This window comes from Salvelinus alpinus, chromosome 8 (assembly GCF_045679555.1).
Source record: "Salvelinus alpinus chromosome 8, SLU_Salpinus.1, whole genome shotgun sequence".
Lineage (NCBI taxonomy): Eukaryota > Metazoa > Chordata > Actinopteri > Salmoniformes > Salmonidae > Salvelinus > Salvelinus alpinus.
Window position 1 is genome coordinate 4,410,740 of NC_092093.1, and position 134,282 is coordinate 4,545,021.

The window sequence follows — 134,282 nt, forward strand, 5'->3', positions numbered from 1 at the left end:
TAAACTGAGAGAGTATTACTAACCCGAGAGAGTATTACTGAGAGTACTGAGAGATTAGTAGTAAAATGAGAGAGTATTACTAAACTGAGGGAGTATTACTAAACTGAGAGAGTATTACTACCCCGAGAGAGTATTACTAAACTGAGAGAATATTACTAAACTGAGAGAGTATTACTAAACCGAGAGAGTATTACTAAACTGAGAGAGTATTACTAAACTGTGAGTATTACTAAACAGAGAGTATTACTAAACTGAGAGAGTATTACTAAACTGAGAGAGTATTACTAAACTGGGACATTATTACTAAACCGAGAGAGTATTACTAAACTGAGAGAGTATTACTAAACTGAGAGAGTACTACTAAACTGAGAGAGTATTACTAAACCGAGAGAGTATTACTAAACTGAGAGAGTATTACTAACCTGAGAGAGTATTACTAACCCGAGAGAGTATTACTCAACTGAAAGAGTATTACTCAACTGAGAGAGTATTACTGAACTGAGGGAGTATTACAAAACTAAGAGAGTATTACTAAACTGAGAGAGTATTACTAAACTGAGAGAGTATTACTAAACTGAGAGAATATTACTAAACTGAGAGAATATTACTAAACTGAGAGAATATTACTAAACTGAGAGAGTATTACTAAACTGGGTGAGTATTACTAAACTGAGAGAATATTACTAAACTGAGAGAGTATTACTAAACTGAGAGAGTATTACTCAACTGGGAGAGTATTACTAAACTGAGAGAGTATTACTAAACGGAGAGAGTATTACTAAACTGAGAGAATGACTAAACTGAGAGTATTACTAAACAGAGAGTATTACTAAACTGAGAGAGTATTACTAACCCGAGAGAGTATTACTAAACTGAGAGAGTATTACTCAACTGAGAGAGTTTTACTAAACTGAGAGAGTACTACTCAACTGAGAGAGTATTACTAAACTGAGAGAGTATTACTAGACTGAGAAAGCTGAGGGAGTATTACTAGACCTAGAGAGTATTACTCAACTGAGAGAGTATTACTAAATTGAGAGAGTATTACTAAACTGAGAGAGAATAACTAAACTGAGAGAGCTGGGAGAGTATTACTAGACTGAGAGAGTATTACTAGACTGAGAAAGCTGAGGGAGTATTGCTAGACTGAGAGAGTATTACTCAACTGAAAGAGTATTACTCAACTGGGAGAGTATTACTAAACTGAGAGAATATTACTCAACTGAGAGAGTATTACTCAACTGAGAGAGTATTACTAAACTGAGAGAGTATTACTAAACTTAGAGAGTGTTACTAGACTGAGAGAGTATTACTAAACTGAGAGAGTATTACTAAACAGAGAGTATTACTAAACTGAGAGAGTGCTACTCAACTGAGAGAGTATTACTAAACTGGGAGAGTATTACTAGACTGAGAAAGCTGAGGGAGAATTTCTAGACTGAGAGAGAATTACTAGACTGAGAGAGTATTACTCAACTGAGAGAGTATTACTAAACTGAGAGAGTATTACTAAACTGAGAGAATATTACTAAACTGAGAGAGTATTACTCAACTGAGAGAGTATTACTAAACTGAGAGAGCTGAGAGAGTATTACTAAACTGAGAGAATATTACTAAACTGAGAGATTATTACTAAATTGAGAGAGTATTACTAAACTGAGAGAGTATTACTAAACTGAGAGAGTATTACTAAACAGAGAGAGTATTACTAAACTGAGAGAGTATTACTAAACAAAGAGAACATTACTAAACTGAGAGAATATTACTAAACTGAGAGAATATTACTAAACTGAGAGAGTATTACTAAACTGAGAGAGCTGAGAGAGTATTACTAAACTGAGAGAATATTACTAAACTGAGAGAGTAGTAGTAAACTGAGAGAGTATTACTAACTCGAGAGAGTATTACTAGACTGAGAGAGTATTACTAAACTGAGAGAGTATTACTAAACCGAGGGAGTATTACTAAACCGAGAGAGTATTACTAAACCGAGAGAGTATTACTAAACCCGAGAGAGTATTACTAACTCGAGTGAGTATTACTAGACCGAGAGAGTATTACTAGACTGAGAGAGTATTACCAAACTGAGAGAGTATTACTAAACTGAGAGAGTATTACTAAACTGGGAGAGTATTACTAAACGGAGAGAGTATTACTAAACTGAGGGAGGATTACTAGACTGAGAGAGTATTGTTCAACTGAGAGAGTATTACTAAACTTAGAGAGTGTTACTAGACTGAGAGAGTATTTCTCAACTGAGAGAGTATTACTAAACTGGGAGAGTATTACTAGACTGAGAAAGCTGAGGGAGAATTACTAGACTGGGAGAATATTACTCAACTGAGAGAGTATTACTAAACGGAGAGAGTATTACTAAACTGAGAGAGCTGAGAGAGTATTACTAGGACAGAGAGAGTATTACTAGACTGAGAAAGCTGAGGGAGTATTACTAAACTGAGAGAGTTTTACTAAACTGAGAGAATATTACTAAACTGAGAGATTATTACTAAACTGAGAGAGTATTACTAAACTGAGAGAGTACTACTCAACTGAGAGAGTATTACTAAACTGAGAGAGTATTACTAGACTGAGAAAGCTGAGGGAGTATTACTAGACCGAGAGAGTATTACTCAACTGAGAGAGTTTTACTAAATTGAGAGAGTATTACTAAACTGAGAGAGAATTACTAAACTGAGAGAGCTGGGAGAGTATTACTAGACTGAGAGAGTATTACTAGACTGAGAAAGCTGAGGGAGTATTACTAGACTGAGAGAGTATTACTCAACTGAAAGAGTATTACTCAACTGGGAGAGTATTACTAAACTGAGAGAATATTACTCAACTGAGAGTATATTACTCAACTGAGAGAGTATTACTAAACTGAGAGAGTATTACTAAACTTAGAGAGTGTTACTAGACTGAGAGAATATTACTAAACTGAGAGAGTATTACTAAACAGAGAGTATTACTAAACTGAGAGAGTACTACTCAACTGAGAGAGTATTACTAAACTGAGAGAGTATTACTAGACTGAGAAAGCTGAGGGAGAATTTCTAGACTGAGAGAGAATTACTCAACTGAGAGAGTATTACTAAATTGAGAGAGTATTACTAAACTGAGAGAGAATTACTAAACTGAGAGAGCTGGGAGAGTATTACTAGACTGAGAGAGTATTACTAGACTGAGAAAGCTGAGGGAGTATTACTAGACTGAGAGAGTATTACTCAACTGAAAGAGTATTACTCAACTGGGAGAGTATTACTAAACTGAGAGAATATTACTCAACTGAGAGTATATTACTCAACAGAGAGAGTATTACTAAACTGAGAGAGTATTACTAAACTTAGAGAGTGTTACTAGACTGAGAGAGTATTATTAAACTGAGAGAGTATTACTAAACAGAGAGTATTACTAAACTGAGAGAGTACTACTCAACTGAGAGAGTATTACTAAACTGAGAGAGTATTACTAGACTGAGAAAGCTGAGGGAGAATTTCTAGACTGAGAGAGAATTACTAGACTGAGAGAGTATTACTCAACTGAGAGAGTATTACTAAACTGAGAGAGTATTACTAAACTGAGAGAACATTACTAAACTGAGAGAGTATTACTCAACTGAGAGAGTATTACTAAACTGAGAGAGCTGAGAGAGTATTACTAAACTGAGAGAATATTACTAAACTGAGAGAGTAGTAGTAAACTGAGAGAGTATTACTAAACAGAGAGAGTATTACTAAACTGAGAGAGTATTACTAAACAGAGAGAACATTACTAAACAGAGAGAATATTACTAAACTGAGAGAGTACTACTCAACTGAGAGAGTATTACTAAACCGAGAGAGTATTACTAAACTGAGAGAGTATTACTAAACTGAGAGAGTATTACTAAATTGAGAGAGTATTACTAAACTGAGAGAGTATTACTAAACTGGGAGAGTATTACTAAACAGAGAGAGTATTACTAAACTGAGAGAGTATTACTAAACAGAGAGAACATTACTAAACAGAGAGAATATTACTAAACTGAGAGAATATTACTAAACTGAGAGAGTTTTACTAAACTGAGAGAGCTGAGAGAGTATTACTAAACTGAGAGAATATTACTAAACTGAGAGAGTAGTAGTAAACTGAGAGAGTATTACTAACTCGAGAGAGTATTACTAGACTGAGAGAGTATTACTAAACTGAGAGAGTATTACTAAACCGAGGGAGTATTACTAAACCGAGCTAGTTTTACTAAACCGAGAGAGTATTACTAAACCCGAGAGAGTATTACTAACTCGAGTGAGTATTACTAGACCGAGAGAGTATTACTAGACTGAGAGAGTATTACCAAACTGAGAGAGTATTACTAAACTGAGAGAGCATTACTAAACTGGGAGAGTATTCCTAAACGGAGAGAGTATTACTAAACTGAGGGAGGATTACTAGACTGAGAGAGTATTGCTCAACTGAGAGAGTATTACTAAACGGAGAGAGTATTACTAAACTGAGAGAGTATTACTAAACTTAGAGAGTGTTACTAGACTGAGAGAGTATTTCTAAACTGAGAGAGTATTACTACACTGGGAGAGTATTACTAGACTGAGAAAGCTGAGGGAGAATTACTAGACTGGGAGAGTATTACTCAACTGAGAGAGTATTACTAAACTGAGAGAGTATTACTAAACTGAGAGAGCTGAGAGAGTATTACTAGGACTGAGAGAGTATTACTAGACTGAGAAAGCTGAGGGAGTATTACTAAACTGAGAGAGTTTTACTAAACTGAGAGAATATTACTAAACTGAGAGATTATTACTAAACTGAGAGAGTATTACTAACCCGAGAGAGTATTACTAAACTGAGAGAACATTACTAAACTGAGAGAATATTACTAAACTGAGAGAATATTACTAAACTGAGAGAGTATTACTAAACTGAGAGAGCTGAGAGAATAGTACTAAGCTGAGAGAATATTACTAAACTGAGAGAGTAGAAGTAAACTGAGAGAGTATTACTAACCCGAGAGAGTATTACTAAACTGAGAGATTACTGAGAGAGTAGTAGTAAAATGAGAGAGTATTACTAAACTGAGGGAGTATTACTAAACTGAGAGAGTATTACTACCCCGAGAGAGTATTACTAAACTGAGAGAATATTACTAAACTGAGAGAGTATTACTAAACCGAGAGAGTATTACTAAACTGAGAGAGTATTACTAAACTGTGAGTATTACTAAACAGAGAGTATTACTAAACTGAGAGAGTATTACTAAACTGAGAGAGTATTACTAAACTGGGACATTATTACTAAACCGAGAGAGTATTACTAAACTGAGAGAGTATTACTAAACTGAGAGAGTATTACTAAACTGAGAGAGTATTACTAAACTGAGAGAGTATTACTAAACTGAGAGAGTATTACTAAACTGAGAGAGTATTACTAACCCGAGAGAGTATTACTCAACTGAAAGAGTATTACTCAACTGAGAGAGTATTACTAAACAGAGAGAGTATTACTAAACTGTGAGTATTACTAAACAGAGAGTATTACTAAACTGAGAGAGTATTACTAAACTGAGAGAGTATTACTAAACTGGGACATTATTACTAAACCGAGAGAGTATTACTAAACTGAGAGAGTATTACTAAACTGAGAGAGTACTACTAAACTGAGAGAGTATTACTAAACCGAGAGAGTATTACTAAACTGAGAGAGTATTACTAACCTGAGAGAGTATTACTAACCCGAGAGAGTATTACTCAACTGAAAGAGTATTACTCAACTGAGAGAGTATTACTAAACAGAGAGAGCTGAGAGTATTACTAAACTGAGAGAGTATTACTAAACGGAGAGAGCTGAGAGTATTACTAAACTGAGAGAGTATTACTAAACTGAGAGAGTATTACTAAACTGAGAGGGTTTTACTAAACTGAGAGAGTATTACTAAACTGAGAGAGTATTACTGAACTGAGAGTATTACTAAACTGAGAGTATTACTAAACTGAGAGACTATTACTAAACTGAGAGAGTTTTACTAAACTGAGAGACTATTACTAAACAGAGAGAGCTAAGAGTATTACTAAACCGAGAGACTATTACTAAACCGAGAGAGTATTACTAAACTGAGAGAATATTACTGAACTGAGGGAGTATTACAAAACTAAGAGAGTATTACTAAACTGGGTGAGTATTACTAAACTGAGAGAATATTACTAAACTGAGAGAGTATTACTAAACTGAGAGAATATTACTAAACTGAGAGAGTATTACTAAACTGGGTGAGTATTACTAAACTGAGAGAATATTACTAAACTGAGAGAGTATTACTAAACTGAGAGAGTATTACTCAACTGGGAGAGCATCACTAAACTGAGAGAGTATTACTAAACGGAGAGAGTATTACTAAACTGAGAGAATGACTAAACTGAGAGTATTACTAAACAGAGAGTATTACTAAACTGAGAGAGTATTACTAACCCGAGAGAGTATTACTAAACTGAGAGAGTATTACTCAACTGAGAGAGTTTTACTAAACTGAGAGAGTACTACTCAACTGAGAGAGTATTACTAAACTGAGAGAGTATTACTAGACTGAGAAAGCTGAGGGAGTATTACTAGACCTAGAGAGTATTACTCAACTGAGAGAGTATTACTAAATTGAGAGAGTATTACTAAACTGAGAGAGAATAACTAAACTGAGAGAGCTGGGAGAGTATTACTAGACTGAGAGAGTATTACTAGACTGAGAAAGCTGAGGGAGTATTGCTAGACTGAGAGAGTATTACTCAACTGAAAGAGTATTACTCAACTGGGAGAGTATTACTAAACTGAGAGAATATTACTCAACTGAGAGAGTATTACTCAACTGAGAGAGTATTACTAAACTGAGAGAGTATTACTAAACTTAGAGAGTGTTACTAGACTGAGAGAGTATTACTAAACTGAGAGAGTATTACTAAACAGAGAGTATTACTAAACTGAGAGAGTGCTACTCAACTGAGAGAGTATTACTAAACTGGGAGAGTATTACTAGACTGAGAAAGCTGAGGGAGAATTTCTAGACTGAGAGAGAATTACTAGACTGAGAGAGTATTACTCAACTGAGAGAGTATTACTAAACTGAGAGAGTATTACTAAACTGAGAGAATATTACTAAACTGAGAGAGTATTACTCAACTGAGAGAGTATTACTAAACTGAGAGAGCTGAGAGAGTATTACTAAACTGAGAGAATATTACTAAACTGAGAGATTATTACTAAATTGAGAGAGTATTACTAAACTGAGAGAGTATTACTAAACTGAGAGAGTATTACTAAACAGAGAGAGTATTACTAAACTGAGAGAGTATTACTAAACAAAGAGAACATTACTAAACTGAGAGAATATTACTAAACTGAGAGAATATTACTAAACTGAGAGAGTATTACTAAACTGAGAGAGCTGAGAGAGTATTACTAAACTGAGAGAATATTACTAAACTGAGAGAGTAGTAGTAAACTGAGAGAGTATTACTAACTCGAGAGAGTATTACTAGACTGAGAGAGTATTACTAAACTGAGAGAGTATTACTAAACCGAGGGAGTATTACTAAACCGAGAGAGTATTACTAAACCGAGAGAGTATTACTAAACCCGAGAGAGTATTACTAACTCGAGTGAGTATTACTAGACCGAGAGAGTATTACTAGACTGAGAGAGTATTACCAAACTGAGAGAGTATTACTAAACTGAGAGAGTATTACTAAACTGGGAGAGTATTACTAAACGGAGAGAGTATTACTAAACTGAGGGAGGATTACTAGACTGAGAGAGTATTGTTCAACTGAGAGAGTATTACTAAACTTAGAGAGTGTTACTAGACTGAGAGAGTATTTCTCAACTGAGAGAGTATTACTAAACTGGGAGAGTATTACTAGACTGAGAAAGCTGAGGGAGAATTACTAGACTGGGAGAATATTACTCAACTGAGAGAGTATTACTAAACGGAGAGAGTATTACTAAACTGAGAGAGCTGAGAGAGTATTACTAGGACAGAGAGAGTATTACTAGACTGAGAAAGCTGAGGGAGTATTACTAAACTGAGAGAGTTTTACTAAACTGAGAGAATATTACTAAACTGAGAGATTATTACTAAACTGAGAGAATATTACTAAACTGAGAGAGTACTACTCAACTGAGAGAGTATTACTAAACTGAGAGAGTATTACTAAACTGAGAAAGCTGAGGGAGTATTACTAGACCGAGAGAGTATTACTCAACTGAGAGAGTTTTACTAAATTGAGAGAGTATTACTAAACTGAGAGAGAATTACTAAACTGAGAGAGCTGGGAGAGTATTACTAGACTGAGAGAGTATTACTAGACTGAGAAAGCTGAGGGAGTATTACTAGACTGAGAGAGTATTACTCAACTGAAAGAGTATTACTCAACTGGGAGAGTATTACTAAACTGAGAGAATATTACTCAACTGAGAGTATATTACTCAACTGAGAGAGTATTACTAAACTGAGAGAGTATTACTAAACTTAGAGAGTGTTACTAGACTGAGAGAATATTACTAAACTGAGAGAGTATTACTAAACAGAGAGTATTACTAAACTGAGAGAGTACTACTCAACTGAGAGAGTATTACTAAACTGAGAGAGTATTACTAGACTGAGAAAGCTGAGGGAGAATTTCTAGACTGAGAGAGAATTACTCAACTGAGAGAGTATTACTAAATTGAGAGAGTATTACTAAACTGAGAGAGAATTACTAAACTGAGAGAGCTGGGAGAGTATTACTAGACTGAGAGAGTATTACTAGACTGAGAAAGCTGAGGGAGTATTACTAGACTGAGAGAGTATTACTCAACTGAAAGAGTATTACTCAACTGGGAGAGTATTACTAAACTGAGAGAATATTACTCAACTGAGAGTATATTACTCAACAGAGAGAGTATTACTAAACTGAGAGAGTATTACTAAACTTAGAGAGTGTTACTAGACTGAGAGAGTATTATTAAACTGAGAGAGTATTACTAAACAGAGAGTATTACTAAACTGAGAGAGTACTACTCAACTGAGAGAGTATTACTAAACTGAGAGAGTATTACTAGACTGAGAAAGCTGAGGGAGAATTTCTAGACTGAGAGAGAATTACTAGACTGAGAGAGTATTACTCAACTGAGAGAGTATTACTAAACTGAGAGAGTATTACTAAACTGAGAGAACATTACTAAACTGAGAGAGTATTACTCAACTGAGAGAGTATTACTAAACTGAGAGAGCTGAGAGAGTATTACTAAACTGAGAGAATATTACTAAACTGAGAGAGTAGTAGTAAACTGAGAGAGTATTACTAAACAGAGAGAGTATTACTAAACTGAGAGAGTATTACTAAACAGAGAGAACATTACTAAACAGAGAGAATATTACTAAACTGAGAGAGTACTACTCAACTGAGAGAGTATTACTAAACCGAGAGAGTATTACTAAACTGAGAGAGTATTACTAAACTGAGAGAGTACTACTAAACTGAGAGAGTATTACTAAACCGAGAGAGTATTACTAAACTGAGAGAGTATTACTAACCTGAGAGAGTATTACTAACCCGAGAGAGTATTACTCAACTGAAAGAGTATTACTCAACTGAGAGAGTATTACTAAACAGAGAGAGTATTACTAAACTGTGAGTATTACTAAACAGAGAGTATTACTAAACTGAGAGAGTATTACTAAACTGAGAGAGTATTACTAAACTGGGACATTATTACTAAACCGAGAGAGTATTACTAAACTGAGAGAGTATTACTAAACTGAGAGAGTACTACTAAACTGAGAGAGTATTACTAAACCGAGAGAGTATTACTAAACTGAGAGAGTATTACTAACCTGAGAGAGTATTACTAACCCGAGAGAGTATTACTCAACTGAAAGAGTATTACTCAACTGAGAGAGTATTACTAAACAGAGAGAGCTGAGAGTATTACTAAACTGAGAGAGTATTACTAAACGGAGAGAGCTGAGAGTATTACTAAACTGAGAGAGTATTACTAAACTGAGAGAGTATTACTAAACTGAGAGGGTTTTACTAAACTGAGAGAGTATTACTAAACTGAGAGAGTATTACTGAACTGAGAGTATTACTAAACTGAGAGTATTACTAAACTGAGAGAGTATTACTAAACTGAGAGAGTTTTACTAAACTGAGAGACTATTACTAAACAGAGAGAGCTAAGAGTATTACTAAACCGAGAGACTATTACTAAACCGAGAGAGTATTACTAAACTGAGAGAGTATTACTCAACTGAGAGAGTATTACTGAACTGAGGGAGTATTACAAAACTAAGAGAGTATTACTAAACTGAGAGAGTATTACTAAACTGAGAGAGTATTACTAAACTGAGAGAATATTACTAAACTGAGAGAATATTACTAAACTGAGAGAATATTACTAAACTGAGAGAGTATTACTAAACTGGGTGAGTATTACTAAACTGAGAGAATATTACTAAACTGAGAGAGTATTACTAAACTGAGAGAGTATTACTCAACTGGGAGAGTATTACTAAACTGAGAGAGTATTACTAAACGGAGAGAGTATTACTAAACTGAGAGAATGACTAAACTGAGAGTATTACTAAACAGAGAGTATTACTAAACTGAGAGAGTATTACTAACCCAAGAGAGTATTACTAAACTGAGAGAGTATTACTCAACTGAGAGAGTTTTACTAAACTGAGAGAGTACTACTCAACTGAGAGAGTATTACTAAACTGAGAGAGTATTACTAGACTGAGAAAGCTGAGGGAGTATTACTAGACCGAGAGAGTATTACTCAACTGAGAGAGTATTACTAAATTGAGAGAGTATTACTAAACTGAGAGAGAATAACTAAACTGAGAGAGCTGGGAGAGTATTACTAGACTGAGAGAGTATTACTAGACTGAGAAAGCTGAGGGAGTATTGGTAGACTGAGAGAGTATTACTCAACTGAAAGAGTATTACTCAACTGGGAGAGTATTACTAAACTGAGAGAATATTACTCAACTGAGAGAGTATTACTCAACTGAGAGAGTATTACTAAACTGAGAGAGTATTACTAAACTTAGAGAGTGTTACTAGACTGAGAGAGTATTACTAAACTGAGAGAGTATTACTAAACAGAGAGTATTACTAAACTGAGAGAGTGCTACTCAACTGAGAGAGTATTACTAAACTGGGAGAGTATTACTAGACTGAGAAAGCTGAGGGAGAATTTCTAGACTGAGAGAGAATTACTAGACTGAGAGAGTATTACTCAACTGAGAGAGTATTACTAAACTGAGAGAGTATTACTAAACTGAGAGAATATTACTAAACTGAGAGAGTATTACTCAACTGAGAGAGTATTACTAAACTGAGAGAGCTGAGAGAGTATTACTAAACTGAGAGAATATTACTAAACTGAGAGATTATTACTAAATTGAGAGAGTATTACTAAACTGAGAGAGTATTACTAAACTGAGAGAGTATTACTAAACAGAGAGAGTATTACTAAACTGAGAGAGTATTACTAAACAAAGAGAACATTACTAAACTGAGAGAATATTACTAAACTGAGAGAATATTACTAAACTGAGAGAGTATTACTAAACTGAGAGAGCTGAGAGAGTATTACTAAACTGAGAGAATATTACTAAACTGAGAGAGTAGTAGTAAACTGAGAGAGTATTACTAACTCGAGAGAGTATTACTAGACTGAGAGAGTATTACTAAACTGAGAGAGTATTACTAAACCGAGGGAGTATTACTAAACCGAGAGAGTATTACTAAACCGAGAGAGTATTACTAAACCCGAGAGAGTATTACTAACTCGAGTGAGTATTACTAGACCGAGAGAGTATTACTAGACTGAGAGAGTATTACCAAACTGAGAGAGTATTACTAAACTGAGAGAGTATTACTAAACTGGGAGAGTATTACTAAACGGAGAGAGTATTACTAAACTGAGGGAGGATTACTAGACTGAGAGAGTATTGTTCAACTGAGAGAGTATTACTAAACTTAGAGAGTGTTACTAGACTGAGAGAGTATTTCTCAACTGAGAGAGTATTACTAAACTGGGAGAGTATTACTAGACTGAGAAAGCTGAGGGAGAATTACTAGACTGGGAGAATATTACTCAACTGAGAGAGTATTACTAAACAGAGAGAGTATTACTAAACTGAGAGAGCTGAGAGAGTATTACTAGGACAGAGAGAGTATTACTAGACTGAGAAAGCTGAGGGAGTATTACTAAACTTAGAGAGTTTTACTAAACTGAGAGAATATTACTAAACTGAGAGATTATTACTAAACTGAGAGAGTATTACTAAACTGAGAGAGTACTACTCAACTGAGAGAGTATTACTAAACTGAGAGAGTATTACTAGACTGAGAAAGCTGAGGGAGTATTACTAGACCGAGAGAGTATTACTCAACTGAGAGAGTTTTACTAAATTGAGAGAGTATTACTAAACTGAGAGAGAATTACTAAACTGAGAGAGTTGGGAGAGTATTACTAGACTGAGAGAGTATTACTAGACTGAGAAAGCTGAGGGAGTATTACTAGACTGAGAGAGTATTACTCAACTGAAAGAGTATTACTCAACTGGGAGAGTATTACTAAACTGAGAGAATATTACTCAACTGAGAGTATATTACTCAACTGAGAGAGTATTACTAAACTGAGAGAGTATTACTAAACTTAGAGAGTGTTACTAGACTGAGAGAATATTACTAAACTGAGAGAGTATTACTAAACAGAGAGTATTACTAAACTGAGAGAGTACTACTCAACTGAGAGAGTATTACTAAACTGAGAGAGTATTACTAGACTGAGAAAGCTGAGGGAGAATTTCTAGACTGAGAGAGAATTACTCAACTGAGAGAGTATTACTAAATTGAGAGAGTATTACTAAACTGAGAGAGAATTACTAAACTGAGAGAGCTGGGAGAGTATTACTAGACTGAGAGAGTATTACTAGACTGAGAAAGCTGAGGGAGTATTACTAGACAGAGAGAGTATTACTCAACTGAAAGAGTATTACTCAACTGGGAGAGTATTACTAAACTGAGAGAATATTACTCAACTGAGAGTATATTACTCAACAGAGAGAGTATTACTAAACTGAGAGAGTATTACTAAACTTAGAGAGTGTTTCTAGACTGAGAGAGTATTATTAAACTGAGAGAGTATTACTAAACAGAGAGTATTACTAAACTGAGAGAGTACTACTCAACTGAGAGAGTATTACTAAACTGAGAGAGTATTACTAGACTGAGAAAGCTGAGGGAGAATTTCTAGACTGAGAGAGAATTACTAGACTGAGAGAGTATTACTCAACTGAGAGAGTATTACTAAACTGAGAGAGTATTACTAAACTGAGAGAACATTACTAAACTGAGAGAGTATTACTCAACTGAGAGAGTATTACTAAACTGAGAGAATATTACTAAACTGAGAGAGTAGTAGTAAACTGAGAGAGTATTACTAAACAGAGAGAGTATTACTAAACTGAGAGAGTATTACTAAACAGAGAGAACATTACTAAACAGAGAGAATATTACTAAACTGAGAGAGTACTACTCAACTGAGAGAGTATTACTAAACTGAGAGAGTATTACTAGACTGAGAAAGCTGAGGGAGAATTTCTAGACTGAGAGAGAATTACTAGACTGAGAGAGTATTACTCAACTGAGAGAGTATTACTAAACTGAGAGAGTATTACTAAACTGAGAGAATATTACTAAACTGAGAGAGTATTACTCAACTGAGAGAGTATTACTAAACTGAGAGAGCTGAGAGAGTATTACTAAACTGAGAGAGTATTACTAAACTGAGAGAGTATTACTAAACTGAGAGAGTATTACTAAACAGAGAGAGTATTACTAAACTGAGAGAGTATTACTAAACAGAGAGAACATTACTAAACAGAGAGAATATTACTAAACTGAGGGAATATTACTAAACTGAGAGAGTATTACTAAACTGAGAGAGCTGAGAGAGTATTACTAAACTGAGAGAATATTACTAAACTGAGAGAGTAGTAGTAAACTGAGAGAGTATTACTAACTCGAGAGAGTATTACTAGACTGAGAGAGTATTACTAAACTGAGAGAGTATTACTAAACCGAGGGAGTATTACTAAACCGAGCTAGTATTACTAAACCGAGAGAGTATTACTAAACCCGAGAGAGTATTACTAACTCGAGTGAGTATTACTAGACCGAGAGAGTATTACTAGACTGAGAGAGTATTACCAAACTGAGAGAGTAGTAGTAAAATGAGAGAGTATTACTAAACTGAGGGAGTATTACTAAACTGAGAGAGTATTACTAACCCGAGAGAGTATTACTAAACTGAGAGAATATTACTAAACTGAGAGAGTATTACTAAACCGAGAGAGTATTACTAAACTGAGAGAGTATTACTAAACTGCGAGTATTACTAAACAGAGAGTATTACTAAACTGAGAGAGTATTACTAAACTGAGAGAGTATTACTAAACTGGGACAGTATTACTAAACCGAGAGAGTATTACTAAACTGAGAGAGTATTACTAAACTGAGAGAGTACTACTAAACTGAGAGAGTATTACTAAACCGAGAGAGTATTACTAAACTGAGAGAGTATTACTAAACTGAGAGAGTATTAGTAACCTGAGAGAGTATTACTAACCCGAGAGAGTATTACTCAACTGAAAGAGTATTACTCAACTGAGAGAGTATTACTAAACTGAGAGAGTATTACTGAACTGAGGGAGTATTACTAAACTGAGAGAGTATTACTAACCTGAGAGAGTATTACTAAACAGAGAGAGCTGAGAGTATTACTAAACTGAGAGAGTATTACTAAACGGAGAGAGCTGAGAGTATTACTAAACTGAGAGAGTATTACTAAACTGAGAGAGTATTACTAAACTGGGAGAATATTACTCAACTGAGAGAGTATTACTAAACTGAGAGAGTATTACTAAACTGGAGAGTATTACTAAACTGAGAGAATATTACTAAACTGAGAGAATATTACTAAACTGAGAGTATTACTAAACTGAGAGTATTACTGAACAGAGAGTATTACTAAACTGATAGAATATTACTAAACTGAGAGAGTAGTAGTAAACTGAGAGAGTATTACTAAACTGAGAGTATTACTAAACTGAGAGAGTATTACTAAACTCCCGGGTGGCGCAGTGGTCTAGGGCACTGCATCGCAGTGCTAGCTGCGCCACCAGAGTATCTGGGTTCGCGCCCAGGCTGGGCTGGGTTCGCGCCCAGGCTCTGTCGCAGCCGGCCGCAACCGGGAGATCCGTGGGGCGACGCACAATTGGCATAGCGTCGTCCGGGTTAGGGAGGGTTTGGCCGGGAGGGAGGGTTTGGCCGGTAGGGATATCCTTGTCTCAGTATGTAAAAAATGTAATAAAATGTATGCACTCTACTGTAAGTCGCTCTGGATAAGAGCGTCTGCTAAATGACTAAAATGTAAAATGTAAACTGAGAGAGTATTACTAAACTGAGAGAGTATTACTAAACTGAGAGAGTATTACTGAACTGAGAGAGTATTATTGCAATTCACAATATCAGACAGGGAGATGGTGTAGCAGTAACAGTCGACAACAATTCAAAGATGTCTGCCTGCGTAGCACACACTCACACACACACTCACACACACACACGCACACACACACACACACACAGAGACACACACACACACACACGTGCACACACAAAAAGACACACACAGGTCCAGACACACAGTTGCCATTACCATGCTGTTAGAAATACGACGTGCCTCTCTCGCCGCAAGTCTTTTTGCAGTGAAATAAAACTGGATGGTTTTGCCATATGTTTCACTGGGATATTTCTGATTAATGAACTAGTCAGCTCCGCAGTTAATAAATGTGCCTTAAAGACTGCTGTTACGTTAGAAAATGAATCCTCTAGAAAAATTGTATTATTATTGAAGTTATATCTTCAAAAATTGGGGCGATTTATAATGTACAAACAAGACAATCGTGGCAAGAACGTTGTTCTTCAAAATGTATTGAAAAAACCACGTCTGTTCAGTCCTAATTACATGTGAACAAAACAGACCACTGCTGCATTAGGGAGCAGCTGCTTTGCATTGTGGGGTTTTGGAATCAGCTTCCTGTTATGGGTCAACGGAGGCCTAAATGACCCACTATTTCCTGTATACTATGGTCCCTGGTCAGAAGTAGTGTACTGACTAAGGTTCCATTTGGGACGCAGACCTATTCCTTCCCTGGACTGGCAACCATGCAGGCGTTCTGCTCTGGACTCTGGACAAACACACACACACACACACACACACAGAGACTAGACTCCCTCTATGTTGCTAATGACTCCAGTCTCTCCGTCTGTATCTGTTGAGAAACAGGTGTGGGACCTCGTTCAGCTGGTGCATTCAGCCGTAGGTAAAGGTGGGTGGGCGCTGGCTGGCTGGCTGGCTCCTGTCGCAGCGCTGCGCTCCGTCCGTCCCCGACGTTCTTCCAGGGGTCCCCATCTGTCTCCCTCCGCTCCTCCTGCCACGTGGCAGCCGTCCCTCGCCGAGTCTGGTCCATTCTTTCGTCCGGCGTCGCTCACGCCTGCTCGCCACCGCATGTCTGTGTCTGTTGTCTCATCACAATGAGGCGGAGAATAGCTGCACCCATAATCCTCAGCTGTACAGGGTTTTTTTTTTTGGCGACGGTGGAAGCCAAGTACAAATAGTAAACAGGTTATTATTTCGCTGTAATGTAACCGTTAGCACACTCCAACTGGAAATGTGAAATGTACCTCAGCTCCTGCACATTTTTCATGTGGCTGGAGGTTTTATGGTGACTGATGGAAGAGTCTGTCTATCTTATTCCTCTTGTCCTCTCACAGACGTGACTGTTTTAATTGGTAGAAAGGTCATCAAGCATGATTAGATGCTTACATTTGTGTTCTCCTTGTGGAAGGTTGCCACTCATCCGTAAAGACTGATCACATTCGTTATGTAGTACATGGCACTTTTTTTTTTTTTTTTTTTTTCACCTTTCTTTAACCTTTATTTAACCTTTCTTTAACCAGGTAGGCCAGTTGAGAACAAGTTCTCATTTACAACTGCGACCTGGCCAAGATAAAGCAAAGGAGTGTGACAAAAACAACAACACAGAGTTACACGTGGAATAAAACAAAACATATAGTCAACAACACAATAGAAAAAGTCTATATACAGTGTGTGCAAATGAGGTAAGATAAGGGAGGTAAAGGCATTAGGTCATAGTGGCGAAATAATTTGAATTCATCAATTAAACACTGGAGTGATAGATGTGCAGAAGATGAATGTGCAAGTAGAGATACTGGGGTGCAAAGGAGCAAAATAAATAAAATAACAGTATTGGGGATGAGGTAGTACATGAAATTATTTATGTTATGTAAGTAGATCCGGGAATAAAGACCTACTGTAGGTGTATAGTGTGACAGGTAGCGCTACCCAGGCTCACTCTCACCCTGTGTACATGAACATATGTTAACAGAGTCACGTAGTTCAAATTAGCCACTCCCCCTTTGACCTTCAGACCATAACGCAACACACGTCATCTATCCCACATTCACTTACAGGCTTTTAGCCGACCCGAGCTGTGACGTGTTTGACTCGTAGGTCGTTGTCCATACGCCTGACAACGTGACCAGACAGACAGCCTCCTGCATGCCTCCGGATATGTTCCATGGTCAACAGTAGTGCACTACTTTAGGGCTCTGGTCAACAGTAGTGCACTACTTTAGGGCCCTGGTCAACAGTAGTGCACTACTTTAGGGCCCTGGTCAACAGTAGTGCACTACTTTAGGGCCCTGGTCAACAGTAGTGCACTACTTTAGGGCCCTGGTCAACAGTAGGGCACTACTTTAGGGCCCTGGTCAACAGTAGTGCACTACTTTAGGGCTCTGGTCAACAGTAGTGCACTATTTTAGGGCTCTGGTCAACAGTAGTGCACTACTTTAGGGCACTGGTCAACAGTAGTGCACTACTTTAGGGCTCTGGTCAACAATAGTGCACTACTTTAGGGCCCTGGTCAACAGTAGTGCACTACTTTAGGGCTCTGGTCAACAGTAGTGCACTACTATAGGGCCCTGGTCAACAGTAGTGCACTACTATAGGGCTCTGGTCAACAGTAGTGCACTACTTTAGGGCTCTGGTCAACAATAGTGCACTACTTTAGGGCCCTGGTCAACAGTAGTGCACTACTTTAGGGCCCTGGTCAACAGTAGTGCACTACTTTAGGGCCCTGGTCAACAGTAGTGCACTACTTTAGGGCCCTGGTCAACAGTAGTGTACTACTTTAGGGCTCTGGTCAACAATAGTGCACTACTTTAGGGCCCTGGTCAACAGTAGTGCACTACTTTAGGGCTCTGGTCAACAATAGTGCACTACTTTAGGGCCCTGGTCAACCATAGTGCACTACTTTAGGGCCCTGGTCAACAGTAGCGCACTACTTTAGGGCCCTGGTCAACAGTAGTGCACTACTTTAGGGCCCTGGTCAACAGTAGCGCACTACTTTAGGGCTCTGGTCAAGAGTAGTGCACTACTTTAGGGCCCTGGTCAACAGTAGTGTACTACTTTAGGGCCCTGGTCAACAGTAGTGCACTACTTTAGGGCTCTGGTCAACAATAGTGCACTACTTTAGGGCCCTGGTCAACAGTAGTGCACTACTTTAGGGCCCTGGTCAACCGTAGTGCACTACTTTAGGGCCCCGGTCAACAGTAGTGCACTACTTTAGGGAATTGGGTGCCATTTAGGATGTAGATGTTACTTACAAAGATCCCCACCTCTGTCCACGAGGACCACTTGCTACACGGGCTACCAGGCCTCATCCACTCAACACAGCTGTCCTGGACCAGGCCTCATCTACTCAACACAGCTGTCCTGGACCAGACCCAGGCCTCATACACTCAACACAGCTGTCCTGGACCAGGCCCAGACCCTATCCACTCAACACAGCTGTCCTGGACCAGGCCCAGGCCTCATCCACTCAACACAGCTGTCCTGGACCAGACCCAGGCCTCATACACTCAACACAGCTGTCCTGGACCAGACCCATGCCTCATACACTCAACACAGCTGTCCTGGACCAGACCCATGCCTCATCCACTCAACACAGCTGTCCTGGACCAGGCCCAGGCCTCATCCACTCAACACAGCTGTCCTGGACCAGGCCCAGGCCTCATCCACTCAACACAGCTGTCCTGGACCAGGCCCAGGCCTCATCCACTAAACACAGCTGTCCTGGACCAGACCCATGCCTCATCCACTCAACACAGCTGTCCTGGACCAGGCCCAGGCCTCATCCACTCAACACAGCTGTCCTGGACCAGGCCCAGGCCTCATCCACTCAACACAGCTGTCCTGGACCAGGCCCAGGCCTCATCCACTCAACACAGCTGTCCTGGACCAGACCCAGGCCTCATCCACTCAACAGAGCAACAGCATCCAGTCAGTGTCAGATAGGGTAACTGTTAGCCTGGTGAAAGAGTGGAAAGGACAGGATTGTGTTAGTTCGTCCAGGAAGGTGATGAGACAGAGGGGAGAACAGGAAGTAGATCAGACTATCAGACAGGCTGGCTCCATACTGCTGATCTGGGACCTGTAGCTAAAAAAATAAACTAGAACGGACAACCTGACAGAGTAATTCTTCAGCACTGATCTAAGAGCTGTATGGGAGAGGAACAAGAACAGACTACCTGCCAAGGCTGTTTCCTTAGACCGAGTCTCAAGCTGGAGCAAGTTCAGGGAGCGAGCAGAGAGGAACAACAAGAAAGACGTTGTTATTCCAGCTTATATCCTGTAATATCTCAAATAAATCCCCCTGCGGATGCTGATCATCAGCTTGATGTGGAAAGGAATTAGCGATGATGTCATAGTAGCCATCAAAGCACCTTATTTAGGAGACTTTGAGTGGTTCTGGACCGGTTCCGACAGACATTTTCTGTGTACAACTCGCTCTGTGAGTGGCACAGCATCAATTCCTGTACACTCTGTGAAAGGTCTGGTTGTCCTGCTTCTGACACTGTCCTTCCAACTCTTGGCTGTCACTAGTTAACACAGCCACTAAGTCAAAATTGGTTATTGTAAAAATTCATGAGAACAAAAAAAAAAGAGCTTTTTGGTCTTAATTTAAGGGTGAAGGGTTAAAGTGGAAATATGTAACTTTTTGGCTGCGACAGACCAAATGTACATAGAAATGTGAGTTATAGCTCTTTTATTCTAATTGAAAGCAAGTCTAAGAAGCTGTAGATTTGTTCTATATGCGCTATTTCTAAGCTTCCTGTTCTTAAGTTTTGTTTTTGCATCTTTTACTTCCGGGTTTGTACACCAGCTTCAAACAGCTGAAACAACAGTATTTTTGGTTGAATATATTTCACAGCGGTTTTAGATGGTACAATGATTCTCTACACTATACTAGAGTATTTTGTCACATTAACTGAATTTAGGTCAACTATTTGAGTTTTAGCAACCAGGAAATGGAGGAGCGATTTCTGCATTGCGCAACTTTACGGTTAGAAAAAATTATAACTTTGCGGTTGCGGTAACTAGTGACGCCCCCAGTCTCCGAATAGATGTAGTATATGAAATCTGATACTTCATCTGCATGAAGAGCGACATGCTACATTTTCTGACCTATCCAGAGAAAGGATAGAACCACGCAGCTCTGGTTGCGATACACGGTGTGAAACGGAAGAGTCTAGCGTAGGGTTCCCCAACTGGCGGCCCACGAGTGGTTTTATTTATTTAATTAAATCAGCTCCAAATTATTTTAATTTAAGAAATCTGGTCCCGAGTATTCCCACTGATAATAGAGAGACGCGACGTGATTGTGTAAACAAGATTTGAAATTATAATGTTTTAGTCAAACATTATATCTGTTGGGGATTCTTGAGGTCAAATTGCAGTCTACAAATTATTTGTAATTATGTTCCGGCTCCCGGATCATCCACTCAAGAATAAATCGGCAACGTAGCCGAATCTAGTTGGTGATCCCTGGTCTAGCGACTGCATCAAAACCCGTCTCATCTCGCTGGATTTAGAGCTCTAAATATAAAAGAAATACAAATTAATTTTGTATAATTGAAACAAGACCACTTTCTCTTGGTCACAGACAGACAGACAATCAACTTTGTGCTGAAGTTGTAACGAGTCTGCAGACATTTCAATGGTGTCTCTATGTCGCTCAGAGGACGTTTGGCAGGAAACTCTCTATTGTCAGTCACTATGTATTTCTTTTACAGTGATAAGAAAGGTGTGATATTATAGTAAGTTGTTTGTAATTTGATTGTTACTATATTTAGAAAGAATTTAAATCATTTCAAGCCCTATTGCTTGATTAATAGAAATATATATATTTCATATTTTGATATTATTTGTATATGTGCTTGAGCTTGCATCCTCAAAAGTGAGTACACCACAGAAATGTATAACTGTATTACCAGAAAGGTGAGATTTGAATCTTTCTAGAACTATGCAGCATTACTAGTTATTGTTTATGGCCATCTTGATTTTTTAATATCTATTTAGTCAGAAATCTACATTTTGTCCTAACGTTTTAAACTAGTGTACCTGACATACAATCCTTCCTAACCCTGAGACTGAATAACAAGCCACCAACACCATGTCACACAGTATAGACAACAGGTTTTAGGACGTTTATGTACAGTGAACAGCGGTTGTGTAATTATTTTCAGACCGAGTACAGTGAACACCGAACAGAGGGAAGGGATTCAAGCTGACACGTTGAGTGTTTTGCCCTCGCTGACAACGAAATAGTCAACACATCCTGTCTAGTGGTGAAACACTAAGAGTCTCAGAGTCAACATATCCTGTCTAGTGGTGAAACACTAAGATTCTCATAGTCAACACATCCTGTCTAGTGGTGAAACACTAACAGTCTCATAGTCAACACATCCTGTCTAGTGGTGAAACACTAAGAGTCTCAGAGTCAACATATCCTGTCTAGTGGTGAAACACTAAGAGTCTCAGAGTCAACATATCCTGTCTAGTGGTGAAACACTAACAGTCTCATAGTCAACACATCCTGTCTAGTGGTGAAACACTAACAGTCTCATAGTCAACACATCCTGTCTAGTGGTGAAACACTAACAGTCTCATAGTCAACACATCCTGTCTAGTGGTGAAACACTAAGATTCTCATAGTCAACACATCCTGTCTAGTGGTGAAACACTAAGAGTCTCATAGTCAACACATCCTGTCTAGTGGTGAAACACTAAGAGTCTCAGAGTCAACATATCCTGTCTAGTGGTGAAACACTAACAGTCTCATAGTCAACACATCCTGTCTAGTGGTGAAACACTAAGAGTCTCATAGTCAACACATCCTGTCTAGTGGTGAAACACTAACAGTCTCATAGTCAACACATCCTGTCTAGTGGTGAAACACTAACAGTCTCATAGTCAACACATCCTGTCTAGTGGTGAAACACTAAGATTCTCATAGTCAACACATCCTGTCTAGTGGTGAAACACTAAGAGTCTCATAGTCAACACATCCTGTCTAGTGGTGAAACACTAATAGTCTCAGAGTCAACACATCCTGTCTAGTGGTGAAACACTAACAGTCTCATAGTCAACACATCCTGTCTAGTGGTGAAACACTAACAGTCTCATAGTCAACACATCCTGTCTAGTGGTGAAACACTAACAGTCTCATAGTCAACACATCCTGTCTAGTGGTGAAACACTAACAGTCTCATAGTCAACACATCCTGTCTAGTGGTGAAACACTAACAGTCTCATAGTCAACACATCCTGTCTAGTGGTGAAACACTAACAGTCTCATAGTCAACACATCCTGTCTAGTGGTGAAACACTAAGATTCTCATAGTCAACACATCCTGTCTAGTGGTGAAACACTAAGAGTCTCATAGTCAACACATCCTGTCTAGTGGTGAAACACTAATAGTCTCAGAGTCAACACATCCTGTCTAGTGGTGAAACACTAATAGTCTCAGAGTCAACACATCCTGTCTAGTGGTGAAACACTAACAGTCTCATAGTCAACACATCCTGTCTAGTGGTGAAACACTAACAGTCTCAGAGTCAACACATCCTGTCTAGTGGTGAAACACTAACAGTCTCATAGTCAACACATCCTGTCTAGTGGTGAAACACTAACAGTCTCATAGTCAACACATCCTGTCTAGTGGTGAAACACTAACAGTCAACACATCCTGTCTAGTGGTGAAACACTAACAGTCAACACATCCTGTCTAGTGGTGGTGTAACACCCCTCTGCTTAGGTCACACAAAGGGAATGTTTGATGTATGATAAATATGGCAGTACAAGGTAATACACAAGAAGAGTGTATTTATATAGGAATATGATATATTAATATTGATACATAGTCAGGTACTAGCTACAAGGTGTTCAGAGTAAGTGGGTTGAAAACATCTGTAATTTCTACATCATTTCTACAATGTATGTCAGCTCAGATTATCTGTGAGATGTGTGTATTGTTGTGAAGAAAAGGAACACCATGAGGTGGTTAGATTGTATCAGTTCAAGTGGCTATTCAAACTAGTGTCGCTGTGTGTAACCAGTGACTGACATGTACTGGCTGACTGTTCAGTGTTTTGAGTTGATCTAGTGTTGAGTGTTTCTCCTTTTCCCTGTTCCTATGTCCTAACCCGGGGGGCAGTGGAAGACAAAGTACTGTTAACACTGAACAGAGGTGTAGTTGTTAGGTGCACCGCAGGGAGTCTTTAACTGGGGTAGGATAGGGGAGACTAGGGTTAGGCTGGGGGAGGCTGGGGGAGACTAGGGTTAGGCTGGGGGAGGCTGGGGGAGACTAGGGGGAGGCTGGGGGAGACTAGGGTTAGGCTGGGGGAGACTAGGGTTAGGCTGGGGGAGGCTGGGGGAGACTAGGGTTAGGCTGGGGGAGGATAGGGGAGACTAGGGTTAGGCTGGGGGAGACTAGGGTTAGGCTGGGGAGCCTGGGGGAGACTAGGGTTAGGCTGGGGGAGGCTGGGGGAGACTAGGGTTAGGCTGGGGGAGGCTGGGGGAGACTAGGGTTAGGCTGGGGGAGGCTGGGGTTAGGCTGGGGGAGGCTGGGGGAGACTAGGGTTAGGCTGGGGGAGGCTGGGGGAGACTAGGATTAGGCTGGGGGAGACTAGGGTTAGGCTGCGGGAGGCTGGGGGAGACTAGGGTTAGGCTGGGGGAGGATGGGGGAGACTAGGGTTAGGCTGGGGGAGGCTGGGGGAGACTAGGGTTAGGCTGGGGAGCCTGGGGGAGACTAGGGTTAGGCTGGGGGAGGCTGGGGGAGACTAGGGTTAGGCTGGGGGAGGCTGGGGGAGACTAGGGTTAGGCTGGGGGAGGCTGGGGTTAGGCTGGGGGAGGCTGGGGGAGACTAGGGTTAGGCTGGGGGAGGCTGGGGGAGACTAGGGTTAGGCTGGGGGAGGCTGGGGGAGACTAGGGTTAGGCTGGGGGAGACTAGGGTTAGGCTGGGGGAGACTGGGGGAGACTGGGGTTAGGCTGGGGGAGGCTGGGGGAGACTAGGGTTAGGCTGGGGGAGGCTGGGGGAGACTAGGGTTAGGCTGGGGGAGACTAGGGTTAGGCTGGGGGAGACTAGGGTTAGGCTAGGGGAGGCTGGGGGAGACTAGGGTTAGGCTGGGGGAGACAAGGGTTAGGCTGGGGGAGACTAGGGTTAGGCTGGGGGAGACTAGGGTTAGGCTAGGGGAGGCTGGGGGAGACTAGGGTTAGGCTGGGGGAGACAAGGGTTAGGCTGGGGGAGGCTGGGGGAGACTAGGGTTAGGCTGGGGGAGACTAGGGTTAGGCTGGGGGAGGCTGGGGGAGACAAGGGTTAGGCTGGGGGAGGCTGGGGGAGACTAGGGTTAGGCTGGGGGAGGCTGGGGGAGACTAGGGTTAGGCTGGGGGAGACTAGGGTTAGGCTGGGGGAGGCTGGGGGAGACTAGGGTTAGGCTGGGGGAGGCTGGGGGAGACTAGGGTTAGGCTGGGGGAGGCTGGGGGAGGATAGGGGAGACTAGGGTTAGGCTGGGGGAGGCTGGGGGAGACTAGGGTTAGGCTGGGGGAGGCTGGGGGAGACTAGGGTTAGGCTGGGGGAGACAAGGGTTAGGCTGGGGGAGGCTGGGGGAGACTAGGGTTAGGCTGGGGGAGACAAGGGTTAGGCTGGGGGAGGCTGGGGGAGACTAGGGTTAGGCTAGGGGAGGCTGGGGGAGACAAGGGTTAGGCTGGGGGAGGCTGGGGGAGACTAGGGTTAGGCTGGGGGAGACTAGGGTTAGGCTGGGGGAGGATAGGGAAGACTAGGGTTAGGCTGGGCGAGGCTGGGGGAGGCTGGGGGAGACTAGGGTTAGGCTGGGGGAGGCTGGGGGAGACTAGGGTTAGGCTGGGGGAGGCTGGGGTTAGGCTGGGGGAGGATAGGGGAGACTAGGGTTAGGCTGGGGGAGACTGGGGGAGACTAGGGTTAGGCTGGGGGAGGCTGGGGGAGACTAGGGTTAGGCTGGGGGAGGCTGGGGTTAGGCTGGGGGGGCTGGAGTAGGCTGGGGAGGCTGGACTAGGCTGGACTAGGCTGGGGAGGCTGGACTAGGCTGGGGAGGCTGGACTAGGCTGGGGAGGCTGGACTAGGCTAGGGGAGGTTGGAGTAGGCTGGGGGAGGCTGGAGTAGGCTGGGGAGGCTGGACTGGGCTGGAGTTAGGCTGGACTAGGCTGGGGTGGCTGGACTAGGCTGGGGGAGGCTGTTACAGAGCCCTACACTCAGAAAAAATGGTGCTATCTCGAACCTAAAAGGGTTATCCGGCTGTCCCCATAGGAGAAAACTTTGAAGAATCGTTTTTGTTCCAAGTAGAACCTTTTTGGGTTCCGTGTAGAACCCTTTCCACAGAGGGTTCTACATGGAACTGAAAAGGGTTTTTACCTGAAACCATAAAGGGTTCTCCTATGGGGACAGTCGAATAACTCTCTTTTTTCTAAGAGTGTACTCTGGTGCTGAGGCTGCAGTTACAGACTCCTGCCTGGGGCCAACCGTCTCCCCCTAACACAGCCGTAACGGGACCTTTGACAGAGCCAGCGAGCCTGCAGGAAGGACATCTAATGATCCCAGTGCTGTCTGAGTGAGCACAGTGGCCCCGCAGCTGTAAACTCTGGCATTTGATGAATGTTGTCATTCCATTGGACTTAATCAGATTCACCAGGAGCAAAGTGCTGTAGTGTAGGGAATCTACCTCTCAAATAGCACCCTATTCCCTATATAGTGCACTACTTTAGAACAGCCAAATGGCACCCTATTCCCTATATAGTGCACTACTTTTGACAAGGGCTGATATAGGGAATAGGGTATATGGTGCTACTGGCGACAACCCCTGGGAGCTGTGTGGTGCTGTGTAGTGTAGGTTTATTGTACTGGGAAGGAGAGTCCTAACTGGTTTATTGTACTGGGAAGGAGAGTCCTAACTGGTTTATTGTACTGGGAAGGAGAGTCCTAACTGGTTTATTGTACTGGGAAGGAGAGTCCTAACTGGTTTATTGTACTGGGAAGGAGAGTCCTAACTGGTTTATTGTACTGGGAAGGAGAGTCCTAACTAGTTTATTGTACTGGGAAGGAGAGTCCTAACTGGTTTATTGTACTGGGAAGGAGAGTCCTAACTGGTTAATTGTACTGGGAAGGAGAGTCCTAACTGGTTTATTGTACTGGGTACTGGGAAGGAGAGTCCTAACTGGTTTATTGTACTGGGAAGGAGAGTCCTAACTAGTTTATTGTACTGGGAAGGAGAGTCCTAACTGGTTTATTGTACTGGGAAGGAGAGTCCTAACTGGTTTATTGTACTGGGAAGGAGAGTCCTAACTGGTTTATTGTACTGGGAAGGAGAGTCCTAACTGGTTTATTGTACTGGGTACTAGGAAGGAGATTCCTAACTAGTTTATTGTACTGGGAAGGAGAGTCCTAACTGGTTTATTGTACTGGGTACTGGGAAGGAGAGTCCTAACTGGTTTATTGTACTGGGAAGGAGAGTCCTAACTAGTTTATTGTACTGGGAAGGAGAGTCCTAACTGGTTTATTGTACTGGGAAGGAGAGTCCTAACTGGTTTATTGTACTGGGAAGGAGAGTCCTAACTGGTTTATTGTACTGGGAAGGAGAGTCCTAACTGGTTTATTGTACTGGGTACTAGGAAGGAGATTCCTAACTAGTTTATTGTACTGGGAAGGAGAGTCCTAACTGGTTTATTGTACTGGGTACTGGGAAGGAGATTCCTAACTAGTTTATTGTACTGGGAAGGAGAGTCCTAACTGGTTTATTGTACTGGGAAGGAGAGTTCTAACTGGTTTATTGTACTGGGAAGGAGAGTCCTAACTGGTTTATTGTACTGGGAAGGAGAGTCCTAACTGGTTTATTGTACTGGGTACTGGGAAGGAGAGTCCTAACGGGTTTATTGTACTGGGAAGGAGAGTCCTAACTGGTTTATTGTACTGGGAAGGAGAGTTCTAACTGGTTTATTGTACTGGGAAGGAGAGTCCTAACTGGTTTATTGTACTGGGAAGGAGAGTCCTAACTGGTTTATTGTACTGGGTACTGGGAAGGAGAGTCCTAACTGGTTTATTGTACTGGGAAGGAGAGTCCTAACTGGTTTATTGTACTGGGTACTGGGAAGGAGAGTCCTAACTGGTTTATTGTACTGGGAAGGAGAGTCCTAACTGGTTTATTGTACTGGGAAGGAGAGTCCTAACTGGTTTATTGTACTGGGAAGGAGAGTCCTAACTGGTTTATTGTACTGGGAAGGAGAGTCCTAACTGGTTTATTGTACTGGGTACTGGGAAGGAGAGTCCTAACTGGTTTATTGTACTGGGAAGGAGAGTTCTAACTGGTTTATTGTACTGGGTACTGGGAAGGAGAGTCCTAACTGGTTTATTGTACTGGGAAGGAGAATCCTAACTAGTTTATTGTACTGGGTACTGGGAAGGAGAATCCTAACTAGTTTATTGTACTGGGAAGGAGAGTCCTAACTGGTTTATTGTACTGGGAAGGAGAGTCCTAACTGGTTTATTGTACTGGGTACTGGGAAGGAGAGTCCTAACTGGTTTATTGTACTGGGAAGGAGAGTCCTAACTGGTTTATTGTACTGGGTACTGGGAAGGAGAGTCCTAACTGGTTTATTGTACTGGGAAGGAGAGTCCTAACTGGTTTATTGTACTGGGAAGGAGAGTCCTAACTGGTTTATTGTACTGGGTACTAGGAAGGAGATTCCTAACTAGTTTATTGTACTGGGAAGGAGAGTCCTAACTGGTTTATTGTACTGGGTACTGGGAAGGAGATTCCTAACTAGTTTATTGTACTGGGAAGGAGAGTCCTAACTGGTTTATTGTACTGGGAAGGAGAGTTCTAACTGGTTTATTGTACTGGGAAGGAGAGTCCTAACTGGTTTATTGTACTGGGAAGGAGAGTCCTAACTGGTTTATTGTACTGGGTACTGGGAAGGAGAGTCCTAACGGGTTTATTGTACTGGGAAGGAGAGTCCTAACTGGTTTATTGTACTGGGAAGGAGAGTTCTAACTGGTTTATTGTACTGGGAAGGAGAGTCCTAACTGGTTTATTGTACTGGGAAGGAGAGTCCTAACTGGTTTATTGTACTGGGTACTGGGAAGGAGAGTCCTAACTGGTTTATTGTACTGGGAAGGAGAGTCCTAACTGGTTTATTGTACTGGGTACTGGGAAGGAGAGTCCTAACTGGTTTATTGTACTGGGAAGGAGAGTCCTAACTGGTTTATTGTACTGGGAAGGAGAGTCCTAACTGGTTTATTGTACTGGGAAGGAGAGTCCTAACTGGTTTATTGTACTGGGAAGGAGAGTCCTAACTGGTTTATTGTACTGGGTACTGGGAAGGAGAGTCCTAACTGGTTTATTGTACTGGGAAGGAGAGTTCTAACTGGTTTATTGTACTGGGTACTGGGAAGGAGAGTCCTAACTGGTTTATTGTACTGGGAAGGAGAATCCTAACTAGTTTATTGTACTGGGTACTGGGAAGGAGAATCCTAACTAGTTTATTGTACTGGGAAGGAGAATCCTAACTGGTTTATTGTACTGGTAAGGAGAGTCCTAACTGGTTTATTGTACTGGGTACTGGGAAGGAGAGTCCTAACTAGTTTATTGTACTGGGTACTGGGAAGGAGAGTCCTAACTGGTTTATTGTACTGGGAAGGAGAATCCTAACTAGTTTATTGTACTGGGTACTGGGAAGGAGAGTCCTAACTAGTTTATTGTACTGGGTACTGGGAAGGAGAATCCTAACTAGTTTATTGTACTGGGAAGGAGAATCCTAACTGGTTTATTGTACTGGGAAGGAGAGTCCTAACTGGTTTATTGTACTGGGTACTGGGAAGGAGAGTCCTAACTGGTTTATTGTACTGGGAAGGAGAATCCTAACTAGTTTATTGTACTGGGTACTGGGAAGGAGAGTCCTAACTGGTTTATTGTACTGGGAAGGAGAGTCCTAACTAGTTTATTGTACTGGGAAGGAGAGTCCTAACTGGTTTATTGTACTGGGAAGGAGAATCCTAATTGGTTTATTGTACTGGGAAGGAGAATCCTAACTAGTTTATTGTACTGGGAAGGAGAGTCCTAACTAGTTTATTGTACTGGGTACTGGGAAGGAGAGTCCTAACTAGTTTATTGTACTGGGACGGAGCGTCCTAACTTGTTTATTGTACTGGGAAGGAGAGTCCTAACTAGTTTATTGTACTGTTACGGAGAGTCCTAACTGGTTTATTGTACTGGGAAGGAGAGTCCTAACTAGTTTATTGTACTGGGTACTGGGAAGGAGAGTCCTAACTATTTTATTGTACTGGGACGGAGCGTCCTAACTGGTTTATTGTACTGGGAAGGAGAGTCCTAACTAGTTTATTGTACTGGGTACTGGGAAGGAGAGTCCTAACTAGTTTATTGTACTGGGACGGAGCGTCCTAACTGGTTTATTGTACTGGGAAGGAGAGTCCTAACTAGTTTATTGTACTGGGTACTGGGAAGGAGAGTCCTAACTAGTTTATTATACTGGGAAGGAGATTCCTAACTAGTTTATTGTACTGGGAAGGAGAGTCCTAACTAGTTTATTGTACTGGGACGGAGCGTCCTAACTGGACACACGTTTTTAACTATAAGTCTTGTGGTCTTGGAAACAAACATTCTATCTTTGCAGAGGTCAGTTCATAATATCTGATATCAGAGGTCAGTTCAGACTGATCTGGCAGAGTAAGAAGTCGGTGTCCGGCTAGCCGTGTGTCCACGTCCGTGTGTGTGTGTCTCTTTGCCTGTGTGTGTGTGTGGCCGAGGGTTGTTGAGCCAGCCAGCCAGCCAGCCAGCCAACCAGCCAGCCAGCCAGCCAGCCAACCAGCCAGCCAGCCAGCCAGCCAGCCAGCCAGGTCGACAAGGCACCCCGATAAACACATTGGGTGTAAGAAGGTCCTGTTTCCTCCTCTCTATCCTCCATACCGACCAATGGGTTCCCTTCCCCTCTGCTCCCCTCTGTGTGTCTGTGTGTGTGTGTACGCTCCCCTCTTCACTGCTGCGGCCCAGCCGACCCAGCCAACCCCAAACATCCTGATACTCAGGTCTTATCAGTCAGGAAACACCGCTCCGCAGTCACATCCTCTTCACGGGAGCACGACTCAGCTGGTCCCAAAAAAACAACAACGTTGGAAGACCCGCCGAGCTAAAGTGCCAGACTTCAGGATTTGTCAAAAGCCCCCTGAATTCCTTTTATCAGAGAGAGAGAGAGAAGAATTCAGGGAGGAAACTAAAGCAAAGGGCAGAGAAATGAGGAACGTTTTAGAAACAGTCAATGATCAGAGAAATGAGGAATGTGTCAGAAACAGTCAATGATGCAGATTTATTTGTTTATTAATTTCACTGTACAACTACAGTTTATAAAGAAGAGGGAGGGAGGGAGAGAGAAAAAGAGGGAGAGAGGGAGAGGAGAAAGAGGGGAGGAGAGAAAGAGAGGGGAGGGCGAGAGAGAGAGGGACGGAGAGAAAGAGAGGGATAGAGGGGACCACGAGTAACAACGAGGCTTCAGGCTTCTTGGAGGGGCCCAGTATAGTCCGAGCAGGCATTGGTGACACACTCCTATCAACATCACAGACCAAATAATATGACCAGTAACCAGATTTCCTCTTGGTTACTGCTTGCAGCAACAAAAAAACAATGCTGAGATCATTTCATCATTCACAAAACTGTTTTTTGCCCTCAATGCAATAAAATACTTAATATAAGCAAACAGTTGTCTTTTGAAAAGTAGATGTCTTTCTCTCCTTCTTTCTTAATTAGAATATAATATATATATATATATAGTACCAGTCAAAAGTTTGGACACACCTACTCATTCAAGGGTTTATCTTTATTTTTACTATTTTCTACATTGTAGAATAATAGTGAAGACATCAAAACTATGAAATTACACATACCTTCATGACCTTCATGTCGTCTTAAAGTAATGATGGACTGTAATTTCTCTTTGCTTATTTGAGCTGTTCTTGCCATAATATGGACTTGGGTCTTTTACCAAATCTTCTGTATACCACTCCTACCTTGTCACAACACAACTGATTAGCTCAAACGCATTAAGAAGGGGAAAAAAATCCATTTTTTAAAAAACTTTTAACAAGGCACACCTGTTAATTTAAATGCATTCCAGGTGACTACCTCATGAAGCTGGTTGAGAGAATGCCAAGAGTGTGCAAAGCTGTCATCAAGGCAAAAGGTGCCTACCTTGAAGAATCTCAAATATAAAATATATTTTGATTTGTTTAAAAGAAAAATGGGTTACTACATGATTCCATATGTGTTATTTCATAGTTTTGATGTCTTCACTATTATTCTACAATGTAGAAAATAGTACAAATAAAGAAAAACCCTGGAATGGGTAGGTGTTCTAAAACTTTTGACTGGTACTGTATATTTGAGTATTATTAGTATTATGCAGTATTATACCAAAACGATAACAAATATTTTGATACACCTTGATGTTAGTCTGTGCATGTCGGCGTGTGGTTATATCCAAGTTGCAAATATTTTTATACAAAAGTGGAACTTTTATTTTAAATCAATTAAATTTCACAAAACTAAAATCAGCATACAGTAAATAGTTATCATCATTGCTATTTTCATTGTAAAGATTATGATTATACATTAAGTACTTCAAAATAAAAAGTATATAATGTATTTATCTTCATGATACACCGTGGCAGCGTCTCAAAATTGGTCATAACTAGTTTATTTTACTTGGTACTGGGAAGGAGAGTCCTAACTGTTGTTAGGACTGTTGTTAGGACTATATAGTGCACTACGTTTGCCCAGGAACCATAAGGCTCTTGTCAAAAGTAGTGCACTATAAAGGGAATAGGGTGCCATTTGTGTGACACAGGCAATGTTGTCTAGGAGAATTGTATAAGAAATATCCAGCTAATCTTCATTTACTACTCAACTACTGAGGTAAAACTCCCAACTAATGTTGGGTAACAAATAATAAACATTCAAAACAGAAATAATTCATAGTAACAGCATTACAATAATGTATTTAGGTGAAACATCAAAAGTACTTCAATAAACGATAAGAGCCTCTGAGCCTTACTGGCGACACGTTAAGACATTTTACAACCACGACTCAAACTGTTATTCTCTTTTGGAAATAGACAGATAGAAGTGACAAACGAGTGCTCGATGTGAGTATCCCTGAGGTCTCTCTCTATATACAGTGGGGAGAACAAGTATTTGATACACTGCCGATTTTGCAGGTTTTCCTACTTACAAAGCATGTAGAGGTCTGTAATTTTTATCATAGGTAAACTTCAACTGTGAGAGACGGAATCTAAAACAAAAATCCAGAAAATCACATTGTATGATTTTTAAGTAATTAATTTGCATTTTATTGCATGACATAAGTATTTGATCACCTACCAACCAGTAAGAATTCCGGCTCTCACAGACCTGTTCGTTTTTCTTTAAGAAGCCCTCCTGTTCTCCACTCATTACCTGTATTAACTGCACCTGTTTGAACTCGTTACCTGTATAAAAGACACCTGTCCACATACTCAATCAAACAGACTCCAACCTCTCCACAATGGCCAAGACCAGAGAGCTGTGTAAGGACATCAGGGATAAAATTGTAGACCTGCACAAGGCTAGGATGGACTACAGGACAATAGGCAAGCAGCTTGGTGAGAAGGCAACAACTGTTGGCGCAATTATTAGAAAATGGAAGAAGTTCAAGATGACGGTCAATCACCCTTGGTCTGGGGCTCCATGCAAGATCTCACCTCGTGGGGCATCAATGATCATGAGGAAGGTGAGGGATCAGCCCAGAACTACACGGCAGGACCTGGTCAATGACCTGAAGAGAGCTGGGACCACAGTCTCAAAGAAAACCATTAGTAACACACTACGCCGTCATGGATTAAAATCCTGCAGCGCACGCAAGGTCCCCCTGCTCAAGCCAGCGCATGTCCAGGTCCTTCTGAGGTTTGCCAATGACCATCTGGATGATCCAGAGGAGGAATGGGAGAAGGTCATGTGGTCTGATGAGACAAAAATATAGCTTTTTGGTCTAAACTCCACTCGCCGTGTTTGGAGGAAGAAGAAGGATGAGTACAACCCCAAGAACACCATCTCAACCGTGAAGCATGGAGGTGGAAACATCAATCTTTGGGGATGCTTTTCTGCAAAGGGGACAGGGCGACTGCACCGTATTGAGGGGAGGATGGATGGGGCCATGTATCGCGAGATCTTGGCCAACAACCTCCTTCCCTCAGTAAGAGCATTGAAGATGGGTCGTGGCTGGGTCTTCCAGCATGACAACGACCCGAAACACACAGCCAGGGCAACTAAGGAGTGGCTCCGTAAGAAGCATCTCAAGGTCCTGGAGTGGCCTAGCCAGTCTCCAGACCTGAACCCAATAGAAAATCTTTGGAGGGAGCTGAAAGTCCGTATTGCCCAGCGACAGCCCCCAAACCTGAAGGATCTGGAGAAGGTCTGTATGGAGGAGTGGGCCAAAATCCCTGCTGCAGTGTGTGCAAACCTGGTCAAGAACTACAGGAAATGTATGATCTCTGTAATTGCAAACAAAGGTTTCTGTACCAAAAATTAAGTTCTGCTTTTCTGATGTATCAAATACTTATTTCATGCAATAAAATGCAAATTAATTACTTAAAAATCATACAATGTGATTTTCTGGATATTTGTTTTAGATTCTGTCTCTCACAGTTGAAGTGTACCTATGATAAAAATTACAGACCTCTACATGCTTTGTAAGTAGGAAAACCTGCAAAATCGGCAGTGTATCAAATACTTGTTCTCCCCACTGTATATATATATCTTTCTCTCTGTATCTCTCTCTCTCTCTCTCGTGCGCTCTCTCTCTCTCTGTATCTCTCTCTCTGTATCTCTCTCTCTGTATCTCTCTCTCTGTATCTCTCTCTCTCTCTCTCATGCGCTCTCTCTCTCTCTCTGTATCTCTCTCTCTCTCTCGTGCGCTCTCTCTCTCTCTGTATCTCTCTCTCTGTATCTCTCTCTCTGTGTCTCTCTCTCTGTATCTCTCTCTCTCTCTCTCGTGTGCTCTCTCTCTCTCTCTCTGTATCTCTCTCTTTCTAGGCCCCAAACAGTCATAATGCTATGTGATTGGTCCTGCTGTCGACCCTCACCCATTTCCAGCCCATGGCCTCTACCTAGGGCCAAAGATATCAAGCATCTCAGAGCTATAACATAGGATCAGTTTAGTCTTTTAGATGAATCAGATTACATGGACCGGGGGGGACCTGATCCTAGATCATAATGAATCAGATTACATGGACCGGGGGGGACCTGATCCTAGATCATAATGAATCAGATTACATGGACCGGGGGGGGACCTGATCCTAGATCATAATGAATCAGATTACATGGACCGGGGGGACCTGATCCTAGATCATAATGAATCAGATTACATGGACCGGGGGGGGACCTGATCCTAGATCATAATGAATCAGATTACATGGACCGGGGGGGGACCTGATCCTAGATCATAATGAATCAGATTACATGGCCCGGGGGGGACCTGATCCTAGATCATAATGAATCAGATTACATGGACCGGGGGGGGACCTGATCCTAGATCATAATGAATCAGATTACATGGACCGGGGGGACCTGATCCTAGATCATAATGAATCAGATTACATGGACCGGGGGGACCTGATCCTAGATCATAATGAATCAGATTACATGGACCGGGGGGGACCTGATCCTAGATCATAATGAATCAGATTACATGGACCGGGGGGGACCTGATCCTAGATCAGCACTTCTACACTGAAACGCTTGAGACATATGTCCCCTGGTCAGTTCCAGGTGTGACGACGAGAGCGGCGGGCGTAGGCATGGCAACCAGGTAACTCGACAACCCGTCCTGTCTAAGAGATGCCGTAGTTGTTGTAGTATGCTGCCGTGGCGTCCGCCAGCACAGAGATCAGGCTGGATTCCCCGACGACGCTGCTCTCAGAAGACGGAGCTGATGCCGATGTCACCTGGATGTGACCTGTCACCGTCATCCCTCCTCCTCCTCCTCCTCCTCCTCCTCCTCCTCCTCCTCCTCCCTGTTCGGAATGGAACACCCCCACCCCTGCTGCTGCCGCGCCTGCCGCCGTCGAGTTCAGGTACTGGTCGAACTCATCACGGTCGACCTCCCCTAGAAGCTCTACCTGACTCAGCTGGTCCAAAGTCTCCAGATGACTGTGGTTCTGCTCGGGAGGAGGGGAGAGCTGACCCAAGTGGTGCTGGTGGTGGTGACCTGGGGACAGGTGCCTTAAGTGAGGGTGATTGAGGCCCGGGTGGACCTGGAGCTGGGAGGACCAGGAGGACGGGTTGTAGTAGGACAGAGGATGCCCAGGGATGAGGCCTCCGGACTGGGCCTGGGACAAGTGGGAGAGGTGGGTCAGGTGGGAGTGGGAGCCACCACAGTGAATGGAAGTCTGAGTGGGGGTGTAGTCAGGGTGGTAGGATGAAGGACTGAGGCACATGGGACCCCCACCTCCACCTCCGGGGGTCTGACCCTGACGGTGCTGGTGGCGCTCCTCGGGGGAGGAGACGGACGAGGAGGAGGAAGAGGAGGAAGGATAGTAGGAAGGGTGGTCGTGGTCCAGAGCATGGTCCAGAGGGGACATCTCAGGCGGGGTGGGGAGGCCGTAGGGATAGGTGTCGAAGCTGTTGGAGCTGGAGCTGGACGGTACATCTCTGAAGGATCTAACCCCAGGTAGAGGCCCTGGGCTGGGGGAAGAGAGGGTCGAGAACCCAACACCTCCATCACCACCACTAACCCCATCCTCGTCCTTATCCAAACCCAAGGGGTGACAGAGGCCCCGGGGGTCGGACAGGGCGTTTTGGTCGGGGCCCACCAGGCTGCCCAGCAGGAAGCCGGGGTCCACGCGTTTACAGATGCGTTTCAGCTGCTTCTTCCGGCGAGGCCGGTACTTGTAGTTGGGGTAGTCCTGCATGTGCTGCACGCGCAGCCTCTCGGCTTCCTCCACATACGGACGCTTCTGAGAGGGGGTCAGGGCCTTCCACGACTTGCCTGGCATGAAGAAACAATAGGACATAGATAATAAATGGAATCTACAATAGTCTTATTAATCAATAATAATCTATCGCTTATTTAATGGTCGATTTCAAGAAAACTTTTAAAAAGACACATTAGTTGACTTTAACATCAGTGTGGAAAACACAGAGCTGCTATTAGTTTTAACAGCCACAATAAGGGGGCTAATTGTTAAACGTTCAATAGAACGGAATTTGTAATCCATTAAAATGTTTGTGGAACAGCCAAGATCACTAGAATGTGCCGGAGTTTCTACATTAGCACGTATTTTCTTGTTCGATGGAGGTTATTCTTTTGAAGGATGTACAGAGTAAAAGCTCCTGGAAAACACAACGGTTACATGTTGTGTTTTGTTCATGAGTTATTACAGTTATGACATGGTCGCGTTCAAATGAAAAGCACGTTCAATTGTTGAGAAATCTCTTGAAGATAATTTATGAACATCTAAGTGATATCGGATCTAATTTGCAAAAAGATGTCTATACTGAAGGGCGTTTTCTTCTTTTGAAGGAATTTAACAAAAAAATATTTCCCTTCCATGGTTTATATATAAATAAAGTATAAACTCTATCTCATGTTGATCCGTTGTATCTGTGTTTCATGGAAAAAAGGTAGCCTAATTGGTTTTGTCAATTTGAGTCCACACAAAAACTCACTGAAGAACTCGTTCCCTTAAAAATTATAAATATTTATTTGAAATCTAAAACCATCACATATTCTCATAAGGTGGAGACTACTAGCAGCCTAAAATTGAAAAAAATGCATAGTTTAACACACATAACAAATTGTTAATTTAATCTGGTTGAAACGAATTTATTCACCATAGTCCGTGGTGGAAGAGTTGTGCATTAACAGAAAATAATAGCATCATAATAGCAAAGGGGATTTTGCGATAGCATACCTTATCCTGATTTTTTATTTTTATATATAAGTCCATGTAAAAACTTTTTAACTGAATTAATTTTTTTAAAGGAATACTGCGTTAGTGGAAAACATTTCTCTATACTGACACTGTAATACGGGCTACAATTTTTCCTGGCAAAGAGGAAAATAATTTAACTCATTCAATAATTTGAACGAAATAATTAACTACCAGCTATACCAAAAGGTAACCCAATTTTAACGAAAAAGCAACAAATAAGTCAAAATGCAAGTCTTTATGTTGAGCCTTAAAAGCGCATCCCCGCCAGTTCAATAGGAATGGATAGGGCTATGCTTTCAAAATGTATCAAAATTAGGTAATATATATTTACATTTAACTGGCTAATATAGTTTGTCTGATTTGATGTATTTTATGAGCGAAATATAATTGTGAGTGACGGAAAACAGACAATAACGAAGAGCAAGGACGCGCGTTGAGATTTACGCACTAATCCAAGTGACCCACAGGCCTCTTGATAAACTACCTCAATTTAAGATAACTTTGTGCAATGAGATTGATTGTCTTTTAAATCGAATTAGCGACGTCCACTCATTAATTTACTGCCACAAAGTTTTCGTGAGGAGTTTATTTCTAATTTTTTTTAGGGCATAGCCTTTAATATGCTCAAGAAACGAATTCGTTTATATATTTTTGATCGATTATAGTTTCTTTATAGACTTCAGGCTAAAGTTGAATACATATTTTCTCATCTCAACTACCTTGAAAAGTTGTAGGCTAGGAATAGCTCTGATTTGACATAGCCCAACTTTTGGCAGAGCCTGGGTATTGCGTAATAATAATAATAATATCCTAAATATTGTATCTATAAAAATGAAATATTTCCTTAAACATAAACGTTAATCTCACCCAGCATCTTACTAAGCTCTGCGTTGTGCAGGTCTGGGTTTTGGACAGCCAGGCGCTTCCTCTCATCTTTGGCCCAGACCATGAACGCGTTCATGGGCCGTCTGATGCGCGGCTCCGACGCCTTGTCCACGGGAGTTCTGTGTGAGCCATGTCCGTCGGGCACGTCCCCATCTCCCGCCGAGCACTCAAAGCTCTCCGGCCAAGACGAGTACGCGCTGATCAATGCAGCCATTCTCGCGCTCTCCGCGCTCCTCTCTCAACAAAACTTCACTTGCTCTCAATTTACTAGACGCTATTACAGTGGGATGTGCCTTAAGAAATACGTTCCATAAGATATATATAACCTTTTTTTAAAGAATAAAGAATTGGTTTGTAGCGAACTGACTCAACAACTGACTAAATTGGTTGAGCTGTAGGTTAGAAGTCTAAGCTAGAAGTCTGGTTGCCACTTTTGGTTATGAGAAGCACCGTGTGTGTGTATGTGTGATTTCTGGATCTCCTCCTATGAGGTTGTGATTCAGTGTTTGCTTGCGGTTGGAAGGCAAACAGCTCCTTTATATTTGAGCAGCAGGTTCCAACAGCAGCCTCAGAGGACTCTCAGCTCCTCCTTGATTGCAACTTGAAACCTGCCTTCGAGAAAGAAAAGAGAAAAAAGGGGAGAGGGACATTTCAGCACCATTTACTAATAAATCACGTCATACAACAAAAACAGCTTTAATAGGCTATCCCTAATGACAGTAATAAAAGATCAAGTCCTAATTGGTTCTTAGCTGTCATCTTAACTGTCATTTTATAGAATATAATAACTTTTATTTCCCCCCCAAATGGCATTACATTGCTTTAGATTTTTTATTTCTTTCTAATTATTATATTATTCATATTATCTTAATGTAGGTTCTCTTGACAGTGATGTTTTTTTTCTTTAAACCCGTAAAATAAATAATAAGACAAATAGAAAAGTTTCCAACACATGCCAATAATCAGAGGGGTTGGGTTTAATGCGGAAGACACGTTTCAGTTGAATGCATTCAGTTGTACAACTGACTAGGTATCCCCCCCCCCTCCCCTACCTTTCCCTTAGATGCTTCACGCGCGATGTTGGGGAAAGACCTCCATTAAGCTGTAGGAAAGACCCTTTCCGTTCGTTTTGACTTTCATGACTTCAAATGACGTAGTAAAAGATGATCTGTCAATTTCTCCAGCCTGGTTTCTAAGGATATATCTCACCTGAAGAAGTGTATGTAGACTAATCATACCTGCTCTTCTTCATAGCCTAAGACACAGTTTACGCTTGATCGGAAAATGTGGTCGGAGGCGCCTTATGTAATTGAGGAGCCTCCGGAGGCAGCAGAGGCCGAATTGAGCTCTGTACCGCAGCACGCTTCCCTCTCAACTACTGCAACAATGCAGAGGGTTCTGTATAGCTCCACATTGACATGATTGGTTGACAGTATGTGAGGACGGACGGTCCTGTAATAAACACAAACTTACTTCCTTGACAACTTCCTTGACAACAGTTCCGTGCTGCTTTGGTGGAAGCTCAAGAAGTATGAATGCCCTGACCGTAAATGTTGTTTCGCCGTAAATGTTGTTTCGCCGTAAATGTTGTATCGCCGTAAATGTTGTATCGCCGTAAATGTTGTATCGCCGTAAATGTTGTATCGCCGTAAATGTTGTATCGCCGTAAATGTTGTATCGCCGTAAATGTTGTATCGCCGTAAATGTTGTATCGCCGTAAATGTTGTTTTACCGTAAATGTTACATCACCGTAAATGTTACATCACCGTAAATGTTACATCGCCGTAAATGTTGTTTCGCCGTGAATGTTGTATCGCCGTAAATGTTGTATCGCCGTAAATGTTGTTTCGCCGTAAATGTTGTTTCGCCGTAAATGTTGTTTCGCCGTAAATGTTACATCGCCGTAAATGTTGTTTCGCCGTGAATGTTGTATTGCCGTGAATGTTGTATCGCCGTGAATGTTGTATCGCCGTAAATGTTGTATCGCCGTAAATGTTGTTTCGCCGTAAATGTTGTTTCGCCGTAAATGTTGTATCGCCGTAAATGTTATTTTGCCGTAAATGTTGTATCGCCGTAAATGTTGTTTCACCGTAAATGCTGCACGGCCAACGCAGACGTCGGATTGACCGTTCAGCGCCTTTTAAAGGCAAGCTTCATCAAAACCTCGCCAACCTGCCGATTAATATTATAATACAAAGGATATATTATAATGATAATTAATTATTCAAGTGACATCAGTCTAGTAAAGTTCTGGTTCTCTCTGTAGTGCCAATTAGGTCTCAATAAGATGTCCCTAATCCTGTCTCAATATCCTAAAGCATGGACATGGTTTGGAGACTCTGAACCTCATATATATATATATACACACATTTATCACGTTGAAAGAATCCAAATCAAAAAGTGTATCAATCAAGCAAAGTAGTCTACAATCTCCGACCTAGACCCCAGTAGCCTCTCGAGGTAATGAGGATCGATGCGGGAAAGAGGTCAATGTGATGGAGACCGTTGGGGGATAGAAGGACACTGGATTGACCTCTTATCGCATCTATCCTCATTACCTCCCCGATCTCTTTCCATCTATCCTCATTACCTCCCCGATCTCTTTCCATCTATCCCCATTTACCTCCCCGATCTCTTTCCATATATCCCCATTTACCTCCCCGATCTCTTTCCATATATCCCCATTTACCTCCCCGATCTCTTTCCATATATCCCCATTTACCTCCCCGATCTCTTTCCATCTATCCCCATTTACCTCCCCGATCTCTTTCCATATATCCCCATTTACCTCCCCGATCTCTTTCCATATATCCCCATTTACCTCTCCATCTATCCTCATTTACCTCCCTGATCTCTTTCCATCTATCCTCATTACCTCCCCGATCTCTTTCCATCTATCCCCATTTACCTCCCCGATCTCTTTCCATTTATCCTCATTACCTCCCTGATCTCTTTCCATCTATCCCCACTTACCTCCCCGATCTCTTTCCATCTATCCTCATTTACCTCCCCGATCTCTTTCCATCTATCCCCATTTACTCCCCTGATCTCTTATCACATCTATCCCCATTTACCTCCCCGATCTCTTTCCATCTATCCCCATTTACTCCCCTGATCTCTTATCGCATCTATCCCCATTTACCTCCCCGATCTCTTTCCATATATCCACATTTACCTCCCCGATCTCTTTCCATATATCCCCATTTACCTCTCCATCTATCCTCATTTACCTCCCTGATCTCTTTCCATCTATCCTCATTACCTCCCCGATCTCTTTCCATCTATCCCCATTTACCTCCCTGATCTCTTTCCATCTATCCCCATTTACCTCTCCAATCTCTTTCCATCTATCCTAATTTACCTCCCCGATCTCTTTCCATCTATCCCCATTTACCTCTCCATCTATCCTCATTTACCTCCCTGATCTCTTTCCATCTATCCTCATTACCTCCCCGATCTCTTTCCATCTATCCCCATTTACCTCCCCGATCTCTTTCCATCTATCCTCATTACCTCCCTGATCTCTTTCCATCTATCCCCACTTACCTCCCCGATCTCTTTCCATCTATCCTCATTTACCTCCCCGATCTCTTTCCATCTATCCCCATTTACTCCCCTGATCTCTTATCGCATCTATCCCCATTTACCTCCCCGATCTCTTTCCATCTATCCCCATTTACTCCCCTGATCTCTTATCGCATCTATCCCCATTTACCTCCCCGATCTCTTTCCATCTATCCCCATTTACCTCCCCGATCTCTTTCCATCTATCCTCATTACCTCCCCGATCTCTTTCCATCTATCCTCATTTACCTCTCCATCTATCCTCATTTACCTCCCTGATCTCTTTCCATCTATCCCCATTTACCTCTCCATCTATCCTCATTTACCTCCCCGATCTCTTTCCATCTATCCTCATTACCTCCCTGATCTCTTTCCATCTATCCCCACTTACCTCCCCGATCTCTTTCCATCTATCCTCATTTACCTCCCCGATCTCTTTCCATCTATCCCCATTTACTCCCCTGATCTCTTATCGCATCTATCCCCATTTACCTCCCCGATCTCTTTCCATCTATCCCCATTTACTCCCCTGATCTCTTATCGCATCTATCCCCATTTACCTCCCCGATCTCTTTCCATATATCCACATTTACCTCCCCGATCTCTTTCCATATATCCCCATTTACCTCTCCATCTATCCTCATTTACCTCCCTGATCTCTTTCCATCTATCCTCATTACCTCCCCGATCTCTTTCCATCTATCCCCATTTACCTCCCTGATCTCTTTCCATCTATCCCCATTTACCTCTCCAATCTCTTTCCATCTATCCTCATTTACCTCCCCGATCTCTTTCCATCTATCCCCATTTACCTCTCCATCTATCCTCATTTACCTCCCTGATCTCTTTCCATCTATCCTCATTTCCTCCCCGATCTCTTTCCATCTATCCCCATTTACCTCCCCGATCTCTTTCCATCTATCCTCATTACCTCCCTGATCTCTTTCCATCTATCCCCACTTACCTCCCCGATCTCTTTCCATCTATCCTCATTTACCTCCCCGATCTCTTTCCATCTATCCCCATTTACTCCCCTGATCTCTTATCGCATCTATCCCCATTTACCTCCCCGATCTCTTTCCATCTATCCCCATTTACTCCCCTGATCTCTTATCGCATCTATCCCCATTTACCTCCCCGATCTCTTTCCATCTATCCCCATTTACCTCCCCGATCTCTTTCCATCTATCCTCATTACCGCCCCGATCTCTTTCCATCTATCCTCATTTACCTCTCCATCTATCCTCATTTACCTCCCCGATCTCTTTCCATATATCCCCATTTACCTCTCCATCTATCCTCATTTACCTCCCTGATCTCTTTCCATCTATCCTCATTACCTCCCCGATCTCTTTCCATCTATCCCCATTTACCTCCCCGATCTCTTTCCATCTATCCTCATTACCTCCCTGATCTCTTTCCATCTATCCCCACTTACCTCCCCGATCTCTTTCCATCTATCCTCATTTACCTCCCCGATCTCTTTCCATCTATCCCCATTTACTCCCCTGATCTCTTATCGCATCTATCCCCATTTACCTCCCCGATCTCTTTCCATCTATCCCCATTTACTCCCCTGATCTCTTTCCATCTATCCCCATTTACCTCTCCAATCTCTTTCCATCTATCCTCATTTACCTCCCCGATCTCTTTCCATCTATCCCCATTTACCTCTCCATCTATCCTCATTTACCTCCCTGATCTCTTACCATCTATCCTCATTACCTCCCCGATCTCTTTCCATCTATCCCCATTTACCTCCCCGATCTCTTTCCATCTATCCTCATTACCTCCCTGATCTCTTTCCATCTATCCCCACTTACCTCCCCGATCTCTTTCCATCTATCCTCATTTACCTCCCCGATCTCTTTCCATCTATCCCCATTTACTCCCCTGATCTCTTATCGCATCTATCCCCATTTACCTCCCCGATCTCTTTCCATCTATCCCCATTTACTCCCCTGATCTCTTATCGCATCTATCCCCATTTACCTCCCCGATCTCTTTCCATCTATCCCCATTTACCTCCCCGATCTCTTTCCATCTATCCTCATTACCTCCCCGATCTCTTTCCATCTATCCTCATTTACCTCTCCATCTATCCTCATTTACCTCCCTGATCTCTTTCCATCTATCCCCATTTACCTCTCCATCTATCCTCATTTACCTCCCCGATCTCTTTCCATCTATCCTCATTACCTCCCTGATCTCTTTCCATCTATCCCCACTTACCTCCCCGATCTCTTTCCATCTATCCTCATTTACCTCCCCGATCTCTTTCCATCTATCCCCATTTACTCCCCTGATCTCTTATCGCATCTATCCCCATTTACCTCCCCGATCTCTTTCCATCTATCCCCATTTACTCCCCTGATCTCTTATCGCATCTATCCCCATTTACCTCCCCGATCTCTTTCCATATATCCACATTTACCTCCCCGATCTCTTTCCATATATCCCCATTTACCTCTCCATCTATCCTCATTTACCTCCCTGATCTCTTTCCATCTATCCTCATTACCTCCCCGATCTCTTTCCATCTATCCCCATTTACCTCCCTGATCTCTTTCCATCTATCCCCATTTACCTCTCCAATCTCTTTCCATCTATCCTCATTTACCTCCCCGATCTCTTTCCATCTATCCCCATTTACCTCTCCATCTATCCTCATTTACCTCCCTGATCTCTTTCCATCTATCCTCATTTCCTCCCCGATCTCTTTCCATCTATCCCCATTTACCTCCCCGATCTCTTTCCATCTATCCTCATTACCTCCCTGATCTCTTTCCATCTATCCCCACTTACCTCCCCGATCTCTTTCCATCTATCCTCATTTACCTCCCCGATCTCTTTCCATCTATCCCCATTTACTCCCCTGATCTCTTATCGCATCTATCCCCATTTACCTCCCCGATCTCTTTCCATCTATCCCCATTTACCTCCCCGATCTCTTTCCATCTATCCTCATTACCTCCCCGATCTCTTTCCATCTATCCTCATTTACCTCTCCATCTATCCTCATTTACCTCCCTGATCTCTTTCCATCTATCCCCATTTACCTCTCCATCTATCCTCATTTACCTCCCTGATCTCTTTCCATCTATCCTCATTACCTCCCTGATCTCTTTCCATCTATCCCCACTTACCTCCCCGATCTCTTTCCATCTATCCTCATTTACCTCCCCGATCTCTTTCCATCTATCCCCATTTACCTCCCCGATCTCTTTCCATCTATCCTCATTACCTCCCCGATCTCTTTCCATCTATCCTCATTACCTCCCCGATCTCTTTCCATCTATCCTCATTACCTCCCTGATCTCTTTCCATCTATCCCCACTTACCTCCCCGATCTCTTTCCATCTATCCTCATTTACCTCCCCGATCTCTTTCCATCTATCCCCATTTACCTCCCCGATCTCTTTCCATCTATCCTCATTACCTCCCCGATCTCTTTCCATCTATCCTCATTACCTCCCCGATCTCTTTCCATCTATCCCCACTTACCTCCCCGATCTCTTTCCATCTATCCTCATTTACCTCCCCGATCTCTTTCCATCTATCCCCATTACCTCCCCGATCTCTTTCCATCTATCCTCATTTACCTCCCCGATCTCTTTCCATCTATCCTCATTTACCTCCCCGATCTCTTTCCATCTATCCCCATTTACTCCCCTGATCTCTTATCGCATCTATCCCCATTTACCTCCCTGATCTCTTTCCAGGAGTTCAAATACATTGTCTTGTCTTTGAAATCCCTACCAGAGGTATCCTAAAGATGTATTTTTGTGTGTGAACCTGTTCTGATAGCCGTTCATCAAAAGTTCTCCATGTTTGATGTCAAGGAAGTTTAAAGGAAGGGAGTTTGTGTTTATACAGGATGTACCGCCCCCCCCCCCCCCACCCCCACCTACCTACTGTCAACCAATCATGTCAATGCAGAGGTATATGGAGTTATGTGGAGCACTCAGCATTGCACGGAGCTCGGTTTGACCTCTGCAAGCCTCTGGAGGCTCTGCAATCACATCACACCTTCCGTATGAAGCATCCAGATCGCATTTTCGGATCAAGAAAACATTGTCTACAAGGGAGAGATAACCTGAGGGAGAAACAGAACATACATTCTGTCCTGTACAATTACATTGTAAGTACACTACATGACCAAAGGTATGTGGACACGTGCTTGTCAAACATCTTATTACAAAATCATGGGCATTAATATGTAGTTGGTCCCCCCTTTGATGCTATAACAGCCTCCACTCTTCTGGGAAGGCTTTCCACTAGATGTTGGAACATTGCTGCTATAACAGCCTCCACTCTTCTGGGAAGGCTTTCCGCTAGATGTTGGGACATTGCTGCTATAACAGCCTCCACTCTTCTGGGAAGGCTTTCCGCTAGATGTTGGAACATTGCTGCTGTAACAGCCTCCACTCTTCTGGGAAGGCTTTCCACTAGATGTTGGAACATTGCTGCTATAACAGCCCCCACTCTTCTGGGAAGGCTTTCCACTAGATGTTGGAACATTGCTGCTATAACAGCCTCCACTCTTCTGGGAAGGCTTTCCACTAGATGTTGGAACATTGCTGCTATAACAGCCTCCACTCCTCTGGGAAGGCCTTCCACTAGATGTTGGAACATTGCTGCTATAACAGCCTCCACTCTTCTGGGAAGGCTTTCCACTAGATGTTGGAACATTGCTGATATAACAGCCTCCACTCTTCTGGGAAGGCTTTCCACTAGATGTTGGAACATTGCTGCTGTAACAGCCTCCACTCTGTGGAGAGCAGGGCTCTGCGCAGGCCAGTCAAATTCTTCCGCACTGATCTCCACAAACCATTTCTGTATGGACCTCGCTTTGTGCACAGGGCCATTGTCATGCTGAAACAGGAAAGGGCCTTCCCAAACTGTTGCCACAAAGTTTGAAGCATAGAATCGTCTAGAATGTCTTTGTATACTGTAGTGTTTAGATTCCCCTTCACTGGAACTAAGGGGCCCGAACCATGAAAAACAGCCCCAGACCATTATTCCTCCTCCACCAAACTTTACAGTTGGCACGATGCATTGGGGCAGGTAGTGTTCTCCTGGCATATGCCAAACCCAGATTTGTCTGTCGGACTGCCAGATGGTGAAGTGTGATTCATCACTCCAGAGAACGAGTTTCCACTGCTCCAGAGAACAATGGTGATGAGTTTTACACCACTCCAGCTGACACTTGGCATTGCGCATGGTAATCTTAGGCTTGTGTGTTGCTGCTCTGCCATGGAAACCCATTTCATGAAGCTCCCGACCAACAGTTATTGTGCTGACGTTGCTTCCAGAGGCAGTTTGGAACTCGGTAGTGAGTGTTGCAACCGAGGACAGACGATTTTCACATGCAACACGCTTCAGCACTCGGTGGTCCCGTTCTGTGAGCTTGTTTGGCCTACCACTTCACGGCTGAGCCGTTGTTGCTCCTAGAAGTTTCCACTTCACAATAACAGCCCTTACAGTTGACAGGGGGCAGCTCTAGCAGGACAGATATTTGATGAACTTACTTGTTGGAAAAGTGGCATCCTATGACGGAGCCACGTTGAAAGTCACTGAGCTCTTCAGTAAGGCCATTCTACTGTCAATGTTTGTCTATGGAGATTGCATGGCTGTGTGCTCGATTTTATACACCTGTCAGCAACGGGTGTTGCTGAAATAGCCGAATCCACAAATTTTGAAGGAGTGTCCACATACTTCTGTATATATGTAGTGTAAATGACCCCAGGGTTCACATATTCCTCAAACTGGATTCCCCTCTGACTACTTTAAACAACGACACCACATTTTATTACACCAAATTTCTGTTTCAAAAAAACAATCTGTGCTTCAGAACCAAAAGGTTGCACGTCTTGACTGTTGACCAATGACCAGTCATCAGCATTGGAGTGAAAAGGAGAAGGGCACACGAGTCCAGATTACTGACCAGAAAGCTTACATTTTTCTCCAGTTTTTGCCTGGCAAAAACAAGAGTAGACTAACTACATAATATCCAGTTTAGCAATCTGCTACGGACGCATCTTTGCCAGAACAATAGGCTACCTGGTGAATTCATTGATCATTTTTCATATTTCAAACAGGCCTAGTTTGGGTGGGATATAATTACATACGGTAGGCCTACCTCAATGGTGGGTCCAGGCTATACTGTATGTCTAAAGAAAGCTGTGACATTCCACTACCTTCAACAGTGGAATGTTTATTTCATTTGAATAAAACAGTTAAATAAAACTAATATGGGATGAAGATGTCAAATATTCGGAGGAATTCATTCAGATATTTGTGAAGAAGAAAAAGACAGATCCCGCTTTCCATCCGATTCTGAAACCTCCACTGCATGTTTTACAATTGTATTTATTTAACCTTAATTAAACTAGGCAAGTCAGTTAAGAACACATTCTTATTTACAATGACGGGCCTAGGAACAGTGGGTTAAACTGCCTTGTTCAAGGGCAGAACTACCGATTTTGACCTCGTCAGCTCGGGGATTCGATCCAGCAACTTCTCGGTTACAGGCCCAACGCTCTGACCACTAGGCTACCTGCCGGGTGGTCGTAGGAATGGAACCCACTACCCTGGTGTTACCATTCTCTATCCACTGAGCTAGTTTCCTTATAAAGTATATATACAACTTACATAGACACGTACTGTACTGTTCAACAAGTCACAGCAAGCACAACCTACACTACCGTTCAAAAGTTTGGGATCACTTAGACATTTTTTGTCCATTAAAATAACATCAAATTAATCAGAAATACAGTGTAGACATTGTTAAGGTTGTAAATGACTATTGCAGCTGTAAACGGCAGATTTTTTATGGAATATCTACATAGGCGTACAGAGGCCCATTATCAGCAACCATCACTCCTGTGTTCCAATGGCACGTTGTGTTAGCTAATCTAAGTTTATAATTTTAAAAGGCTAATTGATAATTAGAAAATCCTTTTGCAATTATGTTAGCACAGCTGAAAACTGTGGTCCTGATTAAAGAAGCAATAAAACTGGCCCTCTTTAGACTAGTTGAGTATGTTATGCTGGTGAATGAGGACCCAAAAGCGACTTAATAGAAACAGAGTCTTTATTCCAGTCTTAAACAAAAAACGATACTCCAGGATATTATCTTAGGTAAATCCAAAACAGGAAAACTGAAATCCTCTCGTCAGTAGAGAGGAACGACTGGAGACGCGACCACAGACTGCAGGTCGCTTCGGGAAGGCACAGGCCGTAGCTGACATAGACACCTGCTCACACGCAGCATCTGAAGAAGGCAAAAACACGACAGGGCGGAACAAGGACACAGAACAGCAAACATCAAACAAGGATCCGACAAGGACAGAAGCGGAAAACAGAGGGAAAATAGGGACTCTAATCAGAGGGCAAAATAGGGGACAGGTGTGAAAGAGTAAATGAGGTAGTTAGGAGAATGAGGAACAGCTGGGAGCAGGAACGGAACGATAGAGAGAGAGAGCGAGAGAGGGAGAGAGGGAGGGGGAGAGAGAGGGATAAAAAGAGGGAAAGAACCTAATAAGACCAGCAGAGGGAAACGAATAGAAGGGAAGCACAGGGACAAGACATGATAATCAATGACAAAACATGACAGTACCCCCCCACTCACCGAGCGCCTCCTGGCGCACTCGAGGAGGAACCCTGGCGGCAACGGAGGAAATCATCAATCAACGAACGGTCCAGCACGTCCCGAGATGGAACCCAACTCCTCTCCTCAGGACCGTAACCCTCCCAATCCACTAAGTACTGGTGACCACGTCCCCGAGAACGCATGTCCATGATCTTCCGTACCTTGTAAATAGGTGCGCCCTCGACAAGGACGGGGGGGGGGGGAGGGAAGACGAACGGGGGCGCGAAGAAAAGGCTTGACACAGGAGACATGGAAGACAGGGTGGACGCGACGAAGATGTCGCGGAAGAAGCAGTCGCACAGCGACAGGATTGACGACCTGAGAGACACGGAACGGACCAATGAACCGCGGAGTCAACTTGCGAGAAGCTGTCGTAAGGGGAAGGTTACGAGTGGAAAGCCACACTCTCTGACCGCGACAATACCTAGGACTCTTAATCCTACGTTTATTGGCGGCTCTCACAGTCTGCGCCCTGTAACGGCAAAGTGCAGACCTGACCCTCCTCCAGGTGCGCTCACAACGTTGGACAAAAGCCTGAGCGGAGGGAACGCTGGACTCGGCGAGCTGGGACGAGAACAGAGGAGGCTGGTACCCAAGACTACTCTGAAACGGAGATAGCCCGGTAGCAGACGAAGGAAGCGAGTTGTGAGCGTATTCTGCCCAGGGGAGCTGTTCTGCCCAAGACGCAGGGTTTCGAAAAGAAAGGCTGCGTAATATGCGACCAATCGACTGATTGGCCCTTTCTGCTTGACCGTTAGACTGGGGATGAAACCCGGAAGAGAGACTGACGGAAGCACCAATCAAACGACAGAACTCCCTCCAAAACTGTGACGTGAATTGCGGGCCTCTGTCTGAAACGGCGTCTAACGGGAGGCCATGAATTCTGAACACATTCTCAATGTCATGTTTCCGAGCCCATGCTTCGTCCATAAAACAACCCTCAGCCCCAGAGTCTATCAAGGCACTGCAGGAAGCAACCGAACCGGTCCAGCGTAGATGGACCGACAAGGTAGTACAGGATCTTGATGGAGAGACCTGAGTAGTAGCGCTCACCAGTAGCCCTCCGCTTACTGATGAGCTCTGGCTTTTACTGGACATGACATGACAAAATGTCCAGCAGAACCGCAATAGAGGCAAAGGCGGTTGGTGATTCTCCGTTCCCTCTCCTTAGTCGAGATGCGAATACCTCCCAGCTGCATGGGCTCAGTCTCTGAGCCGGTGGGAGGAGATGGTTGAGATGCGGAGAGGGGGAACACCGTTAACGCGAGCTCTCTTCCACGAGCTCGGTGACGAAGATCTACCCGTCGTTCTATGCGGATGGCGAGTGCAATCAAAGAGTCCACGCTGGAAGGAACCTCCCGGGAGAGAATCTCATCCTTAACCTCAGCGTGGAGTCCCTCCAGAAAACGAGCGAGCAACGCCGGCTCGTTCCAGTCACTGGAGGCAGCAAGAGTGCGAAACTCTATAGAGTAATCCGTTATGGATCGATCACCTTGACATAGGGAAGCCAGGGCCCTGGAAGCCTCCTTCCCAAAAACTGAACGATCAAAAACCCGTATCATCTCCTCTTTAAAGTTCTGATAATCGTTAGAACACTCAGCCCTTGCCTCCCAGATAGCTGTGCCCCACTCCCGAGCCCGACCAGTAAGGAGTGATATGACGTAAGCGATCCGAGCTCTCTCTCTTGAGTATGTGTTGGGCTGGAGAGAGAACACAATATCACACTGGGTGAGAAAGGAGCGACACTCAGTGGGCTGCCCAGAGTAACATGGTGGGTTATTAACCCTAGGTTCCGGAGACTCGGAAGACCAGGAAGTAGCTGGTGGCACGAGACGAAGACTCTGAAACTGTCCTGAGAGGTCGGAGACCTGAGCGGCCAGGGTCTCAACGGCATGACGAGCAGCAGACAATTCCTGCTCGTGTCTGCCGAGCATTGCTCCCTGGAACTCGACGGCAGTGTTGCGAGAATCCGTAGTCGCTGGGTCCATTCTTGGTCGGATCCTTCTGTTATGCTGGTGAATGAGGACCCAAAAGCGACTTAATAGAAACAGAGTCTTTATTCCAGTCTTAAACAAAAAACGATACTCCAGGATATTATCTTAGGTAAATCCAAAACAGGAAAACTGAAATCCTCTCGTCAGTAGAGAGGAACGACTGGAGACGCGACCACAGACTGCAGGTCGCTTCGGGAAGGCACAGGCCGTAGCTGACATAGACACCTGCTCACACGCAGCATCTGAAGAAGGCAAAAACACGACAGGGCGGAACAAGGACACAGAACAGCAAACATCAAACAAGGATCCGACAAGGACAGAAGCGGAAAACAGAGGGAAAATAGGGACTCTAATCAGAGGGCAAAATAGGGGACAGGTGTGAAAGAGTAAATGAGGTAGTTAGGAGAATGAGGAACAGCTGGGAGCAGGAACGGAACGATAGAGAGAGAGAGCGAGAGAGGGAGAGAGGGAGGGGGAGAGAGAGGGATAGAAAGAGGGAAAGAACCTAATAAGACCAGCAGAGGGAAACGAATAGAAGGGAAGCACAGGGACAAGACATGATAATCAATGACAAAACATGACAGTGTATCTGGAGTATCAGCGTTTGTGGGTTCGATTACAGGCTCAAAATGGCCAGAAACAATTAACTTTCTTCTGAAACTCGTCAGTCTATTCTTGTTCTGAGAAATGAAGGCTATTCCATGCGAGAAATTGCAAATAAACTGAAGATCTCATACAACGCTGTGTACTACTCCCTTCACAGAAAAGCGCAAACTGGCCCTAACCAGAATAGAAAGAGGAGTGGGAGGCCCCGGTGCACAACTGAGCAAGAGGACAAGTACATTAGAGTGTCTAGTTTGAGAAACAGACGCCTCAAGTCCCTCAACTCGCAGCTTCATTAAATAGTACCCGCAAAACACCAGTCTCAACGTCAACAGTGAAGAGGCGACTCCGGGATGCTGGCCTTCTAGGCAGAGTTGCAAAGAAAAAGCCATATCTCAGACTGGCCAATAAAAAGAAAAGATTAAGATGGGCAAAAGAACACAGACACTGGACAGAGGAAGATTGGAAAAAAAGTGTTATGGACAGACTAATCTAATTTTGAGGTGTTCAGATCACAAAGAACATTTGTGAGATGCATAAAAACTGTAAGATGTTGAAGTGCTTGACGCCATCTGTCAAGAATGGTGGAGGAAATGTGATGGTCTGGGGGTGCTTTGGTGGTGGTAAAGTGGGAGATTTGTAGAGGGTAAAAGGGATCTTGAAGAAGGAAGGCTATCACTCCATTTTGCAACGCCATGTCGTACCCCGTGGACGGCTCTTATTTGGAGCCAGTTTCCTCCTACAACAGGACAATGACGCAAAGCACAGCTCCAAACTATGCAAGAACTATTTAGGGAAGAAGTAGACAGCTGGTATTCTGTCTATAATGGAGTGGCCAGCACAGTCACCGGATCTCAATCCTATTGAGCTGTTGTCGGAGCAGCTTGACCGTTTGGTACGTAAGAAGTGCCCATCAAGCCAATCCGACTTGTGGGAGGTGCTTCAGGAACATGGGGTGAAATCTCTTCAGATTACCTCAACAAATTGACAACTAGAATGACTTAGGTCTGCAAGGCTGTAATTGCTGCAAATGGAAGATTCTTTGACGAAAGCAAAGTTTGAAGGACACATTTATTATTTCAATTAAAAATCATTATTTATAACCTTGTCAACGTCTTGACTATATTTCCTATTCATGTTGCAACTCATTTCATGTTTGTTTTCATGGAAAACAAGGACATTTCTAAGTGTCCCCAAACTTTTGAACGGTTGTGTACAAATACTGTACAGTTCAACAAATCACACCACGTTATAGACACATGTTTAAACTATATCTATTTTATTAGCCAACTGAAAGACAACGGATATGGAGGACAATATTGTAGCTGATCAATATTAAACGCGAGACGAGGCAGTTCGTGGATTGATAAGGTGGACAATATTGTAGCTGATCAATATTAAACACGAGACGAGGCAGTTCGTGGATTGATAAGGTGATTGGAGTTGTATCAGGTCTGGTTCAGAGAATTCAGTAGAAACACTGCATACATGAACATATGTACTATGCACTATCAATATAAACACGAGACGAGGCAGTTCGTTAACATATGCACTATCAATATAAACACGAGACGAGGCAGTTCGTTAACATATGCACTATCAATATAAACACGAGACGAGGCAGTTATATGTACTATGCACTATCAATATAAACACGAGACGAGGCAGTTCGTTAACATATGTACTATGCACTATCAATATAAACACGAGACGAAGCAGTTCGTTAACATATGTACTATGCACTATCAATATAAACACGAGACGAAGCAGTTCGTTAACATATGTACTATGCACTATCAATATAAACACGAGACGAAGCAGTTCGTTAACATATGTACTATGCACTATCAATATAAACACGAGACGAGGCAGTTCGTTAACATATGTACTATGCACTATCAATATAAACACGAGACGAGGCAGTTCGTTAACATATGTACTATGCACTATCAATATAAACACGAGACGAAGCAGTTCGTTAACATATGTACTATGCACTATCAATATAAACACGAGACGAAGCAGTTCGTTAACATATGTACTATGCACTATCAATATAAACACGAGACGAGGCAGTTCGTTAACATATGTACTATGCACTATCAATATAAACACGAGACGAGGCAGTTCGTTAACATATGTACTATGCACTATCAATATAAACACGAGACGAGGCAGTTCGTTAACATATGTACTATGCACTATCAATATAAACACGAGACGAGGCAGTTCGTTAACATATGTACTATGCACTATCAATATAAACACGAGACGAGGCAGTTCGTTAACATATGTACTATGCACTATCAATATAAACACGAGACGAGGCAGTTCGTTAACATATGTACTATGCACTATCAATATAAACACGAGACGAGGCAGTTCGTTAACATATGTACTATGCACTATCAATATAAACACGAGACGAGGCAGTTCGTTAACATATGTACTATGCACTATCAATATAAACACGAGACGAGGCAGTTCGTTAACATATGTACTATGCACTATCAATATAAACACGAGACGAGGCAGTTCGTTAACATATGTACTATGCACTATCAATATAAACACGAGACGAGGCAGTTCGTTAACATATGTACTATGCACTATCAATATAAACACGAGACGAAGCAGTTCGTTAACACATGTACTATGGCAAAGACGATGTGGACAGCATGTAGCCCTAGATTCTGGATGCGTTGCATGTCAGTAGGCAAAAAAAGCCAATATAGAAATTCTTCAACACATTAAAAACAAGAGTTGTCATTTTGAGTTTGATTTATTGATCGGGAACACTGACAGCTCGATTTCATCTGATTAAAAAGAGAACACGGTATTATGATATCAAACACACATCAACTCATTTCTATAAAGACCTCTGTCCTGTTTTAGAATGACCTCATGTCCTGTTTTAGAATGACTGTCTAATATCAATTCATCAAAGATCATCATACAGAGAGCAGAGAGTGCAGGGAGACTACAGGGAGACTACAGGGAGACTACAGAGAGACTACAGAGAGCAGAGACTATAGGGAGCAGAGACTACAGGGAGACTATAGGGAGCAGAGACTACAGGGAGACTACAGAGAGACTACAGGGAGACTACATGGAGACTACAGAGAGACTACAGGGAGACTACAGAGAGACTATAGGGAGCAGAGACTACAGGGAGACTACAGAGAGACTACAGAGAGACTACAGGGAGACTATAGGGAGCAGAGACTACAGGGAGACTACAGGGAGACTATACAGAGCAGACTACAGAGAGCAGAGACTACAGGGAGACTACAGGGAGACTATAGGGAGACTACAGGGGGCATCCAAAGAACAGTCACAATGATCATTATAAAAGTGTATCTCTGGGAAAGCACCAAACTCATCCTGAATGGCTCCAGAAACGTAGGAACACACATTATTTCCAGCAGATATTCAGTCCAAACTACCTGATGAGAGTATCACTCTGTGCATAGACCCAGTTCTTTCATGTACGACCAGAGGCCTACTGTACTGGAGCACAGAAACCTGAGGCCTACTGTACTGGAGCACAGAAACCTGAGGCCTACTGTACTGTAGCACAGAAACCTGAGGCCTACTGTACTGTAGCACAGAAACCTGAGGACTACTGTACTGGAGCACAGAAACCTGAGGCCTACTGTACTGGAGCACAGAAACCTGAGGCCTACTGTACTGGAGCACAGAAACCTGAGGCCTACTGTACTGGAGCACAGAAACCTGAGGACTAATGTGCATCCCAAATGGGGGCCTATTCTCTCACTATATATATTTAGTGCACTACTTTATACCAGAGCCATATGGGGTAGTGCACTACAAAGGGATTAGGGTGCCATTTGAGACGCACACCCAAGAGAAGACGGTTCTAGAGTTCTACAAAGAATGTAGATCTATTTTCTTCCTCTTGTTCTTTTTAGATTTCTTCTCGTCCTCCACGACAACCACCTCCTCGTCCTCCACGACAACCACCTCCTCGTCCTCCACGACAACCACCTCCTCGTCCCCCACGACAACCACCTCCTCCCTACATTTCTTATTTACAACCTCACACTCCGTTGTTAAGTCTACAATTTGGCGGTCCTGGCAGTTCTGCTCCACGCCAGTGGTGGCGCTGCAGTCTTCAGCCAACACCTCTTTCTCCGCTCGCTTTCTCTTTCTCTTCTTCTTATTCTTCTTCTTCTTCTTCTCACGCCCCTCTGACACGGGAGCTACGACACACTCCTCCTTCACCACCACGTCATCCTCTTCCCTCTCTCTCTTCTTCTCACGCCCCTCCGACACGGGAGCTACGACACACTCCTCCTTCACCACCACGTCATCCTCTTCCCTCTCTCTCTTTCTCCTCTTCTTCTTCTTCTTCTTCTTTGACGTGACTTCCTCTGTGTGGTCAGTGACAAAATCAGCCGGGACTTGCTGCGTATCACTGTTCTCTGGTGATGAGGTTGCAGTGGGAGCCTCGCCACGACCCTTTTTCAGCTGAGCCATCCGCTGGGCAAAGTACTCCTGCATGGACAGGGTGCTGGTGACTGTCTTGGTGATGGCCTCTACATCAGGTTCAGGGGTCGTAACCTTTGTAGCTGGTGCTGTAACAGCCCTGGTCTCCTTCTCGTTCACTCCCTGGGAGTCTGGCCCACTGCTCTCCTACAGAGACAGAGACATATAGAAACACATTAGAAATATAAAAGTAAGAATAGTTTATGTACACATTTGGGAATATAAAACAAGTCCCCCTACTGTCTACTACTTTACATAATCACTGGTATGTCTAATAAAATTAACTGTGAGTGCATTTATTTCATGAAAATAACAAATAATATACTCGTAGTAATTTATTTCCCTGAGCCACCTTTTGCCATTAAATGCTCAGGTCTGATTGTGTGAGAGTGTTGATACAAACGTAAAGATATTTACATACACAGCCCTGATTGGCGCATAGGATTGTCTAGACTCTAAAGCAGACTCTTCATTTTGACGAGATGAACATTTTATGAATTGAAGGTTATTTGTTGAAGTAAAAATACCAACAATTTTCTTTTACCCATTTTAAGGTTATTAGATTTGAAAAAGTTTGAATACAACTGGTCTGGCAACTACCACCCTTCATATGCAAATAAAAGATGACTGGTCATTGGTCAGAATAATCAGATTGTGATGTCATACTCTGGGACAAAAACTCCATCCCACCTGAACAGGCTGAAATGACAAACCACCCCCACCAAAAAGGTCTTACACTAAAAAGGGCCTTACAATAATTTCCACAATTTCAGAGTGTTATTTTCAACCTCCGTGTGGAAATATATGTATATTTTTAAACAGGGAGAAAAAATCAAGTGTTTGACTGCACTGGCCCTTTAAACTGTCAACAGCCTCTACATCTCACCTCCACAACCACTGACGGTTAATTAACTAGTCTTCTGTAGATGTCCCAGTGACATCGTCACAACGCAGCACTGTTGGCCTTTCAGAACATCTCACCAGTGTACAAAAAAAACGAACAAAAAAGAGAACCTGAGATCTTGACCGTAGAGTTCCCTGAAGCGTTCGGCTCCTATTGGTTTATAATTAGAAGACAAGTTTTTTTTGTTGGTGTTGCTAAGGGAGTCTTTTGCACCCCGTCTATGGTAGGTGCCAGGCACACCGGGTTTGAGTGGTGTGTCAAGAACTGCACCTCCGCTAAGGTTTCTCAACAGTTTCCCGTGTGTATCAAGAATGCGCCTCAACCTAAAGGACACACAGCCAATTTGACACAATCTGCGAGAAGCATTAAGAGTCAACATGGGTCCACTATCCCTGTGGAAAGTTTGACACCTTGTTAGAAGTCCATGCCCCGACGAATTGAGGGCTGTTCTGGAGGGAAACTCAATATAAAGGTGTTCCTAATGTTTTGTAAACTCACAGGGTTCTTGTCCTCTGATATTTGGGGGCAAAATGACATTCCCATTTCCCATGGCTCTGGCGTCAGCGTCACTCCTTTACATTAATATATTCATATACACACAGCAAATAATATTATCTGTGTCTGCATCCCAAATAGCTCCCTATTCCCTAAATAGTGTACTTCTTTTGACCAGGACCTGGTGCACTATATAGGGTACAAGGCCAGTATGTTTTTTTCCTCCGCTCTTTGTTCATGCAGCTGGTTAACTTTAAGCAATTCGGGAATATTGCAAGATTTACAGATACCTCTTGGTTAGGCCACATGGGATTAAAGCAAGCATTCTACTGGTCATTAATCTCTGTCTTCGACCAACCAGAACACAGATTATAGTCAATACTATCCCACACAGGAAAGGGAGGGTTGTGTTATGAGGACGTATACATTGATTCAACGGACAAAAACAAATAAATGATTCTCTTAAGTTTGAGCTGAACAATGGAATGTTAGATTTTTTTTGTTGGTATTTTGATATGTAAATCAGGATGAGTCCTGAGATGATTAAATATTTAAGCACTAAACCGCTGACTTAAAAGTTTTACTTCAAACCAAAATTATTCTCCTAGTAGTTACTAAGAAAAGCCGATTCCTTGTTCAAAGTATCTCTCTTTCTCAAACAGGCAATAAAAGAGCTGGTTACAAATTGTTTTCAATTTCCTCCACCAGAAAAGAAAGAATAAATATTACAACAAATATTATGGTTAAACTCTAAATGTACTGGTTGATAAAATACCTGTTTTTATGGCAAATATGTATGAGAAAAGTACTTTCTTTTTAAAATTATATTGTAAATTGTATAGTAACAGTGCATTCAGAAAGTAGTCAAACCCCTGGACTTATTCCACATGTTATAGCCTGAATTCAAAATGTATTCAATATATTCTGGGTAAGTCTCTAAGAGCGATTACAGCTTTGAGTCTTTCTGGGTAAGTCTCTAAGAGTGATTACAGCTGTGAGTCTTTCTGGGTAAGTCTCTAAGAGTGATTACAGCTGTGAGTCTTTCTGGGTAAGTCTCTAAGAGTGATTACAGCTGTGAGTCTTTCTGGGTAAGTCTCTAAGAGCGATTACAGCTTTGAGTCTTTCTGGGTAAGTCTCTAAGAGTGATTACAGCTGTGAGACTGTCTGGGTAAGTCTCTAAGAGCTTTCCACACCTGGATTGTGTAACATTTGCCCATTATTATTTTCAAAGTTCTTCAAGCTCTGTCAAATTGGTTGTTGATCATTGCTAGACAACCATTTTCAAGTCTTGTCATAGATTTTCAAGAAGATTTAAGTTAAAACTGTAACTTGGCCACTCAGGAACATTCACTGTCGTCTTGGTAAACAACTCCAGTGTACATTTGGCCTTATGTTTTAAGTTATTGTCCTGCTGAAAGGTGAATTCATCTCCCAATGTCTGGAGGAAAGCAGACTGAACCAGGTTTTCCTCAAGGATTTTGCCCTTGTTTAGCTCCATTCAAATGTCTTTTTTATCCTGAAAAACTCCCCAGTCCTTAACGATGACAAGAATACCCATTACATGATGCAGCCACAACTATGCTTGATAATATGGAGAGTGGTACTCTTAGTTAGGAAGGACATCTTTGTAGTGACTGGGTGTATTGATACACCATCCAAAGTGTAATTAATAACTTCACCATGCTCAAAGGGATATTAAAATGTCTGCTTTATTTATTTATTTAGTATCTACCAGTAGGTGCCCTTCTTTGTGAGGCATTCGAAAACCTCCCTGGTCTTTGTGGTTGAATCTGTGTTTGAAATTCACTTCTCGACTGAGGGACCTTACAGATAATTGTATGTTTGGGTTTCAAGTTCATAATTGTGCACTCTCCTCAAACAATAGCATGGTATTCTTTCATTGTAATAGTCACTGTAAATTGGACAGTGCAGTTAGATTAACAAGAATTTAAGCTTTCTGCCAATATCAGACATGTCTACGTCCTGGGAAATGTTCTTGTTACTTACAACCTCATGCTAATCACATTAGCCTACGTTAGCTCAGCCGTCACGCGGAGGACCCACCGATCCTGTAGAGGTTAGGAAGGACGCCTGTATCTATGGTGACTAGGTGTATTGATACACCCTCAAAGTGGAATTAATCATTTCACCATGTTTAGAGAGAATATAATGTCTGCTTAAAAAAAAAAAAAACATATATATTTTATTTTTTAATCTACCAATAGGTGCCCTTCCTTGCGAGGCATTGGAAAACCTCCCTGGTCTTTGTGGTTGAATCTGTGTTGTGAAATTCACTTCTCGACTGAGGGACCTCACAGATAATTGTATGTGTGGGGTACAGAGATGAGGTAGTCATAAAAAAATAAATGTTAAACGCTATTATTGCAATGTATTACGTGACTTGATAAGCAAATATTTACTCCTGAACTTATTTAGGGTTATTTAGGGGTGACGGCTCGCTGGTACTGGGGGGGATGACGGCTCGCTGGGGGGGGATGACGGCTCGCTGGGACTGGAGGGGGATGACGGCTCGCTGGGACTGAGGGGGGGTGACGGCTCGCAGGGGGGGGGGATGACGGCTCGCTGGGACTGGGGGGGATGACGGCTCGCTGGGACTGGGGGGGATGACGGCTCGCTGGGACTGGGGGGGATGACGGCTCGCTGGGACTGGGGGGGGGCTGACGGCTCGCTGGGACTGGGGGGAATGACGGCTCGCTGGGGGGGGGGGGGGGGGGTGACGGCTCGCTGGGACTGGGGGGGATGACGGCTCGCTGGGACTGGGGGGGGGATGACGGCTCGCTGGGACTGGGGGGGATGACGGCTCGCTGGGACTTGGGGGGGGGATGACGGCTCGCTGGGACTGGGGGGGATGACGGCTCGCTGGGGGGGGGATGACGGCTCGCTGGGACTGGGGGGGGATGACGGCTCGCTGGGACTGGGGGGGGGTGGCGGCTCGCTGGGACTTGGGGGGGGGATGACGGCTCGCTGGGACTGGGGGGGGATGACGGCTCGCTGGGACTGGGGGGGATGACGGCTCGCTGGGACTGGGGGGGATGACGGCTCGCTGGGACTGGGGGGGATGACGGCTCGCTGGGACTGGGGGGGATGACGGCTCGCTGGGACTGGGGGGGATGACGGCTCGCTGGGACTGGGGGGGATGACGGCTCGCTGGGACTGGGGGGGATGACGGCTCGCTGGGACTGGGGGGGGGGGGATGACGGCTCGCTGGGACTGGGGATGACGGCTCGCTGGGACTGGGGGGAATGACGGCTCGCTGGGACTGGGGGAGGGATGACGGCTCGCTGGGACTGGGGGAGGGATGACGGCTCGCTGGGACTGGGGGGGGGGGATGACGGCTCGCTGGGACTGGGGGGGGGGGGGGGATGACGGCTCGCTGGGACTGGGGGGGGATGACGACTCGCTGGGACTGGGGGGGGTGACGGCTCGCTGGGACTGGGGGGGGATGACGGCTCGCTGGGACTGGGGGGGGATGACGGGATGACGGCTCGCTGGGACTGGGGGGGGGGGGATGACGGCTCGCTGGGACTGGGGGGGGGGGGTGACGGCTCGCTGGGACTGGGGGGGGATGACGGCTCGCTGGGACTGGGGGGGGATGACGGCTCGCTGGGACTGGGGGGGATGACGGCTCGCTGGGACTGGGGGGGATGACGGCTCGCTGGGACTGGGGGGGATGACGGCTCGCTGGGACTGGGGGGGATGACGGCTCGCTGGGACTGGGGGGGATGACGGCTCGCTGGGACTGGGGGGGATGACGGCTCGCTGGGACTGGGGGGGATGACGGCTCGCTGGGACTGGGGGGGATGACGGCTCGCTGGGACTGGGGGGGATGACGGCTCGCTGGGACTGGGGGGTGGCTGACGGCTCACTGGGGGGGGATGACGGCTCGCTGGGACTGGGGGGGGGGGGGGGTGACGGCTCGCTGGGACTGGGGGGGGGATGACGGCTCGCTGGGACTGGGGGGGGGGGGGGGTGACGGCTCGCTGGGACTGGGGGGGGGGATGACGGCTCGCTGGGACTGGGGGGGGGGATGACGGCTCGCTGGGACTGGGGGGGGGTGACGGCTCGCTGGGACTGGGGGGGGTTGACGGCTCGCTGGGACTGGGGGGGGATGACGGCTCGCTGGGACTGGGGGGGGATGACGGGATGACGGCTCGCTGGGAGTGGGGGGGGGGGGGATGACGGCTCGCTGGGACTGGGGGGGGGGGTGACGGCTCGCTGGGACTGGGGGGGGATGACGGCTCGCTGGGACTGGGGGGGGATGACGGCTCGCTGGGACTGGGGGGGATGACGGCTCGCTGGGACTGGGGGGGATGACGGCTCGCTGGGACTGGGGGGGATGACGGCTCGCTGGGACTGGGGGGGATGACGGCTCGCTGGGACTGGGGGGGATGACGGCTCGCTGGGACTGGGGGGGATGACGGCTCGCTGGGACTGGGGGGGATGACGGCTCGCTGGGACTGGGGGGGATGACGGCTCGCTGGGACTGGGGGGGATGACGGCTCGCTGGGACTGGGGGGTGGCTGACGGCTCACTGGGGGGGGATGACGGCTCGCTGGGACTGGGGGGGGGGGGGGGTGACGGCTCGCTGGGACTGGGGGGGGGGATGACGGCTCGCTGGGACTGGGGGGGGGGATGACGGCTCGCTGGGACTGGGGGGGGGGGGGTGACGGCTCGCTGGGACTGGGGGGGTGGATGACGGCTCGCTGGGACTGGGGGGGGGGATGACGGCTCGCTGGGACTGGGGGGGGGTGACGGCTCGCTGGGACTGGGGGGGGGGTGACGGCTGACTGGGGGGGGGGATGACGGCTCGCTGGGACTGGGGGGGGAAGGCTCGCTGGGACTGGGGGGGATGACGGCTCGCTGGGACTGGGGGGGGGGATGACGGCTCGCTGGGACTGGGGGGGGGGATGACGGCTCGCTGGGACTGGGGGGGGGGATGACGGCTCGCTGGGACTGGGGGGGGGTGACGGCTCGCTGGGACTGGGGGGGGGGTGACGGCTGACTGGGGGGGGGGATGACGGCTCGCTGGGACTGGGGGGGGAAGGCTCGCTGGGACTGGGGGGGATGACGGCTCGCTGGGACTGGGGGGGGGGATGACGGCTCGCTGGGACTGGGGGGGATGACGGCTCGCTGGGACTGGGGGGGGGATGACGGCTCGCTGGGACTGGGGGGGGGATGACGGCTCGCTGGGACTGGGGGGGGGATGACGGCTCGCTGGGACTGGGGGGGATGACGGCTCGCTGGGACGGGGGGGGGGGGTGACGGCTCGCTGGGACTGGGGGGGGATGACGGCTCGCTGGGACTGGGGGGGGGATGACGGCTCGCTGGGACTGGGGGGGGGGATGACGGCTCGCTGGGACTGGGGGGGGGATGACGGCTCGCTGGGACTGGGGGGGATGACGGCTCGCTGGGACTGGGGGGGATGACGGCTCGCTGGGACTGGGGGGGATGACGGCTCGCTGGGACTGGGGGGGATGACGGCTCGCTGGGACTGGGGGGGATGACGGCTCGCTGGGACTGGGGGGGATGACGGCTCGCTGGGACTGGGGGGGATGACGGCTCGCTGGGACTGGGGGGGATGACGGCTCGCTGGGACTGGGGGGGATGACGGCTCGCTGGGACTGGGGGGATGACGGCTCGCTGGGACTGGGGGGGATGACGGCTCGCTGGGACTGGGGGGGATGACGGCTCGCTGGGACTGGGGGGGATGACGGCTCGCTGGGACTGGGGGGGGGCTGACGGCTCACTGGGGGGGGATGACGGCTCGCTGGGACTGGGGGGGGGTGACGGCTCGCTGGGACTGGGGGGGGGGTGACGGCTCGCTGGGACTGGGGGGGGATGACGGCTCGCTGGGACTGGGGGGGGGGGATGACGGCTCGCTGGGACTGGGGGGGGGGTGACGGCTCGCTGGGACTGGGGGGGGGATGACGGCTGACTGGGGGGGGGGATGACGGCTCGCTGGGACTGGGGGGGGAAGGCTCGCTGGGACTGGGGGGGGATGACGGCTCGCTGGGACTGGGGGGGGGGGGATGACGGCTCGCTGGGACTGGGGTGGTGACGGCTCGCTGGGACTGGGGGGGGGGATGACGGCTGACTGGGGGGGGGGGGGGTGACGGCTCGCTGGGACTGGGGAGGGAAGGCTCGCTGGGACTGGGGGGGGATGACGGCTCGCTGGGACTGGGGGGGGGTGACGGCTCGCTGGGACTGGGGGGGGGGTGACGGCTCGCTGGGACTGGGGGGGGGATGACGGCTCGCTGGGACTGGGGGGTGGATGACGGCTCGCTGGGACTGGGGGGGGGATGACGGCTCGCTGGGACTGGGGGGGGGGATGACGGCTCGCTGGGACTGGGGGGGGGATGACGGCTCGCTGGGACTGGGGGGGGGGGTGACGGCTCGCTGGGACTGGGGGGGGATGACGGCTCGCTGGGACTGGGGGGGGATGACGGCTCGCTGGGACTGGGGGGGGGGATGACGGCTCGCTGGGACTGGGGGGGGGGATGACGGCTCGCTGGGACTGGGGGGGATGACGGCTCGCTGGGACTGGGGGGGGTGACGGCTCGCTGGGACTGGGGGGGATGACGGCTCGCTGGGACTGGGGGGGATGACGGCTCGCTGGGACTGGGGGGGATGACGGCTCGCTGGGACTGGGGGGGATGACGGCTCGCTGGGACTGGGGGGGATGACGGCTCGCTGGGACTGGGGGGGATGACGGCTCGCTGGGACTGGGGGGGATGACGGCTCGCTGGGACTGGGGGGATGACGGCTCGCTGGGACTGGGGGGGATGACGGCTCGCTGGGACTGGGGGGGATGACGGCTCGCTGGGACTGGGGGGGCTGACGGCTCGCTGGGACTGGGGGGGGGCTGACGGCTCACTGGGGGGGATGACGGCTCGCTGGGACTGGGGGGTGGCTGACGGCTCACTGGGGGGGGATGACGGCTCGCTGGGACTGGGGGGGGGGGGGGGGGTGACGGCTCGCTGGGACTGGGGGGGGGGATGACGGCTCGCTGGGACTGGGGGGGGGGGGGGGTGACGGCTCGCTGGGACTGGGGGGGGGGATGACGGCTCGCTGGGACTGGGGGGGGGGATGACGGCTCGCTGGGACTGGGGGGGGGTGACGGCTCGCTGGGACTGGGGGGGGTGACGGCTCGCTGGGACTGGGGGGGGATGACGGCTCGCTGGGACTGGGGGGGGATGACGGGATGACGGCTCGCTGGGAGTGGGGGGGGGGGGATGACGGCTCGCTGGGACTGGGGGGGGGGGTGACGGCTCGCTGGGACTGGGGGGGGATGACGGCTCGCTGGGACTGGGGGGGGATGACGGCTCGCTGGGACTGGGGGGGATGACGGCTCGCTGGGACTGGGGGGGATGACGGCTCGCTGGGACTGGGGGGGATGACGGCTCGCTGGGACTGGGGGGGATGACGGCTCGCTGGGACTGGGGGGGATGACGGCTCGCTGGGACTGGGGGGGATGACGGCTCGCTGGGACTGGGGGGGATGACGGCTCGCTGGGACTGGGGGGGATGACGGCTCGCTGGGACTGGGGGGGATGACGGCTCGCTGGGACTGGGGGGTGGCTGACGGCTCACTGGGGGGGGATGACGGCTCGCTGGGACTGGGGGGGGGGGGGGGGTGACGGCTCGCTGGGACTGGGGGGGGGGGATGACGGCTCGCTGGGACTGGGGGGGGGGGGGGGTGACGGCTCGCTGGGACTGGGGGGGTGGATGACGGCTCGCTGGGACTGGGGGGGGGGATGACGGCTCGCTGGGACTGGGGGGGGGTGACGGCTCGCTGGGACTGGGGGGGGGGGTGACGGCTGACTGGGGGGGGGGATGACGGCTCGCTGGGACTGGGGGGGGAAGGCTCGCTGGGACTGGGGGGGATGACGGCTCGCTGGGACTGGGGGGGGGGATGACGGCTCGCTGGGACTGGGGGGGGGGATGACGGCTCGCTGGGACTGGGGGGGGGTGACGGCTCGCTGGGACTGGGGGGGGGGTGACGGCTGACTGGGGGGGGGGATGACGGCTCGCTGGGACTGGGGGGGGAAGGCTCGCTGGGACTGGGGGGGATGACGGCTCGCTGGGACTGGGGGGGGGGATGACGGCTCGCTGGGACTGGGGGGAGGGATGACGGCTCGCTGGGACTGGGGGGGGGATGACGGCTCGCTGGGACTGGGGGGGGGATGACGGCTCGCTGGGACTGGGGGGGGGGATGACGGCTCGCTGGGACTGGGGGGGATGACGGCTCGCTGGGACGGGGGGGGGGGTGACGGCTCGCTGGGACTGGGGGGGGATGACGGCTCGCTGGGACTGGGGGGGGGATGACGGCTCGCTGGGACTGGGGGGGGGGATGACGGCTCGCTGGGACTGGGGGGGGGATGACGGCTCGCTGGGACTGGGGGGGATGACGGCTCGCTGGGACTGGGGGGGATGACGGCTCGCTGGGACTGGGGGGGATGACGGCTCGCTGGGACTGGGGGGGATGACGGCTCGCTGGGACTGGGGGGGATGACGGCTCGCTGGGACTGGGGGGGATGACGGCTCGCTGGGACTGGGGGGGATGACGGCTCGCTGGGACTGGGGGGGATGACGGCTCGCTGGGACTGGGGGGGATGACGGCTCGCTGGGACTGGGGGGATGACGGCTCGCTGGGACTGGGGGGGATGACGGCTCGCTGGGACTGGGGGGGATGACGGCTCGCTGGGACTGGGGGGGATGACGGCTCGATGGGACTGGGGGGGGGCTGACGGCTCACTGGGGGGGGATGACGGCTCGCTGGGACTGGGGGGGGGTGACGGCTCGCTGGGACTGGGGGGGGGGGTGACGGCTCGCTGGGACTGGGGGGGGATGACGGCTCGCTGGGACTGGGGGGGGGGGATGACGGCTCGCTGGGACTGGGGGGGGGTGACGGCTCGCTGGGACTGGGGGGGGGATGACGGCTGACTGGGGGGGGGGATGACGGCTCGCTGGGACTGGGGGGGGAAGGCTCGCTGGGACTGGGGGGGGATGACGGCTCGCTGGGACTGGGGGGGGGGGGATGACGGCTCGCTGGGACTGGGGTGGTGACGGCTCGCTGGGACTGGGGGGGGGGGGATGACGGCTGACTGGGGGGGGGGGGGGTGACGGCTCGCTGGGACTGGGGAGGGAAGGCTCGCTGGGACTGGGGGGGGATGACGGCTCGCTGGGACTGGGGGGGGGTGACGGCTCGCTGGGACTGGGGGGGGGGTGACGGCTCGCTGGGACTGGGGGGGGGATGACGGCTCGCTGGGACTGGGGGGTGGATGACGGCTCGCTGGGACTGGGGGGGGGATGACGGCTCGCTGGGACTGGGGGGGGGGATGACGGCTCGCTGGGACTGGGGGGGGGATGACGGCTCGCTGGGACTGGGGGGGGGGGTGACGGCTCGCTGGGACTGGGGGGGGATGACGGCTCGCTGGGACTGGGGGGGGATGACGGCTCGCTGGGACTGGGGGGGGGGATGACGGCTCGCTGGGACTGGGGGGGGGGGATGACGGCTCGCTGGGACTGGGGGGGATGACGGCTCGCTGGGACTGGGGGGGGTGACGGCTCGCTGGGACTGGGGGGGATGACGGCTCGCTGGGACTGGGGGGGATGACGGCTCGCTGGGACTGGGGGGGATGACGGCTCGCTGGGACTGGGGGGGATGACGGCTCGCTGGGACTGGGGGGGATGACGGCTCGCTGGGACTGGGGGGGATGACGGCTCGCTGGGACTGGGGGGGATGACGGCTCGCTGGGACTGGGGGGATGACGGCTCGCTGGGACTGGGGGGGATGACGGCTCGCTGGGACTGGGGGGGATGACGGCTCGCTGGGACTGGGGGGGCTGACGGCTCGCTGGGACTGGGGGGGGGCTGACGGCTCACTGGGGGGGATGACGGCTCGCTGGGACTGGGGGGGGGGTGACGGCTCGCTGGGACTGGGCGGGGGGTGACGGCTCGCTGGGACTGGGGGGGGGGATGACGGCTCGCTGGGACTGGGGGGGGGGATGACGGCTCGCTGGGATTGATGGATGACAGCTCACTGGGATTGGGGATGACGGCTCACTGGGATTGGGGATGACGGCTCGCTGGGATTGATGGATGACAGCTCACTGGGATTGGGTATGACGGCTAGCCTAGGGGCCACTTTCAAACTGCCTGTGAAATGACTCTCAGGAGAGAGATGGAGGGAGAAGGAGAAAAGGAAAGTCATGACTTGGTGTGTGGCACTTCTCTCACCACGCCTAGGGACCTCCATTAGGCTCATCTGTTACTACAGGAGAAAACTGCTACGCTGAGCAGACTGGACACACACACACACACACACACACACACACACACACACACACACACACACACACACACACACACACACACACACACACACACACACACACACACACACACACACACACACACACACACACACACACACACACACAACCCCAAATACAGGAAAACTCCTCCTCCGTCACAACCCAACATAAACAGCTGCAGAGAAAAGCACAACACCAACAGACACTAGCCTGCAACGCCAACAGACACTAGCCTGCAACACCGACAGACACCAGCCTGCAACACCGACAGACACCAGCCTGCAACACCGACAGACACCAGCCTGCAACACCGACAGACACTAGCCTGCAACACCGACAGACACCAGCCTGCAACACCGACAGACGCTAGCCTGCAACACCAACAGACACTAGCCTGCAACACCAACAGACTGTAATAGTTGACTTGCAATTGTCAACTCTTTCACGTGTGTGTTCATGAATAAATGCGGGATACAGAAGAGCAGACAAGAGGGTCTGAGGAGGAGGGTTTTTGAAGACAACGCCTATAGCCAAATAGCCAACGACCAGCTCCTCCACAGAGCCACAGGAAGAGGATGTGATGTGTGCAGTCCTGAGATAAGGCTCCTTCTGCAGAGGAGCAGCCTGGCAGGCTATCAGCCCTCTTCCTGCCCTCTCCGTCTGCTCTCCCCTGGCGAGGCCAGGGAACACTGGGAGGTTCCCAGAGAAAGAGAGAGGGGGGGAGAAGAGTGAGAGAGTAGGAGAGGGGTAAAAGGGACAGGGGGGGAGAGAGGGAGGTCTGGGGCTCTGAAGGCCTCTCCTTCAAGACATTCCAGCTCTCCGTCTCTCTAGCCTCTGAACAGGGTGTGAGACGTGGCTGCTGAAGCCAGGACATTACCGTAGATGCCAAGCCAATTCAGTGTATGAATCAATCAAGCCAGGAATGGATGGTAGGTTCAACAGAATGCATTAGCCACCTTTTCACATGTCCTGCGGTAGACTAGTGTCCAGGGGATGTACTTACAGCACCTTCGGGAAAGTATTCAGACACCTTGACTTTCTCCACAATATGTTAGAGCCTTATTCTAAAATAGATTTTTAAAACAAATCCTCAGCAATCAACACACAATATCCCATAATATGTTTTGTGTGCAAAATTTAGTAAAAATTAAATAATATATACCTTATTTACATAAGGTATTCAGATCCTTTGCTATGAGCGTCGAAATTGAGCTCCGGTGCATCCTGTTTCCATTGATCATCCTTGAGATGTTTCTACAACTTGGAGTCCACCTGGGGTAAATTCAATTGATTGGACATGATTTGGAAAGGCACACACCTGTCTATATAAGGTCCCACAGTTGACAGTGCATGTCAGAGCAAAAACCAAGCCGTGAGGTCGAAGGAATAGTCCGTAGAGCTCCGGGACAGAATTGTGTCGAGGCACAGATCTGGGGAAGGGTATCAAAACATTTCAGCAGCATTGAAGGTCCCCAAGAACACAGTGTCCTCCATCATTCTTAAATGGAAGAAGTTTGGAACCACCAAGACTCCTCCTAGATCTGGCCGCACGGCCAAACTGAGCAATCGGGGGAGAAGGACCTTGGTCAGGGAGGTGACCAAGAACCCAATGGTCACTCTGACAGAGCTCTGGAGTTCCTCTGTGGAGATGGGAGAACCTTCCAGAAGGACAACCATCTCTGCAGCACTCCACCAATCAGGCCTTTATGTTGGGAGTGGCCAGACAGAAGCCACTCCTTAGCAAAATGCAAATGACAGCCCGCTTGGAGTTTGCCAACAGGCACCTAAAATACTCTCTGACCATGAGAAACAAGATTCTCTGGTCTAATGAAACCAAGATTGAACTCTTTGGCCTGAATGCCAAGCGTCACATCTGGAGGAAACCTGGCACTATCTCTACGGTGAAGCATGGGGGTAGCAGCATCATGCTGTGGGGATGTTTTTTCAGCAGCATGGACTGGGAGATTAGTCAGGATCGAGGCAAAGATGAAAGGAGCAAAGTAGAGAGAGATCCATGATGAAAACTTGCTCCAGAGCTCTCAGGACATCAGACTGAGGAGAAGGTTCACCTTCCAACAGGACAACAACCCTAAGCACACAGCCAAGACAAAGCAGGAGTGGCTTCAGGACAAGTCTCAATGTCCTTGAGTGGCTCAGCCAGAGCCTTGCCTTGAACCTGATCAAACATCTCTGGAGAGACCTGAAAATAGCTGTGCAGCGACACTCCCCAACCAACCTGACAGAACTTGAGGATCTGCAGAGAAGAATGGGAGAAACTCCCCAAATACAGGTGTGCCAAGCTTGTAGCTTCATACACAAGACTTGAGGCTGTAATCACTGTCTAAGATGCTTCAACAAAGTACTGAGTAAAGGGTCTGAATACTTATGCAAATGTGATAATACAACAACAAAAAATCTTCGTCATTATGGGGTATTGTGATGTCATTGTGGGGTATTGTGATGTCATTATGGGGTATTGTGATGTCATTATGGGGTATTGTGATGTCATTATGGGGTATTGTGATGTCATTGTGGGGTATTGTGATGTCATTATGGGGTATTGTGATGTCATTGTGGGGTATTGTGATGTCATTATGGGGTATTGTGATGTCATTGTGGGGTATTGTGATGTCATTATGGGGTATTGTGATGTCATTATGGGGTATTGTGATGTCATTGTGGGGTATTGTGATGTCATTGTGGGGTATTGTGATGTCATTATGGGGTATTGTGATGTCATTATGGGGTATTGTGATGTCATTATGGGGTATTGTGTGTAGATTGATGAGGGGAAAAAAACATTGTAATCCATTTTGGAATAGGTCTGCAACCTAACAAAATGTGGGCAAAAGAAATATCTATGGGTCTGAATACTTTCCGAAGGCACTGTATATATATCAAACTGTCTGTGGCTCGGACAAGGCTTACATACCTTTCCAATAACTAAACTACATGTGAACACTTTCCACTGTACACTGCTGGGGATCAAAGTTTCTCAGACAGTGAATAGTTATTTTGGGAAACCAAACTAAAATCAGGTCTTACATTGTAGATAGTCTCCCATGTTTCCAGTGCTCCTTTAATTTGAAATTTAATTGAAATTAACGCTTATCCTCTTGCCCGGGACAAGTAAAAAAAAGAAGAAAAAAAGACAAGTTAAAAAACATATCAAACAATTAATCTGATCAGAATTGTATCAGAGGTCAACATTGGAATAATATTCAAACCAATATTTAATGTACAGTACCAGTCAAAAGTTTGGACACACCTACTCATTCCAGGGTTTTTCTTTATTTTTACTATTTTCTACATTGTACAATAGTGAAGACATCAAAACTATGAAATAACACATATGGAATCATGTAGTAACCAAAAAAAGTGTTAAACAAAATCAAAATATATTTTATATTTGAGATTCTTCAAAGTAGCCACCCTTTGCCTTGATGACAGCTTTGCACGCTCTTGGCATTCTCTCAAAGTTGCTTCATGAGGTAGTCACCTGGAATTAATTTAAATTAACATGTGTGCTTTGTTAAAAGTTAATTTGTGGAATTTCTTTCCTTCTTAATGAGTTTGAGCTAATCAGTTGTGTTGTGACAAGGCAGGGTTGGTATACAGAAGATAGCCCTATTTGGTGAAAGACCAAGTCCATATTATGCCAAGAACAGCTCAAATAAGCAAAGACAAACGACAGTCCATCATTACTTAAAGACATTACTTTTCCCCCACCTCCTCCATCCTTCTTCACCCTGCCTCCTCCTGCCTTTCCACCGCCTCCTCCCTCCCGCCTTCTCCCCCCCGCCTCCTCCGTCACCCTCCTGCCCCCTCTTGCCTTTCCCCACTGCCTCCTCCCTCACCCTCCTGCCTTCTCCCCCTGTCTCCCTCTTGCCTTTCCCCCCTGCCTCCTGCCTTCTCCCCCCACCTCCCTCTTGCCTTTCCCCCCTGCCTCCTCCCTCACCCTCCTGCCTTCTCCCCCTGCCTCCTCCCTCACCCTACTGCCTTCTACCACCCCTCCCCCCTCCTGCCTCCCTCCCCCCCTGCCTCCCTATCTTCCCTCACCACAAGAGAAATCACATGCTCTTGCTTCTGGTATCATAAAGGACTTCTGGCCACTTCTAAATGAAGGTGTGTTGGCAGCGCTGCTGTAATGTAGCTTCTAGCGCTTCCCCGTCCTCCCGTCTCTCACTCACCCCAATGCTCCCTGTGCTTTTCAGCAGGCAAGCCCCTGGCCATCCCCCCTCCTCCTCCACCAGCCCCCTCCGTGCCCCTCCACTACCCCCCACCACCAAGACCACCACCCCTAGTCTCTCTTCTCTCTGTCCACCTCCCCAGCCTGGTTGATTTATCTCTCCTGATCCTCCAGCCACTCCGCCTGGTCCCCACCCCGCCCGGCCCCCACTCCACCCGGCCCCCACCCCACCCGGCCCCCACTCCGCCCCCACCCCGCCCCCACCCGGCCCCCAGCCAGTCCAGTCCCGGCCCTCTACGTAAGCGTGAAATAGCCGACGAGGCTGCAACGACTCCAGTGGTTCAAGCGGGCCCCGGCTACAGAGCCACACGGCATTAGCTGGAGTAAACCTTCCTGCCGTCTGTCGTCGCCTGGCGACCGGTGAAAAATGTCCTGTGATTGGCTAATTAATCAGTCAAAAGGGGAGCGATGCGGCCTGTTACTGGTGGGACCGGAGCGGGTGCCCGCAGAGGGCCTGCTGATAAATAGTCTCCCTGCCGATTCATACATCAACAAAAGTTAGTCATTTTTCTAAAGCCCAAGGCTGGCTGTGAAAGGTAGGGAAGGGAGAGGTATCGCCGCCGAATCACAGTTTTCATTTCTCCCTTTCGCTCACTTTATAGATTTTTTTTTGTTGATTGTGGAAAAAGGGACTTCTCTACTCGACAGAAAATGTCTCACTTTTTGAATCTTGTGTCATTTGTGTCTTTGAAGAGAGCGCTCTCCTTTTTGCTTAGCCTAGTCTTGAACTAACTAAAAACCTTGCTGAATGGAAAAATCTCCAGAATTTCATCTATGTGCGGGAAACCGGCCCCGTGTAGTTCATGCAGATTAGGGGCGGCAGGGAGCCTAGTGGTCAGAGCGTTGGGCCAGTAACCGAAAGGGTTGCTAGATCGAATCCCCGAGATGACAAGGTACAAATCTGACGTTCTGCCCCCACTGTTCCTAGGCCGTCATTGTAAATACGAATGTGTTCTTCACTGACTTGCCTAGTTAAATAAAGGTTAAATACATAATAAATATCTGGGATGTGTTTAAGCCTCCTTTTGACTGTTGTTGACCTACCTGCATGTGTCTTACAGACTCGTTGGTTGTTTCAGCACGGTGGGTAAACAGTATACCCCCATAGGGTCATGTGTCTTACAGACTCGTTGGTTGTTTCAGCACGGTGGGTAAACAGTATACCCCCATAGGGTCATGTGTCTTACAGACTCGTTGGTTGTTTCAGCACGGTGGGTAAACAGTATACCCCCATAGGGTCATGTGTCTTACAGACTCGTTGGTTGTTTCAGCACGGTGGGTAAACAGTATACCCCCATAGGGTCATGAATAACACAAAAGAAACCCCACTGCTCTGTCTGAATTCATTTCAATACAAAATGAGGGTTATAGAGTCTTGGCTAGGCGCCTGCATTCCAATATTCATTCTGGCCTTGTTTTCCTCAATCAGCAAACTCATCCAGCATTATAGGAATTGTGATAGATATTTAGATTGATATATATATATATAGCTTGATGACAGAACAGGTTAGAATTTACAGAAAGGTTGATGGCAACCCCCCCCAAAAAAATTACAAAAAAAAATCAACATTATTGGACTTTGAAAATGGCGAACCCATCCATCATTTTGGACCGATCTGTATTTTTGGGGTAAAAGACTACCTGGCATTATCAACGTTTTATCATCATGTAACAGAATATAGAACGCCCATGGTCGATGGTAATGAATAGGTCTAGCAGTTAGTTAGTTAGTGAGTAGACTGGCTGCGTGCATTGGCCTGGTTCTAGGGCCAACTAGGTCCCAGCCAGGCGGCCGGTACAGAGGACTTCTCCTGGGGTTGAGTCGACCTCACTGCCCTCTCCCACTCCCACTCCCTGCTCCGCCACAAAGAGGCCAGGCTTCAGCCCCGTCGCTGGTCACCTGTTGGCTGGTTATTCTGCCCACGCCCGTCCACATGAAGGATCACTCGTCAGTGTGGGGGGGGGTCCCTGGTGACGTTGACTTAAGAAATAAGGATAAGGACTGGATGGTGTAGGGGTGTGGGGCAGAGCAGGTTGAGGGTTCAGGACCTAAGCGCAGAGCAGGTTGAGGGTTCAGGGACTACGGGCAGAGCTGGTTGAGGGTTCAGGGACTACGGGCAGAGCAGGTTGGGGGTTCAGGGTCTACGGGCAGAGCAGGTTGAGGGTTCAGGGACTACGGGCAGAGCTGGTTGAGTGTTCAGGGTCTATGGGCAGAGCAGGTTGAGGGTTCAGGGACTAAGGGCAGAGCAGGTTGAGGGTTCAGGGACTACGGGCAGAGCTGGTTGAGGGTTCAGGGTCTATGGGCAGAGCAGGTTGAGGGTTCAAGGACTAAGGGCAGATCAGGTTGAGGGTTCAGGACCTACGGGCAGATCAGGTTGAGGGTTCAGGGACTACGGGCAGAGCGGAGCAGGGTATGGGGCAGATGCTGGCGGTGTGGCAAGCAGGGCGCCTGGGACCGGACAGGAGGAGTCCACAGAGACGCAGAGCTTGAAAACATCGCTGACGAAGCAGAAGCCTTTGTCTTTTTCCTCCGATACAAAACATGTGATTTGTCTACAGCAGAACGACCCAGAGTTCCACTACAGTCTACAGCAGAACGACCCAGAGTTCCACTACAGTCTACAGCAGAACGACCCAGAGTTCCACTACAGTCTACAGCAGAACGACCCAGAGTTCCACTACAGTCTACAGCAGAACTACCCAGAGTTACACTACAGTCTACAGCAGAACGACCCAGAGTTCCACTACAGTCTACAGCAGAACGACCCAGAGTTCCACTACAGTCTACAGCAGAACGACCCAGAGTTCCACTACAGTCTACAGCAGAACGACCCAGAGTTCCACTACAGTCTACAGCAGAACGACCCAGAGTTCCACTACAGTCTAGAGCAGAACGACCCAGAGTTCCGCTACAGTCTACAGCAGAACGACCCAGAGTTCCACTACAGCAGAACGACCCAGAGTTCCACTACAGTCTACAGCAGAACGACCCAGAGTTCCACTACAGTCTACAGCAGAACGACCCAGAGTTCCACTACAGTCTACAGCAGAACTACCCAGAGTTACACTACAGTCTACAGCAGAACGACCCAGAGTTCCACTACAGTCTACAGCAGAACGACCCAGAGTTCCACTACAGCAGAACGACCCAGAGTTCCACTACAGTCTACAGCACAACGACCCAGAGTTCCACTACAGTCTACAGCAGAACGACCCAGAGTTCCACTACAGTCTACAGCAGAACGACCCAGAGTTCCACTACAGTCTACAGCAGAACGACCCAGAGTTCCACTACAGTCTACAGCAGAACGACCCAGAGTTCCACTACAGTCTACAGCAGAACGACCCAGAGTTCCACTACAGCAGAACGACCCAGAGTTCCACTACAGCAGAACGACCCAGAGTTCCACTACAGTCTACAGCAGAACGACCCAGAGTTCCACTACAGTCTACAGCAGAACGACCCAGAGTTCCACTACAGTCTACAGCAGAACGACCCAGAGTTCCACTACAGTCTACAGCAGAACGACCCAGAGTTCCACTACAGTCTACAGCAGAACGACCCAGAGTTCCACTACAGTCTACAGCAGAACGACCCAGAGTTCCACTACAGTCTACAGCAGAACGATCCAGAGTTCCACTACAGTCTACAGCAGAACGACCCAGAGTTCCACTACAGTCTACAGCAGAACTACCCAGAGTTACACTACAGTCTACAGCACAACGACCCAGAGTTCCACTACAGTCTACAGCAGAACGACCCAGAGTTCCACTACAGTCTACAGCAGAACTACCCAGAGTTACACTACAGTCTACAGCAGAACGACCCAGAGTTCCACTACAGTCTACAGCAGAACGACCCAGAGTTCCACTACAGTCTACAGCAGAACGACCCAGAGTTCCACCACAGTCTACAGCAGAACGACCCAGAGTTCCACTACAGTCTACAGCAGAACGACCCAGAGTTCCACTACAGTCTACAGCAGAACGACCCAGAGTTCCACTACAGTCTACAGCAGAACGACCCAGAGTTCCACTACAGTCTACAGCAGAACGACCCAGAGTTCCACTACAGTCTACAGCAGAACGACCCAGAGTTCCACTACAGTCTAGAGCAGAACGACCCAGAGTTCCGCTACAGTCTACAGCAGAACGACCCAGAGTTCCACTACAGCAGAACGACCCAGAGTTCCACTACAGTCTACAGCAGAACGACCCAGAGTTCCACTACAGTCTACAGCAGAACGACCCAGAGTTCCACTACAGTCTACAGCAGAACTACCCAGAGTTACACTACAGTCTACAGCAGAACGACCCAGAGTTCCACTACAGTCTACAGCAGAACGACCCAGAGTTCCACTACAGCAGAACGACCCAGAGTTCCACTACAGTCTACAGCACAACGACCCAGAGTTCCACTACAGTCTACAGCAGAACGACCCAGAGTTCCACTACAGTCTACAGCAGAACGACCCAGAGTTCCACTACAGTCTACAGCAGAACGACCCAGAGTTCCACTACAGTCTACAGCAGAACGACCCAGAGTTCCACTACAGTCTACAGCAGAACGACCCAGAGTTCCACTACAGCAGAACGACCCAGAGTTCCACTACAGCAGAACGACCCAGAGTTCCACTACAGTCTACAGCAGAACGACCCAGAGTTCCACTACAGTCTACAGCAGAACGACCCAGAGTTCCACTACAGTCTACAGCAGAACGACCCAGAGTTCCACTACAGTCTACAGCAGAACGACCCAGAGTTCCACTACAGTCTACAGCAGAACGACCCAGAGTTCCACTACAGTCTACAGCAGAACGACCCAGAGTTCCACTACAGTCTACAGCAGAACGATCCAGAGTTCCACTACAGTCTACAGCAGAACGACCCAGAGTTCCACTACAGTCTACAGCAGAACTACCCAGAGTTACACTACAGTCTACAGCACAACGACCCAGAGTTCCACTACAGTCTACAGCAGAACGACCCAGAGTTCCACTACAGTCTACAGCAGAACTACCCAGAGTTACACTACAGTCTACAGCAGAACGACCCAGAGTTCCACTACAGTCTACAGCAGAACGACCCAGAGTTCCACTACAGTCTACAGCAGAACGACCCAGAGTTCCACCACAGTCTACAGCAGAACGACCCAGAGTTCCACTACAGTCTACAGCAGAACGACCCAGAGTTCCACTACAGTCTACAGCAGAACGACCCAGAGTTCCACTACAGTCTACAGCAGAACGACCCAGAGTTCCACTACAGTCTACAGCAGAACGACCCAGAGTTCCACTACAGTCTACAGCAGAACGACCCAGAGTTCCACTACAGTCTACAGCAGAACGACCCAGAGTTCCACTACAGTCTACAGCAGAACGACCCAGAGTTCCACTACAGTCTACAGCAGAACGACCCAGAGTTCCACCACAGTCTACAGCAGAACGACCCAGAGTTCCACTACAGTCTACAGCAGAACGACCCAGAGTTCCACTACAGTCTACAGCAGAACGACCCAGAGTTCCACTACAGTCTACAGCAGAACGACCCAGAGTTCCACTACAGTCTACAGCAGAACGACCCAGAGTTCCACTACAGTCTACAGCAGAACGACCCAGAGTTCCACTACAGTCTACAGCAGAACGACCCAGAGTTCCACTACAGTCTACAGCAGAACGACCCAGAGTTCCACCACAGTCTACAGCAGAACGACCCAGAGTTCCACTACAGTCTACAGCAGAACGACCCAGAGTTCCACTACAGTCTACAGCAGAACGACCCAGAGTTCCACTACAGTCTACAGCAGAACGACCCAGAGTTCCACTACAGTCTACAGCAGAACGACCCAGAGTTCCACTACAGTCTACAGCAGAACGACCCAGAGTTCCACTACAGTCTAGAGCAGAACGACCCAGAGTTCCGCTACAGTCTACAGCAGAACGACCCAGAGTTCCACTACAGCAGAACGACCCAGAGTTCCACTACAGTCTACAGCAGAACGACCCAGAGTTCCACTACAGTCTACAGCAGAACGACCCAGAGTTCCACTACAGTCTACAGCAGAACTACCCAGAGTTACACTACAGTCTACAGCAGAACGACCCAGAGTTCCACTACAGTCTACAGCAGAACGACCCAGAGTTCCACTACAGCAGAACGACCCAGAGTTCCACTACAGTCTACAGCACAACGACCCAGAGTTCCACTACAGTCTACAGCAGAACGACCCAGAGTTCCACTACAGTCTACAGCAGAACGACCCAGAGTTCCACTACAGTCTACAGCAGAACGACCCAGAGTTCCACTACAGTCTACAGCAGAACGACCCAGAGTTACACTACAGTCTACAGCAGAACGACCCAGAGTTCCACTACAGCAGAACGACCCAGAGTTCCACTACAGCAGAACGACCCAGAGTTCCACTACAGTCTACAGCAGAACGACCCAGAGTTCCACTACAGTCTACAGCAGAACGACCCAGAGTTCCACTACAGTCTACAGCAGAACGACCCAGAGTTCCACTACAGTCTACAGCAGAACGACCCAGAGTTCCACTACAGTCTACAGCAGAACGACCCAGAGTTCCACTACAGTCTACAGCAGAACGACCCAGAGTTCCACTACAGTCTACAGCAGAACGATCCAGAGTTCCACTACAGTCTACAGCAGAACGACCCAGAGTTCCACTACAGTCTACAGCAGAACTACCCAGAGTTACACTACAGTCTACAGCACAACGACCCAGAGTTCCACTACAGTCTACAGCAGAACGACCCAGAGTTCCACTACAGTCTACAGCAGAACTACCCAGAGTTACACTACAGTCTACAGCAGAACGACCCAGAGTTCCACTACAGTCTACAGCAGAACGACCCAGAGTTCCACTACAGTCTACAGCAGAACGACCCAGAGTTCCACCACAGTCTACAGCAGAACGACCCAGAGTTCCACTACAGTCTACAGCAGAACGACCCAGAGTTCCACTACAGTCTACAGCAGAACGACCCAGAGTTCCACTACAGTCTACAGCAGAACGACCCAGAGTTCCACTACAGTCTACAGCAGAACGACCCAGAGTTCCACTACAGTCTACAGCAGAACGACCCAGAGTTCCACTACAGTCTACAGCAGAACGACCCAGAGTTCCACTACAGTCTACAGCAGAACGACCCAGAGTTCCACTACAGTCTACAGCAGAACGACCCAGAGTTCCACCACAGTCTACAGCAGAACGACCCAGAGTTCCACTACAGTCTACAGCAGAACGACCCAGAGTTCCACTACAGTCTACAGCAGAACGACCCAGAGTTCCACTACAGTCTACAGCAGAACGACCCAGAGTTCCACTACAGTCTACAGCAGAACGACCCAGAGTTCCACTACAGTCTACAGCAGAACGACCCAGAGTTCCACCACAGTCTACAGCAGAACGACCCAGAGTTCCACTACAGTCTACAGCAGAACGACCCAGAGTTCCACTACAGTCTACAGCAGAACGACCCAGAGTTCCACTACAGTCTACAGCAGAACGACCCAGAGTTCCACTACAGTCTACAGCAGAACGACCCAGAGTTCCACTACAGTCTACAGCAGAACGACCCAGAGTTCCACTACAGTCTACAGCAGAACGACCCAGAGTTCCACTACAGTCTACAGCAGAACGACCCAGAGTTCCACTACAGTCTACAGCAGAACGACCCAGAGTTCCACCACAGTCTACAGCAGAACGACCCAGAGTTCCACTACAGTCTACAGCAGAACGACCCAGAGTTCCACTACAGTCTACAGCAGAACGACCCAGAGTTCCACTACAGTCTACAGCAGAACGACCCAGAGTTCCACTACAGTCTACAGCAGAACGACCCAGAGTTCCACTACAGTCTACAGCAGAACGACCCAGAGTTACACTACAGTCTACAGCAGAACGACCCAGAGTTCCACTACAGCAGAACGACCCAGAGTTCCACTACAGCAGAACGACCCAGAGTTCCACTACAGTCTACAGCAGAACGACCCAGAGTTCCACTACAGTCTACAGCAGAACGACCCAGAGTTCCACCACAGTCTACAGCAGAACGACCCAGAGTTCCACTACAGTCTACAGCAGAACGACCCAGAGTTCCACTACAGTCTACAGCAGAACGACCCAGAGTTCCACTACAGTCTACAGCAGAACGACCCAGAGTTCCACTACAGTCTACAGCAGAACGACCCAGAGTTCCACTACAGTCTACAGCAGAACGACCCAGAGTTCCACTACAGTCTACAGCAGAACGACCCAGAGTTCCACTACAGTCTACAGCAGAACGACCCAGAGTTCCACTACAGTCTACAGCAGAACGACCCAGAGTTCCACCACAGTCTACAGCAGAACGACCCAGAGTTCCACTACAGTCTACAGCAGAACGACCCAGAGTTCCACTACAGTCTACAGCAGAACGACCCAGAGTTCCACTACAGTCTACAGCAGAACGACCCAGAGTTCCACTACAGTCTACAGCAGAACGACCCAGAGTTCCACTACAGTCTACAGCAGAACGACCCAGAGTTCCACCACAGTCTACAGCAGAACGACCCAGAGTTCCACTACAGTCTACAGCAGAACGACCCAGAGTTCCACTACAGTCTACAGCAGAACGACCCAGAGTTCCACTACAGTCTACAGCAGAACGACCCAGAGTTCCACTACAGTCTACAGCAGAACGACCCAGAGTTCCACTACAGTCTACAGCAGAACGACCCAGAGTTCCACTACAGTCTACAGCAGAACGACCCAGAGTTCCACTACAGTCTACAGCAGAACGACCCAGAGTTCCACTACAGTCTACAGCAGAACGACCCAGAGTTCCACCACAGTCTACAGCAGAACGACCCAGAGTTCCACTACAGTCTACAGCAGAACGACCCAGAGTTCCACTACAGTCTACAGCAGAACGACCCAGAGTTCCACTACAGTCTACAGCAGAACGACCCAGAGTTCCACTACAGTCTACAGCAGAACGACCCAGAGTTCCACTACAGTCTACAGCAGAACGACCCAGAGTTCCACTACAGTGTTCATTTTAAATCACTAACATAGCAAAGACTTCAGAAACATTTCTAGTGGTATGGCCAACCTAACTAGTATGATATTAGAATATTCCCGGTCTAGTGTGTGTAAATTTAGTCCGTCCGGTCCAGGGTTCAGTCCGTCCGGTCCAGGGTCCAGTCCGTCCGGTCCAGTCCAGTTCGTCCGGTCCAGTCCAGTCCGTCCGGTCCAGGGTCCAGTCCAGTCCGTCCGGTCCAGGGTCCAGTCCGTCCGGTCCAGTCCAGTTCGTCCGGTCCAGTCCAGTCCGTCCGGTCCAGGGTCCAGTCCAGTCCGTCCGGTCCAAGGTTCGGTCCAGTCCGTCCGGTCCAAGGTTCGGTCCAGGGTTCAGTCCAGTCCGTCCGGTCCAGGGTTCAGTCCAGTCCGTCCGGTCCAGGGTTCAGTCCAGTCCGTCCGGTCCAGGGTTCAGTCCAGTTCGTCCGGTCCAGTCCGTCCGGTCCAGTCCGTCCTGTCCAGGGTTCAGTCCAGTTCGTCCGGTCCACTCCAGGTTTACAGTATATCATCAGACATCCTAGCCCTTTTGACAACATATAGACCTAGCTTTCAACTTTAACCTTCTTCAGTAAGAAGCAAAGACCTGAACCTCTCAGACGTCTTCTGTTCATCTTGACATAGCTTGGCATCAGGCAGACATTCTGATTCGCCATATTTTCCCACAGGGCCATATTTTCATATAGTTCAAGATTTATTTGTCACATGCACAAGTACAGTGAAATGCTTAACTTGCAAGCCCTAATTAATTACTTAAAAATCATACAATGTGATTTTCTGGATTTTTGTTTTAGATTCCGTCTCTCACAGTTGAAGTGTACCTATGATAAAAATTACAGACCTCTACATGCTTTGTAAGTAGGAAAACCTGCAATCAAATACTTGTTCACCCCACTGTATCTACCTCAAATACCTTATTATTATCTATCCTGATGTCTAGTCACTTTACCCTGCCTTCATGTACATATCTACCTCAAATACATTATCTATCCTGATGTCTAGTCACTTTACCCTGCCTTCGTGTACATATCTACCTCAAATACCTTATTATTATCTATCCTGATGCCTAGTCACTTTACCCTGCCTTCATGTACATATCTACCTCAAATACCTTATTATTATCTATCCTAATGCCTAGTCACTTTACCCTGCCTTCATGTACATATCTACCTCAAATACCTTATTATTATCTATCCTGATGCCTAGTCACTTTACCCTGCCTTCATGTACATATCTACCTCAAATACCTCAGTAGCAGGATAAATACGGTAATATTTACGGTATGGTAATAATCAATAGAGAGCAGTGTAGGTGTGAGGGGGGGGGTGTGGCATCAGTAATGATTATGAGTGAGGGTTTATGTGAGTGTGAGTGAGGTTTTATGTGAGTGTGAGTGAGGGTCTATGTGAGTGAGGGTTTATGTGAGTGAGTGTTTATGTGAGTGTGAGTGAAAGTTTGTGAGTAAGGGTTTATGTGAGTGTGAGTGAAATTTTATGTGAGTGAAAGTTTGTGAGTGAGGGTTTATGTGAGTGTGAGTGAAATTTTATGTGAGTGAAAGTTTGTGAGTGAGGGTTTATGTGAGTGTGAGTGAAATTTTATGTGAGTGAAAGTTTGTGAGTGAGGGTTTATGTGAGTGGCAGTGTGTGTCTGACTGGGTAGAGACTTGTGGATAGGCAGAGTCAGGTAGACCGCAGACGGTGTGCATAGTCTGTGGGAGAGTTCTTCTTTAACTTACAGCCTGGGGGGATAGAAGCTGTTTAGGAGCATGTTGGTCTGAGCCTAGGTGCACCCGTTCCATGTTCTGTTAGTGTAGAACAGCTTGCTGGATCGGTGCCTTTTGCCCCATTGGCTGTGTTAGTAATTTGTTACGTAATTGAGACGAAAATGAACGATGAAAAAAAAAATATATACTTTTATTTTTCTTACCCAATGAACTGTAGTTCCTGTTTGGGTTAGTAAAGCAGGAGGTGCTTGTGGTGTGGACTGCATTGTTTAGCAGTCAGAGTGTGTGTGTGTGTGTGTGTGTGTGTTTGTGTGTGTGTGTTTGTGTGTGTGTGTGTGTTTGTTTGGGCACAGTGTTGTGATTGTTGTGAAGGCTAGGAGCTCTAATTTGCTCTCAGATTGCAACTAATTGCGCGAAACAAAAAAGGACAGCCCTCAAGTGTGTCCATTGACAGGGCCCTACGAGAACAACAGCGTGTCAAGTGACCCCCCCCCCACACACACACACCAGCTCTCTTCGGCTGCACCCACCAAACTGAGCCAACTCTCTGACACATACAGATTAGCCCCGGGGTAACAGAGAGAAAGAGAAAGCGTCTGTCTCTTGGTTACTGGTTTAAAATGCAATGCAAAAGGGGGGTAAGGTAATTACAGCCTAACGACGATCATCGAGATCCCATTGGTCGGTTACACACACGTCTAAATCACTACCTCTTGGATCTAATAAATCACAGAGGGTAATGTAAACACTGAGGAGTATTTTTTTGTCTGTAATAAAGCCCGTTTGTGGGGAAAACTCATCCCGACTTGCTGGGACTTGGCTCTCCAGTGTCTGCGCTTATGCCCTCCCAGGCCCACCCATGGCCGTGCCCCTGGCCAGTCATGTGAACTCCATAGATTAGGACCTAATGAATTTATTTCAATTGACTGATTGCCTTATATGAACTGTAACTCAGTGAAATCTTGTAAATTGTTGCGTTACGTACAGTACCAGTCAAAAGTTGACACCTACTCATTCCAGGGTTTTCATTATTTTTGATTGCTACATGATTGCTACGGGTTAGGCAACTCTGGTGTCCCGCCCCGGATTTCACCCCCCCATCTCATAGCCAAATAAATGGATTTCACCCCCCCATCTCATAGCCAAATAAATGGATTTCATCCCCCCCATCTCATAGCCAAATAAATGGATTTCATCCCCCCATCTCATAGCCAAATAAATGGATTTCACCCCCCCATCTCATAGCCAAATAAATGGATTTCACCCCCCCATCTCATAGCCAAATAAATGGATTTCACCCCCCCATCTCATAGCCAAATAAATGGATTTCACCCCCCCATCTCATAGCCAAATAAATGGATTTCATCCCCCCATCTCATAGCCAAATAAATGGATTTCACCCCCCCATCTCATAGCCAAATAAATGGATTTCATCCCCCCCATCTCATAGCCAAATAAATGGATTTCACCCCCCCATCTCATAGCCAAATAAATGGATTTCATCCCCCCCATCTCATAGCCAAATGGTTTTGACCGTTTAGAAGTTTTTAACGGAGTGAAGTTGTCTTTTCCCCCCCGCAGTGGTTTTACCCAATCATCTTCCAGAGGACACAATCCTATTTCTCACCAAAAACGGACTAATGGCAAAAGAAGCAAATACCATACGCTGTACAGGCCTAACTGAAGGAAAAGTGTGGGGGGGGGGGGGATGGAGGGGAGGTGGTATGCGCCGGTTTTCCTGTCCTCCCACGCCAGGCCTATGAGGGATGGTCAGGCGACCCTTCTCCACTCATCAGGGACAGACAGCTGGGTCGAGCGGCTCTGATCCATACACCACGGCTATCGCCAGATTTATTATCAGGACAGGACAATGAGGCCACAGTCACATAATTAACCAACCTCCCCAATACTGGCCAGACATTATTGGAAAATGGCCAGTAATGCTGGCTGGCTAATTAATTATTATTATTTTTTAAATAACTAAGTTTCTGTCCGTGTTTGAACTGACCTGGGACCAACAGGCAAATTGGAGGAATTAGATGGATCTCAGATTTATTCTGACAATTATGTAGTTTTAAGTAAAACCTTACAGTACTTTATCTTTCTGTAGTATGAACCTAGTGTGCCACACACACACACACACACATCACAGCTCACACACCATAGCTCACAGCTCTCACACACACACACCACAGCTCACACACATCACAGCTCACAGCTCACACACACACACACACACACACACACACACACACACACACACACACACACACACACACACACACACACACACATCACAGCTCACATTAACACGTTGGCCTTGACACTGGGGGGGGGGGGGGGGGGTTTCACAACGCTCCCCGACACACACAAAATGTCTGCCATAGAATGAAACAAGCTCGTTCTCATCCCCATGACCCCGTCTTGACTCCATAACACATCAACAACAAACAGAGTCCTCTTTCCTTTACTGACTTCATCTGCTAATCATGTTTAATGTTACGGCCGATACGTCCTCCATCTCTCATCTCTATCCTGAATCAATACTGAACAACACAGCTGCAGAGACCACAACAAGGTGAACTCAGCCATGTGACCATGTAGCCATACATCCATGTAACCATACAGCCATACATCCATGTAACCATGTAGCCATACATCCATGTAGCCATACAGCCATGTAACCATGTAGCCATACATCCATGTAACTATACATCCATGTAACCATACAGCCATGTAGCCATACAGCCATGTAGCCATACAGCCATGTAACCATACAGCCATACATCCATGTAACCATATAGCCATACATCCATGTAGCCATGTAACCATGTAGCCATACAACCATGTAGCCATACAGCCATGTAGCCATACATCCATGTAACTATACATCCATGTAACCATACAGCCATGTAGCCATACAGCCATGTAGCCATACAGCCATGTAACCATACATCCATGTGACCATGTAGCCATACATCCATGTGACCATGTAGCCATACAGCCATGTAGCCATACATCCATGTGACCATGTAGCCATACATCCATGTGACCATACAGCCATGTAGCCATACATCCATGTGACCATGTAGCCATACATCCATGTGGCCATGTAGCCATACATCCATGTGGCCATACAGCCATGTAACCATGTAGCCATACATCCATGTAGCCATACATCCATGTGGCCATACAGCCATGTAACCATGTAGCCATACATCCATGTGGCCATACAGCCATGTAGCCATACATCCATGTAGCCATACATCCATGTGGCCATACAGCCATGTAACCATGTAGCCATACATCCATGTGGCCATACAGCCATGTAACCATGTAGCCATACAGCCATGTAGCCATACATCCATGTGGCCATACAGCCATGTAACCATGTAGCCATACATCCATGTGGCCATACAGCCATGTAACCATGTAGCCATACAGCCATGTAACCATGTAGCCATACAGCCATGTGGCCATACAGCCATGTAGCCATACAGCCATGTAACCATGTAGCCATACATCCATGTAGCCATACATCCATGTAACCATGTAGCCATACATCCATGTAACCATACATCCATGTAGCCATACATCCATGTAACCATGTAACCATACATCCATGTAACCATACATCCATGTAGCCATACATCCATGTAACCATGTAACCATACATCCATGTAACCATACATCCATGTAACCATACATCCATGTAGCCATACATCCATGTAACCATACATCCATGTAACCATACATCCATGTAGCCATACATCCATGTAACCATACATCCATGTAGCCATACATCCATGTAGCCATACATCCATGTAACCATACATCCATGTAACCATACATCCATGTAACCATACATCCATGTAGCCATACATCCATGTAACCATACATCCATGTAACCATGTAACCATACATCCATGTAACCATACATCCATGTAACCATACATCCATGTAGCCATACATCCATGTAACCATACATCCATGTAACCATACATCCATGTAGCCATACATCCATGTAACCATACATCCATGTAACCATACATCCATGTAACCATACATCCATGTAACCATACATCCATGTAACCATGTAACCATACATCCATGTAGCCATACATCCATGTAACCATACATCCATGTAACCATACATCCATGTAACCATGTAACCATACATCCATGTAACCATACATCCATGTAACCATACATCCATGTAACCATACACGGTAACCATACCGTTCTCCGTAACGCAGATTTTATAGGGCCCTAATTAGCGCACTATATAGTGAATAAGGTTTCATTTAGGACGGCCCTCTACCGACCTGGCTTTGGCTCTAGGAGGGGTCACGGGACAGGGGTCACGGGAGGAGACGGTGGTGGTGTTGCCAGTGAGTTGTAGGGTTAGATGTAGATACGGGCTGGTTCGGGTTTCAGTCACAACGTTGTATCTGTATTGCAGATTACTTTATAACATGACTTATTGGGACTATATAGGGTCTTACCTCTTCCTGGTCCTCGGCCATGCGCTTCGTCCCCCTCTTCCCAAAGATACAGGCCAGGTCTGTCTGGCTGCGGCTGGACAGGTCCTTCCCTAGAAGGAGCAAGTTAGGGTTAGATACAGAGAGAGAGGTATCTATAAGGCTGATGTATTACATTAGAGAGAGAGAGGAGAGGTGTTTTATAAGGCTGAGGTATTACATTAGACAGAGAGAGGGGAGAGGTGTTCTATAAGGCTGAGGTATTACATTAGACAGAGAGAGGAGAGGAGAGGTGTTTTATAAGGCTGAGGTATTACATTAGACAGAGAGAGGAGAGGTGTTCTATAAGGCTGAGGTATTACATTAGACAGAGAGAGGAGAGGAGAGGTGTTTTATACATTTCATATGCATACACGTCTAACCAGGGCAATTATTCTAGATATTTTGTCTGACTTCTGACTCCATTCCCCCCCCGAAGTGTCTTGTTTTGCTAAGGCGTTCTGAGAAAAACACAAGTCAAATATAGATGTTGCAGGCTGCACTCTCGATGATACTGCCAGGTCCTTTCCTGTTGTCAGGAAAACACGGGACGACATTCCTCCCCCCTTTACCTCACCTGGCTTAGGAGCACTGTCTGTCGTCACTCAGTACCTACCTACTTCCTGTTTTCTCTCGTCTAGCCTCCATCTGACACCCTATTTCCTATTTAGGGTGCACATAACCCACACAGGGGATCTTGTCAAAACAAGTGCACTACGAAGAGAATAGTGTACCATTTTCAACGTAGCCACGCTTACGTCAATCAGGAGCTACTTCCTGTTTGGTCCATCTGGCATGTTCATTTGCAGCCCCCCTCTTTACATGACCCTACCTGATAACACCAGGCCCTAATCCGTCCACCAGGCCCTGAATGCTCCCAAATGGCACCCTAACCTCTATATAGTGCACTATAGAGTCAAAAGTAGTGCCCTAATGTAGGGAATAGGGTGCCATTTGGAATATGAGCCCATTACTCCTGTTGTGCTCCTAATATAGCCGTGAGTGGAAAGGCCGTGCTCCTGATAGATAAAGCAGGGAGATGGATAGGATAGGGACGGATTGGGATTGGGGATGTGCACTATACAGGATGAAGAAGGGGACAAATTGGGATTGGGGATGTGCACTATACAGGATGAAGAAGGGGACAAATTGGGATTGGGGATGTGCACTATACAGGATGAAGAAGGGGACAGATTGGGATTGGGGATGTGCACTATACAGGATGAAGAAGGGGACAGATTGGGATTGGGGATGTGCACTATACAGGATGAAGAAGGGGACGGATTGGGAATGGGGATGTGCACTATACAGGATGAAGAAGGGGACAGATTGGGATTGGGGATGTGCACTATACAGGATGAAGAAGGGGACAGATTGGGATTGGGGATGTGCACTATACAGGATCAAGAAGGGGTCAGATTGGGATTGGGGATGTGCACTATACAGGATGAAGAAGGGGACAGATTGGGATTGGGGATGTGCACTATACAGGATGAAGAAGGGGTCAGATTGGGATTGGGGATGTGCACTATACAGGATGAAGAAGGGGACGGATTGGGATTGGGGATGTGCACTATACAGGATGAAGAAGGGGACGGATTGGGATTGGGGATGTGCACTATACAGGATGAAGACGGGGGCAGATTGGGGTTGGGGATGTGCACTATACAAGATGAAGAAGGGGACAGATTGGGATTGGGGATGTGCACTATACAGGATGAAGAAGGGGTCAGATTGGGATTGGGGATGTGCACTATACAGGATGAAGAAGGGGACGGATTGGGATTGGGGATGTGCACTATACAGGATGAAGAAGGGGACAAATTGGGAATGGGGATGTGCACTATACAGGACGAAGAAGGGGACAGATTGGGATTGGGGATGTGCACTATACAGGACGAAGAAGGGGACGGATTGGGATTGGGGATGTGCACTATACAGGACGAAGAAGGGGACAGATTGGGATTGGGGATGTGCACTATACAGGACGAAGAAGGGGACGGATTGGGATTGGGGATGTGCACTATACAGGACGAAGAAGGGGACGGATTGGGATTGGGGATGTGCACTATACAGGATGAAGAAGGGGACGGATTGGGATTGGGGATGTGCACTATACAGGATGAAGAAGGGGACCGATTGGGATTGGGGATGTGCACTATACAGGATGAAGGGGACAGATTGGGATTGGGGATGTGCACTATACAGGATGAAGATGGGGACAGATTGGGATTGGGGATGTGCACTATACAGGATGAAGATGGGGACAGATTGGGAATGAGTCCACAATAGTACCATATTCCCTATATAGTGCACTACCTTTCACCAGAACTCTAATTGTGTGACCAGAACCATTTCAACCAGTGCACTATAAAAGGAATAGGATGACATTATGTACGTAACATGGGGTGCTCTCCCATTGCCCCCCCCCTCAGACAGCCCGTTGCTGTTGTTGTCCTTTCACCCCAATACTTAAAGAAGAGACTCATTAACCCTCGGACACAGATAGATGAACTTTCACACAATTCTTCCCTTTTTTTCCTCCAAATGGACAACATGTTGTTGTCTCCTTTCCTTCTCGGTCCTCAGGACAACCTCGTTGACCCCAGATGAACCATCAGAGTTTCTCCTCCTCCTCCCCCTCCTCTTCCTCCTGACTGATGAACAGTTTGCCAAGTGTGGAACAACCAGTTACTGATTTCATTTAACCGTTTAGTAATTAAGAATTGAGGCCGGGTTACCTAACTACTTGTTAGTTGGCTCAATCCTTGAGTGCCGGTTAGCTAGCGAACACACACACACACACACACACACACACACAGACTAAGCTTAATTAACAGCAGCAGGAATGTTGACCCGAGAGTGTTGCCATGGCCACCTGAGGGACGCTCTCCTGTCACTGGCTGGACCACATGCTCCTCCTACAAAACATCCCCTCTCTGAAACGTGATAGGTCCATACTGAACCTGCCTAGTGGTTAGAGTGTTGTACTAGTAACTGAAAGGTTGCAAGATCGAATCCACCGAGCTGACAAGGTAAAAATCTGTAGTTCTGCCCCTGAACAAGGCAGTTAACCCACCGTTCCTAGGCCGTCATTGAAAATAAGAATTTGTTCTTAACTGACCTGCCTAGTTAAATAAAGGTAAAAAAATAAAAAAATAATTGACTGTACGTTTGTTTATCCCACGTGTAACTGTGTTGTTTTTGTCGCACTGCTTTGCTTTATCTTGGCCAGGTAGCAGTTGTAAATGAGAACTTGTTCTCAACTGGCCTCCCTGGTTAAATAAAGGTGTTCTCAACTGGCCTACCTGGTTAAATAAAGGTGTTCTCAACTAGCCTACCTGGTTAAATAAAGGTGTTCTCAACTAGCCTACCTGGTTAAATAAAGGTGTTCTCAACTGGCCTACCTGGTTAAATAAAGGTGTTCTCAACTAGCCTACCTGGTTAAATAAAGGTGTTCTCAACTAGTCTACCTGGTTAAATAAAGGTGTTCTCAACTGGCCTACCTGGTTAAATAAAGGTGTTCTCAACTGGCCTACCTGGTTAAATAAAGGTGTTCTCAACTGGCCTACCTGGTTAAATAAAGGTGTTCTCAACTGGCCTACCTGGTTAAATAAAGGTGTTCTCAACTAGCCTACCTGGTTAAATAAAGGTGTTCTCAACTGGCCTACCTGGTTAAATAAAGGTGTTCTCAACTAGCCTACCTGGTTAAATAAAGGTGTTCTCCACTGGCCTACCTGGTTAAATAAAGGTGTTCTCAACTGGCCTACCTGGTTAAATAAAGGTGTTCTCAACTGGCCTACCTGGTTAAATAAAGGTGTTCTCAACTGGCCTACCTGGTTAAATAAAGGTGTTCTCAACTGGCCTACCTGGTTAAATAAAGGTGTTCTCAACTGGCCTACCTGGTTAAATAAAGGTGTTCTCAACTAGCCTACCTGGTTAAATAAAGGTGTTCTCAACTAGCCTACCTGGTTAAATAAAGGTGTTCTCAACTAGGCCTACCTGGTTAAATAAAGGTGTTCCCAACTAGCCTACCTGGTTAAATAAAGGTGTTCTCAACTGGCCTACCTGGTTAAATAAAGGTGTTCTCAACTAGCCTACCTGGTTAAATAAAGGTGTTCTCAACTGGCCTACCTGGTTAAATAAAGGTGTTCTCAACTAGCCTACCTGGTTAAATAAAGGTGTTCTCAACTGGCCTACCTGGTTAAATAAAGGTGTTCTCAACTAGCCTACCTGGTTAAATAAAGGTGTTCTCAACTGGCCTACCTGGTTAAATAAAGGTGTTCTCAACTGGCCTACCTGGTTAAATAAAGGTGTTCTCAACTGGCCTACCTGGTTAAATAAAGGTGTTCTCAACTGGCCTACCTGGTTAAATAAAGGTGTTCTCAACTGGCCTACCTGGTTAAATAAAGGTGTTCTCAACTGGCCTACCTGGTTAAATAAAGGTGTTCTCAACTGGCCTACCTGGTTAAATAAAGGTGTTCTCAACTGGCCTACCTGGTTAAATAAAGGTGTTCTCAACTGGCCTACCTGGTTAAATAAAGGTGTTCTCAACTGGCCTACCTGGTTAAATAAAGGTGTTCTCAACTGGCCTACCTGGTTAAATAAAGGTGTTCTCAACTGGCCTACCTGGTTAAATAAAGGTGTTCTCCAGCCACTGGCCTACCTGGTTAAATAAAGGTGTTCTCAACTGGCCTACCTGGTTAAATAAAGGTGTTCTCAACTGGCCTACCTGGTTAAATAAAGGTGTTCTCAACTGGCCTACCTGGTTAAATAAAGGTGTTCTCACTGGCCACCGGTAGGGCCCGCCTACCTGGTTAAATAAAGGTGTTCTCAACTAGCCTACCTGGTTAAATAAAGGTGTTCTCAACTAGCCTACCTGGTTAAATAAAGGTGTTCTCAACTAGCCTACCTGGTTAAATAAAGGTGTTCTCAACTAGCCTACCTGGTTAAATAAAGGTGTTCTCAACTGGCCTACCTGGTTAAATAAAGGTGTTCTCAACTAGCCTACCTGGTTAAATAAAGGTGTTCTCAACTAGCCTACCTGGTTAAATAAAGGTGTTCTCAACTGGCCTACCTGGTTAAATAAAGGTGTTCTCAACTGGCCTACCTGGTTAAATAAAGGTGTTCTCAACTGGCCTACCTGGTTAAATAAAGGTGTTCTCAACTAGTCTACCTGGTTAAATAAAGGTGTTCTCAACTGGCCTACCTGGTTAAATAAAGGTGTTCTCAACTGGCCTACCTGGTTAAATAAAGGTGTTCTCAACTGGCCTACCTGGTTAAATAAAGGTGTTCAACTGGCCTACCTGGTTAAATAAAGGTGTTCTCAACTGGCCTACCTGGTTAAATAAAGGTGTTCTCAACTGGCCTACCTGGTTAAATAAAGGTGTTCTCAACTGGCCTACCTGGTTAAATAAAGGTGTTCAACTGGCCTACCTGGTTAAATAAAGGTGTTCAACTGGCCTACCTGGTTAAATAAAGGTGTTCAACTGGCCTACCTGGTTAAATAAAGGTGTTCTCAACTGGCCTACCTGGTTAAATAAAGGTGTTCTCAACTGGCCTACCTGGTTAAATAAAGGTGTTCTCAACTGGCCTACCTGGTTAAATAAAGGTGTTCTCAACTGGCCTACCTGGTTAAATAAAGGTGTTCTCAACTGGCCTACCTGGTTAAATAAAGGTGTTCTCAACTGGCCTACCTGGTTAAATAAAGGTGTTCTCAACTGGCCTACCTGGTTAAATAAAGGTGTTCTCAACTGGCCTACCTGGTTAAATAAAGGTGTTCTCAACTGGCCTACCTGGTTAAATAAAGGTGTTCTCAACTGGCCTACCTGGTTAAATAAAGGTGTTCTCAACTGGCCTACCTGGTTAAATAAAGGTGTTCTCAACTGGCCTACCTGGTTAAATAAAGGTGTTCTCAACTAGCCTACCTGGTTAAATAAAGGTGTTCTCAACTGGCCTACCTGGTTAAATAAAGGTGTTCTCAACTGGCCTACCTGGTTAAATAAAGGTGTTCTCAACTGGCCTACCTGGTTAAATAAAGGGAAAATAAAAATAAAATCCTAAAACAGTCCGTTATAAATTGATTTCTGGGTCAGTTGGGCATCATTTGAAAGCTCGTTCCATTGCCAACATGACTAGCTAAGTTATAAAATACGATAGTGTTATGTTTTCATAATACAATTCCGGGAAACATCACCATTGTGGTGCGCATAGAAAGATCACAATCAAATGTATTTATAAAGCCCTTACATCAGCTGATATCTCAAAGTGCTGTACAGAAACCCAGCCTAAAACCCCAAACAGCAAGCAATGCAGATGTAGAAGCACGATGGCTAGGAAGAACTCCCTAGAAAGGCAGGAACCTGGGAAGAAACCTAGAGAGGAACCAGGCTCTGAGGGACGGCCAGTCCTCCTCTGACATTCAGGTGTGTGTGTTGCTACACATTTTCTTCACAGGAGACAAACAGGCTCATTCTGCTCAGAATAACCCGGGGTATGATGCCACGTCATCGTGTTTCATGATATGGAAATGTGAAGTGCACATTTGAACGGGTGTTTGGCTTGCTTGTATGACATCACCGCAGTATTTATTACAATCCTCAATGTCTAAATCTTTCAGAATACACTTAGTCCTATTAAATTTATAGCATTTCCCTCATTTAGTCAACACATTTTGGGGGGGGGGCGGGGGGGGCAAAAGTTGCCCATTAAAGTGGGAGTAATGGGGTCATCATCTTGTCACACGGTGCTCAAGTTCATAAAAGCGGTCAGTCAAAACCTCTACAGAGCTGTGAAGAGGAGACCCTGAGCTCTGACCTCATGTATAACATGTTACTGTACAGCCACTGAGCTCTGACCTCGTGTATAGCATGTTACTGTACAGACCCTGAGCTCTGACCTCGTGTATAGCATGTTACTGTACAGACCCTGAGCTCTGACCTCGTGTATAGCATGTTACTGTACATCCACTGAGCTCTGACCTCATGTATAGCATGTTACTGTACAGCCACTGAGCTCTGACCTCGTGTATAGCATGTTACTGTACAGACACTGACCTCATGTATAGCATGTTACTGTACAGCCTCTGAGCTCTGACCTCATGTATAGCATGTTACTGTACAGCCACTGAGCTCTGACCTCATGTATAGCATGTTACTGTACAGACCCTGAGCTCTGACCTCATGTATAGCATGTTACTGTACAGACCCTGAGCTCTGACCTCATGTATAACATGTTACTGTACAGCCTCTGAGCTCTGACCTCATGTATAACATGTTACTGTACAGACCCTGAGCTCCAATTTAATTTCCAACTCTCTCTCTCTACTTCTAGAGCTGGGAATTACCAGGGACCTCATGATACGATATTATCACCATACTTAGGTGCAGATACATGCATTGTGATTCTATATGTATTGTGATTCTCGTGATTCTATATGTATTGTGATTCTATATGCATTGTGATTCTATATGCATTGTGATTCTATATGCATTGTGAATCTATATGTATTGTGATTCTATATGTATTGTGATTCTATATGTATTGTGATTCTATATGCATCGTGATTCTATATGCATCGTGATTCTATATGTATCGTGATTCTATATGCATCGTGATTCTATATGTATTGTGATTCTATATGCATCGTGATTCTATATGCATCGTGATTCTATATGCATCGTGATTCTATATGTATCGTGATTCTATATGCATCGTGATTCTATATGTATTGTGATTCTATATGTATTGTGATTCTATATGTATTGTGATTCTATATGTATTGTGATTCTATATGTATTGTGATTCTATATGCATTGTGATTCTATATGTATTGTGATTCTATATGCAGTGTGATTCTATATGCATTGTGATTCTATATGCATTGTGATTCTATATGCATTGTGATTCTATATGCAGTGTGATTCTATATGCATTGTGATTCTATATGCATCGTGATTCTATATGTATCGTGATTCTATATGTATTGTGATTCTATATGTATTGTGATTCTATATGTATTGTGATTCTATATGCATTGTGATTCTATATGTATTGTGATTCTATATGCAGTGTGATTCTATATGCATTGTGATTCTATATGCATCGTGATTCTATATGTATTGTGATTCTATATGCATCGTGATTCTATATGCATCGTGATTCTATATGCATCGTGATTCTATATGCATTGTGATTCTATATGTATTGTGATTCTATATGTATTGTGATTCTATATGTATTGTGATTCTATATGTATTGTGATTCTATATGTATTGTGATTCTATATGTATTGTGATTCTATATGCATTGTGATTCTATATGTATTGTGATTCTATATGCAGTGTGATTCTATATGCATTGTGATTCTATATGCATTGTGATTCTATATGCAGTGTGATTCTATATGCATTGTGATTCTATATGCATCGTGATTCTATATGTATCGTGATTCTATATGTATTGTGATTCTATATGTATTGTGATTCTATATGTATTGTGATTCTATATGCATTGTGATTCTATATGTATTGTGATTCTATATGCAGTGTGATTCTATATGCATTGTGATTCTATATGCATTGTGATTCTATATGTATTGTGATTCTATATGTATTGTGATTCTATATGCATTGTGATTCTATATGCATTGTGATTCTATATGCATTGTGATTCTATATGCATTGTGATTCTATATGCATTGTGATTCGTTACTGCGATTTTACATTTGATGTTCCAAACATATTGTTCACTATAGGTCTGCGGCAGGGAGACGAGAGAGCATTGCGAACAAGTATTGATCATTCATGGAAATAAAAGTCCTGAAAACATGTTGTCTCACTATTTAAAAAGATGGAGAACAATCTATAGGATGAAAAATTGAGTTTTGAAGCGGTTACATCCGACTTGCGCTAGCTAACGCTGCCTACAGTAGCACAACGTATCTTGCTGGTCTTTGGTGATGCCCTGTCCTGGCTGGGCTGGATTGCTCTCCTTCACTGTTCAACCCAGTGTTCAAGACTGATGCCCTTCGTTTCATTAGTGGAGAAAGGTACCAGTGTGTCTCTGCCACCAACCCAGCCTCTACCCCTCTTCCAGGCACAGTGTATCTGAGCCGACGGGGAGATTCTTTATGACTACATGCCCTGGCTTCAAAAAGCTGTCTCTCTGGTCCGTTGTTATTGATGTCTTGTCTTTGTTCAGGATTGATGGCCTTCGTTTGTGGAGAAAGGCAGTGGCCTCTCCTCTGCCCAGACCCGGCTCTCTGCTGCACAGGCTATTTTAGACCCAACCCCAGCTCCAAGCCCAGTGTGTCCAACCCCACAGCATAAACCAGTAGCCCACTTTTATCATTTGTCCAACCATTTATCAGCTGTCAGGCTGTGGAGGCGGCTGATGTAGAGTCTAACTGCAGTACTTAATCTATCCATCCTGCTGCTGTGTGGCCTCGCCTCGTGTGGCCTCGCCTCACCTGGCCTCGCCTCGCCTCACCTGGCCTCGCCTGGCTGCCTAGTTGACTTAGACACACAGTGTTGTAGTAGACGCTGTATACCCACTTCCCCACCCCCAGTGGGCATTGTGTATCCTCCTTAATCCCCACTGATGCGTATGGAAGTAGTGTGTCCAATATTTTCTTTTTAATAAATAATGCTCTACGAAATGGTCCAAACTTCATGTCTCTATCGTAATCCGTTCAGAAGTTATTGGAGTTTTAAACCCTTGTAGGATGGTCAGAATTAGGGTGACTAAACCAACGGAGGTCAGAATTAGGGTGACTAAACCAACGGAGGCCAGAATTAGGGTGACTAAACCCAAAGGAGGCCAGAATTAGGGTGACTAAACCAATGGAGGCCAGAATTAGGGTGACTAAACCAATGGAGGCCAGAATTAGGGTGACTAAACCAATGGAGGTCAGAATTAGGGTGACTAAACCAATGGAGGTCAGAATTAGGGTGACTAAAACCAATGGAGGCCAGAATTAGGGTGACTAAACCAATGGAGGCCAAATAATTTTTTCTTTTTTTAAGTTGAGTAAAAAAAAAAAAAGGAAGCCAATTAGTTTTCAGCACTTTTATTTCCATGACTGTCAACTCATTTTCTCATGGCTCTCGTCCCTCTGCAGCAGACAAACGGTAAGCAATATGTTTGGGACGTCGAACCGTAATAAACATCGTATCGCCACCTAAGTATCGTAAGGTCCCAGAACATTTCCCAGCCCTACTGGATTCTGTGGAAGAATTAAAGTCAGTCCTAATTAAAAACCCTCTCCAGCAGCACACCGTCTTCATGTTAAATGTGACAACACCATCCTAAATGGCACCCTATTCCCTAATGTAGGGTGTTAGCGGGACTAAGATGCCATTTGGGAGGTAGCCTAGCGGCACAGCCAGAAGAGGACTTGCCACCCCTCATAGCCTGGTTCCTCTAGGTTTCTTCCTAGGTTTTGGCCTTTTCAAGGGAGTTTTTCCTAGCCACCGTGCTTCTAGACCTGCATTGCTTGCTGTTTGGGGTTTTAGGCTGGGTTTCTGTACAGCACTTTGAGATATCAGCTGATGTACGAAGGGCTATATAAATACATTTGATTTGGTTAGAGTGTTGGACTAGTAACCGCAAGGTTGCTAGATTCGAATCCCTGACCTGACAAGGCAAAAATCTGTCGTTCCGCCCCTGAACAAGGCAGTTAACCCACTGTTCCTAGGCCGTAGTTGTAAATAAGAATTTGTTCTTAACTGACTTTCCTCGTTAAAGAAAAGGCTTCTCATGTCATCCGGCCATTAATTTGTTAGTTGTCAGATTAGTCCATCTGTCTGGGGGTAAACCCATGGTGATTGGCTGAGTGGTTTAAAGCCATGGTGATAGGCTAATCTGTTTTTTGGCAGGAGTCACTCTGATTGGCACTCAGCTGTTTCCATATCGACAGTGACCTTGGCACCCACTAGGTATTCCATAACACTTCCTTGGCAACCTGCAGTACCTGCCTAACGATAGATCCTGCCATGATGTTGGAACATTTAGAAAGGGAGTGTAAAAATAGAAACCGCTAAACCTTTTTCTTTATCTAAACTAAGGGGCTACGTCCCAAATAGCACCATTTGCCCTATACAGTGAACTACTTTTGACCAGGGCAGGGCTCATAGGCCCAAAAGCAGTGTACTACGTAGGGAATAGGGCTGTGATTTTAGTCTAGGTCTCACACTTACGTGTCTTTTTGTTGAGCAAAACTTCTTGTGGAAGGTACTAAGCGGTGCACAGACCCCCTTGCTCCACTTCGTGGAGATAAGTTGACTTTCCTTGTGGGTCTATTTTGCAGGGGGACTGTGAAGCTGTATAGTCTATTTGGCAGGGGGACTGTGAAGCTGTATAGTCTATTTGGCAGGGGGACTGTGAAGCTGTATAGTCTATTTGGCAGGGGGACTGTGAAGCTGTATAGTCTATTTGGCAGGGGGACTGTGAAGCTGTATAGTCTATTTGGCAGGGGGACTGTGAAGCTGTATAGTCTATTTGGCAGGGGGACTGTGAAGCTGTATAGTCTATTTGGCAGGGGGACTGTGAAGCTGTATAGTCTATTTGGCAGGGGGACTGTGAAGCTGTATAGTCTATTTGGCAGGGGGACTGTGAAGCTGTATAGTCTATTTGGCATGGGGACTGTGAAGCCAGATGTATAGTCTATTTGGCATGGGGACTGTGAAGCCAGATGTATAGTCTATTTGGCATGGGGACTGTGAAGCCAGATGTATAGTCTATTTGGCAGGGGGACTGTGAAGCCAGATGTATAGTCTATTTGGCAGGGGGACTGTGAAGCCAGATGTATAGTCTATTTGGCAGGGGGACTGTGAAGCCAGATGTATAGTCTATTTGGCAGGGGGACTGTGAAGCCAGATGTATAGTCTATTTGGCAGGGGGACTGTGAAGCCAGATGTATAGCCTATTTGGCAGGGGGACTGTGAAGCCAGATGTATAGTCTATTTGGCAGGGGGACTGTGAAGCCAGATGTATAGTCTATTTGGCAGGGGGACTGTGAAGCCAGATGTATAGTCTATTTGGCAGGGGGACTGTGAAGCCAGATGTATAGCCTATTTGGCAGGGGGACTGTGAAGCCAGATGTATAGTCTATTTGGCAGGGGGACTGTGAAGCCAGATGTATAGTCTATTTGGCAGGGGGACTGTGAAGCCAGATGTATAGTCTATTTGGCAGGGGGACTGTGAAGCCAGATGTATAGTCTATTTGGCAGGGGGACTGTGAAGCCAGATGTATAGTCTATTTGGCAGGGGGACTGTGAAGCCAGATGTATAGTCTATTTGGCAGGGGGACTGTGAAGCCAGATGTATAGTCTATTTGGCAGGGGGACTGTGAAGCCAGATGTATAGTCTATTTGGCAGGGGGACTGTGAAGCCAGATGTATAGTCTATTTGGCAGGGGGACTGTGAAGCCAGATGTATAGTCTATTTGGCAGGGGGACTGTGAAGCCAGATGTATAGTCTATTTGGCAGGGGGACTGTGAAGCCAGATGTATAGTCTATTTGGCAGGGGGACTGTGAAGCCAGATGTATAGTCTATTTGGCAGGGGGACTGTGAAGCCAGATGTATAGTCTATTTGGCAGGGAGACTGTGAAGCCAGATGTATAGTCTATTTGGCAGGGGGACTGTGAAGCCAGATGTATAGTCTATTTGGCAGGGGGACTGTGAAGCCAGATGTATAGTCTATTTGGCAGGGGCACTGTGAAGCCAGATGTATAGTCTATTTGGCAGGGGGACTGTGAAGCCAGATGTATAGTCTATTTGGCAGGGGGACTGTGAAGCCAGATGTATAGTCTATTGTCTGTTTCCGTCTTTTATTACAGAATGTGAAACAACGTGTTTGCTGCTTTTCATTAAATCATAGCTGTTCTTTATATGACCTATTCAGAATATTATCTATATATTATATCTATATATATATATATAAATATTAACTATAGCTATATATATATATATATATATAAATATTATCTATAGCTATATATTATCTATATATATATATATATCATTTGATCAGTTATGAAAATTAAACATTTAATGCGGTGGGAAAAACATGTATCTGATAAAAAGTGTTTCAGTTAAAACCGACTGTCAAATTATTAGAAAATGGAACCATTGTGATTTATATAGACACACAAAAGTAACAACAGCCTCTGATTAAAGGGTTCCCACTGGGCCCTCAGTCATCATTATTCACACAACTCCCAATTCAATCAAGTCACAATTATCAGCTTTGGTATTGACGTCAGCGAGCAGGCTTTCCCAGAGAGGAGACACACGGGTAGGACTACCAACAGAAAACATCTGTAAAAAACACTAATTATGAAATTTGGACCACGGAAATCCAATGTTTATATAAAATGTCTGCCATTTCCTCCTCTACGTTTTAACAGTCTAAGTAAATGTAATATAGGACAACATTACAGAATCCATGTGTACTATGTCGTTTCATTTAGTCTCGTTATAATACGGAAAATGTAGTAGGCCATTACAAAAGAACAGAATACCACATTTTAAGTTGACTGTGTCGGCTATTCTATTAAAGATCTATCCGAGGTTCAGCTTTAAGTCAAAGGGCATGTTTTAAAACTATTTTTTGATACTCCCCTAATGTCTTGCTAATAATGAATGAGAATATAATCCATTTGGTTTATAAAAAAATATTTTAAAAATCAGTATCTGTCCCATCTCTCCCATTGGTTCTTATTTTCAATCCAAAAAGAAAATGCAGAGATTCACAAGACCGTAACACTGAAATGATGCAACGTGCTGCCTCACCCCAGATGGCGAGGACACAAGTAGCCTAGTGGTTAGAGGCAGGTAGCCTAGTGGTTAGAGGAGGCAGGTAGCCTAGTGGTTAGAGGCAGGTAGCCTAGTGGTTAGAGGAGGCAGGTAGCCTAGTGGTTAGAGGCAGGTAGCCTAGTGGTTAGAGGAGGCAGGTAGCCTAGTGGTTAGAGGAGGCAGGTAGCCTAGTGGTTAGAGGAGGCAGGTAGCCTAGTGGTTAGAGGAGGCGGGTAGCCTAGTGGTTAGAGGCAGGTAGCCTAGTGGTTAGAGGAGGCAGGTAGCCTAGTGGTTAGAGGCAGGTAGCCTAGTGGTTAGAGGCAGGTAGCCTAGTGGTTAGAGGAGGCTGGTAGCCTAGTGGTTAGAGGAGGCAGGTAGCCTAGTGGTTAGAGGAGGCAGGTAGCCTAGTGGTTAGAGGAGGCAGGTAGCCTAGTGGTTAGAGGAGGCAGGTAGCCTAGTGGTTAGAGGAGGCAGGTAGCCTAGTGGTTAGAGGAGGCAGGTAGCCTAGTGGTTAGAGGCAGGTAGCCTAGTGGTTAGAGGCAGGTAGCCTAGTGGTTAGAGGAGGCTGGTAGCCTAGTGGTTAGAGGAGGCAGGTAGCCTAGTGGTTAGAGGAGGCGGGTAGCCTAGTGGTTAGAGGCAGGTAGCCTAGTGGTTAGAGGAGGCGGGTAGCCTAGTGGTTAGAGGAGGCTGGTAGCCTAGTGGTTAGAGGCAGGTAGCCTAGTGATTAGAGGAGGCGGGTAGCCTAGTGGTTAGAGGATGCTGGTAGCCTAGTGGTTAGAGGAGGCGGGTAGCCTAGTGGTTAGAGGAGGCAGGTAGCCTAGTGGTTAGAGCGTTGGACTAGATGGCGAGGACACAAGTGAAGCCATTGGAAAAAAATGATTTACAAAGAAATCATAGCTTTTGAACATGCTATAGGCCTATATTTTTAGAGCGGCGGGTAGCCTAGTGGTTAGAGGAGGCTGGTAGCCTAGTGGTTAGAGGAGGCGGGTAGCCTAGTGGTTAGAGGAGGCGGGTAGCCTAGTGGTTAGAGGAGGCAGGTAGCCTAGTGGTTAGAGGAGGCAGGTAGCCTAGTGGTTAGAGGAGGCAGGTAGCCTAGTGGTTTGAGGAGGCAGGTAGCCTAGTGGTTAGAGGAGGCAGGTAGCCTGGCGGTTAGAGGAGGCAGGTAGCCTAGTGGTTAGAGGAGGCAGGTAGCCTAGTGGTTAGAGGAGGCAGGTAGCCTAGTGGTTAGAGGAGGCAGGTAGCCTAGTGGTTAGAGGAGGCTGGTAGCCTAGTGGTTAGAGGAGGCGGGTAGCCTAGTGGTTAGAGGAGGCGGGTAGCCTAGTGGTTAGAGGAGGCGGGTAGCCTAGTGGTTAGAGGAGGCGGGTAGCCTAGTGGTTAGAGGAGGCGGGTAGCCTAGTGGTTAGAGGAGGCGGGTAGCCTAGTGGTTAGAGGAGGCGGGTAGCCTAGTGGTTAGAGGAGGTGGGTAGCCTAGTGGTTAGAGGAGGCGGGTAGCCTAGTGGTTAGAGGAGGCGGGTAGCCTAGTGGTTAGAGGAGGCGGGTAGCCTAGTGGTTAGAGGAGGCGGGTAGCCTGGCGGTTAGAGGAGGCAGGTAGCCTAGTGGTTAGAGGAGGCAGGTAGTCTAGTGGTTAGAGGAGGCAGGTAGCCTAGTGGTTAGAGGAGGCAGGTAGCCTAGTGGTTAGAGGAGGCAGGTAGCCTAGTGGTTAGAGGAGGCAGGTAGCCTAGTGGTTAGAGGCAGGTAGCCTAGTGGTTAGAGGCAGGTAGCCTAGTGGTTAGAGGAGGCTGGTAGCCTAGTGGTTAGAGGAGGCAGGTAGCCTAGTGGTTAGAGGAGGCGGGTAGCCTAGTGGTTAGAGGCAGGTAGCCTAGTGGTTAGAGGAGGCGGGTAGCCTAGTGGTTAGAGGAGGCTGGTAGCCTAGTGGTTAGAGGCAGGTAGCCTAGTGATTAGAGGAGGCGGGTAGCCTAGTGGTTAGAGGAGGCTGGTAGCCTAGTGGTTAGAGGAGGCGGGTAGCCTAGTGGTTAGAGGAGGCAGGTAGCCTAGTGGTTAGAGCGTTGGACTAGATGGCGAGGACACAAGTGAAGCCATTGGAAAAAAATGATTTACAAAGAAATCATAGCTTTTGAACATGCTATAGGCCTATATTTTTAGAGCGGCGGGTAGCCTAGTGGTTAGAGGAGGCTGGTAGCCTAGTGGTTAGAGGAGGCGGGTAGCCTAGTGGTTAGAGGAGGCGGGTAGCCTAGTGGTTAGAGGAGGCAGGTAGCCTAGTGGTTAGAGGAGGCAGGTAGCCTAGTGGTTAGAGGAGGCAGGTAGCCTAGTGGTTTGAGGAGGCAGGTAGCCTAGTGGTTAGAGGAGGCAGGTAGCCTGGCGGTTAGAGGAGGCAGGTAGCCTAGTGGTTAGAGGAGGCAGGTAGCCTAGTGGTTAGAGGAGGCAGGTAGTCTAGTGGTTAGAGGAGGCTGGTAGCCTAGTGGTTAGAGGAGGCAGGTAGCCTAGTGGTTAGAGGAGGCTGGTAGCCTAGTGGTTAGAGGAGGCGGGTAGCCTAGTGGTTAGAGGAGGCGGGTAGCCTAGTGGTTAGAGGAGGCGGGTAGCCTAGTGGTTAGAGGAGGCGGGTAGCCTAGTGGTTAGAGGAGGCGGGTAGCCTAGTGGTTAGAGGAGGCGGGTAGCCTAGTGGTTAGAGGAGGCGGGTAGCCTAGTGGTTAGAGGAGGCGGGTAGCCTAGTGGTTAGAGGAGGCGGGTAGCCTAGTGGTTAGAGGAGGCGGGTAGCCTAGTGGTTAGAGGAGGCGGGTAGCCTGGCGGTTAGAGGAGGCAGGTAGCCTAGTGGTTAGAGGAGGCAGGTAGTCTAGTGGTTAGAGGAGGCGGGTAGCCTGGCGGTTAGAGGAGGCGGGTAGCCTGGCGGTTAGAGGAGGCGGGTAGCCTGGCGGTTAGAGGAGGCGGGTAGCCTGGCGGTTAGAGCGGCAGGAACTGCCGGATCTGAATAAATAGGTAGGATGGATGGCTTCGATAGTCCAGCAACCGTATTGCGAAGTCTTTCATATGCTAATCATACAAATATTCTGCTTAAAAATTGATGATGCACTGCTACCCTCGGCTTTTATTATTCTTAGAGGAACAAACTAGTTAGCGACGGTGCCGGTAGTTAGCGACGGTGCCGGTAGTTAGCGACGGTGCCGGTAGTTAGCGACGGTGCCGGTAGTTAGCGACGGAGCGGGTAGTTATCGACGGTGCCGGTAGTTAGCGACGGTGCCGGTAGTTATCGACGGTGCCGGTAGTTATCAAAGTCCCAGACTTTATTGTGTGTTATCCTCGATGATTTTATTCATGTGCATGTATGGCTTTCAAGTTGTATGTGTGTTTAAAAAAAAAAAAATGGTCGAATTAATAAAACTAAAAACTAAGCGGTGTTGGTCCCAGATTTGTGACAACGTCGTCTTAACCTGTATATTAGCGACCTAGCTCTAACCCTGGCAATTTAACTGGTAAAACTGATGGGTAAACTCACAATGGCTGCCTGGTATTGTGATGCAACAATTTGCAGGGTCATTTGGAATGTTCATTCAAATGATGCGGCTCATTCAACGGAATGTATTTTATGTAGTGTCAGTTGAGCTGACTGAGCAAATCACAGCACAGATTGAAGGGTACATTTCCTGCTTTTACTTCCTGGCATGGGTCTAGGTCGAAAGTATACAGGTTTAGACAACGTTGTCACAAATCTGGGACCAGCGTCGTTGCGAACTAGCTTAGCTGGTCCGCAGACACACTCACAGGAGTGTTTAGTGTGTGTGTCTTGAGAGCAGGCCTGATGGAGGCTTTGAAAGCCAGGACAGGAGGGGAAAAGGTTTAAAGCAATAAATAACCAGTGTTATCAGGAGCCTGCTGGAGGAAGAGGATACAGCTGTAGGAACATAAATGGAATGGGGCCGTGAGACGACCAACTGGGGGGGGCGGTAGCTTTAGGAGCATGACTGGACTGGGGCCTGAGACAGCTGTCTGGGGGGGGGGGGGGGGGGTACCTTTAGGAGCATGACTGGACTGGGGCCGTGAGACGACCAACTGGGAGGAGGAGGGGCGGTAGCTTTAGGAGCATGACTGGACTGGGGCCTGAGACAGCTGTCTGGGGGGGGGTAGCTTTAGGAGCATGACTGGACTGGGGCCTGAGACAGCTGTCTGGGGGGGGGGGGGGGTAGCTTTAGGAGCATGACTGGACTGGGGCCTGAGACAGCTGTCTGGGGGGGGGGGGGGGGTAGCTTTAGGAGCATGACTGGACTGGGGCCTGAGACAGCTGTCTGGGGGGGGGGGGGGGGTAGCTTTAGGAACATGACTGGACTGGGGCCTGAGACAGCTGTCTGGGGGGGGGTAGCTTTAGGAGCATGACTGGACTGGGGCCTGAGACAGCTGTCTGGGGGGGGGTAGCTTTAGGAGCATGACTGGACTGGGGCCTGAGACAGCTGTCTGGGGGTGGGGGGGGGGTAGCTTTAGGAGCATGACTGGACTGGGGCCTGAGACAGCTGTCTGGGGGGAGGAGGGGAGGTAGCTGTAGGAGCATGACTGGACTGGGGCCTGAGACAGCTGTCTGGGGGGGTAGCTTTAGGAGCATGACTGGACTGGGGCCTGAGACAGCTGTCTGGGGGGGGGGGGTAGCTTTAGGAGCATGACTGGACTGGGGCCTGAGACAGCTGTCTGGGGGGTAGCTTTAGGAACATGACTGGACTGGGGCCGGAGACGACCAACTGGGGGGAGGAGGGGAGGTAGCTTTAGGAGCATGACTGGACTGGGGCCTGAGACAGCTGCTTGGGGGTGGGTAGCTTTAGGAGCATGACTGGACTGGGGCCTGAGATGGTTGGGGGGGTAGCTTTAGGAGCATGACTGGACTGGGGCCTGAGATGGTTGGGGGGGAGGGGGGGTAGCTTTAGGAACATGACTGGACTGGGGCCTGAGATGGTTGGGGGGGTAGCTGTAGGAGCATGACTGGACTGGGGCCTGAGATGGTTGGGGGGGGGGGGGGGGGGTTAGCTGTAGGAACATGACTGGACTGGGGCCTGAGACGGTTGGGGGGGAGGGCACGAGAGACGCATGAAGAGGCGGCGGGGGAAGCTAGTTGCTCCTGAAGGCTTTGAGCCTGGAAAACCGCTGGGAACCCAGAGGCGTGGTAGTAGCAGGTCCAGCAGACGTTTATTTATCTTAGCTGTTTGGTCTCTTTATCCCGACGCAAACGTGCCTCTGCTCTTTCACTACTTCAATAAAAATGTCCCTCTCAGCCCCCTCCAGCCCTCCCTCTCAGCCCCCTCCAGCCCTCCCTCTCAGCCCCCTCCAGCCCTCCCTCTCAGCCCCCTCCAGCCCTCGCTCTCAGCCCCCTCCAGCCCTCCCTCTCAGCCCCCTCCAGCCCTCGCTCTCAACCTCCTTGGCAGGGGCTCAAAACAGTGTTCTGATGTTATCAATGTTTTAGTCTGATAAATAAATAAAAATTGTTTTTATAAAGGTCGGACTGTTAAGAAATGCCAGTTGTCATTCTTCTGAAAACCTGCCTTCATCTTCTGGACATCTGATCAGTTTAAGTTATCTATTCGTATTTTTGGCTATCGGATAGGATTAAATGCAAAGGAATGAAATGAAAAGAACGGGAACCCCTCCCCCCATTCAAGTCAATGATTTGTCCATTCTACTCATTGTATTTCTACGTATTTAGTCCAACACGACAGATAAAGTCCAGATACAGTGGGGAGAGCAAGTATTTGATACACTGCCGATTTTGCAGGTTTTCCAACTTACAAAGCATGTAGAGGTCTGTAATTTTTATCATAGGTACACTTCAACTGTGAGAGACGGAATCTAAAACAAAAATCCAGAAAATCACATTGTATGATTTTTAAGTAATTAATTTGCATTTTATTGCATGACATAAGTATTTGATACATCAGAAAAGCAGAACTTAATATTTGGTACAGAAACCTTTGTTTGCAATTACAAAGATCATACGTTTCCTGTAGTTATTGACCAGGTTTGCACACACTGCAGCAGGGATTTTGGCCCACTCCTCCATACAGACCTTCTCCAGATCCTTCAGGTTTCGGGGCTGTCGCTGGGCAATACGGACTTTCAGCTCCCTCCAAAGATTTTCTATTGGGTTCAGGTCTGGAGACTGGCTAGGCCACTCCAGGACCTTGAGATGCTTCTTACGGAGCCACTCCTTAGTTGCCCTGGCTGTGTGTTTCGGGTCGTTGTCATGCTGGAAGATCCAGCAACGACCCATCTTCAATGCTCTTACTGAGGGAAGGAGGTTTTTGGCCAAGATCTCACGATACATGGCCCCATCCATCCTCCCCTCAATACGGTGCAGTCGTCCTGTCCCCTTTGCAGAAAAGCATCCCCAAAGAATGATGTTTCCACCTCCATGCTTCACGGTTGGGAGGGTGTTCTTGGGGTTGTACTCAACCTTCTTCTTCCTCCAAACACGGCAAGTGGAGTTTAGACCAAAAAGCTATATTTTTGTCTCATCAGACCACATGACCTTCTCCCATTCCTCCTCTGGATCATCCAGATGGTCATTGGCAAACTTCAGACGGGCCTGGAAATGCGCTGGCTTGAGCAGGGGGACCTTGCATGCGCTGCAGGATTTCAATCCATGACGGTGTAGTGTGTTACTAATGGTTTTCTTTGAGACTGTGGTCCCAGCTCTCTTCAGCTCATTGACCAGGTCCTGCCGTGTAGTTATGGGCTGATCCCTCACCTTTCTCATGATCATTGATGCCCCACGAGGTGAGATCTTGCATGGAGCCCCAGACCGAGGGTGGTTGACCGTCATCTTCAACTTCTTCCATTTTCTAATAATTGCGCCAACAGTTGTTGCCTTCTCACCAAGCTGCTTGCCTATTGTCCTGTAGCCCATCCCAGCCTTGTGCAGGTCTACAATTTTATCCCTGATGTCCTTACACAGCTCTCTGGTCTTGGCCATTGTGGAGAGATTGGAGTCTGTTTGATTGAGTGTGTGTACAGGTGTCTTTTATACAGGTAACAAGTTCAAACAGGTGCAGTTAATACAGGTAATGAGTGGAGAACAGGAGGGCTTCTTAAAGAAAAACTAACAGGTCTGTGAGAGCCGGAATTCTTACTGGTTGGTAGGTGATCAAATACTTATTTTACTCACTTATGTCATGCAATAAAATGCAAATTAATTACTTAAAAATCATACAATGTGATTTTTTGGATTTTTGTTTTAGATTCCGTCTCTCACAGTTGAAGTGTACCTATGATAAAAAATTACAGACCTCTACATGCTTTGTAAGTAGGAAAACCTTCAAAATCGGCAGTGTATCAAATACTTGTTCTCCCCACTGTATATAACTGGGCCTGGACACGTTTGGAAAATTGTATTAATGTTAGAATAATATGTAGGGATGTAACGTTACGCTTCAGTCCCCTGTTCAAATGTTTAAGACATGAGTATATCGGTCTGCGGGACACTAAACCGATCCAAAATGTAACATGCATCCACCAATGCCTTTCTTTCTACCTGAAAATAACTAATATTTTGTGACCACTGTGTCCTCTCCTTCAGTGTTGAACTAAAAGCATGTAGCCTAATTATGTAGCCAGTCATTGATCTACAAGTCATTCTGAATGCCGAACAAACCCCTGACAATATCAGTAGCCTCGTCTAACTGCACACGTGCAGAGCTTCATGCACTGACCAATGAGAGGTAGACCTATTTCTGATCTGGCCCAACCGCATGTCACCTTCAGCATTCAAATGTTTGTAAAATGGCTTGAACAATATTAGGCTTTATTAGTTGAATGACAACCAATGTCATTTGCTAGGTTGTTATTCAAAAAGAAATCAAATGCGATGTTGAGAATTGTGTTTTACCAGAATAAAAGTAGCCAAAGCTACAACTCATCTGGCTACAGGTAGGCTACATGCTGATTGGGGCTCACGCTACATTTCATTTACATTGTTCAGGTTCACCATGTTTGTAAAATGGCTTGAACAACATTAAGCTTTAATAGGTGATTGAAAACCACTGTAGTTATTTATTTATTTTTTACTATAAAAAATGTATGGGCTAAAATGGTGCTGATGGTGAACCTGAACAATTTCATTTGATTTAAAAAAAATAACAACCTAACCTGACATGCGGTTGGGCCAGATCAGAAATAGGTCTACCTCATTGGTCAGTGCATGAAGTTACGCACGTGTGCAGTTAGACGAGGCTACTGATATTGTCAGGGGTTTGTTCGGCATTCAGAATGACTTGTAGATCAATGATTGTCAGGACAACTCCATGTTTCGTTCAACACTGAAGGACAGGACACAGTTGTCACAAAATACAATTAAATAAAAAGGTATTTTCAGAAGGCAAGAAGAATGTAATTTTAGCAAAAAATATTAGAGGGCGATTAATTTCGTATCGTTTGAATCGATTTCCTCCTCTCCCTCCATCCTCACCTGATTGAGTGCCAGTAAGCAGTGACATCCAAACCCCCAAGTATAACCTTCAGCCTCCTGGACCACAGGCAATTTGACTGTCACGTGACAGGGTCTGACATTGCACCCTATTCCCTATATAGTGCACTACGTTTGCCCAGGGCCCTATGGCACCCTATCCCCTATATAGTGCACTACGTTTGCCCAGGGCCCTACGGGGAAGGGAAACACCGGCGGCCAAAACGCCCCTCTATTAGTGTTATCACTAGGATGCCTTTTCAGATGCAGCCATGTCCGTCTCAAAGTGACTTCTCTGGTTAAATAAAACAGCTAATAAAAACCTTTGGTGAACTTCATGTAGTGGACCCGTTTCCTGGACGTCTTTGACTTCTCCTCCAGGCTGAAGGACTTCTCCTGCTGTTTCTCTTCTGATGGGGCTTCTAAAACAAAACCACCACAATCAAAAACCTTTTAGATGTTAGGTCTCCTACATTATTTTTTCTTTCATTTGTACCTTTATTTAACTAGGCAAGTGAGTTAAGAACATGTTCCTATTTTCAATGACGGCCTACCGGGGAACAGTGGGTTAAACTACCTTGTTCAGGGGCAGAACGACAGATTTTTTACCTTGTCAGCTTCGGGATTCGATCTAGCAACCTTCCGGTTACTAGTCCAACGCTCTAACCACTAGGCTACCTGCCTCCTCTAACCACTAGGCTACCTGCTACCTCTAACCACTAGGCTACCTGCCTCCTCTAACCACTAGGCTACCTGCTACCTCTAACCACTAGGCTACCTGCCTCCTCTAACCACTAGGCTACCTGCTACCTCTAACCACTAGGCTACCTGCCTCCTCTAACCACTAGGCTACTTGCTACCTCTAACCACTAGGCTACCTGCCTCCTCTAACCACTAGGCTACCTGCTACCTCTAACCACTAGGCTACCTGCCTCCTCTAACCACTAGGCTACTTGCTACCTCTAACCACTAGGCTACCTGCTACCTGACTGCTACCTGACTTTGAGCAGTTCTGACTGACATTTTGGTGTTCAAAGTTCTCTGTGAACATCGTAGAGAACATTGTAGAGTCCCGTTCCTTATAACGCCAGAAAGACCCATCTGTCTGCTCTGAAACTCACAGCTGCGCTTGCAAACGCGCATATGAAAACAGGAGAGTACAGTAGTTTCATCTTATTGTTCTGTCAGATTTAGAGCTATCAACAAGAAGAAAAATAAATACTAAATAATTGTATGGGATTGGAACAAAACCAACTTCTCTTGGTCACATACGTACGAAAGGACTTTGTGCTTAAAGCTGAAGTGGTAATGAGTTTGCAGACATTTAAATGGTGTTTTTGTGGCGCTCAGCAGACATATAGAATTTTCTTCTATGTTGCCAGTATATGAAAAAGTGCCAATATTGTACTGTCACTAACTATATATATATTTTTGAAAGCGTTTGTCATTTCAAGCCCCATTGCCACTTTGGTTGAGTAGGGAAGGGGGAAAAAATGTTTCCCCCCCCCATAATATTTATATATAACTATAATATAACTAACTATATATATTTGTACTGTATAGTTGAAGCCTCACAAGTGACGACACCTCAGCAATTTACAACTCTTCTTACCAGAAAGTTCCAGACCGTTATAAAACTACACAACATTACCAGTTGTTTATGGCCGTCTCATGAAAAATAAATACGTTTGGTTATGTCTATTTAGGCAGAAATCTACATTTTGCCCCACCATTCAAGCTCGTCTAACCAACCATAACTACACTAGCTTCTGTACGTGGCTTTAGATACACGTGTCTGCTAAATATGGCTTACGTTATCTATTTTATGTTATGAATGGTGTCAACACGTGCCAAGGAATCTACAATCTCACTCTTTCCATCCATCTCCAATTCACCAGTTAAAAGTGGATTGAAAACCAATAGCCCCATTGTCTAACAGTGACATTTAACCTCAACTACCTTTCCTGTAAATGGTACAATAGCACCCCCTAGTGGGCTACTACTTCCCAGTGAATGATACTGGGGGCTACATGTGGCCTACAGCTTTCCTGTAAATGTTACAATAGCACCCCCTAGTGTACAGTAGCACCCCCTATGTACATAATCATGGAACACTGGTCACTTTTCCAGCAGTATATCCCACGGTTGGCTTGCCTCTGAAGCTAAGCAGGGTTGGTCCTGGTCGATCCCTGGATGGGAGACCAGATGCTGCTGGAAGTGGTGTTGGACAGCCAGTAGGAGACACCATTTCCACTGGTCTAAAATATAAATATCCCAATGCTCCAGGGCAGTGATTGGGGACCTAGGATGGCATTGTGTCGGGATGGCCCTGTGTAGGGTGCCATGTTTCGGATGAGACGTTAAACGGGTGTCCTGACTCTCGGTGGTCACTAAAGATCCCATGGAGAGTGTCCTGGCTAAATTCCCAATCTGGACCTCATACCATTTTTTATGTAATTTTTTATTTTACCTTTATTTTACTAGGCGAGTTAAGAACAAATTCTTATTTACAACGACGGACTAGTGAACAGTGGGTTAACTGCCTTTGTTCAGGGGCAGAACGACAGATTTTTACCTTGTCAGCTCGGGGATCGATCTAGCAATTTTTCGGTTACTAGTCCAACACTCTAACCACTAGGCTACCTGCCACCCCTCCGCTCTAACCACTAGGCTACCTACCGTCCCTCCACTCTAACCACTAGACTACCTGCCACCCCTACACTCTAACCACTAGGCTACCTGCCACCCCTCCACTCTAACCACTAGGCTACCTGCCCCCCCTCCACTCTAACCACTAGGCTACCTGCCACCCCTACACTCTAACCACTAGGCTACCTGCCACCCCTACACTCTAACCACTAGGCTACCTGCCACCCCTCCACTCTAACCACTAGGCTACCTGCCACCCCTCCATTCTAACCACTAGGCTACCTGCCACCCCTCCACTCTAACCACTAGACTACCTGCCACCCCTCCACTCTAACCACTAGGCCCACCATGGCCACCTAATCATCCCCAGCTTCCAATTGGCTCATTCATCTCCCTCCTCTCCCCTGTAACTACTCCCCCCCTTTTTTTTACTAGGCAAGTCAGTTAACAAATTCTATTTACAACGACGGGCTACCCGGGCCAAACCCGGCCTACCCAGGCCAAACCCGGCCAAACTCAGACGACGCTAGGCCAATTGTGCGCCGCCCTATGTGATACAGTCTGTAGTGACGCCTCTAGCACTGAGATGCAGTGCCTTAGACCGCAGCGCCACTCGGGAGCCCTTTCATATGTATATATCTAGTCAAGGCCATCCTATTCAACTATTGCTGTACATACACTATTCTATCCTACAGATATACTACATTTTCTATCTACATACTGTCCATAATGTCTATACATTCCAACACATACACACTCTCTCTGGACTCTGACATTGCTAGTCCTAATATTTATATATTTCTTAATTGTTGTGAATTGTTAGATATTACTGCACAGTTGGCGCTAGGAACACAAGAATGTTGCTACACCTGCAATCACATCTGCTAAACGTGGGCCACTACGTTCCCCTGAATGGTACAACAGCACCACCTAGTGGGTCAATCATGCATATATGACGAGTGAGTTTATGAACAGAGTACTGCACGTTGTATATTATTCTGTCCTTCTGTCTGTCTGGGTCTTTACCATTGGCAGTGTTTTGACCATGGCAGTTGTTGAGGTCCGCCAGGAGCTGGTTAAAGTCATCCTGATGGGCGATCCAGTTGTCCTGGAAACAGAACAAATTAGATCAAAACTAGGACATAACTTGGAAGGACAAGTTCCTTGATAAAACACTGTACATCACTGCAGTCTCGAGTATTCTGGGTCGTACCACCTAGAAACCAAAAGAAGAAGAAGAGAACTGACTGAAACGGGGAAAAGGACTACCTGAACTTGATAATGATAATTTTCATTTGCCGTTGAAAAACGTTTTGCTACAATGTGCACTAATTACAAAACCCTGAACTTCACCAATTAGAAACACTTGTTGACAGTGTGCCTTAATGAACACCACCCAGTTGTCCACTCACCTCGTGGCTGGCAGTGGTTCCCAGCCCCAGCTGGTTGTTCTTCACTTTGACTTTGATGTGTTCCGTGGAGCCCTGCTCAGTTCTCCCCAGGCCCTGGTGGAGACAGATGAATGAAGCCAAAACAGTTCGATACAGGCTCTTTAATTTGTATCGCCTCGATTTCTCTCCTCGCCTCCTTTTCCAAACACATTGGAGAGGGAGGGACCTTGCACCTTCTCCTCCAATACAGTTGAAAATGAGGCGAGAGGATGCAAGGATGAAGCCCAGGAAGACGAATTGTCTTGAGATAGAGCTACAGTGGTATACCGTCACTAGTACACTGTTAGTTTATCAGTGGTTTGCTAAGACAAACCCCACAGTACCTTTCCCTTGGACCAGCCCATTCGCTCCAGCATCTTCTGGCCGAACTTGGACTCATCTTTACTCCACGCGCTGTTCCGCGGGTCAATAGACCATTTCTGTTTTCTCCGGGCTAAAACAACAAAACCATATTAGAATAAAATACAACATCTACTTTATTGGTTCCTTTGCACGGACATTTTAGGCTGTCACAGTACCCAACCCGACAACACCCGTCACAGGCTGGGTGCAGTTAGGGGTAAAGTGCCTGGGTTATTAAGGACACAACGGCGGTAGGTAGCGTATAGGATACTGAATCTGTCTAGCTTGTAGATCTGGTCCATGCGTTTGTATCGGATTTGCCCACTAACGTTATCATCCGATGCATTCGCATGGACCCGGGGTAGTTTAACGTTAGCGGTAAACCCGAAACAAACTGCTTTTTGACCACTTGAACTTGAGAAATTGCCAACAAAGACAAGTTAGTCAACACTCAAGTAAGATATTGACTTCGGCGAGTAACGATAGTATATTAAAACCAGTCACTAAACAAAATCGGCCAAAACGCAACATCCTCGACCAGAACTAGTTAGCTGGCTGGGTAACGTTAACTGTCTGTCAGAAGGTCTCAAGATTATAGAACTAATCACATTGGCAATGATCAGAAATGAGATAAGACACCTTAAATATACCAACACATTTGGCCCTAAAAAACTACGTTATTTATTAAGTTAGATAGGTTGCACTCAACTTGTTTAGCAAGTTGAGGTTTACTAGTAACCGGTAAATGTGATTGTGGTTAGCATTATGCTAGCTAGCGCGACAGACTTTCGAACCGCACATGTACTGAGGCACTTTTAAAGACATAACTTGCACTAAATCGATGTTGACTTCTTCAGACAACATGACACGCCAGGTATTTTTGTTTCTCTAATGTATGAAACACAACATTTTGGCGAAAACATTCGAAGTAGCACTTACGTTCTGCAAGCATGGACATGATGGGGTCTTTAAACACGTTGACGGAAGTCCGCAAGGGTGCTCTAAAAGTGCCTGTATAAAATGTTACTTACTTTTCATCTCTGTCGAGAACTAAATGTACACACTGTTGATTCATAATACTTCGAATGTCATTTAGCTATCTACATAGCTACAATCGATTATTTTTCTCTCTTCTAATAACATATTTATGTTATTTTGTCTTACCTGAGTGAAGTGTAAATGGTGTTTTACAACACGAGGTGGCGACAAGACGCCGTTATACAAATACCTTTACCTATCAAATTGCAGTGCAATCTGGGCTCCTTGGGACGTCCATACCCTCAACGTTAACCATAACCTTAACTATTTTAAATGTAAACTTCAATGGGGGTAGGGACATCCCAAAGATTCCGAATAGCAAGGACCTGGATCAAAACAGAGGGGAAGAGGTAAAGTTTTACTCGGCCCAGATTTTCATCTGACCTTTTTATGCAAGCGAAGTAGTACATGTTGGATAAAAAATATAATGAAAAAAATGTGCCATTGTGCCTGCGATGGAGATAGATAGGACTCATCATGGCTATAACCTGTTTTAGCATGGACGTTGACATTGTAGGCTTCCACCATTTTAAAGTAGTCAACTGGGTGGGAATTCCTATGAGTTGGGAGCAATCGACCAATGAAGAAGAAGAAAATGGACTACTTTGACATGGCGATAGCCACAATGGAGCTGCCCATGCTGTCACAGAAACTACAATGGCACGGATGCAAAGATGAGTCCTCTATCTATCTCTATGGCCTGTTGTTCACCCCTTGTATCTGCCATCTCATTTGCTAGATTGGTCACACCTAATCTCGCCTCCTCCGTGCCTGTCTTTCGTCATTGAGGAAGTGTACAGTGTTTCCCATTGTTAAAACGGTCACTTGTCCCTCTTGTCACTATAATAGACAATCTTTGCTCAAACCTATTATAGGTGCTGAGAGGCTGAAATAATTGTTCGACTAGAATGTAAATAGCCTGTAGCAAAAGCAAAAAAAAAACAAGATCACAATTTATACAACAAATTATACCATAAAGATACGCGCTATCTAGAAACAGCTCCCACATATACCATGAATCATTCCAATCTCTGGAGGTTGAAACTGTTGCCGACATTGTGTAGGCTAGGATGACGCTTTAAACATGGGTTAAATTGGTTGATTCAACCCACAACAATCATTTACATTGTGTGACTAATAGGCTATAGGCTACTGTACTGGATAGGCTACTGGATTGTAAATTCTATGGAGAGCATCTTATGAGAAGCGACTATTGGCTACCATGCGAATTAATATTAATGTTTTGTTATGTAACGGGTCAAGTGGGGGGGGGTCGTCCAGGCACATGCCACAGGCTTGCCAGCAGATACCATCAATCAACAAATTATATTTACCACCAGTCCCCTTGCAGGCAGCTCAGTGTAGTTCAGTGTAGTTCAGCTCAGTGTAGCTCAGCTCAGTGTAGCTCAGCTCAGTGTAGTTCAGCTCAGTGTAGCTCAGCTCAGTGTAGTTCAGTGTAGCTCAGCTCAGTGTAGCTCAGCTCAGTGTAGTTCAGTGTAGCTCAGCTCAGTGTAGCTCAGCTCAGTGTAGTTCAGTGTAGTTCAGCTCAGTGTAGTTCAGTGTAGTTCAGCTCAGTGTAGTTCAGTGTAGCTCAGCTCAGTGTAGTTCAGTGTAGCTCAGCTCAGTGTAGCTCAGCTCAGTGTAGTTCAGCTCAGTGTAGCTCAGCTCAGTGTAGTTCAGTGTAGCTCAGCTCAGTGTAGCTCAGCTCAGTGTAGTTCAGTGTAGCTCAGCTCAGTGTAGCTCAGCTCAGTGTAGTTCAGTGTAGTTCAGCTCAGTGTAGTTCAGTGTAGTTCAGCTCAGTGTAGTTCAGTGTAGCTCAGCTCAGTGTAGTTCAGTGTAGCTCAGCTCAGTGTAGCTCAGCTCAGTGTAGTTCAGTGTAGCTCAGCTCAGTGTAGCTCAGCTCAGTGTAGTTCAGTGTAGTTCAGCTCAGTGTAGCTCAGCTCAGTGTAGCTCAGCTCAGTGTAGTTCAGTGTAGCTCAGCTCAGTGTAGCTCGGCTCAGTGTAGTTCAGCTCAGTGCAGCTCAGTGTAGCTCAGCTCAGTGTAGCTCAGTGTAGTGTAGCTCAGCTCAGTATAGCTCAGTGTAGTGTAGCTCAGTGCAGCTCAGTGTAGCTCAGCTCAGTGTAGTTCAGCTCAGTGTAGCTCAGCTCAGTGTAGTTCAGCTCAGTGCAGCTCAGTGTAGTGTAGCTCAGCTCAGTATAGCTCAGTGTAGTGTAGCTCAGTGCAGCTCAGTGTAGCTCAGCTCAGTGTAGTTCAGCTCAGTGTAGCTCAGCTCAGTGTAGTTCAGCTCAGTGCAGCTCAGTGTAGCTCAGCTCAGTGTAGCTCAGCTAAGTGCAGCTCAGCTCAGTGCAGCTCAGTGTAGCTCAGCTCAGTGTAGCTCAGTGTAGTGTAGCTCAGCTCAGTATAGCTCAGTGTAGTGTAGCTCAGTGCAGCTCAGTGTAGCTCAGCTCAGTGTAGTTCAGCTCAGTGTAGCTCAGCTCAGTGTAGTTCAGCTCAGTGCAGCTCAGTGTAGTGTAGCTCAGCTCAGTATAGCTCAGTGTAGTGTAGCTCAGTGCAGCTCAGTGTAGCTCAGCTCAGTGTAGTTCAGCTCAGTGTAGCTCAGCTCAGTGTAGTTCAGCTCAGTGCAGCTCAGTGTAGCTCAGCTCAGTGTAGCTCAGCTAAGTGCAGCTCAGCTCAGTGCAGCTCAGTGTAGCTCAGCTCAGTGTAGTTCAGCTCAGTGTAGTTCAGCTCAGTGCAGCTCAGCTCAGTGCAGCTCAGTGTAGCTCAGCTCAGTGTAGCTCAGTGTAGCTCAGCTCAGTGTAGCTCAGCTCAGTGTAGCTCAGTGCAGCTCAGTGTAGCTCAGTGCAGCTCAGTGTAGCTCAGCTCAGTGCAGCTCAGTGTAGCTCAGCTCAGTGTAGCTCAGTGTAGCTCAGCTCAGTGCAGCTCAGTGTAGTTCAGCTCAGTGTAGCTCAGCTCAGTGTAGCTCAGTGTAGCTCAGCTCAGTGTAGTTCAGCTCAGTGTAGCTCAGCTCAGTGTAGCTCAGCTCAGTGTAGCTCAGCTCAGTGTAGCTCAGCTCAATGCAGCTCAGTGTAGTTCAGCTCAGTGTAGCTCAGCTCATTGCAGCTCAGTGTAGTTCAGCTCAGTGTAGTTCAGCTCAGTGTAGTTCAGCTCAGTGTAGCTCAGCTCAGTGTAGCTCAGTGTAGTTCAGCTCAGTGTAGCTCAGCTCAGTGTAGCTCAGCTCAGTGTAGCTCAGCTCAGTGCAGCTCAGTGTAGTTCAGCTCAGTGTAGTTCAGCTCAGTGTAGCTCAGCTCAGTGTAGCTCAGCTCAGTGTAGTTCAGAGTAGCTCAGCTCAGTGCAGCTCAGTGTAGCTCAGCTCAGTGTAGTTCAGCTCAGTGTAGTTCAGCTCAGTGCAGCTCAGTGCAGCTCAGTGTAGCTCAGTGCAGCTCAGTGTAGCTCAGCTCAGTGTAGCTCAGTGTAGCTCAGCTCAGTGTAGTTCAGCTCAGTGTAGCTCAGCTCAGTGTAGCTCAGCTCAGTGTAGCTCAGCTCAATGCAGCTCAGTGTAGTTCAGCTCAGTGTAGCTCAGCTCATTGCAGCTCAGTGTAGTTCAGCTCAGTGTAGTTCAGCTCAGTGTAGCTCAGCTCAGTGCAGCTCAGTGTAGTTCAGCTCAGTGTAGCTCAGCTCAGTGTAGTTCAGCTCAGTGTAGTTCAGCTCAGTGCAGCTCAGTGTAGTTCAGCTCAGTGCAGCTCAGTGTAGCTCAGCTCAGTGTAGCTCAGCTCAGTGTAGCTCAGCTCAGTGTAGCTCAGCTCAGTGCAGCTCAGTGTAGTTCAGCTCAGTGTAGTTCAGCTCAGTGTAGCTCAGCTCAGTGTAGCTCAGCTCAGTGTAGTTCAGAGTAGCTCAGCTCAGTGCAGCTCAGTGTAGCTCAGCTCAGTGTAGTTCAGTGTAGTTCAGTGTAGTTCAGCTCAGTGTAGTTCAGTGTAGTTCAGCTCAGTGTAGCTCAGTGTAGTTCAGCTCAGTGTAGTTCAGCTCAGTGTAGTTCAGTGTAGTTCAGTGTAGTTCAGCTCAGGGTAGTTCAGTGTAGTTCAGCTCAGTGTAGCTCAGTGTAGCTCAGTGTAGTTCAGCTCAGTGTAGTTCAGTGTAGTTCAGTGTAGTTCAGTGTATTTCAGCTCAGTGCAGCTCAGTGTAGCTCAGCGTAGCTCAGTGTAGTTCAGCTCAGTGTAGTTCAGCTCAGTGTAGCTCAGCTCAGTGTAGTTCAGTGTAGCTCAGCTCAGTGTAGCTCAGCTCAGTGAGGCTCAGCTCAGTGCAGCTCAGTATAGTTCAGCTCAGTGTAGCTCAGCTCAGTGTAGTTCAGCTCAGTGTAGCTCAGCTCAGTGCAGCTCAGTGTAGTTCAGCTCAGTGTATTTCAGCTCAGTGTAGCTCAGCTCAGTGTAGTTCAGTGTAGCTCAGCTCAGTGTAGCTCAGTGTAGTTCAGCTCAGTGTAGTTCAGCTCAGTGTAGTTCAGTGTAGTTCAGCTCAGTGTAGTTCAGTTCAGTGCAGCTCAGTGTAGTTTAGCTCAGTGTAGCTCAGTGTAGTTCAGCTCAGTGTAGTTCAGCTCAGTGTAGTTCAGCTCAGTGGAGCTCATCTCAGTGTAGTTCAGCTCAGTGTAGCTCAGTGTAGTTCAGCTCAGTGTAGTTCAGCTCAGTGTAGCTCAGTGTAGTTCAGCTCAGTGTAGCTCATCTCAGTGTAGTTCAGCTCAGTGTAGCTCAGTGTAGTTCAGCTCAGTGTAGTTCAGTGTAGTTCAGCTCAGTGTAGTTCAGCTCAGTGTAGCTCAGTGTAGTTCAGCTCAGTGTAGCTCAGTGTAGTTCAGCTCAGTGTAGTTCAGTGTAGTTCAGCTCAGTGTAGTTCAGCTCAGTGTAGTTCAGCTCAGTGTAGTTCAGCTCAGTGCAGCTCAGTGTAGTTCAGCTCAGTGTAGTTCAGCTCAGTGTAGTTCAGCTCAGTGTAGCTCAGGTCAGTGTAGCTCAGCTCAGTGTAGCTCAGCTCAGTGTAGCTCAGTGTAGTTCAGTTCAGTGTAGCTCAGCTCAGTGCAGCTCAGTGCAGCTCAGTGTAGTTCAGCTCAGTGTATTTCAGTGTAGTTCAGCTCAGTGCAGCTCAGTGTAGTTCAGCTCAGTGTAGCTCAGTGCAGCTCGGTGTAGTTCAGCTCAGTGTAGCTCAGCTCAGTGTAGCTCAGTGCAGCTCAGTGTAGTTCAGTTCAGTTTAGTTCAGCTCAGTGTAGTTCAGTGTAGTTCAGTGTAGTTCAGCTCAGTGTAGTTCAGCTCAGTGTAGCTCAGTGTAGTTCAGTGTAGTTCAGCTCAGTGTAGTTCAGTGTAGTTCAGTGTAGTTCAGCTCAGTGTAGCTCAGCTCAGTGCAGCTCAGTGTAGTTCAGCTCAGTGTAGTTTAGCTCAGTGTAGCTCAGTGTAGTTCAGCTCAGTGTAGCTCATTTCAGTGCATTAAATAGGTTTAGGGTTAGGTAGTACAGAGTTAGGTAGTATAGGGTTAGGTAGTATAGGGTTAGGTAGAATAGGGTTAGGGTTAGGTAGTATAGTGTTAGGTAGTACAGGGTTAGGTAGTATAGGGTTAGGTAGTATAGGGTTAGGTAGTACAGGGTTAGGTAGTACAGGGTTAGGTAGTACAGGGTTAGGTAGTATAGGGTTAGGTAGTATAGGGTTAGGTAGTATAGGGTTAGGTAGTAAAGGGTTAGGTAGTATAGGGTTAGGTAGTATAGGGTTAGGTAGTATAGGGTTAGGGTTAGGTAGTATAGGGTTAGGTAGTACAGGGTTAGGTAGTACAGGGTTAGGTAGTATAGGGTTAGGTAGTATAGGGTTAGGTAGTATAGGGTTAGGTAGTATAGGGTTAGGGAGTCTAGGGTTAGGTAGTATAGGGTTAGGTAGTATAGGGTTAGGTAGTACAGGGTTAGGTAGTATAGGGTTAGGGTTAGGTAGTATAGGGTTAGGTAGTATAGGGTTAGGTAGTATAGGGTTAGGTAGTATAGGGTTAGGTAGTATAGGATTAGGTAGTAAAGGGTTAGGTAGTATAGGGTTAGATAGTATAGGATTAGGGGGTCTAGGGTTAGGTAGTATAGGGTTAGGTAGTATAGGGTTAGGTAGTATAGGGTTAGGGGGTCTAGGGTTAGGTAGTAAAGGGTTAGGTAGTATAGGGTTAGGGGGTATAGGGTTAGGTAGTAAAGGGTTAGGTAGTATAGGGTTAGGGGGTATAGGGTTAGGTAGTAAAGGGTTAGGTAGTATAGGGTTAGGGGGTATAGGGTTAGGGGGTATAGGGTTAGGGGTTATAGGGTTAGGTAGTATAGGGTTAGGGGGTATAGGGTTAGGTAGTATAGGGTTAGGGGGTATAGGGTTAGGTGGTAAAGGGTTAGGTAGTATAGGGTTAGGGGGTATAGGGTTAGGTAGTAAAGGGTTAACGTAACCCTAAACAGACTCTCCCACTAGTGACAGTTTAGCCTGCCCTACTCCATTCACAAATCGACAGCAAGCTGTTGAATAGGACCAAATGTTAGCGTGTCAAAATACTACTGAAATACAGTACATTAAAACACAAAGATATTACCAATGTAATTACATTGGATTGTTAATTTCACTTCTCGTTGAAATTTGGTCAAATATTCCACATAGAAATGTAAAAAAATATGTGCAATCATATATTCATCCTTCTACCTCGTGGGTAGATCTCTGCCATCGTCTGTCTGCCACACAACTGCTGTGGAAATGTCACTTATTGTAAATATTCACGTTTTTCAAGATAATTTTTACAATAGTTATGTCAATCGTAGAATCTCTAGTTGTCAATTTCAAGAGAAGCTAAGTGACGTCCCAAACGTACTGTAGGTGAGCTGTTTGCTGATAAATGAGCGTACGATAATGTGTAGGAAGGTGTTATGGTATAGGGTCGAAGGTCACAGGGGATTTTCCAACACGAGAGTTTCTCGACACGAGAGTTTCTCCACACGAGAGTTTCTCCACACGAGAGTTTCTCCACACGAGAGTTTCTCCACACGAGAGTTTAGGCTATTTGCCTTTTGATCAAAATATAAATAATGGTTCCATAAGATGGGCCTCGCCCTGAAAGCTTTCTATTTAGGTGAATGAACAAAGACAGAGGGGGGAGGCAAAGAGAAAGAGATGAGTGAGGGAAAGAGAGAGAGGCAAACTCCAAAGGATTATTTGTTTTTATTCAGTTGACTTGAAGCCAAACAGAGGGAAGCCATATCGCTGTAGCATAATAGCGAACGGCTAAAAGGACCCTCCTGACTTGTAAAATTACTAACTAAAATCAAAAACTGACCATAACCCTAACTAAATATGAACAAATTCTGAAACTAAATATAAATTTGCAGTTCAGGAGTGTCCGTATACCCTTTTCCAGTATAATATCCCTACAAGCTTGGCTTGAGTTCCCATAGCAACAGGTTACCATGTGAACAACAGCTGCAGCACAGTGATATGGCATGTCTACCTCAGTTTGATTGTTAGTGGCTACGTTCCAAATGGTCTCAAATGTTATCCTATTTCCTATATAGTGCACTACTACATAGGGCTCTGGTCAAGGGTAGTACACTATGTAGGGAATAGGGTGCCATTTGGGATTCAGCAGTCTTCTCCCTGTAGCCCCTCCTCTCTACCTACAGCCTCCTCCGTAGCCCCTCCTCTCTACCTAGTCCCTCCTCCGTAGCCCCTCCTCTCTATCTAGTCCCTCCTCCGTAGCCCCTCCTCTCTACCTAGTCCCTCCTCTGTAACCCCTCCTCACTATCTAGTCCCTCCTCTGTAACCCCTCCTCTCTATCTAGTCCCTCCTCCGTAGCCCCTCCTCTCTACCTAGGACCTCCTCTGTAGCTCCTCCTCTATACCTAGCTCCTCCCGTCTACCTAGCCCCTCCTCTCTACCTAGAACCCTCCCCTGTAGCCCCTCCTCTCTACCTAGCCCCTCCTCTCTACCTAGCCCCTCCTCTCTGCCTAGCCCCTCCTCTCTACCTAGCCCCTCCCTTCTACCTAGCCCCTCCTCTCTACCTAGCCCCTCCCCTCTACCTAGCCCCTCCCCTCTACCTAGCCCCTCCTCTCTACCTAGCCCTCCTCTCTACCTAGCCCCTCCTCTTTACCTAGACCCTCCTCTCTACCTTGTCTTGTATTATATACAGTACCTGTCAAAAGTTTGAACACACCTACTCATTCAAGGTTTAAAAAAAATGTTTTTATTCTTTTCTCCATTGTAGAATAGTAGAGAAGACATAAAAACTATGAAAGAACCCATATGGAATTATGTAGTAACCAAAAAAGTGGTAAACAAATCTAAATATATTTTATATTTTAGATCCTTCAAAGTAGACACCCTTTGCCTTGATGACAGCTTTGCACACTCTTGGCATTCTCTCAACCAGCTTCACCTGGAATGCTTTTCCGACAGTCTTGAAGGAGTTCCCACATATGTTGAATACTTGTTGGCTGCTTTTCCTTCACTCTGTGGTCCGACTCATCCCAAACCATCTCAATTGGGTTGAGGTCGGGTGATTGTGGAGGCCAGGTCATCTGATGCAGCACTCCATCACTCTCCTTCATGGTCAAATAGCCCTTACACAGCCTGGAGGTGTGTTGGGTCATTGTCCTGTTGAAAATAGTCCCACTAAGCTCAAACCAGATGGGATGCCGTATTGCTGCAGAATGCTGTGGTAGCCATGCTAGTTAAGTGTGCCTTGAATTCTAAATAAATCACAGACAGTGTCACCAGCAAAGCACCCCCACACCATCAAACCTCCTCCTCCATACTTCACGGTGGGAACCACACATGCAGAGATAATCCATTCACCTACTCTTCGTCTCACAAAGACACGGTGGTTAGAACCAAAAATCTCCAATTTGGACTCATCAGACCAAAGGACAGATTTCCACCGGTCTAATGTCCATTGTTTGTGTTTCTTGGCCCAACCAAGTCTCTTCTTATTATTGGTGTCCTTTAGTAGTGGTTTCTTTGCAGCAATTCGACCATGAAGGCCTGATTCACGCAGTCTCCTCTGAACAGTTGATGTTGAGATGTGTCTGTTACTTGAACTCTGTGAAGCATTTAGTTGGGCTGCAATCTGAGGTGCAGTTAAATCTAATGAACGTATTCTCTGCAGCAGAGGTAACTCTGGGTCTTCCTTTCCTGTGGCGGTCCTCATGAGAGCCAGTTTCATCATAGCGCTTGATGGTTTTTGCAACTGCACTTGAAGAAACTTTCAAAGTTCTTGACATTTTCCGGATTGACTGACCTTCATGTCTTAAAGTAAATGATGGACTGTCGTTTCTCTTTGCTTATTTGAGCTGTTCTTGCCATAATATGGACTTGGTCTTTTACCAAATAGGGCTATATTCTGTATACCACCCCTACCTTGTCACAACACAACTGATTGGCTCAAATACATTAAGAAGGAAAGAAATTCTACAAATTAACAAGGCACACCTGTTAATTGAAATGCATTCCAGGTGACTACCTGTCATGACGTGGCCCTTTCTGGGTATAGATCGTGGCATTCCCCCCTCTCTCTCTCCTACACCCAAGTTCTGTTATCTCAGGTCATAAATTCCTAGAGGAGACTCTCTCCCCCTGGCCATGCAGAAAGAGACACGTAGAGAGAACAAAGGATTTCACATGGCGAACTCCTAAATCCCCAAAATGGGAATTTGATACAAAAGGTCCACTTGTGAGAAGGTGGGAATGTTCCGTGAACACTTAAGGGACGGGTACGACGAGTGTGTTTCATTTGGTGACCTCAGAGAGGACAGGAAACACACATAACTATATCTCTGAATATATACATTTCTCAATTATGAGGTTTGCATCTAATTATTGTATAAAATGAATGAGTAAAGATGAAACTATTTGTGAAATGATGTAAGGTGATGTTAAACCTTTATTTAAAGAGATTTTTTCCCCCTTTAAAGTTTAACTAAGTCATTGACCCGCTCCCATAAGCACAGACATGATCAGGCGTCATGGAACCGCCCTTTTCTACTGTTCCGAATAAAACCCCCTCCTGAGGAAATCATCTACAGACTAAGCAAACCCACAGCGTGAGCTGTGATTGCGAATAGTTATTGAATTCCTAACCATACCACGTGGAGCATTGGCTACATGTCTGGAAATGGTTAAACTCTGAGACTATAGATCCCTACAGAATAAGAGCAAATCTTAGATGGTAATTACTAGTCTGCAGCTAGAAATTATGTCAACCTGGGATGCGAAGACCCGACAACCGCCGAAACATCTAGTCTATGAAAACATTTCTGAATGGTACTCTGAAGTATCCATTCTAACCACGTAAGACGTTGATCTTCAGGGAAGCAGAGAGAGAGAGACACGATGATGAACTGACTCTCCAACAGAAGGACTGACGATTCCAACAGAGATCACGACGACACACTGGGTGTAAATATATTTTGATTGCAATTATTGAATGAATGAGGGTTTTATGTGCAAAGGATTAGCATTTCAATTAATATAATTATCAACTGTGTAGTAACTCCTTTTGTCTTTCCCGCCCTTCTCAGTCCACACCCACTTCCCTTTGTCCACCAAGCCGTCCTATTGGCTTAGCCCACTAGGGAACCTCCCCTATCATTTCCTTGTAACCATAGCTACTGTGTTGTTTGTTTGTGCATTTCTGTGATTAGTTAGTTAGTTAGTAAATAAATGATTGTGACAATTGGTGTATGGATGATTCATATTAAAGGCTGGGTTCATGCAGATAACCAGCAATTTACGACGTTTGGAATGAGACAAACGTGAGGTAAAGAATAATTAATTAATTAAAAGACTAATTGATCAGATATTAAAATATCTGAAGAGTTATATTAGGAAAATCATAACTTTGTAATCTGAAGATTTTCCTTGGTGCCCCGACTTCCTAGTTAATTACATTTACATGATTAGTTTCATCACGTAATAATAATTACAGAGAATTGATTTGAAAAAATAACAGTCTTCACTTTAATGATGCCAAAGACACGACACTACCTCATGAAGCTGGTTGAGAGAATGCCAAGCGTGTGCAAATCTGTCAGAGTGGCTACTTTGAAGAATCGTATTTTTTAAACAAATTTTGGATTTGTTTAACACTTTTTTGGTTTACTACATGATTTGATGTCTTCACTATTATTCTACAATGTAGAAAATAGTAAAAATAAAGAAAAACCCTTGAGTAGCTGTGTCCAAACTTTTGACTGGTCCTTTATGTCCTCTCCTTCCCTTCACCAACCAGACATGGGTGGGTTCAAATAGTATTTGGTTTCATTCCAAAAACTTTGAGATGCGTTTGATAGATCTTGTCTGATGCGATGGAACCCACGGGATGCCGGTAATCCCAAAGACCCAATCCCTTTCCATCTGGCACTCAAGGTCGGCTCAATTAAAAATAAAAATACTATTTAAAACCAGGTCTGTCCCATGTGGGCCTTCCTATCCAGTCTTGTTTATATCTCATTCCTTCCCATCCCTTCACGCACACACATACATTTGCTAATACGTCCCAGGGCTAATGTGAGAGTATTTTGACTCCCCAAGGACCCGGGATTCTTAGAACCAGTGTGAGTGTTCTATGAATGGGGTGGAACCTGCTCCTAGATGTAATCAGCACACATTTAACTCCAACAGAGGAGACACGGTGGAACTGAGAACCACAGGGTGTGGGTCTAACATGGGTGGCAGGTAGTGGTTAGAGTGTTGTACTAGTAACTGAAAGGTTGCAAGATCGAATCCACCGAGCTGACAAGGTACAAATCTGTCGTTCTGCCCCTGAACAAGGCAGTTAACCCAACTGTTCCTAGGCTGTCATTGTAAATAAGAATTTGTTCTAAACTGACTTGCCTCGTTAAATAAAAGGTACAAAAAAATATAAAAAATCATCACAAGACATGAGGGTTGTGTAATTTATATGGAGGGATTTGGCTACCTGGACTATTTACATTGACAACCCCCCCTTTGTTTTTACACTGCTGCTACTCGCTGTCTATTATCTATGCATAGTCACTTTACAAATGACCTCGACTAACCTGTACCCCTGCACATTGACTCGGTACCGGTACTCCTTGTATATAGCCTTGTTAATGTTATGTAATTTTCCTGTGTTACTTTTTGATTTTATAATGTTTTTCAACTTTAGTTAATTTTGTAAATATTTGATTAACTCTATTTCTTGAACTGCATTGTTGGTTAAGGGCTTGTTAGGAAGCATTTCACTGTGAGGTCTACACCTGTTGTCACGTTCCTGACCTATTTTTATGTTATTTTGATTATGTTTAGTTGGTCAGGGCGTGAGTTGGGGTGGGCATTGTATGTTGTGTGTGTTTGGTTAGTCTATGGGTGTTGTATGTGTATGGGATAGTGTTTGTTAGGTTGTCTAGTTATGTCTATGGCTGCCTAGATTGGGTCTCAATCAGAGACAGCTGTCATTCATTTGTCTCTGATTGGGAGCCATATTTAAGGTAGCCATAGGCAGTAGGCTTTTGTGGGTGTTTGTTTCCTGTGTCAGTGTTTGGACCACACAGGACTGTTTTGAGGTATGTCACGTTTGTTGTTTTGTAGTTTGTAGTGTTTTCTTGTTATTTACATTAAACATGTACAATTATCAATCCGCATCTTGGTCCGATCCATGCTCCTCCTCGTCTGAGGAGGAGAACGACTTTGACAGCCATTACAGAAACACCCACCACAACAGGACCAAGCGGATTGAGGAAGGAGGGCAAGAACTAAAGCAATGGAGAGAGGAGGAATGGAGTTGGGAGCAAATTTTCAATGGAGAAGGACCCTGGGCTAAGGTGGGAGAGAATCGCCGCTCTCGGGAGGAGAAGGAGGCAGCCACAGCCCAGGAGCGCTGGTATGAGGAGGCAGCACGTATGAGAGGCTGGAAGCCCGAGAGGCTCACCCAAAAATTTCTTGGGGGGGGGGCTAAAGGGGAGTGTGGCGAAGCCGGGTAGGATACCTGAGCCAACTCCCCGGGCTTGCCGTGGAGTGAGAGGGCGTCGTACTGGTCAGACACCGTGTTATGCGGTAAAGCGCACGGTGTCCCCAGTACGCGTGCTTAGCCCAGTGCGGGCTATTCCACCTTGCCGCACTGGGAGGGCTAGGTTGGGCATCGAGCCGGATGCCATGAAGCCGGCCCAACGTATCTGGCCTCCAGTACGTCTCCTCGGGCCGGCGTACATGGCACCAGCCTTACAGGTGGTGTCCCCGGTTCGCCTGCATAGCCCAGTGCGGGCTATTCCACCTCGCCGCACTGGCAGGGCTACGGGGACCATTCAACCTGGTAAGGTTGGGGAGGCTCGGTGCTCAAGAGCACGTGTCCTCCTTCACGGTCCGGTATATCCGGCGCCACCTTCCCACCCCAGCTCAGTACCACCAGTGCCTACACCACGCACCAGGCTTCCAGTGCATCTCCAGAGCCCTGTTCCTCCTCCACGCACTCTCCCTATGGTGCGTGTCTCCAGCCCAGTGCCTCCAGTTCCGGCACCACGCACCAAGCCTCCTGTGCGTCTCCAGAGCCCTGTACGCACTGTTCCTTCTCCCCGCACTCGCCCTGAGGTGCGTGCCCTCAGCCCGGTACCTCCAGTTCCGGTACCACGCACCAGGCCTAGAGTGCGCCACGAGAGTCCAGTGTGCCCTGTTGTTGTTCCCCGCACTAGCCTGAAGGTGCGTGTCCTTAGCCCGGTACCTCTAGTTCCGGTACCACGCACCAGGCCTACAGTGCGTCTCAGCCGGCCAGAGTCTGCCGTCTGCCCAGCGGCGCCTGAACTGCCCGTCTGCCCAGCGGCGCCTGAACTGCCCGTCTGCCCAGCGGCGCCTGAACTGCCCGTCTGCCCAGCGGCGCCTGAACTGCCCGTCTGCCCAACGCCGTCTGAACTGTCCGTCTGCCATGAGCCTGCAAAGCCGCCCGTCTGCCATGATGAGCCTGCAAAGCCGTCCGCCAGACAGGAGCCGCTAGAGCCTTCCGCCAGACCGGATCAGCCAGAGCCTTCCGCCAGACCGGATCAGCCAGAGCCTTCCGCCAGACCGGATCAGCCAGAGCCTTCCGCCAGACCGGATCAGCCAGAGCCTTCCGCCAGACCGGATCAGCCAGAGCCTTCCGCCAGACCGGATCAGCCAGAGCCTTCCGCCAGACCGGATCAGCCAGAGCCTTCCGCCAGCCATGACCAGCCAGAGCCGTCAGCCAGCCATGACCAGCCAGAGCCGTCAGCCAGCCATGACCAGCCAGAGCCGTCAGCCAGCCATGACCAGCCAGAGCCGTCAGCCAGCCATGACCAGCCAGAGCCGTCAGCCAGCCATGACCAGCCAGAGCCGTCAGCCAGCCAGGATCCGCCAGCCAGCCAGGATCCGCCAGCCAGTCCGGAGCTGCCGTCCCTCAGCCCGGAGCTGCCGTCCCTCAGCCCGGAGCTGCCGTCCCTCAGCCCGGAGCTGCCGTCCCTCAGCCCGGAGCTGCCGTCCCTCAGCCCGGAGCTGCCGTCCCTCATCCCGGTGCTGCCCCTTATCCCGGTGCTGCCCCTTATCCCGATGCTGCCCCTTCAGTTAGGTGGGTTTAGTTGGAGGGTGGTCATTGGGTGGGGGATACGGAAGCGGGGAGTGACTATGGTGGTGTGGGGACAGCGTCCAGAGCCGGAGCCACCACCGTGGACAGATGCCCACCCAGACCCTCCCCTAGACTTTTGGTGGTGCGTTCGGAGTACGCACCTTGAGGGGGGGGTTATGTCACGTTCCTGACCTATTTTTATGTTATTTTGATTATGTTTAGTTGGTCAGGGCGTGAGTTGGGGTGGGCATTGTATGTTGTGTGTGTTTGGTTAGTCTATGGGTGTTGTATGTGTATGGGATAGTGTTTGTTAGGTTGTCTAGTTATGTCTATGGCTGCCTAGATTGGGTCTCAATCAGAGACAGCTGTCATTCATTTGTCTCTGATTGGGAGCCATATTTAAGGTAGCCATAGGCAGTAGGCTTTTGTGGGTGTTTGTTTCCTGTGTCAGTGTTTGGACCACACAGGACTGTTTTGAGGTATGTCACGTTTGTTGTTTTGTAGTTTGTAGTGTTTTCTTGTTATTTACATTAAACATGTACAATTACCAATCCGCATCTTGGTCCGATCCATGCTCCTCCTCGTCTGAGGAGGAGAACGACTTTGACAGCCATTACACCTGTTGTTGGTAGATTAGAGGTAGCTGGTAGTGGAGTAGAGGTATATGGTAGTAGAGTAGAGGTAGATTGTAGTAGAGTAGAGGTAGATTGTAGTAGAGTAGAGGTAGATTGTAGTAGAGTAGAGGTAGATTGTAGTAGAGTAGAGGTAGATGGTAGTAGAGTAGAGGTAGATTGTAGTAGAGTAGAGGTAGATGGTAGTAGAGGTAGATGGTAGTAGAGTAGAGGTAGATGGTAGTAGAGGTAGATGGTAGTAGAGTAGAGGTAGATTGTAGTAGAGTAGAGGTAGATTGTAGTAGAGTAGAGGTAGATTGTAGTAGAGGTAGATTGTAGTAGAGGTAGATGGTAGTAGAGGTAGATGGTAGTAGAGGTAGATGGTAGTAGAGGTAGATGGTAGTAGAGTAGAGGTAGATGGTAGTAGAGTAGAGGTAGATGGTAGTAGAGTAGAGGTAGATGGTAGTAGAGTAGAGGTAGATGGTAGTAGAGTAGAGGTAGATGGTAGTAGAGTAGAGGTAGTAGAGTAGAGGTAGATGGTAGTAGAGTAGAGGTAGATGGTAGTAGAGTAGAGGTAGATGGTAGTAGAGTAGAGGTAGATGGTAGTAGAGTAGAGGTAGATGGTAGTAGAGTAGAGGTAGATGGTAGTAGAGGTAGATGGTAGTAGAGTAGAGGTAGATGGTAGTAGAGTAGATGGTAGTAGAGGTAGATGGTAGTAGAGTAGAGGTAGATGGTAGTAGAGTAGAGGTAGATGGTAGTAGAGTAGAGGTAGATGGTAGTAGAGTAGAGGTAGATGGTAGTAGAGTAGAGGTAGATGGTAGTAGAGTAGAGGTAGATGGTAGTAGAGTAGAGGTAGATGGTAGTAGAGGTAGATGGTAGTAGAGGTAGATGGTAGTAGAGTAGATGGTAGTAGAGTAGATGGTAGTAGAGTAGAGGTAGATGGTAGTAGAGTAGAGGTAGATGGTAGTAGAGTAGAGGTAGATGGTAGTAGAGTAGAGGTAGATGGTAGTAGAGTAGAGGTAGATGGTAGTAGAGTAGAGGTAGATGGTAGTAGAGTAGAGGTAGATGGTAGTAGAGTAGAGGTAGATGGTAGTAGAGTAGAGGTAGATGGTAGTAGAGTAGAGGTAGATGGTAGTAGAGTAGAGGTAGATGGTAGTAGAGTAGAGGTAGATGGTAGTAGAGTAGAGGTAGATGGTAGTAGAGTAGAGGTAGATGGTAGTAGAGGTAGATGGTAGTAGAGTAGAGGTAGATGGTAGTAGAGTAGAGGTAGATGGTAGTAGAGTAGAGGTAGATGGTAGTAGAGTAGAGGTAGATGGTAGTAGAGTAGAGGTAGATGGTAGTAGAGGTAGATGGTAGTAGAGTAGAGGTAGATGGTAGTAGAGTAGAGGTAGATGGTAGTAGAGTAGAGGTAGATGGTAGTAGAGTAGAGGTAGATGGTAGTAGAGGTAGATGGTAGTAGAGGTAGATGGTAGTAGAGGTAGATGGTAGTAGAGGTAGATGGTAGTAGAGGTAGATGGTAGTAGAGGTAGATGGTAGTAGAGGTAGATGGTAGTAGAGGTAGATGGTAGTAGAGGTAGATGGTAGTAGAGGTAGATGGTAGTAGAGGTAGATGGTAGTAGAGGTAGATGGTAGTAGAGGTCGATGGTAGTAGAGTAGAGGTCGATGGTAGTAGAGGTCGATGGTAGTAGAGTAGAGGTCGATGGTAGTAGAGGTCGATGGTAGTAGAGGTAGATGGTAGTAGAGGTAGATGGTAGTAGAGGTAGATGGTAGTAGAGTAGAGGTAGTAGAGGTAGATGGTAGTAGAGGTAGATGGTAGTAGAGGTAGACGGTAGTAGAGGTAGACGGTAGTAGAGGTAGACGGTAGTAGAGGTAGACGGTAGTAGAGGTAGACGGTAGTAGAGGTAGACGGTAGTAGAGTAGAGGTAGACGGTAGTAGAGTAGAGGTAGACGGTAGTAGAGTAGAGGTAGACGGTAGTAGAGTAGAGGTAGACGGTAGTAGAGTAGAGGTAGACGGTAGTAGAGTAGAGGTAGACGGTAGTAGAGTAGAGGTAGACGGTAGTAGAGTAGAGGTAGACGGTAGTAGAGTAGAGGTAGACGGTAGTAGAGTAGAGGTAGATGGTAGTAGAGGTAGATGGTAGTAGAGGTAGATGGTAGTAGAGGTAGATGGTAGTAGAGGTCGATGGTAGTAGAGGTCGATGGTAGTAGAGGTCGATGGTAGTAGAGGTAGATGGTAGTAGAGGTAGATGGTAGTAGAGGTAGATGGTAGTAGAGGTAGATGGTAGTAGAGTAGAGGTAGTAGAGGTAGATGGTAGTAGAGGTAGATGGTAGTAGAGGTAGACGGTAGTAGAGGTAGACGGTAGTAGAGGTAGACGGTAGTAGAGGTAGACGGTAGTAGAGGTAGACGGTAGTAGAGTAGAGGTAGATGGTAGTAGAGGTAGATGGTAGTAGAGTAGAGGTAGATGGTAGTAGAGTAGATGGTAGTAGAGTAGAGGTAGATGGTAGTAGAGGTAGATGGTAGTAGATGGTAGTAGAGTAGAGGTAGATGGTAGTAGAGTAGATGGTAGTAGAGTAGATGGTAGTAGAGTAGAGGTAGATGGTAGTAGAGTAGAGGTAGATGGTAGTAGATGGTAGTAGAGGTAGATGGTAGTAGAGGGTAGTAGAGGTAGATGGTAGAGGTAGATGGTAGTAGAGGTAGATGGTATTAGAGGTAGATGGTAGATGGTAGTAGAGGTAGATGGTAGTAGAGGTAGATGGTATTAGAGGTAGATGGTAGTAGAGGTAGATGGTAGAGGTAGATGGTAGTAGAGGTAGATGGTATTAGAGGTAGATGGTAGATGGTAGTAGATGGTAGATGGTAGTAGAGGTAGATGGTAGTAGAGGTAGATGGTAGTAGAGTAGAGGTAGATGGTAGTAGAGGTAGATGGTAGATGGTAGTAGAGGTAGATGGTAGTAGAGTAGAGGTAGATGGTAGTAGAGTAGAGGTAGATGGTAGTAGAGTAGAGGTAGATGGTAGTAGAGTAGAGGTAGATGGTAGTAGAGTAGAGGTAGATGGTAGTAGAGTAGAGGTAGATGGTAGTAGAGTAGATGGTAGTAGAGTAGAGGTAGATGGTAGTAGAGTAGAGGTAGATGGTAGTAGAGTAGAGGTAGATGGTAGTAGAGGTCGATGGTAGTAGAGGTCGATGGTAGTAGAGGTAGATGGTAGTAGAGGTAGATGGTAGTAGAGGTAGATGGTAGTAGAGGTAGATGGTAGTAGAGGTAGATGGTAGTAGAGGTAGATGGTAGTAGAGGTAGATGGTAGTAGAGGTAGATGGTAGTAGATGGTAGTAGAGGTAGATGGTAGTAGAGTAGAGGTAGATGGTAGTAGAGTAGAGGTAGATGGTAGTAGAGTAGAG

At 46.4% G+C, this 134,282-nt stretch overlaps 2 protein-coding genes across 2 annotated transcripts; both read right to left on the reverse strand.

Annotated features, from left to right (window-relative positions):
* Positions 1-34,521: 34,521 nt before the first annotated feature.
* Positions 34,522-38,923, reverse strand: LOC139582448 (transcription factor Sox-7-like). The gene is made up of 2 exons (XM_071412458.1): positions 38,394-38,923; positions 34,522-36,580 (listed from the first exon to the last, which is right to left on the reverse strand). Exons 1-2 carry the CDS (start codon positions 38,623-38,625, stop codon positions 35,424-35,426), a joined length of 1,389 nt encoding a protein of 462 aa, XP_071268559.1. The 5' UTR covers positions 38,626-38,923; the 3' UTR covers positions 34,522-35,423.
* Positions 38,924-54,989: 16,066 nt separating this feature from the next.
* Positions 54,990-115,899, reverse strand: pinx1 (PIN2 (TERF1) interacting telomerase inhibitor 1). Its single transcript, XM_071412459.1, has 8 exons — positions 115,874-115,899; positions 115,649-115,720; positions 114,691-114,800; positions 114,329-114,421; positions 113,943-114,024; positions 110,591-110,689; positions 88,024-88,112; positions 54,990-56,882 (listed from the first exon to the last, which is right to left on the reverse strand). Exons 2-8 carry the CDS (start codon positions 115,665-115,667, stop codon positions 56,115-56,117), a joined length of 1,260 nt encoding a protein of 419 aa, XP_071268560.1. The 5' UTR covers positions 115,668-115,720; positions 115,874-115,899; the 3' UTR covers positions 54,990-56,114.
* Between the last annotated feature and the right edge of the window lie 18,383 nt (positions 115,900-134,282).

Coding starts and splice junctions, on each gene's coding strand:
- pinx1 (XM_071412459.1), bottom strand. Junction 114,025..114,328: donor GAACCACTGCCAGCCACGAG/GTGAGTGGACAA, acceptor TTCTGTTTCCAG/GACAACTGGATCGCCCATCA. Junction 56,883..88,023: donor TGGCCGAGGACCAGGAAGAG/GTAAGACCCTAT, acceptor CTGTCTCTGTAG/GAGAGCAGTGGGCCAGACTC.
- LOC139582448 (XM_071412458.1), bottom strand. CDS start 38,625: ATGGCTGCATTGATCAGCGCGTACTCGTCTTGGCCGGAGAGCTTTGAG. Junction 36,581..38,393: donor AGAGCTTAGTAAGATGCTGG/GTGAGATTAACG, acceptor TCTTCATGCCAG/GCAAGTCGTGGAAGGCCCTG.